General features: G+C 46.9%; 1 protein-coding gene across 1 annotated transcript; it reads left to right on the forward strand.

Moving 5' to 3' along the window:
* The first annotated feature begins 4,259 nt into the window (after positions 1-4,259).
* Positions 4,260-98,872, forward strand: S1PR4 (sphingosine-1-phosphate receptor 4). The gene is made up of 2 exons (XM_069648360.1): positions 4,260-4,512; positions 97,072-98,872. The coding sequence occupies exon 2, from the start codon at positions 97,146-97,148 to the stop codon at positions 98,274-98,276; it is 1,131 nt and encodes a 376-aa protein (XP_069504461.1). The 5' UTR covers positions 4,260-4,512; positions 97,072-97,145; the 3' UTR covers positions 98,277-98,872.
* The last annotated feature ends 45,307 nt before the right edge of the window (positions 98,873-144,179 follow it).

The following is a 144,179-nucleotide window of genomic DNA, read 5'->3' on the forward strand; positions in this document are numbered from 1 at the left end:
ATCTATGGAAAATGATAAAAGGGTGCTCGTCAGGATGTCTTACAACAGAAAAACCAGTCCTCCGTCCAAACCATAATCTACCTACGGTCTGTCCTGACCACTATTACATAAGGTCAACATACACTTGAGCCAGAGAAGTCTATAAGGGTCTTTCACCTACTCTTGGCAATGGTGATTGGTTTCTGACCCCCTTCCCAATGTCCCCCAGGATTCCCTCAGGCCACATGCCTGATTATTTAGTTAAAAGTGACTTTCTTCTAGTCTTTCTCTGTTCCTGATGATGCTTGATCTCCACAAACATGCCTCTATGTCTTCATCCTGGCTGTCCACCTGGTGGGTCAGTTTAAGTATTAGGGTTACCCATTGTTTTGATATTCTTTCTTGCCACCTGGGATGTCAGTCTATGTTCCCTTGGGGTCGCCTATGATTATTTGGTCCTGTACAACAGTCTCTCTCACCTTTGCTTAGGGCTGCTCTTCCTTCTACCTGTCTGGGAAGCGTGTGATTTGACCCTTGCCTTGGGCTCCTGCTTCTCACACCCTGCCTGGTGCTGTCTTGCCTTTCACCATTTGGGGATAATGTATAATTTCTCCCTCTTGGACGTTTGGGTTTCTCGCCCCTTCTTTGCTTGTCGGTTATCTCGCCCCGGTCTGGGCTTCTGGAATTCTCACCTCTTCTTCACTTATCTGATGTCTCGCCCCATTCTGGGTTTCTTAACCCTTCTTAGTACTTTGCCCCTTCCTAGGCTTCTAGGTTTCTCACCCTTTCTTCGCTTATCTGATATCACGCCCCATTATGGGCTTGTTGGTTTCTAGAACCTTCTTCCCTTTTCCGATACCTTGTCCCATTCTGAGCTTCTTGGTTTCTCTCCCCATCTTGGCATCTCGCCCCGTTCTGGACTTCTCCATTTCCCACCGCTTCTTCGTCACCTCCGAATCTTGCTGCCCTCCTCTGATTTCCTAGTTCATGCCACGTACATTGTTCTTGGCGTTGGGTGTTGTCGGGGGAGGCAGTCTGTTTCATCGGCGTGGAACCGCTACCCTGGGTTCCTTTTGGACCACTGCGTTGGTGTCCTGGCATTGATCCCTCCCATCAGACTGCGATGGGACTTTGGCACTTATTCCCACAGGTGCCAACCGACCGCTTCAGGGTTGGTTGTTTCTCTTTGATATTCAGTGGGCCCGAGTTCCTTCGGCTCTCTGCCTAATTTACGGCAGCAGCGCTCGACGGACTTGCTCGTCCTCTCTCCACGCTGTCTGTGTGGTGCTGTGCACTGGCTCCACCTCTGTGAGGAACAATCTCTCCTCTGCATTACTCTGGAGCCGGCTGCCTCACTCTCTCCGGCTTCCCCTTTGTGTCTGGTTTTCCAAATCTTTATGTTGTTCTATGCATAGAGCCCTTCAGAGGTTTTAAGCATAGTGGTCTTACCTATCTAGTCCCAAATGCAGTGGCTCCCCTTGGTCAGAAGGGACGAATTTCCTGGATTCATCCCTGTGTGTGTGTGTGCGCGCCCATGCTGAGGCAGGGGTAAGACCTTTGTCATTTATTTTTATCTATGATCTATTGGTTGTTATTTTTTCTCCATATAGATTTCCATGAAGACTTTGTTTAGGGTGAACTCAACTCCTGAAACGTATACAGAAGCCTCTGCCCTGTTCCCGCCTCCCCCTTGCAATCATGATGGTCAAGCAAAACATTCCATGGGCAAATGCCCCACCACACCCCCTTGCACCATGCCCTGCCCTGCAGTGAGAATGGCATACAGTATTCTGGATACAGGATCACATGTTTTACACTGCCCTATTCCACTAACCACTGTCAGGAGGTGAACACATAGTACATTGTTAACTATAAATATAGAACACATTCACAGGCATCCTACGCTTATTTCTTGCACACATAAAAAACAGAGTACATAAAAACTCGTGCAATTAAAACTATGGGATAAATAAAACAATAAATAAATAAAGGCCCCAGCTGTTAAATGTACTGTTTATTGAACTCCTTCAAAATATCAAAAGTGGAGCTGATTGAAAACTGGGAAAAAGTTGATTTAGGGGTTGCCTAGATGATGATGCATTCACCCACTTGATCAGGCACAAACTCCCCCCCACTATATCAAATGTGCTCGAGATAGACCTCAATCCTGCAACTAATGATGTTAGAAAGAATGACTGCCACTTGAATGCATGAAAGACTATGTTCTTGAAAGAATACACTTCCTGCAGCCATCTTTAGTCGGCCCACATTCAAACTAAGACCACAAGAGACTCCTCTGGGAAGACCAATCAAGAACAAATCGCCTCATTCCAGCAACACCAGGGACAAAATCAGAGACCAACCAGCGATGGACTAGGTGATCAGGTGACAAGAGCGTGTTCCATCAGTTATGGTTTGTGGCTTTACTTCCTAACTGTAACATCACTCCTGGTGGTGATCTTGGATCAGTGACATCACTGCCTGTGGCCGTCTTGAATCAGTGACAACACTTCCTGTGGCCATAGTGGATCAATGAAATAACTCCCTGTGGCCATCTTGGATTGGTGACAACTGTTCCTGTGGCCATCTTAGATTGGTGATATCACTTCCTGTGGCCATCTTCAGTTGGCCCACAGTCCAGCTGAAGACCACAAGAGACTCCTGTGGGAACACCAATCAAGAAGAAATAGTCTCATTCCAACATCACCAGGGAGAAAATCAGAAACTAACCACCAACGGACTGGGCGATCAGGTGCCAAGAGCGTGAGTCATCCCTTAGGAACTCCCTAGGGGCATCCAGCCAAGGGCACCCCAGTTAAGGGTAGAACAGTGAATGGTGAAGATAAGCTGTTGACCAGCCTCTTTGCCTCTTCATCTATGAGCCTTTGCGTTTACCTTTGTCCCTGATGCACCTGTGAATACTCCTAGCTTGCTAATTACTGTGCTGACTCTCTACAAAAAAATACATTCTATGTTAATTGTGATTGGGTCTGCGGAATGGCAACTAAAGTGTGCAATATTTAAGCCTGTAAATAGCTAAGCGATTTAAGCACTCGCCTGTGGGGGTTGGGAAGTAGGTAGGTGTGTGTCCTATAGCCACAAATTCGAACCCCACCAGGCCCGATCTCTTTACACCCGGGATGGACTATGTTCAAGGACTGGGAAAATGGGCCCTCCGACACCTACAACAGAGTCTCTGTAAATCTGGAAGAGGAACCATCCAACGGGGGGGCAAACGCAACATACTCCACAATAGCCAACGAGTCTCTCTAGGAGATCCACTACCGGGAACCACCGGGACAGACACTGCCAGCTCCTTCGGTTTCCTGAAAGCAGACAGGAACAAGGACCTCTTACCAGCAAGCAGAGACACTCACTCCTATCCATATGCTCACTCTCCACTTTACACCAACAATAGAACACAGCTATATCCCTCGATCAATTTCAGTCCCGCTGCACACATACCTACACTGCTCCTTGAACACCTCAACAGCCTTGTAGAATGCAGTTATACCCCATGAAATAAATCGGCATAGCTGCACACATAATCTCTTACAAAGGTCCCACAGCAGACAGAACGCAGACTACCTCGCTGCTCACATTCCATTGATCTCTCACAAACACTGCACCGCACCTGTTTTTAGAATGCGTCTCTGGCTGTGCACATCCCGAGTGCACCCTAGCACTATATACTACTCTACTCTCTCCACTGATCTGGACTACGGTCCACAAGGGCGTTCAACCCACACCGCTTTGAGATCATACCAGTGATATATAAGGCGCTATACAAATACACAATAACATAACAATGTTGATAAATTGAGTACCATTACATTGGGTAATAGAAGCAGGAGGAACCCAGCATGAAGAGGTCTTTGTTACCTGCAAATTATACAAAGATCTCTGCAGCAGGCACTGAACAGCCTGAGCTAACCTGGCAGCTTAAAATGCTGGGAAAGTGGAGTGTATGTGTTCTCTATCAAGAGGTTGCAAGTAGTGCCCACAACGTGCCATCGACTGGCTTTGCCCCAGCCCTACAGTCCTCAGGTAAGTGCCGGTCTGAACTGCAGTGACTATATTTCCCAACAGGCCAGTCGGCCACGTGCGTCAATCTACAAGCATCCAAGCACCTGGGCCATGCCACCACCGCGCCTATCGTCCCCCCTCAGCCTAGGCGGGTGGCATCCTGTCGCAGTTCGCCCACCGCAGGAAGGGCGTGCTTCATCGAGGATGCCAGCCCGAGTCTGGCGTCCAGGAAGCTATGAGGTCCCATCGGTGGAGCAGTGCAGCCTGTGAACGCGTGGGGCCCGTGCTGGGTGGGGTCCATCCTGTGAACTTGCGGTCACCTTTATGATTTTGTAACTTCCTTCACTCTCTGCTCGCTGGCACGGGCCGTTTTATTAGAGCGTGGGCTGCCTGCCAGGTTCACTGGTGGTGTGGCGGGGGCTGGAAGACGGTGGCAGCTCCGCGCGAGCCCCAGCATCCCAAGGTCGTGACCTCTGATCCTCGGACAACAACGCGCTTACCTAGAAGGTGAGTTTACTGTGGGATTTGAGACCGCCTCAATAGCTAGAAGTCAGGCACCGAATAATAGCTTATTTGTTTCGATATAGGATAATGTAGCGCTTCACAGCTCTCAGTCCTTGCAGCATGTTCGGGCGTTGTGGCCACCAGGCGAAGGAGAACCACTGGGCCATCGACTTCAAGTGAACTTTGACCTGATGGCCTATGTCTGTGTGGTTGTACACAGCAGGTGCCAATAACCAGACGTATTCAGCATGTAGATGTACGGCCACTTTTACACGAGGCTGATGGCAGAGAAAAGGTTAACAGTGCAGCATGTCGTGACCATAGAAGATTGAGCCAAATAGTGAACTGTTGGATGCAGTGGTGCTTGGGGCTGGCACACAGATCTCTGCAACAGGTGCATGAACCACCTTAACTACGCTTGAGGAGGGATAAGGAATCCTGGGATTTGCCTGGCCGAATGTTCCAGAAAGTCGGTGCTATGCCGAAGGTCACAGTCTGTGGGGGTGTCTCTCAGCGGGGACTTGCACGAGTGGCACCCACAGTCCTTGATACTAAGGGAGATAAATAGATAAGCCCACGGTCACACCGTGCGCCATGGACGGGCATCGAGAAGCAAAGGAGCTGCGAGTGCCAGCAAACACCACGATCGATATTTGACAAAGCGGGAGTATTTTCCAGCTGATTTTTTTTTACACTTTTAAAGATTGGGGTAAAACATAGCGCACTGACACATCTCCCGAGCGTTTCTTAATGTGGTCTAAAATAACACGTTTCCGCATGTTTACGATTGGACCATCGTGTGACCTAAAAGACCAGCGGAGAAATGAGGATTTCCCGAAGAGGACCAATGGCGGAGGGGTCAGTCTCCCTCTAGTATGCGCCGCAGGGGCGTTGCTAGGGGGGGCTAAAGGGGCTATAGCCCCTGATCTTTTGGTTGTAGCCCCGGATAGAATCTCAGGAGCTACAGCCAAAAGGCTAGCTAGCCCCCAGTCCCAACAGTTCCGACATCAGCATAGCCCCGGATCTTTTCCAGACCTAGCAACTCCCCTGATGCGCCGTGTGGCTAAAGAAGCTCAATCGGGCGCCCCTTGAGACCTGAGACCACAGAATTAATTGCAGGAACCACGGAACACCCATCGCGCTCTCCCCCATACAACTGGTGGTCGAGTAGCCAGCTCTTCGAGGGCACACGAGCGCCATCCACGCGTCTTGGTTCTCTGAGGACGGCTCGATCCATTCCCTCCTGCTGGCAGAGTGACTGCTACGGGCTCAACACGTTGCTCCTCCACGGGGACTGGGCCAGCCTGAACATGTCGGGGCGCTAGAGGACCGTTTCAAAAAGCGGGTCGAGAGCGGGCCATGGGCGCAAGCCACCCCACACCCAATGTCCCTCCAAGTGCCCGAGTGCACACTATCGGTTGTTGCTTTGCTTTGTGTACCCTGGCCGTGGTAACCCCGCGGAATACACAAACTACCTCTCAGCTCCACGTAGGGGACAGTGGTGTGAGTGGGAAAAAGGAACTGGGGCTCAGGGGGTCTGTTATGGCTGTCGAGGGAGGGAGGTGGGTGGTGTGCCCAGGATCACAAACTTTGGCTCAAATTGTTGGATTTCAAGGTCTACCGTAATAATGCTGTATAGAGTTTACTTCCAAAAAACACAAATTGCATAATATTGGCACATGACAGCATATAAATCCTTATAGCAACATTTTGAGCCAACAGCATATCCTTGTGGCTTTTATTTTCACATCCGCAACGGTAAACTATAAGTCCCAGAATGCAAGACAAATGCAAACTTGAGAATTGTAGTTAACCCCAAGGTACCTTCAGTGATTTGAGACATGCAATAAACGAAGTTGTGTAATAAACTCAGGTAGATGTGTAGATTCTTTGTCACAAACTTCCAGCTCGTTGTTATTCATGATGTGGAAAACATTTAAATAGCGACTTAAAGCAACTTTATCTTTTTGCATGTCAAGGTAGTAGACATCATGGATATAAACACATCTTTAAACGGGCGCCTTGTGTTGCTCACTGTAACTAGCACAGATTTGCAAGGTAACGGGTGCTTTGTGAGCTCTTCGAGTTGGAAATATGCCACCATGCAAATGAAAGCCTCCGTTCCGGATAAAAGAAATGTGTTTGCAGCCTGAGCGCCTTTCGGACCCCTTCTGTGTCTGCCTCGCTGCTGTGACTGGGGAAACTGGCAGTGCTTGTGTGTCCAGCCTGAGCCCATTCTATAGTTGGCTCAGGAGAAAGCGTCCAGGGCGCATTTCATGAGCCTTTGAACTGAAGGTACGCTCTGTAAAAAGCAAATGAACTAGTGGTACGACGTTCCAATGATTTATACTACACTTCCATCTCTGGTGTTGATAAGTTACTTGTACTGGGAAGCAAACTAGACACCTTCTTGAGGTGATGTGAGGTGACTAGAGCTCCACCATTAGCACAAACATCTGTATCAGAATCTCACCAGAAACTGGACGCGTCGCCTGTATACATCACATGGATAACTGCAGAATGGCTTTCATCCACTGGCCTGTAGACCCTCCTCCCTCTGAGACCAGGACATTGAATATCTACTACGCCTTGCTTTGCCCGGTTAGATCCATCTTTCACCCCAATTCAGAGGGTGTTTAGTTTCACAAAGTGATGCTAATTATTGAGAGGCGTGAACCACTAAAAGGCTTGTGTTGGAAGCGGCTGCTATCAGAGGGTTTCGGGGAGGCTGAGGAGTGCAGCTTGACACGCGCGTATCACGCCGATACTGCCTTTCCTCTAATGTATCAGTGCCGGCAGTGGGAACGCTGCAAGCTCTCCTTCTGTGTCCATACGGCTCCTGGTTGAGCATTTTAAGTCCCGAATTTGGACCGAGTGAGCAAACGCGACGGTTGTGAGTTGTACCTTGATGTGTATTGCAGACTCACCATCAGATAAAGTTAGGTACATATTTTACCACGTGAGTACTGATAGTGCTGTTGTTCCACCCGGACCTGCTGTGGCTGCTGTGAGATCTGGCCCTGGGCAATTCCATTAGCCTGGATTGCAGCAGGGAGTGCATTCTGCACCCCGTCTGGTGCCAAGGGCAGCAGGTAGGTTTAGGATCCCCCACCTGGATTCCGGTCTCCATGCTGGGACTCAAGTTAAGTCTAGGGGAACAGTCAGAGTGGAGTTTTCTGGACGAAGTCAGCTTAACCATACTAGTGTCGGGTTGCCACTCTTGATTGGGTTGAGGTGGCCTGTATGGTGGTTTCTGTGGCATACGGGTGCCATTGCTTTGTTTGTGGTTGAGTGGTGATTACACCCCGGCAGATATAGCTCTCACCTCTTTTCCATTAATTCCGGGCCTCATCAAAGTAGGTCGACAAATTTAATAATTCCAGACCACAAAGAAGTAGGCCAGAGGATACTCTCGGATTCATCATAGATTGCACTCCGCACCCACAAGACGATTGTCAAAAAGGAAAGGGTTGCGAAACAAGAAGAAAGTTGCTAAACTCCCAACTCCTCGTGCCTTTGCGCAGCCAAGTGGATTGCCACCGGATTACTGACAAAAGAAGCCAGGCTACGCCTAAATTAGGTCCCACACAGGTAGTGACGGAACCTATCATTGAAATGGTGAACAAATAATGTGCGAAGAGGGAGGAGTTTGCTCCCTGACGCTATCGACTGCGGTCTCTGAACGCACCAAGGCACGGGAAGGCTTGCACTGCGGTAGGTTAACACGATCAGTGGACAGACTGCCACGGGAGCAAGAGAAGATAACCAATTTATTGCCAACCCTCTCCACAGCAAAATCTGGATGTCGACCTGTAGTAGCGAGTTCACCTAACTGCCTGACCAACATTGACAATAATAACTCACTGTTAAATATGTGTTGGAATTTAAGACGTGCACCCTTACCAGGAAATGCTCCCAAAATGGAAGTTCCTGAATCGCTCCCTCCAACTAATTTGTCAATAGCACCTGATTTTGAGAAAATACTGGAAATACACTTGTCTACTGTGGCAGAAACGAGTTTGAACACTTCAAAAAGTACAATTCAAGATGATGTTAATTTTAATGATTCCACCTTTATGCCAAGCCTGAACACTATCGCTGTTACGATGGATGCAATTTTTGGCCTATGTTCCACATTGGCCAATGAACAGAGAGCAATAAAGAGGATACTGGCCATGGTAGTGGGCGTGATGTGGATGAATAGTAGAGCTGAAAGGGGTGATACGGAAGAAAGAACAGAGGCAGATTTTGCAGAAGAGGTGGGCGAAGAGTCACTGACTGAGCCTAGCATACAAAATACTTAGCTCTCAATTTCTGATCATTCAATGTTAGTCGTGGACATGAACAAAAGAAGCTACATCCAGGAACAGCCAACTATAAACCTCCTCCAGCCAGCACCTTATTGTATAACAGCAATTTGAAAACATCACAGCAACGTAGAAAGAGAAAAAAGAGTGTTACATATGTGAATACCAAGAGAATTAATTCTTGGAATAGTGCTGGTGAAACTAAACTCCTTAAGTGCTGATCTGTCACTTTAGACAAAGGGCTACAATTACCAGAGGAGAGTACTGAATCTAGGCCCGCAATGAGGGGCGTAGAAACACCTATACAAAGAGAGAGTGATCCGCCAATTAAGGTAAAAGAGAATAACATTGATATGGGTACACAATGTAGATCGAATATGGCCTGGGAAGTTTTGCAGAATACAGCACAGCCTGAGTATTTGAGAGCAACAGCTAAGCCTATAACTGATAATGGGTTTGCCTATGTATCTACTTATATTCTGGCAATATCCGAGGCCCAGCATGAAGATAGATGTCCTATGGGGACATATCATTATAACCAGCATTATGATAAGCCATCCAGATTTTAGCCTACTACACATGATGCATTTGTATTGAGGAAATTGAGCCTACTGGCCATAGTCCATTTTTAAATAGAGGAAACTTGATTTCACTGTTTCAAAAAATCAAAGAGTTGTCCATCATGACATTGCAAGATATTGAAAGGGTAGAATTTCTCGTTTTCCACAGTCAATCTATTTGGGTGGTGATAAAATGTGTTAGCTTTCCTCTTTCCTCTCTTCTATCTCTTTCTGTACTTGTGGTGTTCCCCAGGGGTCTAACCTCTCTATTGGCTCTTCAACCACTACCTGGCACCTCTTGCCCATTGCATCGCTACTTTCTGCTCCACTTTTCAATGTTATGTGGCTGACACTCAGCTCTCTTTCAGGCTCCCCTCAGCCACCTATGCTTATTCTCTCATACAGACAGTATGGCCGCAATTCAGGAATGATGTGCCAACAATGATCTGTGCCTTAATGCCAGTAAGACTGAGATCCTCCTCATTGGGAGACTTGCTCCCTCCTTTCCTCTCTCTCTCTGGCCGCCCACCCTGGGCCCTCTTCCTGCTCCTTCCTGTGAGGCTAAGAACCTTGGTGTCATCTTTCACTCCACCCTCTCCTTCTCTCCTCACATCGCTGACATCTCTTAGAAGTCAAACTATCAGCTGCACCATCTCAGAGGCATTCTTGCTTTTCTCACTTTCCCCCAGAAGCTCACTGTCTCCAGCGCCCTGGTTCACTCTAGGCTGGACTATTGCACCAGCCTCTTTCTAAATCATCCTGCCTCTACTCTTCCACCTTTACAACTTATCGAAAACAAACATCAACTTCAAGGGGCATGGGGCCGCTCTACCTCCAACTTTCTCTTCCAAAACACCTTCCTTTTCAAGGCTGCAAGAATCAACTTCAAGGGGCCTGGGACCGCTGTACCTCCTACTTTCTCTTCAAAAACATCTCCCTTCTCGAGCTCTCCGCTCATCCACCTCCAACTCTCTGAGGGTCAGACGCTTCTCTAAGCAGAGAGTTGGGGGCAGATCTATCTCCTCGGCTGGGGCCTCCCTCTGGAACAGCCTCCATGCGCCTCTCAAACTTGAGCAAAACCACCTCCGGTTTCCGAAGCACCTCAAGACCTTCCTTTTCGCTTCTGCTTTCTCTCTTCGTCTCCCCTGCTGATGCACCTGAGTGCTCTTCAGACTGGTCGCCTGATCACCCTCTGTACTCGAGCTCAGGCACATGCATGTCCAGTTGCCCTAGCACTGCCTCGAGGCCGCCTAGCACTTAAGGGTCTGTATCTGCAACACCACAGTCCCTTCTCCCTGCACTTATGAGCCACCCTCTGGCTGCACTTGTGAGTTAACTGCACTTCTCCCTTCACCTCCCTGCTGGAGCTTCTCCCCTTCCCTCTTCCCTGCACTTGCGCGATCTGAATGACAGAAGGGCTAGTAAGATCGTTATTTTGTCCTCCATTTGTTTCCTCCTCCTTGTCTTGTCATGCCTAAAAACACTTGTGTGTGTACAGGCGCGTTATAAATGCCACATCATATCATATCATTTCATTAGCTATATGGTTGTGGAAAGGCTCATGCTATTTACCAGCACATTGTATACTATGGGCTATTGTATGCAATTAAACTATGGCCCCCATTAATGAGGAGCGATTTAATGTCTAAACCATGGAGGGAAAAGCAGCAATCAAACCTGCCTGGACGAAAAAGAGGCTCACAACACCAAGGCCAACAATTTAGATCAATACAGCAAACTCTGCCCAACAAGTTTTGGGCAACTTCAATATAATAGCCATTCTTCCGACCACTGGCCAGTCCTGATATGGGCCTGGTCCTATCCTGGGACACAAGGGGATTCAGATAATTTATCACACAACCAATAGGCTATGCTGCCCCTGTCATGTCTGACATATTGACATATTTATGTTACAAGAAACTTGTCTGATGTCAACTTTTTTAATGGATGGTTACCAAATATTGGTCCACCCATCTATTAGAGATCAGATGACAACGAATTAGCAGTGGAAACTAAGAACTTTCTTGATTGGAATGGCCGCACCTTAATATTAAATGTTTATGATCCCCCTGCTGGAATGCCTACTGCCTCATTGTTGAAATGGGTGGTGGATCTATTGTTAGCATGGAAGTTAAAGAACCCTAAGGGAAGTATAATGATTGCTGGTGATTTTAAGGTGCAGTATACTAACTTGGAAAGTGACGACATAATGGGCGGCCAATGGTGGCAGCTGTCTGAACATACTCGAGCACTAATTCAGAAGGGCCGGAGGTGGTCGGAAGTATTATTGGAATTAAATCTCGTACCATTGTTACCAAGTAAAAATGAAACTTTGTTGGAGGTTGTTACATGGACTAACGGTGCACTACCTCATGTTAGGACAATATATTTATCATGGATACTTTGCACTCTAAAACACTGAAATATGAAATTGCATAACTACAGCTAGTGACCACGCAATTATGAAAGCTACCTTTCAAGTACATTCCCAGAAAAACAGGAAGGTAGAATTAGGCAAGGCGTCAGTCAATGCTCAGGGTAATAGAATTTTGTGGTCTGAGACCAACTTAAAAAGGGCCTATGAGTATAGTGCGGATAGCTTGCTCTCCGAAAGGAGCACTAAACCTGTGTAACAGTGATTTGGGTGAACTAGGTGCAGTAATTAAGCCTTTTCCTTACATGGCCGGGAAGATCACTGTTCAAGGCAAGGATAACTCTAGAATCTTTGACAATAAGATCCATATTGAAAAGTGCTTGCTACACAAGAAAGTGATGGCCATTAGGAGAAATATGACCCAGAAATTAAGATTGGGGTTATTTCTTCTAAATTTAAGAATTGGTTTCATGGCCATAAATCCAGTGTTGAATCAGCCAACTGGAAAATGGAATACAGACTGATTCGTACACACGATTCATGGAAATTCTGGTAGTTATATCAGACTTATTTGGCCACAATGGCCCCTAATGAAATTTGTGTCATGGCAGAAGAAGATTGGAAGACACATTAAAAGCTCTCTATTGGGACCAATGTATTGTGAAACACAAGTCCTCATTTGCTTATCTGGGTGGCCCAGATCTGAATATTGAAATCAGTGACATTATTTACATCTTGGCAAGATTAAAATCATCTTGGGCCCAAGGGACTCCCAATTTTGGGCTAAAGTGTTGCATGAAATGTACACCAAAATATGCACACTGGGAGATCTCCCTCAGAGTTGGTTTAACTCAATACGGGTCCCGATACATAAATGTGGTTCCAGCACCAACCCTAATAACTGTAGACTCTTAGCCATGCTAGACACTAGCAGTCAAATCTTTCCTACAATTTTATTACAATAGTTGAACAAATGAGTTAGTGCTAACAAGTTGCTTAAACCCCATCAGCTAGGATTTAGGGACGCCTATTCCACCATAGAGGCGATGTGGGTTTTACGCCTGTTAGCTTCAGAGGTGCTTAGTGGAGCTGATGGCAACCTTCTTTTATGTTTTGCCGATTATAAAACAGCATTTGATTGCGTTAAACGCTACATTTTATGGTCTAAACTAGAAAGATGGGGCATTGATAGATATCTTTTGTATTTTATTAAGGCCCTATACACTGATACTACTGTCATGGTCCGTCTCACACAAGATGGGGACATCTCCTCCCCCATGCCTACCAATAGAGGAATGAAAGAAGCAGGAGTGCGTTCTTGCCCCCCTGTTATTCAACCTCTATATGACTAACAAGGGGGAGAAATTAAGCACGACACAGACTTTCCGCCACTTATTGGTGGGGTAGCGGTACAGTGGATTACTTATGCGGATGACACGGTTCTAGTTAACTGCACCCCACTTGGCCTACAAAGTTAGCCTTGCTCAGTTTGCAGATGTTAACCGTTTGAAGAACAGACCAGTTTTGGTCTATGATTGTGGCACCCGTGTCCCCTGTGATTACTGCCGCCGCAATGCATGTCTGGGAGAGCATACAAGGTATGGTATTTAAGCGAATGAATTAAAGGCCAATAAGTGTCCGGTTTAATTCTATAGAATTGACATGAAAATAGATTCCAGTCACTGAAGTGTCCAGTTACATTAATCTGAAAGATCGTTTTTTTATCTGTTTCAGTAATATTTGCAAAGGCATTGTGTTGATGAATAACACAATATGAATTAGTAGGAGATGTAGTGTTGGATGTTTTTTTATGTTTTCTCTTTTTGTGTGGATTTTATATGCAATTGATAATTGGTTGTTTATCTTTTTTTGTATTTAGTGAGATATGTATGCAAAAGACTTAATTGTATTGCACATACGCATTCATAAAAAATAAATAAAAAATGAAAAAGTAAAAGCAGAGCCTTCTTCATTGGTGTGCATTGATTTGGGTTTGGCAGGCTTCTGTGCTCTGTCACACCACGTTCTTTGCTGCTGCTTTTCAATAATTTTTAAACATAAACACTGTGCTCTCAGAGGTGAGAGATTTGACAGGCTCTTGTGGTGGCACCCATTTCCCACCAGTGCCAGGGCTGAGAATTACAGCATAGTGCTGCTTTCTGCCTTCATCGTCCTCAATTTGGGGGGCTGACTCCACCACTGACCGTTGTACTTGTGTGGTCCTTCCAGTACCAGGCCTTCACTACATCCGGTCCGTCCACCTCCCACAACCATGCATTCTCAACCACATCTCGGTAAATGGATGCCTTTGAAGGGGAAGTACAAGTCTTTTTAAAGGATTGGAGTGAGAGAGGATTTGAAGATGCATGGGTACTACAATCTAGATGTTCAGAGAGGGGACACTCTGAAGCACAAGCCTGCTGTCACAAGAAGAGAGCTATCTGCCTCAAACGTGTTAGGGCTGGCGTGAAAACAGGGAGGAAGGGGAGGGGGTAGTGGAGCAAGTAGGCCTGAAACTGTGACCTATGCAGATGCAGGAATGTGGAGGTGGAGTATGTAGGCCTGAAGCAGTGCCCTATGCAGATGCAGGAATGTGGAGGTGGAGCATGTAGGCCCGAAGCTGTGACCTATGCAGATGCAGGAATGTGGAGGTGGATCATGTGGGCCCGAAGCAGTGCCCTATGCAGATGCAGGAATGGGGAGGGAAGTGGGTGGTGGAGCATGTGGGCCTGCAGCAGTGCCCCATACAGATGTAAGAATGGGAAGGGAAGTGGGTGGTAGAGCATGTGGGCTTGCACTGGATCTCCATACAGCCACAGCAATGGGGGGGTGGGGGGAGTGAGTGCTGGAGCATGGGGACCTGCAGCAGTGCCCCATACAGATGTGAGAATGGGAAGGGAAGTGGGTGGTGGCGCATGTGGGCCTGCACCGGTGCTCCATACAGCCTCAGGAATTGGGAGGGAAGTGAGTGGTGCAGCATCTGGGCCTGAAGCTGTGCTCCATACAGCTTTGGGAATTGGGAGGGAAGGGAGTGGTGGAGCATGTGGTCCTGCATCAATGCACCAATACAGATATGAGAACGGGATGGGAAGTGGGTGGTGAAGCATGTGGGCCTGCAGCAGTGCCCCATACAGATATGAGAACGGGAAGGGAAGTGGGTGCTGAAGCATGTGGGCCTGCAGCAGTGCCCCATACAGATGTGTGAATGGGAATGGAAGTGGGTGGTGAAGCATGTGGGCCTGCAGCAGTGCCCCATACAGATGTGTGAATGGGAATGGAAGTGGGTGGTGGAGCATGTGGGCTTGCAGCAGTGCCCCATACAGATGTGAGAATGGGAAGGGAAGTGGGTGGTGGCGCATGTGGGCCGGCAACGGTGCTCCATACAGCCTCAGGAATTGGGAGGGAAGTGAGTGGTGCAGCATCTGGGCCTGAAGCGGTGCTCCATACAGCTTTGGGAATTAGGAGGGAAGGGAGTGGTGGAGCATGTGGTCCTGCAGCAATGCACCAATACAGATATGAGAACGGGAAGGGAAGTGGGTGGTGAAGCATGTGGGCCTGCAGCAGTGCCCCATACAGATGTGTGAATGGGAATGGAAGTGGGTGGTGGAGCATGTGGGCCTGCAGCAGTGCCCCATACAGATGTGTGAATGGGAATGGAAGTGGGTGGTGAAGCATGTGGGCCTGCAGCAGTGCCCCATACAGATGTGTGAATGGGAATGGAAGTGGGTGGTGGAGCATGTGGGCTTGCAGCAGTGCCCCATATAGATGTGAGAATGGGAAGGGAAGTGGGTGGTAGAGCATGTGGGCTTGCACTGGACCTCCATACAGCCACAGCAATGGGGGGGGAGGAGTGAGTGCTGGAGCATGGGGACCTGCAGCAGTGCCCCATACAGATGTGAGAATGGTAAGGGAAGTGGGTGGTGGCGCATGTGGGCCTGCACCGGTGCTCCATACAGCCTCAGGAATTGGGAGGGAAGTGAGTGGTGCAGCATCTGGGCCTGAAGCGGTGCTCCATACAGCTGTGGGAATTGGGTTGGAAGGGAGTGGTGGAGCGTGTGGTCCTGCAGCAATGCACCAATACAGATGTGGGAATGGGATGGGAAGTGGGTGGCAGAACATGTGGGCCTGCAGCGCAGAGGTGTAGACAGGGTAGGGCCTGAGCAAGCATGGCCCACCCAGAATCCACAAATGCCCACTCAGCATCGCAATGTGAGCATTTACATCTGTTAATGTCACTGCGATGGACCAAACTGCATTAGCTTCAGGACCCACTTGTTGGACAATCCTGGCTGCGCCTCTGCTGCACTGGTGCGCCATGCAGCCTCGGGAATTGGGAGGGAAGTGAGTGATGACTGGGCCTGCACCGGTGCTCCATATAATCTAAGGAATTGGGGGGGAAGTGGTTGGTGCATAATCTGGGCCTGGGACGGTGTGCTCCAGACATCCACGCAAACCTGGGGGATGTGGGTGGTGGAGCAAGAGGGCCTGCAGCAGTGCCCCATACAGAAGCGGGAATGGGAAGGGAAATGGGTGGTGGGGCACATGGGCCTGCAGCGATACTCCATACAGCCATTCCCTAAAATCCTAACAGTCTCCTTCCGCATTTTTCTATAGTAATTGTACTCGTTTCCTGTCATAAATGCAGGAGCACACATGTGAGAATTCAAAATAGTGTGAATCTAAACGTAAGGACTGACTGAGCACCTCACCCCTGAAATGGCAAAGTGTGTGGCATGTGCAATTTCCCCTCTCGGTGAGGATGTGTAATAAAAACACCTCATGGTAGTCATTGCCTGATGTGGACAAACGACTTGCACGGTGTGATGCATTCCAGTCCTGCAACACAAGAATAAACCGAACAAGCACTATGGAGATGGACTAGACGTCCTCGTGCAGATAATGGTTTCCCATTGCAGTTCAGATTTTTTCCCTCATTGTTATTTCCTTGAAAGCAATCACGGATTGAACAATCATCTCAGCCTATCTGGGATCTGTGCGCTCTCATATTGCTAATGAGCCAACCAGTGGCCTGGCATCGTCCCGGATAAAGGAGAACTCAAAACAAACTGAGGGAAGGAATGACCAGGGGCCTAGCAAGAAGGACAGCATACGTTCCCAGGCTCTCGGAGCAGACTCAGCCCCATTAGACTTTTCGGAGGGTGTCCAATACCCTAAAGGAGATGCTGCAGCATGGTAGGAATCCTAAATAATGACATGACCACGACCGGCATTTGGATGCATCGAACAACTTTAGCAACTGGATAACTCTTGCCAACAGGCCTCGTTCTATTCGTGAGATGTAGTTATCTATTTATTTATTGTGCATTTGTAAGATGGTGCTCCAGTTCTGGCCTTGTCTTTATCTTCAGGGACTTGTAATCCTGTATCCACTGAAACGCAAATCAGAGAATAGTGGTCCTGTTTCCTGATGTTTGTGCTTGGAATGGGCTAAAAAAAAGTGGGGTGGGAGGTACTTATTGGTGATACGTTCAACGTTCAATCAAGTGTGGCATGGACAGGGTCGGACTGGACCATAATATTGTCTCGGGCACCAGTGAAAGAGTGGCTGCAGTTGCAAATGGCAATTCATTTCTTTTGTGACACTGTTTGACTAGTACCAAAGGGGGAGTTTTTTGATAAAATGTGAGGCACATTGTGCATTTTAAAGAATATTTATTCAGCAACAATGGTCAAAACTACTAGCCGCATAGTGAAGTAACTCATCAAACTGGTCCACATTGGACAACAAAGTGCCCCACTTTGGCTAAAAAAAAGTGCCCCACGCAGGCATTTTGTGTTTTTGGTTCGGCCATGGGCCTATTGCTCTATAGGCCAGTCCGAGCCTGGGCATGGGACACCGGGACATTTTTTGGTTTTGACAGTACTAAAGCGTCACTTATGTCAAAACCGATGCATTGGAGTACAGGTACGAGGGAGATGACGTGAAACTGGATACACAGCTTGTGGGTGTTGATTGGTTGAAATTGGCTTAAACTGCATAGGGGAAAGAGAGAGGTGTTCATTGTCAGATCGTCTTCAGCCATCCACTCCGGAACACTGGACTATTGGCCACCTTCTTTGGGTTCTTTTCCTTAACCTGTACCTATGGCAAAGAATTTGGGTGTCAAGATATTGGCCTCTCGATGGAGGCACAGGTAATTGTCGTATGCCAAACAGGCCATTTTAAGCTCTGTATCTTGCGTAAAGTACTTCCGTTTCTGCCGGTTGCGCAGCGTGTCCGGGTAGCGGCCTCTCTGATTCTGAGCTCATTGCACTACTGCAATGCCCGGTATCTGGCTCAACCAGCTTATCTGCCGGATCAGCTCCAGATACTGCAAAATCCTGCAGTTCGAGCAGTTCTTGGCCTTTCCCTCCGCGATCATGTTTCATCACGTACGCGCTGCCTGCATTGGCTTCCTGTGGCCCGAGTGGAGTTTAAGGCACTGTGTCTAGTCCACTGTGTTTTTTAAGGTCTAGGGCCTGGCCATCTGCAGCACAAATTCTGTCGCTTTGCCCTACCATGCCCTCTCCTTCCTCTACGGATATCCAGGTTGCAGTGCCAAGAATTTGCAGTTCCAGGTTGGCCGGCAGAGCTTTCTCTGTCGCTGTCACCAGTTTTTGGAATGGGCTACATCTGATCATCTGACCTTTCTTCATTATCTGAAAAACGTTTTTTACTCCAGTAATTGTGACCACGCCTTTTTTCACTGTGTCTCATTCGATCTCTCTTAGCGCCATGATGCCTTCTGGTGTATGTGCGTTTTATGTGCTTTATAAGACTGATTAACATTACATAACATAACATTTACTATCAACCCTTTGACTGTCCCTGGCCATGCTACTCCTTATAATGATAATGAGGTGTTATTTATATAGCGCCTTTAATCCAAAGCGCTCTACACAGCACATATTTACATACAATATAACCCAACCGTAATTGGTACTCATTTATCGACCTCGGAAGGATGAAAGGCTGAGTTGGCCTTGCCGGGATTCGAACCTGCGACCTGCAGATCACGCTCAGATCGCAGCAAGCAGTAACATCCAACTTTGGACTGCCAGGGTTAGTTGAAGCAGTCCACTGAATGTTAATGGCTTAAATGAAGCTGTATATTACTAGTGGTGTAATAAAAATGTCTTAACCAAGTGTGACTTCTGCCACTTGATTTATACCTTTTCTTTTAACCCAAGTTCTGTCAAAAACAAACATTCAGAAAGCCAGCAATTGTGGCTTGCGTATAGGTATGAGATGGGCATTTGCCAGGCACTGTTATTGCATGCCTAGATAATCACAACATTTTTTCAGCTGTTGCCAATTTGTGGGCAGATAATATCATTCCAGTAGTGACTCACAAATGACTGTCCCAGGTTTACACAACTTTGCCGACAAGTATTACAACAGCTTTTTCCTAGCAATGACACCTTGATCATGCTACACAGATGGGGCAAACTTCCCCACTCACTCACCTGTGATTGCTTGAAGACTGACTTATAACTGCAGGGAGCACTGGGTAGTCACCTGACGCACCCTGAAATGCGCAGGCCACTCAGCAACCGCTGCATTATGGAACGTTTAGCGCATCTACATCCTGCGTTTCCTCTGGGATTCCTCCTTGCCCACGGGTAATGGTAGACGAACATTGTCCATGTAATCCTAGGAAAAAGACCACGTACACTCTTCTACAGGGTAGACGTGGTCCAGCTATCTTCCTATCTATGCATGCAAAAGAGACAAAATGGTTGATTTTGCCAATGCTTGTTTTTAACAGGAATTCAATGCAATGGACATATCCGAATGCACACATATTGCTGCAAAATCAAGTAGCTGAAATCAGACTTGCTTAAAACATTGTAATGACACCACTACCTCATTTACAGCTCCAATTAAGCTATTGGATCTCAGAAGACTACTTGGAAATAACAATGACAGCCCCATAAAACCTCCAGTTTTCTGTTACTTCAAAACAGAGCTAGCTCAAAGAGATCCCAGAAGGGTGAGTTTCGGGTGGAGAGGGGGCAAATAGTGGGTGGGAATGCCCAAAGGAATGAGCAAGGCCATGATCGCTTTATAGGTGGGTAAGACGTCGATCCATGCGCGCCCGAAAATACTGCATTCCAAAATTTTGGACAGCAAACCAAGGAAACCACACACAACAGGTCCATGCTGCAGAGGCTCTCTGTGGAATCTCCAAAGTTCCTACTATAAAAATACACTTGTGACCCATGTGCTACAGCAAAAGTGGCCCAGAATATGGCTTTCATCCCCGCTGTGTGGGGCGGACATGGCCTTTAACGGCCCTCCAGTCCGAACCCAGATAGGCTCGTGTGAAGCAAGGGCCTTGTCGAGGGCTGTGGGCCGTTAAAAGCCATGTCCGCTCCCCACAGCGGGGGTCAAAGCCAATCGCCCCCTGGGGTTTATCCAGGGAGGGAATAGTTATTTTTTCCCTCAGGAGGCTGGCCCTACTATCTCCACACTCTGTTCCTAAGTACCTTCCTACTAGAGCCCTCCGCTCATCTACTTCCAATTCTGTGTGCAGAGCAGAGACTGGGTTGTAGATCTCTTTCCTCGGCAGGTGACTCCCTCTGGAACGGCCTCCCTGCCTCTCTCCGTCTTGAGCCAGTTCTCCTTAAGTTACAGAAAATACCTTCCTCTTCTCCTCTTTCTTCTCTCTGCCTCTCCTCTGCTAACCTGTTCCTTCCTCCTTCACCGTTTTTCTGAGTGGTCGCTTGGTGCTCTTCTGAGTCATACAGGACACCAGCCCTCCCGCCCCGCCCCCTGTCCAGTCTCACTGCACTCACCTGTTAGCCTTCCTGCAATGTCGCCTGGCCTATCTTGCACTACCTGGGTGTGATTCCCTTGGGAGCCCCAGCCCATCCTTGCACTTATCTCAGGGCCCTGTTACTCTGGGTGCACTTCTCCCCTTCCCCTTCCCCTGCACTTCCTGTGTTCGCACTCGCACGATCTAAATGATATTAGGCCTAGTAAGATTATTTGTCTTGTTTCTCTTGTCCCGCCACCGCCTGCCTGGTTGCGCCTTGAAACACGTGTGTATAGGCGCATTATAAATAACAAATCAATCAATCAGTCCCCATCAAGCCTCAACATTAGAAATATCTGAGATATGTATTACAAGAAGAGATTAACCATGTTCAAGTCTTCCCCCTTTGCACTGGCCCCTGCGTCCATGGTGTTTACAAAGATAGTAACTCCAATCGTGGGAATCCTGTTTGAGGGAGGTATTCGTACCCTTATTTGGACAATTGGCTCATCCAATAAATCTCCATCGAAGGCAGTGGCTCTCAGACAGACTTCCAGGGTGTTCAACTGCCTCGAACAACATGGCTGCTTGATTAACTACTGTCCTCTGGAGTTCCATCTCCGGACCTGAAGCTTATTGGTAATCACTTCAACACAATCTCGGGACTTGCTTTTATCCCCTTACAGAGGTTCAGAATTGACAGCTGCATCTGGAGGAGATCATCGAGAGTCAGGAAGTCATGACCAGATTGTGGCTTTCTTTCCAAGGAGACATGTAAGCCTGTACCACAGCAATACTTTGGATCAAATTGCACTTTAAGTGCTTGGTGAAATATGTTCTGAGCCAATGGTCCCTATGCACCAGGGATTCTAACAAAATTAGCCCAGTATCACCAGGGATGCGTCATCACCTACAATGTTGAAGAACCCATAGTCTCAGGTGATTGTAACAGCACCATTCTGGGCCATAATGACTTTATTTTCCCTGTTAATGGGGAAAGAACCTCCAGGGAAGGTACCAAAAAGCCGACCACGTTTGTGGAGCCTGGAGCTGCCACAAGCCACATGAACCCATTTGCAATAGAGATTGAACTAGACCTGACACAAAAGAAGGGCATCTCAAGGGAGGTTGCTGCAGACATTTGTTTGCCACACCAAACATTCCTTTTGACAACTTCCATTAGAACACCTTCCATTGATTAAGTACAGAAGATTCCTACTTTCCGATTGAAGACGATTTATGGAAAATCCTTGATTTTCTTCAGATGAGTTCAGCTTGAGGCTATCATTCTCGACTCCCCTTGTCCAATGGGTAGGTATAAAGGTATTCCGAGCTAATAGACCGGAATCGAGGCAGCTAAAACGCTTTGGGATGAAGTTACTTTCTAAGAGGCTTCATTATCCAGCAACCTCCCAAGAAGACCATTATTTTGCCCTGGCACCTGGCACTGATTCTATGGCTACTACAGCCTACTCATTTGTGTTTCACTGGAGGAGGTGGAGGTGTGATTTGTGACATGGAATTACTAGCAATTGCTTTAACAAGACACATTGGTGAGTTTAGAGCCGTTGCGGTTTCTGATCAATATCACCACTTCCTACCTGATATGGTCATCCTTAGAGTTCACCTGGATCTCCTTCCAAAGGGCTGTACAGAATTTCACATTGCCCAAGAGGTTTCTTTCATGTTTTACCTACAGCCAAGCCAACATAGAAAGAGGAAGAAAGGTTTTACATACTTGAGGTGGATAGAGCCCTTATCATTTGCGAAGACCATTCAACATCTTTCCTCAAAACCTATGCCGTCTGTGAACTTGTCATGTGCAGTCAAGAGTAATAAACCATATTTAACCACCCAGAGCCGCTTGATCCGTTGAGTAATCACCAATACCTATGCAAAGGCTGGAGTTCCTCTGCTGTCCCTCTTCAGGCCTGCTCAAAAAAGTGGCATGGTGGTTTCCTGGGCAGAGGCCATGAGTTATCTACCAGCAATGTGGGCAAACACACACACATTCAATTAGCATTACAGGCTGTCAATTCGGAGCATCCTGTTAACTGAGCTGAATCAGATATCCTGCATGTCAGTACCTCATGAAGTACTTTAATAAAGTTGTTTTCACAGCCCCGTTCCCATTGCAGCCCCTTCGGGTAAGGGCCCCTCGGCAAAGGGCAGCTCCCGAAGAAGCAGTTTCAGATCGTGTCTGCTGGTGTCTGCCGGAGAGCAAGAAGCAGGCAGCCATCAACCAGCAGTGACAAACAAAGTAAGTGGGGTGCAGACAAGGGGCACAGCAATCACTGTGCCCAACTAAATTGAATCCACCTCTCCCATTCCTTATTCCCTTTTTCCACATTAGCCAAGGTGGAATGCAGTCATTTCTTGCACTTGAACCACTATGGTAGCTAGCCATCCACAATAACCCCTTTAACTAACCTGTCTAACTACCTAATTAGCCTCCCCCAGGCACTCAGCCTACCCATGCCTATCAGCCTTAGTCAGGATATACCTCCCTGATACAATGCAGCCATCATATAAGCAGCCTCATCTAGACAGAATTGTAAAGATAATCATGCATCTCATCTGGATGGGATTGTGATGTTTGGCCTTGTGTCACATCTAGATAGGATTGTAATGTTTAGCCTGCGTAACATTTAGATATGATTGTAATATTTATCCTTGCGTCACATTTAGATAGAATTGAAACGATTAGCCTTGCACCACATCTAGACAGAACTGTGAAGATTATCATGCGTCACATCTAGATAGGATTGTAATGTTTAGCCATGCGTCACATCTAGATAGGATTGTAACGATTAGCCTCACGCCACATCCAGACAGAATCGTGAAGATAATAATGCTTCACATCTAGATAGGATTGTAATTTTTAGCCTTGCGTCACATCTAGATAGGATAGTAATGTTTAGCCTTCGTCAAATATAGATAGGATTGTAATGTTTAGCCTTGCATTACATCTAGATAGAATTGTAATAAACAGCCTCGTGCCACATCTAGGCAGAATTGTGAAGATTATCATGCATCACCTCTAGATAGGATTGTAATGTTTAGCAATGCGTCACATCTAGATAGGATTGTAACGATTAGCTTCGCGCCACAACCAGACAGAATTGTGAAGATAATCATGGGTCACATCTAGATGGGATTGTCATTTTTAGCCTTGCGTCACATCTAGATAGGATTGTAATAATTATCCTTGCGTCACATCTAGATAGGATTGTAATGTTTAGCCTTGCGTCACATCTAGATAGGATTGTAATATTTGGCCTTTCGTCACATCTAGATAGGATTGTAACATTTAGCCTTGCGCCACAACTAGATAGGAATGTAATGTTTTGCCTTACGTCACATCTGGATGGGATTGTGATGATTGGCCCCGTGCCACATCTAGACAGAACAGTGAAGATAATTGTTATGAAGAAGCTGGCGCAGACAGGTAAGTGATATAAAGGTTTTATTTAGGTTATAATAAGAGAAGAAGACCCCCAACATTAAGAGGCTCCTCTCTTTCAGCTCCTTCTCCAACTGACAAACATTAGAATGTAGAAACAAGAAACGCTGTCATCAACATTCCATGACATCATACAGGGATGCATCACACGGGAAAGAAGCACTATGAAAAGCATTCTCTTCATACTCCTCATAAGTCACCATGTACATAGGACTGTAATGTTTAGCCTACATCACATCTACCTAGGATTGTAATATTTAGCCTTGCGTCACATCTAGATAGGATTGTAATGTTTAGCCGTGCGTCACATCTAGATAGGATTGTAGTGTTTAGCCATGAGCTACACCTAGATAGGATTGTAACGATTGGTCATGCACCACATCTAAACTGAGCTGTGAAGATAATCATGCGTCACATGTAGATAGGATTGTAATGTTTAGACTTGCGCCACATCTCGACAGAATTGCGAATATTAACACGCCTCACATCTAAATAGTGATGTCACCAGCCCTACTAAAAATCTCACCTCTCTGCATACACCTCTCAAATTTTAGCTAAACACAACCATACCTCTAAAACCCAGCAAACCGCACGCACTTCAGTAACTGCAACAACAAAACAAACCACGCATAGCCCCGCACAACAGCACACGACTGCTACCGACCGAAAAGCGCACCTACGCTCAGCAAACGGTGTTAACCGAACATATGCTGCCAACAGCACATCACAGCTCTTCCCACTAACCCATCCTACCCTCATTCCTTTCAGAGACGCCAGAGTGCCAGGGGACCACTCTGGTGGTGATAGTGCGCGGTATCAAAATCCTTTAACATTAACATTATTTCTGGGTGCCACTTCCTTTTTGCTGTGAGTGATATATGCCACTGCTTTCATATCTTCATTATTAGGGACTGGGATGAGTCTGTGGGCTGGGAGTAATGTAGATTACCATCTGCAATTTAAGCGACAATGATGATCCATAGTTACAAAACATTAAATAACATGAAAACGACAAACACATCTTACACACAGGCATACCCTCATACTCCCATCTTTATACACATTTCACACCAAACAATAACTGACATAATATTCACCTGACATTCAGAGTCAAAAGTCAATTGGGTTCAAAGTGGGTGTTTAAGAAATGATTGAATCCATCCCAGGGGTCGGAACTAAGATTGGACCAGCCTTGGCCAGTCACCAGGAGCTACCACTGGGGAACGAGGTGCTAGTACAGAGCGTTCCACAAATCCACAGAGATTGAAAACACAAATCCCCATAGGATGAAAACATGTGCTTAGTGTATTATTTACTTCCTGGCACCTTGTATATTGCATAGATGTGCTCTAGTGTTGGTTTTTAGATTGTCCCAAAAGCGCTGAGTTAAATTCGCCTAGGTGTGTTTGTTTGGCATCAGAGCCAAAGGGAGCTCCTGGTAACTGTTGATCTGCAGCTAACCAAGCTTGTCTAGGCTACAAGCTACAGCTAAATACCTCCCAGCTCCCCTCAATTTTGAACCCTGAATCCATAAATCTATCGGTCCATCCGTCCATCTATCCATCCGTCCATCCACCCTCAAGATCAGTAAAAAAAAAGCACATATACAACAGCAATATAAACCCCAAAACCACCTGTTTTATACTGTTAACACCTTTCCACCAAAACGACAGGGTGAGGCAAAGTTCCAATGATGTTCTTTTTAATACTATGCTTAGCGTCTACATCTTAACATTGGCCATCCCAACGTATGTACACTTTAGCTTTAAGTAGATGGTAATTAAATGGTCACTGTAGATTCAAAATATATATTTGTTTATTTTTGTTATCTTATACCACACGGACAAGGGCATAATGGCACCTGGAGCTTATGTTCCAAAATAACGTGATTTGGCATCAGGGAGCCTTTTTCCCAACAAACAAGTAGGCGGTTCACCGCTGCCAAATTACTGCTGCCAAAGTTTCGTCATTTGAACGGTGGAATGCAAAAGTGCACAGCAAAAGGCAAAGTGCACAGCAAAAGGCAACATACACTTGTGTACTCTGCCTTTTGCCCTGTACTTTTGCACTCTGTGCCATACATTAGTGAGTAAACTCTGCCTGGCAGGCTCGACAGGAAGCATTTACTTCTAATTGGGAACGCTGCTCACCATGCTGGCATGGCAAGTGGCGCTCACAGTTACAATTTAACCCTGTCCAAAATGCTCACATGTCAGGCAGCATTTAATTTCAATTCTGACTACTGCTCACCATGAGCGAATGTGAGCATGTCAGGCAGGGTTTAATTGCTATTGTACATGCTGCCTTGCCATGCAAGCAGATTCCGTTTAGGTGGAGGAGGGTTATCATTATTCTATCTATCAAAGACTAGCTGCACCCCTGCAGCATGCACTACCCCTCAACACCACACAGAAGGGCATGGTGAGCCAAAGTGCCACCTCAACAGGTGGAGCTGGAGGCAGGTGTCAGGAGTTGGCAAGCAGCGCGCATGGGCTGCCGTGCGGGCTCTTCTGTGCACTGGATGTAGCAGGAAAAGAAGAAGTGCGGCGAGGAGTGGTGCGCGAACAAAAGGGGTTCTGGGGCTGCCCCAGTGACAGCAGCACAAAGGGATCGCCAGCTGCAGGAAGCAAGGGGCTGGTGTATCACATCCTTGCAGCTGTGCATTGAGAGAGAGAAAGAAATCTGGACGCTGAGCACTAGTCGTAGGTATCTCTTATGTGAGGCGCGAAACCAGTAGGGCGCACTGGTGAAGGAGCTTTGCAGGAGTCTCTTCTGTGCCGTAATTGCGTAGCTCCATGTGACTCCGTCTTGTGGTTAAAAATAAACCCAAATAGCCTTTATCTAGTGGAAAAGGGTAACATCTAGTCTAGGAGGCAACTGGTGAAGGGACACATTGTTAAAACACTCATCTTCGTAGCCTCGCCCATTGTGTGCTCTTTGCAGGCCCGGCATTAGGGGGGCAAGCCGGGCGACTGCCCGGGGCACCGCGCCCCCCTGGGCGCCATTAGCCCCCACCATGCCAGCTCGGGGGGATCTTTCAAGGGCTCCCCCCGAGCTGGCGTAGCGGGAGAAGACACAGCAGGCGGGCGCATTCAATGTCAATCAGTGATTGTCACCAAATGTGCCCACCGCAGCGGGCGCCTTCACCAACAAAAGGCACCGTTAGCCCCCCGCCACGCCAGCTTGGGGGAGTCTTTCAAGGGCTTCCCCGAGCTGGCATAGTGGCGGCAGGCGCCTCATTGTTAGTCAATGCGCCCACGGCAGCAGAGCGCATTTAGGAACAATAGGGTGCTGATGCACCCTATTCATAGAATTACCTCCTCGCCGGAGCGAGGAGGTTTAAAAAAAAAAATGTGACTCCGTGGCCACGCCCCCTGTTAACTAGTGGCGGGCAGGGATGGCGGCCGCCAATTCGCCTAGGGCGCTGTTGCCCCTAAGGCCGGCCCTGGCTCTTTGCTACCACAAGCTTGTGTGTTCTTTAACAGAGGAAGCACTAGGCCCTGGTGCTTCCGGTTATGGGTTTTGGGAAATTGGGGGTAGGTCACAGGCAAGGGTGGGGTCAGGAGCTTCAGGGAGGCCTGCTTGTTCAAATGGCCCATTCTCACTCACTCAGGGAATTGCTTCTGAGTTGCTGGTTGAAGCCCATTCTCACTCACTCAGGGAATTGCTTCTGCGTTGCTGGTTGAAGCCCATTCTCACTCACTCAGGGAATTGCTTCTGCGTTGCTGGTTGAAGCCCATTTGCTGGTTGAAGCCCATTCTCACTCACTCATGGAGCTGCTTCTGAGTTGCTGGTTGAAGCCCATTCTCACTCACTCAGGGAATTGCTTCTGCGTTGCTGGTTGAAGCCCATTCTCACTCACTCAGGGAATTGCTTCTGAGTTGCTGGTTGAAGCCCATTCTCACTCACTCAGGGAATTGCTTCTGAGTTGCTGGTTGGAGCCCATTCTCACTCACTCAGGGAATTGCTTCTGCGTTGCTGGTTGAAGCCCATTCTCACTCACTCAGGGAATTGCTTCTGAGTTGCTGGTTGAAGCCCATTCTCACTCACTCAGGGAATTGCTTCTGAGTTGCTGGTTGGAGCCCATTCTCACTCACTCAGGGAATTGCTCCTACGTTGCTGGTTGGAACTGCGTGACCTGCTGCTTAAAGTTGAGGCACACAGCACTTTTCTCTCTGGACTGAGCAAAAGAGGGCAATACTACAAACGTAGGCTAGCTCCAACAGGGGGTGGTTATCCCCTGGATGAGATGGTGTAAGAAGGTGGATGTGTTGCTGCCTGTGGGATTTCTCCACCCCCTTCAGCAGCAAGGTCAACCTCACTAGTGTTAAGAGAAAGGCGAGTTTGGTATCGCTGTCCCGGATCATTAACATAGGCAGTCAGGTACTGATTGTGCCCCCTACCCCCCTTAACATACCCCACAATCACTCTGAGGCTCACTTTGTACCAAATAACTAAGGCCAACCACGCTCTTCTTATTGTAGCAAAACAGGGCCGCAGTTTATTATCACATATTTACAACCATAAATTCAAAACACACATTTCTTTCAAGAGCCCAGGTGATCGGCAGCAGATTTTGTTGGATCTTGCCTTGCTGTTTTCCTTTTCATCCTTTGCTTCATCTCCAGGCAGCTCTTTTTTTTGTTCTTATCAACTCTTTATCAAGCATCTTGGGGTCTCACTCTCCAAACCTACCTGTGCCTCACGCTCAGGCCGAAACACTGTGGCAGCTGCTGTTGTTGGGCTGCGGGGAGCGCAGCAGTCATGCTTTCCTTTCCACTAGCCAAGGCTGGAAGCGGACTACCAAACAGGGGGTGCACCTCTTTATCCAACCTCTTCCTTCATCAGCACCCCCCTTTTTTCTTGTTATCATTGTTTATTAATCTCCAGTCAGCTCTCTTTTTTGTTATCAACCCTTTACCAAGCATCTTGGGGTCTCACTCCCCGAACCTCCCTGAGCCTGGCCCCTCCGCCATGTTCCCTGAACCTCTAGGCCCTTTAGGGCTGCGCCATTGGGCAGTCTATATACACTGTAGGGAAGGACAGGACTGAAGAGTGTTGCATGGGAAAAACATGCTTGCTTCTTTACCACAGAACCCGCCCACCCTACAAAAAGGGGAGAAGAACAAAAAGAAGTACAAGGCACTGTACGGTGCCCACAACAAGTCATGGGACACAAGAAGGCGGCACGGGTCAGAGGGGGTAACCTCAGGACCCGGTGCCCAAAAGTATGATACCATCATGATATGTGATATTGTTATTGCCATAACTCATATCTGTACAATAAAATCCTACGGCCTTTTATTGCCAACACTTGATACAAGTTGTGAGCCTATCATTACGGGAAAGGGTTTGGGGTTCGGCCAATACTAATGCATGCATATGGGTTCAGCAGTTACTGACAAACATAGATCCCAGAATGAAACACTAAAAAGCGCCTATTTATTTTGTACTATCCATGAGCCATAATTTGTGGCTTTCCCAATACTACGCGATAGTAAACAATAAGTGAGATTTAAAAATAATATTCTGCAATGCAAAGTGAAATACTTCTAAGAACTCCCAGTTTTGATAGATAAGGGACAGATGAAATGATTGCCCAGGATATCACACTTTGCTTAAGGGGTGATACTGGGATTTTATCATAGTCTGCAATTTGGGAACTTAATCACATATCTAACTAGCTCTGTTTGGTACTCATGTGTGTTGATGTTTGACCTACCTAAGTTAAAATGATATTTTGTGCTTTAAAGAGCGCTTTAAAAGTTCCGTTCATAATAACAATACTAATAATACTAATAAATTAACATAAGAAGAGAATGCGCAGAATGTGGCAGAATGCGCAATTCAAATCTTTTTTGATGCCTTTAACCAAAAATGAAACTGGTAAGTCTGCCTCTGAAAATGAGCTCTGCTAATCAGGCTCACTTTGATAATTCTCGGAAAGTGTGTATGCTTATTGTTCACATAAACACAACTACTCCTGGACTGCATTGATGTTATTGTCAGGATCAAGTTGGGACTTTAACACTTTGCCTTGTGTTTTTCCCTTTGAAAAACATAGAGGTCACTATACAATTGGTTTTCTTTTCACTTGAGCCTCTTTACATTTTAAGTGTGTGAATGTCATATCCAGGGTGAAATAATAATTTAAAAAAACATCTAAATGCCCACCCACCTAGCACTTTTATTGGAATTTGTAGTTGTAGGAGACACCCATCTTGATGTACTCATCGCAGTTACATCGTAATTAAATGTTTGAGTGAAGGGAAAAAAATAAAAAATAATCCCTCCACTTGACTGTCTACCCACTCCACTCCAAGAATACAAAAAGGTAGCAGGCGCCCCTCTCTCGAAAGAACACGGCATGATAACCCGTTCGGTGGTTTGTAACCACTTTCCCCAAGACCTTAACACGTGTGCTGCTTCATGCTACCCGCCACCCTCGACCCTGGGGGGGCCACAGTTCCAATACCCAGTGGTCGAAGCGTACGAAAAGAAGTAGTGGAACAATGTTTCATGCTGGCCTGCCCCTGCTCTCCACAAACGCCATCGCCACAGCCCCTCCGACACACAATCCAAATCCCCTAACAAACACACCTGCTATTTATGGGATGTTCAGTGCAGTGCACTGAAGTGCAAGCTTCAACTTCTTGCTACATTTTTATTTTCAAACTAAACCATTCCAGAACAGGTTCTTTTTTTTTATTTATAGTGAATTAGCCATATACGAAACAAACAAGCAAATAAAACAGTAAATGGCTTTTAACACTATTAGCAAGATTAAAAAAATCAACGAACAATCACAGAAATGTTCAATTGAACCAACACAGTAAAAACTTAGTAAAGCAAAAGAAATTAATAGAACAGGGGAAAAAGAAAAGAAAAGAAATAAAAACAACACGTAAGAAAAACACTAAAAGAAAAGAAGACCTCAATACGATCATGTACAGTATAAAAACATTGGCACATAATGCAACAGTCTGAACCCCATGTCCACACTGCACCAATCCTCACTTCCTGGGACACCATGATATTTTTTATTTAAGAATCTTCCCCCCCTAACTCTAGTTCTTTTAAGACTGCGACTACTTCAAATGTCAAAAAGACTTCCTCACCCGATGGTAATCACTCCCAGAAGATATTAGAGTTCAACCACCTCACATCAGCGACTCTCAGCGCCCACGTGCCTGAGCACTTAGAGAGTAGATGGTACAAAGACTGACTTTCCTTATCCCAGGTGCTTTTTAAAATAAAAGTATAGGAACAGTGAAACTTAAAAATAAAAAGTATAGGAGAACCGTTCGCCCCCGCTATCGCCCACCTGAACCTCTGGCGTTGTGTCACTTCTACCACTGGATGGAAGCAGTATAACTGGGCTAGATGGGAAAAGGTATTGTATTGAGAACTGAAGGATGGGTGTGGGGAGAATGAAAGCGAAGGAGGATAGAGGGCGAAAGGATGGGGGTGGATAAAGATGAGAATGAATCAAGATTCGAGTGTGGAAGAAAGAAAGCTGGAAAAGATGGGAACAGGGCAGAAAGGTACCAGGGAACCGCCGGAGGAAAGGAAGGATAGGAGTGGGGACGAAAGGGGCAGAGAAGAGTTAGAGGGAGGACCAATGTCAGTAAGAAAAGACAGGAGGGGCAATGGCAACTGGAAAGGAATGGAGTGGGCATGAGTGGGAGTTGCAAGGATGGAAACACGGAATGATAAAAGCAGAGATTGAGAAAATGGGGGTGGCAGAGAGAAGAAGTGTGGCAAGATGGGAGAGGTAACCGATTTGATTTCTGAATGATGATTACGCGGACAAATGCCATGGGAAGGATGGGCCCATAACGGCAGGATGGAAGTGTGAAACGATGAGAGTGGGAGAGAATGGGAGCAGGAAAGGAAGGAAGAAGGGAAGAGTTAGTGTGAGGAAGGATGAGTGTGTGGAAGGAGGGGGACAGGGAAGGGTTGGCGCCTGAAGTATGGAAGGATGACATTTGGGAAAGATGGGGCGGTAAAACATGGGCACCTGGACACATGGGACTGGGGGTGCAAAGAAGCGGAGAGGGAAATATGATGGGAGAGGCAAAGGATGAGTACTGAGTGATGGGAGTGGGAAAATATGAGTGTGGAGAAAGATGGGAGAGGCAAAGGATGAGTACTGAATGATGTGAGTGGGAAAACATGAGTGTGGAGAAGGATGGGAGAGGCAAAGGATGAGTACTGAATGATGTGAGTGGGAAAACATGAGTGTGGGGAAGGATGGGAGAGGCAAAGGATGAGTACTGAGTGATGGGAGTGGGAAAACATGAGTGTGGGGAAGGATGGGAGAGGCAAAGGATGAGTACTGAATGATGGGAGTGGGAAAATATGAGTGTGGGGGGGTGGGAGAGGCAAAGGATGCGTACTGAATGATGGGAGCAGGAAAACATGAGTGTGGGGAAGGATGGGAGAGGCAAAGGATGAGTACTGAATGATGGGAGTGGGAAAATATGAGTGTGGGGAAGGATAGGAGAGGCAAAGGATGAGTACTGAATGATGGTAGTGGGAAAATATGAGTGTGGGGAAGGATGGGCGAGGCAAAGGATTAGTACTATACTAGCTGTGGGATGCAGCGTGTGTGGTCTCTATGTAGAACATTACGCAAACACATGTCCAGAGAATGATGAGGCTGTTTCGGATGGACATTTAGCTGTAAAAGTGCTGCTCCAATCGACTGTGTGACACAGGAGGAGTCTGCTCCCTTAGGGAATGGCGATGCATGCTCTCTGTAGACATCTCCCATCACTTATGTGTCAGGGAATGAGGTTGTTCCTTTTGACCATGGAGAAAATGTGGTGCTACTCCCTTCGTATATTCCGCTTGGGGGCTGTTTCTGTGTTATGTAATGTTATGTCATGTTATGTTGATTTGTACCATACACCGTTACCACCCAAGGTCCGTCTCCCGGTGCTCACATGGCTCTGCAAGAGAGGAGAGCTGGGTGTGTTAGTGAGGATAGGATGATAGGATAGGTTCAGAACCAGGAGGAACTGGTGTCTGTGAGCCTTGTTTTGCATGTGGAAGTTGGTTCGAGAGGCCCCATCTGCTGTGACACAGTATGGGTAGGATAGTGCCTCGGATGTGTGCTAATGATTTTGTTGGTGTGTACGATATTAGGGAGGATTGTGGTTGTGCGCACTGGTTTGTTGTATCCATAAGGGGTCCCAAGTTGCGGATGGCTGATGGTGTAAGACTATCTATTGTGTTGGTGTGTAATTTTATAGTTGATGAAATTATATACTATGTGCCGGGGCGTTCCCTCTAGGTTTGCTTCCTGAATTTCAGAGAGATGGTAGGGTGTGAACATTAGATTGATTTTAGCTGTTTATATATGTTGTGTGGCTAGTCCCTAGTCAAGTGTAGTGGAGTTGGTTATGTTGGAGTAGCAGGAAGGGGGAATGCCTTTGTCAGTTGGTCGGTTTGGTAAAGCCTCTGCTGTGAGTCCTTGGCTTACATCCCAATGACATCCATCAACGCTCCCAGTTGTGGTTCGTCGGCCCATCTCACCTCCTTTCTAGATCAGGGGGCCGACCTGCCTGTGGATTATGGTGGCAGGTGCTTGTAACCAGTGAGTTATCGGTCACTCATGAAGGTTAGCCATGGCCATTGGGTGTGGACCTGATGTCTAGTCGGCTGCTGAAAGGGAGTGCAGCAGGAGTTATGAAGATAGAGGGGGAGGAGCTAGGCTGAGCGGCCCTAGTTATGGGTGGGCAGTGTAGGTGGCCCTTGTTGTGAGTGGGAAGATTGTGGCGTTGCTTGGGTTTTTAATGGTTTACTTGTCTGAGTTTCCTTGGTTCATATTTGCACGTGGTCTTATCCCTAATCTGTCAGTTGGTTGGGTGGCCTTCTCTTCGTTGATCACTCTAGTTGATGGGCATGGTTGGGGGATGGGGCGGGCGGAAAGTGGGAAGGATGGTGCAGTGTTCTGCATCCTCTGAGATATTGTCAAAATGAATACTGCTCTACAGGAGTGCATGGTGAAGTAGTGGTTTCTAAACTCCTACTCAGCACCACACTACTACTAAATCAGCTGTCATTGCAATAATACGGGTGAAACAGGCACAGCCCGAAAGGGATACCTCCTTTGCCTTTTGTGGTAACGTGGACCGAGGATAGACTATACTCTTCAAGAGGGCTGTGAGCTAGCCAAGAAGCATACAAACAAGAGTAGTGACTTTAATTAAAATACTAACACACCAATAATAACAATAGTAACAGCTCTATAAAGGAAGACACAGAACAGGCAGACTTTTGAATCAAAGGGGACATTCTGGGTCTGAAGACAAGGTAGATAGGTTACAGTCTCTGCAGTATAGTTCAATTTCAAAGTCTATGCCATTAATAGCTAACGAGTGAGGTCTTAAATGTCCCCATGGCCCTTCAAACCAGGCCATCAGGGCAAAACCACGACGAGCACTTTCAGTCTTGCTCTTTGGGCTCGACATTGTCGGTCTGGGATTGTGGAAGGTTTCTGATACAGTGACTCAGTGTCGGGTTGGTGTCCTAACAGCAGTTCCCTCCAAATGGTCCTCTGGGATGGGGCTTTTCATGGTTACCAGACATTGGGTCGAATGCATTTGATCGAATTACAATATGGTCGAATCAATTTGGTCGAAAAAATGGTCGAATTTTTTTTTTTTCTTTTTTGGGGGGTCCCCCCCCAACCCCTGTTTTTGGTGTTAAAACAACTTTTTTAACCTATTTTTACCTATACTAGAGCAAAAAAAAATATACTTTTAAAAAAAAATTCGACCTTTTTTTTTTCGACCAAATTGATTCGACCAATTTGTCATTCGATCAAATATATTCGACCATTTGACTGGACAGCGCTTTTCATCTTATCTACCAGGACACAGACACTGTCTCCGGCTTCCTGAACGAGATAGCCAGCCTGATAACATCAGCATCAATCAACAACTCAAACAACATTGTTCTTGTTCATGTAAACCTGCCCTGCACCAGCAACCAAGTCTGCAAAAGAGTGCCTCTTGGACCGCATCAGCACACTTAGCATCTCACAGTGCATCAGAGGCTCTTTCTCTCTCTTTGGAGCTCCTTATCTTCAACTCTACAGCTGTGGGCTTTGGCCAGACTGATACCCCAATAGAACTCCAGAGTAATCCTTTGTTTTCTGAGGCCCAGAGATCATTTCACGAAATTACCTCCTTATATAGTCCAATTTGCTGCACCAAATTGACACATTTCAAGCCTTCTGGAATGGTCCAATCTTGGCTGGTGTGACAAGAGTCTTTTCCTGATGATGTCAGAGAAAACGGCCCAGAGAAGGCTGGACAGACATGATTCGATTTGGGTGAAACCCAGGCCAAGATGTGTGATACACAAAAGGGTCCAACAGTTGAATGAGTCTCTAGAAACCAGGCTGACAATAAAATGTTACAGAGAGGGTTTGGCCAGCATAGCTGCATATTCTTATAGACCACCATATCAAAGCAGATATGGGTTTCTACTCATTTATTAATCAAACTGCCACCATCCCTATGGGATGTACAATTACACGTAAAACTGCTCATTTACTTTCATGTGGATTGCTGTTTTGATTAGAAAAAAGGCCAATAAAAAGCAACATTTGGAACACCTTTGTTTTTGTGCATGTCAGCGACAAATTAGTTGGAGGGCACCTTCCTGAAATAGTCATTCATATTTCCTCCAATGCTCTTCTAGTGAATATGGAAACCAAAACTGTGTTTACACTTTTAGTGAAGAATCGGCTGGGCCACAGTCTCAAAGCGTAGCTCCTTTTCTGATAACATGCTGCTGGCACACCAATTACTGATCTCCAGGAGCAAGAATACAAGAAGTGTCTTATAGATGGCTGTTGGTAAGTACAATTAAAACCCAATGGCAGGCAGGGCCAGCTGCATACAAACCCACCCAAAAACGTCAAACTCAGAGCGCTGTCTGAAAGTGAGCCTGTTTAACAGACCTTACTTTCATGGTCCTAAAAACCTGGGAGATTGCCCCTAGTGGATGGAAATCCATCACAGTTCCCTTGCAACGTTGAGTTGCAATGGTTCTGCTACCTTAGGATAAATGGCAGGGCATGGAGCATGCTCCCTCAGGACATTGAGCTGACATGGGGCCACTCCCTTAGCTGACATGGCTCCTCTCATTTGTGTTCTGCTGAAGTTTGGCTGTGCTCTTAGAACACGCTGAAGAAGAGCAGGCTATTTGCTTAGGATACTGGGTGGACGCGGGGATGCTTCCTTCGAATACGCGGTGGGCGGGCAACCTAGAGAAGATATTGTTTGTGGTCTATATGTAGTAAACTACATTGTTTAACAAATATGACTAGGCATCTCCTTAACTAGGCTTACTCATGCTCTGTCTGTCTATGATACCTATTATGTCTGTCTACAATGCCAACTATACTAGCGCTGTGATGACTCCAGGTCACGGGGCTCTCACAACAAAAGCGATGAATAAATAAATAAAAAACATGAAAAATATTCAAAGGATGGGGAGGGCTGTTTCCTGTGGACGTTTAGTTGTAAAGAAGCAAATCCCATAGGATACCTGCACAGCAGGAGGCTACTCCCAGAGGGAATTGAGATGAAATAGGGCTGATCCCGCAAGATAAGAAGGAAGGGGAGGAGATGCCCTCCCCCCCCCTATGGCAATGAGCGGAAATGGGACCGCTCCCATAGGACAGGTGCCTCTCCCTTAGATGGAGACTGGTCCTTTGCGATATGTGTCTGGGAAGGGGATGCGTCCCCAGGACATTGGGCTGAGGTGGGGGCGGGGGGGGCTCCCATTGACGATGTTGTAGGGGAGCACGTGAAATAAGCCCAGTGCCAGCGGGGCTCATGTTCGAATCCCCAGTGAGGTAGTCAGCGCCAGCGCTTTGGCGTAAAGCGCTCAATAAATAAATAAATCAAATCAAATCAAATCAATCCATGGTGCCCTTCCAGGAACAGTGAAGTGGGCGACACAAAGGGAGCAATGGGCGGATTTCCCAAAAAGTAGGGGAATGTCTTACCCTTTACTTCCTGACCCCATCACAACGTCTAACAGCATTAAAGTCCGTGTTCAGCGGAATGTTTTCTTTTAAATAATCGAAGCCCGATTCGTGAAGAGCCCAATTTGGGTCTGCAACTTGCGGCACCCGCAATTCACAGTTGAGACCACTTGAGTTTGACTTCCACATTGTGATTTAAAAAGATTCCTTGGCTTTCGTAAATTGAGCGTGCCACAAATTGCGGCTGCAAATGGCAGGGTATCCCAAGAAAGTGCACCCTCAGGAGCAGGTGCCTGGAATGCACAAAAACCACTACTTACCAAAAAGTGCGTAAAATCGAATGCGCATACTTCCTTGAAAGCGGTGTCACACCTGGCTGGTCCACTCTAAGGCAAAAAAAGTTTTTAAAAAATTATGGGAGGGGTTATAGATTCACAGGTTTAGGAGGGGGAGGGAAGGGGACGTGGGATGGGAGGTGGGATGTTGGGGACATTCATATTACCTGGTTACAGTGTGTTGTATTACATGAAAATCTAATAAAAATAAATAAAAAATAAAATAGATAGTATGGAGCACTGACCATAGGTATGGCCAATTTGATGCCCCTAGCATTAGCAATGAGGGCTCCAGGGTTGATGATGGGAAACACGCTAGCGGGAGATCTCTCCGCTCATGTGCTGGCCGAGGACCTGTCTGCATAGTAAGGCCTCCATGTACTTCCTAAATCTTATTAATGATGGAAATAGACGGATGCCTGGTAGGAGGGCATTCTACTGTGCCTGACAGAACTCATTTGATTTGAAATGTATATCGCGCACATCCTCACGGGGCCAATCAGAAGCCTGCATCTAGGCAAAGACTATTGAAACAGGTGAGTCTTCAATATTTTTCGGTAAAAGATCCAGAGGAGATGTTTTCCGGAGTTCAGCAGGCAAGGCATTCCAAATGCAAAGGCCTGTTGCCTAGTGTTTTCCTCCTAGCTATTTTTATTTTGTCTGGTTCCTCAGTAGTGCAGCTTCCGCAGGAGGTACTGAAGATGGCCCAGGCTGGCATCAGCAGTCAGGGTCATTCCCTGACCTTTGAGGCGCTATGCTCTAATTTCCTGATGCTAGCGCTTAGTCTTGCTGCGGGGTGCTGTATCACTCTGAGTGATGTGAGGTTAGAAGAAGGGACACCCACCAGGAGTGTGCTCCCCCATCTACGTGTGAAAGCCCGAATGATTCCACTACTGAGGTCTAATGGGGGAGGAGTGGCCTTCTTTCAGTAACAGTGCTAGTTGATACACAGCCATTTTGTCTTGGTGATGTTCAGAGAGGCTGCAGGTGATCGGAAAGCCCAGTATATGGCACCTTCAAGAGTCATCTTGAAAAGCCATGATTTAACTTTTGGTGTGAGTGACTTTAGATATGTTCTCGCCATCCACGCTTAGAGGGGTGCCAAACTGTGTTTATTTGGCTGTGGTGTATCTACAGTGAGGCTGCCATTTCAGTATAACTATGTATTGTCAGCAAATTGTTCCTTATACTGTTTTCGAGACGTGTTCCTATTACCATTTTATGTTTATTGTTTCTCCCCTCCCCCTTATTCCTTTGTCCTTCCCCATTCCCTCCTCACCTCTGCAATATTGTAAATTGTTCCTTATACTGTTTTCGAGTTGTCATTCAATTACCATCTTATGCTTCTTGTATTTCTTCTTGTTCTTATGTAAAGCACTTTGGATTAAAGGGCTATATAAATTCAATAAAATACAAAATACAAATATTGGTGTATGGAGATGTCAGGGTGTGCAAGGAGAGCTTCTAGAGGCTACATATATAGATTGAATAGAACCGACAACAGTATGGACCCTGCCAGGAACCAGTACCCGTGCTCTTCCGGAACACATAACTAAGCGCCCAGATGCCCTTGGGTTAGGTGTGCTATATAAGTAAATAAACTAAACTAAACAAACTAAACTACGCGCAGCAATCTGAAACTATCTATCTGAACAGTTTTCTGTCTGTCCGTAAGGTTGGTAATGCACCAGTGAAGTACAGCATGTGGAAATCCCATTGTTGCATCCAGAAGTGTAAGATATCGTGTGTGGACGTGTTCAATGCCGCGGAGAGAACGAACAGGACCAGGTGAAATGCATCCCCATTTTCCATAGTGCGTCATGCATGGTCAACTGTAGTGCTGCTGTTTCAGTACTGCTTCTGGGTCTGAACCCCGACTGATCGTAGAGGATAGTCGTACTGTAGTAAGTAGGTGTGAGGAGGGAATTCATTGTGGATGGGCATGTTCTGGGCATTGTGGAGCAGAGACGGCCCTCCAGGGCTTGTGTGGAAAAGCCTTTGGAGGAGCAATCAGTGATCGAGGTAGACAGGGTGACCAGACGTCCCGGTTTTGCCGGGACTTTCCTGCTATTTGGTGCCCTGTCCCCCTCTCTCAAGATTATGCTCCCATTGGAAACAGCAGTGGTCCCGTTTTTTTGTAGTAGGTCTTCCTAGCTGGCAGGCAGCAACACACAATCTCACGCAGAAGAAATTCTGCATTTTACACCTTAGCACCATGGGGCCTGCCGGATGTCCAGGGCAGGCCCAAACCCCCACAGGCACTGGGCCTGTCAAGTGCCAGTGACCATAGCACTGCGGGGCCCGCGGGCTTCCCATGGCGGGCACCCACCACAACACTTGAGATAGTGTTAGTTTGTGATAAATCAATCATAATATGTGTTTCTTTAGAGTTAGTCCTACTTTTATGTTAGTTGCCCTATCTCGGTTTTTTACTTTTTAAATCTTGTCACACTAGAGGTAGGTGGCTGTTGTCCGTCGTTACTCTGAATTTTACATGTGAACTGGTTGGTGATGGTGGCATGTATGACCGGTCCAATTCTATGAGTGTGCAATATTCCATTATTCGGGAGGAAAACAAGGCGTGCTGTCCTGGAGGCGGGTAGGGCCTGTGATGCACTGCAAGATGGCAAGTGTGCTGATGGGGTGCTAGAGGAACTCTTTCGCAGACTTGGTTGCTCCGAATAAAATGTTGTTTGAGTTGTTTATTGATGCTGACGATACCAGACTGGTTATCTCGTCCAGGAAGCCAGAGACGGCGCCTGTGTGTTGGTAGATAAGCTGAAAAGTAGTGAGAGGTTTCTGCGGTTAGGGGGAAGTGACGTATGATGCAATCCATAGCCATGTGGTCTCGTGGATGACAGGGAGGGAACTTCTGACCTTACCCACTCAGTATGCGTGGTGGAGGCTGCATTCCAGCCTGACCTGGAGGGCCAATATATGACAGATTGTGGGGGTGAACCCGCACTCTGTGATGAACATGCAATCCACACTTCAGGCGGTGATCAAGTATGATATACCTGCAGCAGGTGGAACAGCCGAAAGCTTCATAGTGCAAGTCTGTGGGCGTGACAGGTGTATGTGGTGGACAGTGGGCCTGATAGCATGGGCTGAGGATTCTGCTGCCCATCTCTATCTACTTGTTAGCACAGGGATTGGGGAGAGTGTTGTTGAAATGACCTATTGGCCATTCCAGGACTGAAAAATCCCCAAACCCTGTAACCACTGTCTTCATCAACACCAGGGGTCAGGTCCAACTAAAAGAAAAGTGGGGGACTCATTACCATATTAATTGAATGTGGTGTCACCAGAAATTAGCATATCAAAGTGCCCTCTGAAAACAGTGGGGAGACTTCTGAACAAAATGGGTAGACTCCGTCCACCGCTTGTGCCCTCGACTTGAGCCCTGGTCCACACATGGCCATGGACAGCCAAACGACAGGTGCCTTTGGAGGGTGGAATAAATAGGAGAAGAAAAGGGCGTGATGGGCACAGAGAGCTACACACCAGTGTGTCAGGGTGCAGTGGGTGCATGGCATGTTGGTGTCATGCGGCACCTGTTCGAGAAGCAACAATTATTGGTGATCTTGTGCAGAGTGGGGTACAGGAAACAGTCGCAGTTGAAGGACTCTGGGGCAGGTTTCAGTATAAAATGTCTGCAAGGGTATCTGAGAATTGGCTGGCCCGTTAGCCTCCAGCTCTGTCGGACCCAGAGTGTTGACGGACCCAGAGTGCTGACGGACCCAGAGCACCAGGGGTCCAGGGATGAATATCGGTTTCTAAACCATCAATCAACCTGCACCTCTAGTACACTAGAAGGGATCCGTACAGATTGGAATACAAGTGAATTATAAGACATCCTTGTCGAATTTTGGTAATGTGGACAGAATGGCAGGCTTTTCTCCTCAAGGTCGTGGATAATTGGTTAGTTGCAACACATCGAAAATACAATTATTACCCAATGATAAAAGGGACTGTCCAGTCAAGCTTGTATAAAAATATCTACTTTAGTATTACTACAACAGACAGTTCTATCACACTACAAAATACAACCCACCCTGTAAAGGAACACAGAACACAGACAGTTTCACAAAGGAAAGGAATGCACTCTGCATACTGGCAGGAGGGTAGTTGGAAAGCAATCTGTCTTACTGTCCCCACCCATCCAGAGGAAGGCTGAAGCTTGGGGAAGAGAACCCCTGAACTCCTTTCAACAATTGGTTTTGTGATCTAAAACTTGAAGCTTCGGGAAGAGCCCTGAGCTCCTTTGGAACTTTGTTTGTTTTTGTGAATCATAACTTGAAGCATGAGAAGAGCGCTTGGCTGTGTTGGAACATTGTGTTGGGACTTAATGCTTGAAGCTTGGGGAAGAGAAGCCCAAGCGTCTTGAAAACATTATTAGTTGAAATTGTATCCTGAACTTGGGAAAGGGAGCTAGAGACTGCTCCAGGCTTTTACTTTGAACACAATTTTTAAGTTAGAATATCCCTGCACTGCATTCATGTATTAGATGTGATGGCAAGCATAGGTTTAGGCACAGACAGACTGTTGTGTTGGACTTTTGGACATTGACGTTTCTTAGTTTCTTTAGGTAGGGCAATCCCCACAACAGTAATAGGGCAAGTTAGGCGTTACTCCCATCCTGATATTTTAATAAATGTTTTGGAAACTGTTACGTTTGTTGTCTGTGTCATCTCTTTATGCCATGCCTGTCTCACACTTATAATACATATAGATTGCATAATTGTTAATTTCCCCACCATGTTATAACTATCTGATGGCTCCTCCTGAGCTCAGCCTATTATAGATAATAGTTTCACTATTTAATTATACTGGCCACTAATTGGCTCTCCTTATTCATCAAGGGTGGGTGTGGTAAGAGGGATTTGCATTGGTTGGCACCTTACTCAACAACCTTCGGCACTTTGACGAGACATCAAAATATGAGAGAAGCATAGGGTTGGGGGAGGGAGAAGTCCATGGTCTGCACTAATCCCAATTAAAAGTACTTTCAGTCATTCCCAGGTAATGTGGCCCATCTATTCCTTTGATCTTGGCCTTGTGTATCGTCTTGTGTCTGCCTGTGTGCTAGGGAGTTCAGTTTTAGGGGACCGTGTTGGAGAATGAATTTCTTCTTATTTACTGGGGTTTTAGCTAATTCTAACATGTATGTTGTGCTCTTTGTAGCCACTGCAAACACACTTCATCTATCCGTGACAAAGCCTTTCACTCCTACATTTACCGAACCATTGTTTCTGAAAGACAGGGTTGCATTTTGAATTGTTATTAGGGGTACTGGCCCTGTTTCGTCTTCTACCCAGGTAAACAATTTGGAATCTTCAGTCCACTCTTTAAGGCATACCCTGTTTGCATTCTGTGCAACCTCCTTTGTCGCTGTTATGAGTACTTGTGCTTTACAGACTATCAGTCCATCAACCCATCCTTCTGTAGTCAACACTCTCCCTGAAATGTGCAACTGGGGTCTATTCCAGCAACCATGTACTTCTTTCCCTTGTGCATCGGTACATTGCAGCAATTTATGGCCCTCTATATTCATTTCTCCGCTCTGTGGGCTGGATAATATGTATTTCATTACCTTGTGTTGTGTTTTTGCATGAAACATTAGGGGCATTTGTTCTATGAAGCTATCCTCACAAAAGGAATTTGCCTTTGTTACTCGTGACTATCTCGACTGTATACAGCTCTTCAAATCTCGGCTTATGTCACTTTCTAATCAAATATTGACATAGGACCTGGTCTCTTGGGTATAAAGGGAGGAGAGGTTGTAAGAAACTAGCAGGGTCAAAATGTTCATTTAAATCTTCGGTGATTGTTGCTGGGCCGACCTACCCATTGCCTGCACCTGTTTGGAGATACATTTCAGAGATTTAGTCATAGCCATCAAATAGTCATGCATTTCTTTACAAAGCACTGTTGCTGAATTCTCTGCATCTGTTCGGTCATGTGTGGGAGGAGCAATTGAGACATTTAATCTAGGTCCTGTCACCAGCTCAGAGCCTGTCTGATTCTGCAAGGCAAAAAGAGCCAGGGGAGGCCGTGTAGCCAATTCATGTGCAAAGTGTCTTGTATTTTGGCAATGTGTGCCTACAAAAGGCTGCTTGGGCACTCGCAAATTCAATTCGCTTGGGGGTGATAGGCAGATGAGAATTGGTGTCTTATTCCTAATAAATATATAATATGTTCAAACATCTAATTTACAAAATGGGGTCCGTTGTCAGAATGAAGCACTTCAAACACTCCCTATCTAGAAAATAACACTCGTACAAGGAATTTTGCACAGATATGGCATTTGGATGTGTGCCGGGACCGCCTTCTATCCAGTGAGAAAAGGGACATACTATCATTATAATGTATTGGTAGCCATTACAATCCACATAATTGATATTCAAATGCTGAAAAGGTCCAATAGGACGAGCTATTGCTCCTCTCACCAAATTATGGCCATCAGTGGATTTTTGACATATTCTACAGTTTACAGTAAAATTGTTCACATGTTCATTTACATTTGGGACAAACTAGTTGTCCATGATATACGCAGCAAGACAATCCCTTGTGGTATGTGCAGTATAGTGCAGTTGCTCCAGTGCTACTTTGAGCAACTCTACAGGCATGACAGGGTTTGCAGTGCTATCATGTCACCAAATTAGCTCCGCAGGTGATAATGAGCACCCCATTTTCCTCCACAATTCCTGCACTTCATGCGGCACGCATCCTTGCAACTCTACAATCTTCGTTTCTGGCAGGGTATGAAAACCTTCAACACCATGTTACGTGCACAGAGCAGTTGTAATGTCTAATGTCTAATATCTCTGGGAAATATGCTGCCCTTTTGGCTTCTGCATCTGTGGCTTTATTGCAGTGGGAAATCAGGTCTGCACCTTTTTTTGTGCATGGCACACTTCACCACAGAGATTGCTGAGGGACCTTCAAGTGTGTCTAGTAACCTCTCTAGCAATGGTGCATGCTGTACTGGTATGCCGTCTGCATGCTGGAAGCCCCTCTTGTTCCAACTTGACAGTCCTGAATGTACTGCTGACGTCACGTAAGCAGAGTTGGAATACAACGTTACAGCATCACCCTTATGCGCTTCAAGCGCTAAAATCATGGCTTCCACCTCTGACACTTCTGCTGAGAAATGTGCTGGTAATCTTGCACTTCTCACTATCACAAACCTTCCGCTCTCTTCTGCCTTCACCACTTCAATCCCACTATACTTTTCTCCAGAACTTTAATCTATCATCGAGGGACCATTAATGAAGAGAATTATCCCCCCTCGGAGGGTATTTTCATTACCATAGGGCACGTCATTATAATAATCAGTGTAGGTAGTACAGTTATGTACATTATCTCCCTGCTTCACTGGCTCTGCTATCAACCTTGCAGGGTTCACAATGCAGCATCTCACAATTTTGATTGATCGATTAGACATTATGACAGTACGACATCCTTTCATCGACACCCGTTTTTACGACAGGTGTTTTCCTATGGAACTTCTGCTGAAAATAAATGTTTGACATTTTCTTGGGGGGTGGGAAAGGGCATATAAAGGGTTGGGGGTCAGCAATAAAAAAATAGGTCAATTACAGGGGCTTAGGAGGGAACCCCCCAAAAATAATTTTAAGTGGTTATGCAGACACCCCTCCTGGGACAAATTGCTGCCGGTTTTGTTGCATTCCTCCCCTAACTCTGCAAATCTGTGCAACATGTCCTACTTTTCCACATGACCATCACTGTGCTCCAAATCCCGCAAATCATGGCGTTCCACTGTTAAACCCTCCTGTCTTTGGTTCTTGAATTGAAATCCAAATCCTCTTCCTCTTGGAACAAACCCCCCTTGCCTGGGGATGATAATTATACTCTCCTCTTTCCACAACATTTCCATTCAACCGTGGCTGCATTTGTTGTGCTTACTGCACACTGTGATTGTCCCCAACATTTGTTAATACTGCTCCTTCTACTGCCAATTTTGACATTTTCTTTTGTACCAGCCCTGCCTCCTCTGTCTTTCTTTCTCGGCCTTCTTCCTGTCTTTCTCTTGTTTTAATCGACAATGATAGACAATGGTCAATTGTATCTTGGGCCATGATTTTGCCCCAATTACTAGACGATTTTTCTTAATTGCCTTTGTACTTCTTTGCGGAGTCCATGACATAAAATGTGAGAAAAAATTGTTAGATTTTTGTCCCAAGCTTCCCTCGTTTCTAAATGCCATTTCTCTTGTATGTCTTGAATGTAAGCAGCGGGGTCTACATCTGGCACCATTTTCAGTGTCATGACTGTACTAATTTCTGATGTGTCTGGGAATGTATTCTGAGTGCCCTCCAAACATCTGCTCAACAATTATTAAACAGTGTCCTGTCATATCTCGTATTTTGGGCTGTCACCCAAGGGTACCCTGTCCGTTTCCAAATGTCTTCGGATTGCTCGTCCAATATGGCAGCAAACAAGCTTTTCATATCTCCAACTGCAGCAGTCATGCCAGCCATTTCCCTTTCTAACTCATAAATCCACTTCCCTGCCCCCGATGTGACAGTAATTTATATGTCAAGTTATTTGTGTCTGTCTGTGGCCAGGGTATATATTGTGTTAATCCTCTGCCTTTCTGCAATAATGGGAATTGTGTCAATCCGCTTCTGTGCATGGGTGCAGCCGCACCCTTTGTCTTCATTGGCATTGCTGCCATACAAACCTTTTTATGACGTGGTAAATCTCTTAACCTTTTTCCATATGGTGTGGTCCTTTCTGGACTCATCAGACGTCTCTCTGGGAGGATGGATACCTAATGGTCTCTATCGCACTTCCCTCCAAATCTATCAAATCAATTTCTCTGCCCATAAGTGCGCCTGTATGAGGTGCTTGCGTAACTCTGTATTCTCCACTCTCATCATCACCTTCCCATTCTGACTGTCTTTCTTCTTGCTCCTCGTCTTCCTCAAACTCTAGCCTTCTAAGGGGCTCTCTCACATACATCTCATACAGTATCTCCTCCAAAACATTCCTTCTCATACTTTGCAGAGACTTACCCCAATTCTCTCTTCTACTCATGCTATCTCTTCTACTCATCTTTAGGCTGTCACTGTTCCTTCTTGTAACGTCTTTCATCTCTCTGTCAGTCAATGTGTGTCTGTTAATTACGTCATCGAACTACTTTCGGCGTCCCTCCCTCTCTCTCTCTTCATCTCATTTTTCTTTCTCTTTCTCTCTCTTCTTCCCTTTTCCTTTCTCTTTCTCTCTCTCTCTCCCTCTCTCTCTTCTTCCATTTTTCTTTCTCTTTTTCCTGTCTATCCCATCTTGTAGCGGCTTCTCTTTCGTATTGTCTGTGCCTTTTACATTGAGTATTATTTGCCTTCCTATCCATTTATCTGACACAATTGTTGTCCCACCCCTTTCTCCCTGCATGCCTCTTGCTCCTTGACCTTCCTCCTCTGCTTCTGTTAGCTTCGCTTACAAATTACGCCACATGTCATATTCTACTTTCAGCGACAATGGTCTTTGCTTGTTCACTTTCTCTACCCTTATGGTGTCTTCATCACTATATGCTGTGAACATATATTTAGGTTTGGTAAAATCCTTTTACAGTCGAGGACGGGACACTAGTCAGAAGAGGAGGAGGAGGAGGAGGAGGAGGAGCCGTGGGCAGTGGGTCTTCTTCGTCATGCTGGTTAAGAATCCATTCTTTCCTGCTTGGTTCCATTACCTCTTCCTACGAACATTTTCCACAGCTCGAGTATACTTAGTCTGTTCTGCCACTGTTTTCCTTTGTGTGTAGTGTGTAAATATGTACACTTGTTTTGCAGCACCTCTTTGGAATGAGTACCGTCCTGAGGCCAGGGCATAAACATCTTGCCAGCCGTATCTTTAACCCAGTGAACATGGTACTTAAGTATCTTGTCTTTGTATCTCGGAAGTGACTTAAACAAATCAACAATGGGGGTAAATCACAACATACCAATAATCGATAAACACTGCTTCAAAACTTGCTGACCTTTGTCTCCCCTTTTTCCTACCCCTCCCCAAAAAAGGTTCTTCTACAATTTTAATACACCTACATCTCTCTCCAAGACCACGTGGCCCAAAATCCATCACCTGAGCTGCACCACAAAAATGCAGCTCAAACGCCAAACCACTTTCCCTTGCTAGCAACACAAATTCAACTTCTACTAACACACCAAACCACCTCTATTTCCCTATGCTATACCACAACAAATAACAAAATTGCGCCAACAATCATTAACATAAATCAAAATACAGCTGTCTTACTCTTCTATGCAGAGGATCCTTCTCTTTTATTTCCATGCACCTAAAAGGAGCTTACCGTGTTGTCTTTTCTGACACTTGTCAGAAGCTTTCTCTCTTTTTATATCTCATAAATCAATAATACACAAAACACTAATTTCTCAGTTTTGCTGTGCACATCCACAGATCGATCCCCTGTGGGTTTTTGGCGTTCAGTCTCCTCTATATGCCTGCTCCACACTCCACAGCCAGCTTTGCGACTTGCGAGTCCGGGCAGGACTTATCGTCAATGGAGGTACCTACTGACCTCTCTTCTTAGATGCACGTTATTTCTGCTCTCCACAAGCCGCCCTTGCTGTCCAAGAGGAACGGCGAGGAATTCTCAAATGTTTGCAAAACTCCTAGGAACCTACAGACATGGGCCCGATTTGCTGCACTAGCATAGCAAACAATACTCAATAATGGAGTACTGAAAGTGCACCGTAAAACCCAACTTTATTCAAAATGCAGAATAGTGGGTGGAATAGCTTACAAGTAGCTCTTGCATTGTAATGAGTGTGAGCAGCTTTTAAACTAAAAACACAGAATGTACGATATCAGTTACAAGACTAACAAGTGATTATGATTGGTCTTGTAATACATATAGATAAGTGTTAATTTACCTATTGGGTTACAACTATCTGATGGCTCCTCCTGAGCCCAACCCATTATAGATAATAGTTTCACTACATCATTATACTGGCAACTAAATGGCTCTCTTTATTCATCATAGGGGGCCATGTTGGACAATGCATTTCTTCTTATTTACTGGGGTTTTAGCTAATTCTAATGTGTATATTGTGCTCTTTGTGGCCACTGGAGACACACTTGATCTATCTGTGACAACGTCTTTTGGTATTCTGATCTCATGCACATGGACATCAATGGCTGGTTGTTTCTTTATAAATCTTAATTAGCTTGGGAGTCCACGGCTTCTCGTTCTGGAAACTATAATCACATTTATGCATTTTACTCATCCACTACTCCCTTTTATGCATCTGACGCTTGCTACGAGCTAATGTCTGGGCAGCTTTGGGCTTCTAAAATACATGTGTTTTTGTGAATTCAGCATCTTGTCTGAGGCCTTCCTAACGTCTAGACCTGCTGTTGTCTCTGTGCTAAGAAAACGGCTGTACTTGTGCTCTTCTTGTCTCCATATTGGAGACCTATATTTGTGACTTGTTCATGTTTCATTCATCTTGTGCATCTGCCATACGTGGCTTTCCCTGCCTGTGTATGCTTCATCTCCCCTGCCTCTAATTTCATATGCCCTACCAGTGTAGTGAGTCTCTATCTTGGTATCTTGGAATCCACCTCCCTTCTGTGCTATATACAGCGCGCTACTTGTGCTTTCTACTATCTAACTGTAATTCCTACTAGTGTTGCACCACCTAACTAACTCTTTATGGCAGCAGTGTATACATTTGCTGTTTAAAGTATTGTTTTTTAAAGCCTGCTTGAGCTAGTCTCGTCTCTCATCCCTACATTCATGGGGCGGTAGAGCTGCCTCAGCTGGTACCATTTCTCACCTGTGGTGAGGAGTAGGGGCAGGAGTTGGTACTTGCATATTTGGCTGAGTGTGGGAAGTAGGTGATACCTGCATATTCACCTGCCCCATTACAGTAGTGCACACATTTGATTTTTCTGAGATTGTTCACTGACACCTGTCAGAAGCTGCTTTGTAGTTTGGCAACATGGCAGTTGTGGGGAACCTGAGGTCATCCTCGCTTCTTTTCCCCTAGTATCCTCTTGTCAGGTGGCCAGAGAAAGGCCATCGCTATTGGATCCTGGGGGTGAGTATGCAAGGGAGGCTGCCCTGGGTGGAGGAGACTTGGGGAGTGGGGAGAAAACGTCCTTAGGTAAGTCATGGTATCCCCCATTTCACTTTCATAACGAACCCTCCAACAAACAAGCCTTCATAGGCTTTTTGTCAGCCCTTTTACTGTGATTCCGCTAAAGTATTCCCCAAATTACACCAGCATACTATGGGGATGAAGAAGAGGACACCTAAAACATCACATCCTCATTTTGTGAAAGCGAACACCTATCAACACTAGCCAAGTACTGGGACGAGGAGGAGGACAGCAAGGGCAAATCAAGACTACCACTTTAATGGTGAGTGGTGCAGTCCTTTTTCAAATGAGAATGGAGGCAGGAACTTTAAAAGATGAAATCCCAAAAGAAATTGAGTCACCTGTGGGAGAACGCCCACAAACTACTGGGTGCAGGTGGACCTCTCTGGTGTAGCGGTGTGGCAGGAGGAGCGCTCGAAACCTGTGGAAAAGTGCACAGTGTATGCAGCGAGAAATTAAGATACAAGACAGTGGAGGCCGGTGGCAAGCCGTACGAAGCAGGCCGGCGAGACCGAGGGAAGCGATCATGTGAGTCCTGCGTCCAGGAAGTACTTGTCATGATGCCTTCCCCCGGGCATCAGGACCAAGCCCATCAGCTCTAGGAGCAGGCATCCAGATACTTATTAAAACCCCAACAGCCCCGGCTGGGGGCTGTTTGGGTTCAGTCCTGCCACCTTAGGCGCCAGGCTCATCATGGAAATCAGTCCTGGCGCCATAGGCGCCAGGCTCATAGATTTTACTTACCTGATGCAGACCATGCTGCTAGTGAGTCCAAGCCAACGTGGGACTATTTTTCTACAGGGACTACTTTTTACTCGGGCGTGGTTCTAGGAAACTTCTTACCTGGAACTACTTTGGAGGCTATTTAAACCACGTCCGAACAACAGCACACGCTTCGCGTTATTCTGCATCCAGCAGCGTAACGCTCACCGTGCCTGCAGTCTGCATCCAGTCTTCTGCCACGCCCGCCTCGAATCTGAAGCTCCTAAAACCAAGAGGAAAGAAAAGGACAAGATTAGAAAACGAACAATTTCGAATTCCTCACCTGATTTCGGATCCATCTCGCCTCTGGACCTGGAAAGAACATCATTTCTGTACGCGTCGCATCTCCAGCTGCAGCGCCGCGCCATACTCACCAGTCCTCGCAGCATCTTTCGATTCGGCGCTGCCTCCATCATTTCTTCGCCGAACTCCGGCACCTGAGGGACAAAAGAAAACAACAAGGTGAGCCAAGAAAACCAACAAATAAAACACTTATCATCATAGACTTACCTGATTACCACCGAAGGCATATTCTATAACTCTCCACATCTTCCTATGCCGCACCTGCAAAGGGAGAGAAAACAACACGTTAAACACCGGCAACATTTACCGGACAGCGTCGGGTAATACAGACTCTTACCTGAGCACCACCAACTGCCACGAGGGGTATCTTCTCACGATCTTAGTTGCAAGACAAGGAAGGAAAGGGGGGAACAAGAGTGAATCATCGGACACATTGGGCCTCATTACACGGATGGCGGTAAGGATTTACCGGTACCAGTAAAATACCAGTACCGGTAAATCCTTACCGCCTTACTACGAGGTCCCTTTGCGGGTTGGGGGATTTAACGCCTGCTTTTTGCAGGCGTTAAAAACCAACCCGCAAAGGGACCCAGGGAGCTAATTACGGTACCGCAATTTGCGTTACCATAATTAGCGCCTTCCCCATTCCCATTGAGCCCTATGGGGCAAAAATGGGAATGGGGAAGGGCAATGGTGGAAGGGGGAATTACCGCCCCACCAACCTTGGAATGGGGCGGTAATTCCCCTTTCCGCCAAGGCGGTGCCGGTATTTTACCGGCATGAACCATGGCGCTAATAGCGCCATGGTTCTCCGCCATCGGTGTAATGAGGCCCATTGAACTCTATGAACTTGATACTTACCGAACCTTGCCAGGAACCTCAGAGTCAATACTCTCCGGAACTCTCCCACGCCTTCAAACCAGTGAAGTAACTGGCATCAACGCGCCCCTGCAATCCAGGCAGGATGGAGAGCTCATCATTTAAAAACATAAGGTGAGGTTCCTAAAAGGGGATATCGGAGGTGACAAGAAGGGAGAACGAGAACAATGGGAGGGGGCTATCACTCATATCCACCGGTGGCTAAATCCCTTTCTCCACTTGCAGGAGAATACTTCTACGGATCAAGCAGACGAGATTAGGCGGGCCAGTCCAGACAGTCATCTCGGCACTACGCATCACGTTGGTGGAGACTGCAGCTGTCCGGGTCCGATTGACGCCCTCTGTGGCAACCAGGTGAGCGTAACAGTACTGCTGGGTGTTTGCTGGCCACAGAATACCTCTTGGAGAAGATGCGAGGACCGCACAGGGCAATAGAAAGACCTGTGGTGGGGAAGGACCTCACAAGAAGCCATACGTCCGACCAGTGAGTGCAACCAGAAGGGGGAACACTGGGCTGGCAGGCGGCCATAGAAATAAAGCTACAGACATTGAGATAAATGGAAAACCAATATTGCTATATGAAGTTAAAGCAAATCTAAGGCATTTTGAATACCGAATGAACTGAAATCAAGTTAAAGCAATGTAAGGCATTTTGAATACCGAAAAATATGGAAGCAAGTTGGGAATACTTGTGCATCTTGACATCCGACCAGTCAGTGCAACCAGAAGGGGGAACACTGGGCTGGTAGGCGGCCATAGAAATAAAGCTACAGACATTGAGATAAATGGAAAACCAATATTGCTATATGAAGTTAAAGCAAATCTAAGGCATTTTGAATACCGAATAAAATGGAAGCAAGTTGGGAATACTTGTGCATCTTGAAAGGAGTGAAAGTAAGATTGGGAATCTTACTGAAAGTACGTTTTTCAACTGTATTGAAATGATGAACTGCATTAACGGAAAACAAGTGCCAGCACAGCCAAGAGAGCACGAAGAGTTGTATGCATGACATGAGAAATCCAGCATTGGCCAAAGCCAAGAAAGTACCAAGAACTGTACATTTTATGGAATCAAGCTTTGGAAAGAGCCATAGGAACACAAGAAAGTGTAACAAGTACATGGTGGCAGCCAAGCCACAACACAGTGTCAGGAGAGTGTGACACATGTGACTGAAGCAAATCTCACTGCTGAGAAGTGCTGGACTGGTGTTAATGAAAAAGTAGTCAAGGAGGGGTACCGGTTGCGTTACATGTAATGGGTGGACCTTGTGGTCTGACAACTGAGCCTAGATCGGGTGCACCTTAATGAAAAAGCCACTGAAAACTCCTATAAAGAAGCTTATGTTGTGCAAAAACCTTCTTGGTGATTTTGAAGTCAAGTGTTGTTTTGAAAGCTGGAAGATTGTAACTCTTGGGGAAGGAAGCCCCTGTATTATTTTGTTTGAAAGCTGGAAGATTGGAACTCTTGGGGAGGGGAACCACTGGTTTTGATGAACTTCTTTGAACTTGTGGAAGGGGAGGCAAAGAGCTAGAAGATATGAACTTTATTTTGAACACTATTCATTTTGAGACTGACATCCCTACACATTATATGCAGCTAGTTGTGATGGCAAGTATAGGTTTTGGACACAGGCAAATGTTTTACCTTGTAACTTCCTGACACAGACTATCCCTCATTTTCTTTAGGCAGGGAATTCCCACCTTAGAATAGGGCAAGTTAGGCATTCACCCACCCTGCCTTTTTAAGTTAATAAAGCTGTGTTGAAAGAACTTGAACCTGTTGTCTGTGTTTTACTCATGATGCCTTCACACAGTCACAAAGTGGCATGTGCATTCCTGCCAATAACTGTTGGAACCAAAGGCCCAACCTGTCAGTGTCTACTTTTATCTGTGGTTAATCCTGAGCCTAAACTAAGTGTTATAATTGTGGGCCTCAGGATCTGCTGGCTGATGACAAGACTAAATATAAGCCATGTTTGGTTATGTTATGGTGGTATATGGGACTCTACAACTATATTAGGCAAAACCTATTGATGTCATTTTAGTATCAGTTTGTTTTCTATTGACTCCTCTCATTAGGGCCACCTCTGAATTCATTCTCCTGGACTGGATCTAACCCACAACAATCCAGTTGGGTGCTGTCCCAGAAAAAGCATTTGTCTTCCATGTTAATGGTATATCACCACCCATGACGACAGGAACTGCCCCACGGGGAAGGGAGACGTTCATTGCTTCAGGGAGCAGGCTATGCCAGGCCTATGGATGTCACACCAGGGAACTCATTAACAGTGACTCTTTCCTGTAGGCTGACAGAGGAAGGGGATTGAGTAGTGCAGCACAGGAGAGGATTTTCCTGTTAGAGAGTGCTTCCACCATATTGGACTTTCCTACGGCTATAAAACTTCCTGTCCCTCTCCCCATTTCTTGCAGACAAAGCACTCTAGGTACCATATCACCAGGTAACAGGATTATGAAACAGCAGTCAGGATTGGAGCCCTTACAGAAGATTAGATGGGATCCAATCCTGTGGGGCCTTTTTCCTATAACGGTTGGGGAAGACTCTCCACTTAGGGGGTTTATCTTTGGATACTTGAAGAAGGATTCATCTGGAGCCTGGTTGAGAGAACAGTCAGTTCCAAAATACTCTGCCACTGTTGTAAAGACCAAGCAGCCCAAGGAAGAGGGAAGCGTGTCCCCCTAGCTAACCCAAGGGAATATTTGGAGCGAACAGCTGTTTGTACAAGGACTACTGCAGCTAAGACCACTGGTACATAGGACTTGCTCCCTGCGGGTGACAGAACCAAGTAAGTGATTTCTACAAATTTTCCAGGTTTGGAAGTGCCCAAGAAAGGGTTTGCCTGTATGGGGTCCTCGCAGGACCCATAAGTCAAGTAATAGCCCTGAACTCTATTTTACAGCTTTGATCAGTCCTCGAGTTGACTCAACCATCTCAAGGGATATTTCCATGCAGCTGCATGCAACAGGAGCTTGCCTTTGGCACTAACCACTTTCAATCCATCTTCAAGCTCTCTCTATGCAGACTTCACCCAGTGGAAGCCATCAGCTCACCGGCCTAGGTGTGACTCGACACACTGAAAGCAATTGTCTCAACCTGTCTCAAAGTTGACTCGACCCAGTGGAACCTATCCGCTTGCTTGTCCAGACGTGACTCGACCAGCATGAAGCAATAATTTCAAGCAGTCTTGATGTCCATTTACTGTAAGCAATTGTCTTGACCCATCTCAATACCAACTCGACCCACTGGAAACCATCGACTTGCCCGCTTAGATGTTACTTGACCCAGAGGATGCAATTATCTCACATGTCTCTACATTGATTTAACCCATTGGAATCCATAAACTCACCCTGATGCTTACTCTAACAGCAGGCAGGAATCCGGAAGCCAGGCTTGATGCTGTTAAGCCCATAGACAAGCATTTACAGATATCTGAAGTGGTTCTGTCCTCAAACAGCCTTAAAGTAGCCTAGTGACTTGTAGGACTCCATTCTCTATCTTTTAAAGACATCTTCAATAACTTTGACAATTCCTGCTGAAATCATTGTGTTCCCCTGCATCCAAACACAGTTTGTCTCCTTTATTCCAAAGTCTGCATTCTGTATTCACAGGAGTGAACATTAGTGTTTTTATCAGATATGTGTATTGTTCTAATTTAATTAACATGTTGGTATTCCAGTGCTGTTGTTGTTTGGTTTGTTTCTGTACCAGTTTACATCCCTGGCCTGCTCTATCCTAAGAGGTGAAATGGGTATGCCTGTCATGTTGCATATGTTTCAAAGTTATAATTGAGATCACTGCTGGTTTAGTAGTAGTCTTGGGCTGAGCAGGAGCTGTTTACATTATTCATTCTACAGCCTGCAGAGAAGCTATGACATGGATCAGGGGAAAAGAGTGTTCCCTCTGGACACAAAGCTGTGCAGGCAGGTTCTCCTTCGAGGCATGGAGCTGGCCGGTAGCCAGCTTTCCTTAGACAGGACGTGAAGCTAGGGAGGGGCCAGATCCCTAGGGATATGGTGCTGGAGAGAGGGCTGATTCTTTAAGATACTGAATGGTGGAGCGGACTGCCCCTTACTGCAGCATGCTTGGGCAGGCTGCAATGTTAGACACTGAGGGCCCGATTGATGGAAAAGAGCGCATTAATCCAGCAAAGGCTGCGTGCCGAGAAAGACACTGTGCAAGCCTGCACGCATAAGTAAATCTGTGCGCTTTCCATATTCATGGATCCAAACACGCATTTCCAGCAGACACGCAAAGGGAATCGAGCAGCATGAGGAATGCCCACATCACGCCTCCACGCAAACCAAAAACATAGCTGTAGACCAAGCTTTGCGCAAAGCTCCATGTCCACCTCTGACAAAACATTCGGCATCCCAGCTACTCTGCGTGAGTTTCCACATAAGTAACGGCTGCACCCCAGCTACTCTGCGTGAAGTCCCATGTAAGTAACGGCTGCACCTCAACTACTCTGCATGAGGTGCCACTTAAGTAACCGCTGCACCCTTGCTACACTGCGTGAGGTCCCATTAAAGTAACAGCTGCACTCCAGCTACTCTGCGCGAGGTCACACGATAGTAACGGCTGCACTCCAGCTACTCTGCGCAAGGTCACACGATAGTAACGGCTGCACCCCAGCTACTCTTTGTGAGGTTCCTCATAAGTAACGGCTGCACCCCAGCTACTCGGCACAAAGTCACATGTAGGTAATGGCTGCACCCCAGCTACTCTGCACGATGTCACACGTAACTAATGGCTGCACCCCTGCAAACCATCCCCACTACTCCCACCGCACATACCCTGACTGTACATCAGCCCCCTCATGTGCATACATCACCCACCAGCCCCCCTCACCTCTGACAGTACTCCAGGCAACCCCTCAAGTTCTGACACTGCCCACCAGCCCCCCTTACCTCTGCAAATACCACAGGCAATCCTCACACAACCCACCAGCCCCCTTCACCTCTGAAACCACCCCAGGCAGCCCTCACATCACCCACCAGCCCACCAACCCCTGGCACCACCCCCAGGCAGGCCCCTCAGGTCAGACACCTCCCACCAGACTCCTTCACCTCTGCAAATACCACAGAGAGCCCTCACACCACACACAAGCTCCCATCACTTCTGATAAAACCCCAGGCAGCCCTCACACCACCCACCAGCCCCCCTCACATTCGCAAATACCCCAGGCAGTCCTCAGCCCACCCACCCCTCACCTCTGACACCACCCATAGGCATGCCCCTTCGGTCCAGACACCACCCACCAGCCCCCTCACCTCTACAAATACCCCAGGCAGCCCTCAGCCCACCCACCCCTCACCTCTGACACCACCCCTAGGCATGCCCCTCAGGGCCAGACACCACCCACTAGCCCCCCTCACCTCCGACAACAACTCAGCCTGGCCCTTGCAAGTCACCCCCCTACCAGTGCAATATTGAACAACAATTCACCTCAGTTTGGCCCCCAACCCACATGACAGTTACATAACAAATGCATAGCAAAATCAAAGCAAACCACATGACGCCCATGAACATAGAGACACCAACAACTGTGTGATGATTAACGAGAAACTGTATTAACAATATTTACACTATCCAAAACGACTATGTGGAAAGGGGGAAATGTCCAAGGTAAAAAAATATTTAAAAAACACACACAATCAACACTTTACATAGGCAGCGAGCTCAATACTCTGCCATTATGTCCTCCAGGGCAGAGTCACATTCTTCATCCTCCACTTGGAGGCGGGCCATTGTCCGGTCCTGGATGGCTTGCAGGCTGTCCCTCATCCTCCTCTCCTCATTCCACACATCACTGCAAGCCTCCTCCAGGTTGTTAACCCACCTCTATGTTCTCTTCTCCACCACCTCTTTCCTAGCCCTGGCAACCCATGCCATCCTAGCCCGCTGCCTCTCCGCCATCAGCTGCATCCTTAACTCCCTCCTGTAGCTCACCAATTGCCTAAAGCGGCAGCGGTCATCCTGTCAGGTGTCCAAACCTCACTGTGTAGCTTGCCCCTCTGATGTAGTAGGGCCCTGTGATGAATGCCCCTCGACAATCCTACAGTGCTGCTGCCTGGCCAGGCATACCCTGTGCATGCACCCCCACCATCTGAATTCTGCATGACAGGGGTACAGTACCAGCACTGTGCTGATGTGCCAGCTTCCCCAATGATGCCTGTTCCTGTCTAGGTGCCTGGGCAGGCACAGCGACTACCTGTACTGTACTTTGTTGGGCTTCCACCTTATGCAGGGATGTGCTGACCACCAAACTGGGCGGTGTGGTTAGGACAGGAGTAGAGGGGACCATGATGCGAACTGACAAGGAAGGCCACCCAGAGGACAACAGGGGCACACAGGAGGCAGTGGAGGAGGGGGCGGGGGAATGCACTAGCGCACATAGACCACCCGAGAGCAGCGCATGTGCCAGCTGGGACATGACGACGGTCATCGATCTGTGATGATCTAAGAGCAGTTCACAAATCACTCTCACACTATCACAAATCAAGCCTGTCTGCCTTGTAATCCCATCCAGCATGGTGTGCAAAAGCTCAGGGGTGATCTCTGTGGACCCAAAGGGGGTCCTGCACTGGGTGGAGGCATCCACAATGGTGGTCACAGCTGCATCAGATGGATCAGGGTCAGAAGGTTGGACAGCTCCCTCCACGGTGCACTGCACATCCTCCTGTCCCAGTTCCAGGGGTGCAGCCTGAACACCCTCCTGGATGCCCCCAGCCGACCCTGTGAGCTGGCCTGCATCTCTTTTCTCCTCCTCCGCCACCTCCATCTCCCTGGATGACTCCAGAGAGCCTTCCTCCCTGGATGGCCCCTCTGTCTCTGCACCCTGGCCTACAGCCACTGAGGAGTTTCCCCTCTGCAACAATCTCCTGGGACATACCCTCAACAGCTCTGTCGATGGAACATGCGCAGCAAACGCACCCTCGGATGATGTTGACTTAAGTTGGGCTGATCCAGGTGTGCGCTTTTGTCTGGTGGATTTATCCCTGCCTTTTTGCTCCACGATGATTCCTCCTCCCTCTTCACGAGCTGCAGCAACTGTGGAAAATTAGGAGAAAAAACATTGACATCAGCGATGGTCGTCAATTAATGTCTGGCAGTACAAATGAGCAATCATTCATCATGTTTCATCCATGAACTGAAACACACACAATGTACACACTCATGTTTGTGCCCTGGCGAATTGCATCGCCAATGTTGCATGAGTGTAGTGTGAAGGCTCAATCACAGTCATGACCCATGCACAAGTCAACAAATCAAATTGTACAGTCCCCAACAACGCATCACCTAAAACAGGCAACGCCATGGTAGCAATTACCAACTAACACAAGAACGACATGCAGCTATGGTCATGGGGACAGCACCAGGCGACCTGCCCACATAAACACAGTCAACAATGTCCACATGCAACAGCATGACATGCCTGCAAGCAAGCAACATGTACCGCCAAACATATCTGTGAAAAAATTCCAGATGTCAGTTGGGCAAACATACACATTTCGTATGTACACACATACATTTATTCAACAAATTTTATGGAATGATCGGTCACACCTCAGTCCCAGAGGAGTCAATGCATGAACTCCACACATGCATGCATCATAGCACGTGTCACTATCATCAGATGTGCCTGCATGGATGTGCTGTCATTTGTGCCACACAGACTCAGATATCATGCACATCACTCACATGCCCACAACATAGCATGTCCACATCTTTCATGTCCAAGCACTTGCTCCATGCTCACCCACTGCATATGCACATCAACAAGCCCTGAATGCACAATCCGCAAATCCTCACGCAAATGCCAGCATACAATGTCTGATGCCACAAATGGCTTGCATTGGCATGAGTCAGCAATCAGCTGCGTCTCACAACACACACAAGCCACAAATAGGAGGTGGCATCGGCAAACATGCATGCCACATATACGCCCTCAAGCATTGTACCACATAGGTACTCACCAGCAACATCCAGGTGACTTTTCCAAGCCAACATCCGGGAGTATAGGTTTGGATAGAAACTCTCAAGTATCCGCAGCAGTATCTGGGTGAATCAGTGGCAGCCAGCATGGTACACCTTCACTGTGGATTCCGTGTAGAGGGCTGCCAACACCTTGGTATGGCTATGGGTCTTGAGGTAGTCCCAATATTTCCGTACTGTGTCCCTGGGCCAGACTGCTACCCCCTCCGTAGCCGTGATGTCGTCACAGATCCTTTGCCTTGCGTTGGTGCCCAGCTGCGTAGCTGGGTTGAAGAGGGCATCATAGGCAACCATGAACTGATCCACCAGGATGCCAACTTTGGTGTTGGTGAAGTTGGCAGCGCTCTGCCTTAATGTGGGGCTGCTGCCCTCCCCAGATGACGTGAATGGGGCAGACATGGCCGAAGCGAGGCAGGTATGTGATCTCTGGGTCTGGGGTAGGTTCTGTAGAGCTTCAGTAGTGCTGGCCGAGATGGATGTCCAGGCAAGTACAGAGGAGGTGGTTGCAGGATCAAAATTGGAGTCCAGGCAAATGTGCAGCAGCTGACACACTAAGAGAGTGCTGATTGCAGGAAGGCACTCACTTTCACGCAGGAAGCAGCACTATAGGAGTGACTGAGGCAAAGCAGGCCCAGAAGAGGTCAATACAGTAGCAGGAAGGCAGGAGGAACAGTGGTGTGCGTCTTGCATCCGCAGCAGACGATAGCAAAGTAAAGGCCCTTAACACGTAATTTATGTCCTGCGTGTTGTGACGCTGTACACCTATGCGGCACGCCTATGTGGCACACAGCAATGACAGGGTGATATAAGTTATGCGACTTGGATCACTAGTTGTGCGTGTGAAGGTTATGATCCTGATGAGTTTCTGAAACGTTTTTTGATGTGCTATGGCATCCTTGCCTTCAGGTATCGCATGCCCATTTTTTGGAGGAGGATTGCCTCTGTGCATATGCGCATGTTTTTGAGAACTTTTTAAGGCATACAGTGTGTAGCGAATGCAAATTTTGTGTGTCTGGGTGCCTCTGTGTATTGCGTACCACTGAGCGGAAGCTTTCTGGAATCACAACAGCAATTTTTGTATTTGGGGGTGCAACTGCGTGTCGCACACCGCTTTTCCATTTTTTGGAAGCTTTCTGGGTATCGCATAGGCAATTTCTGTTTTTCCGGGTGCCACTGCGTATCGTGTATTGTAATGTTTGTCATTTTGGGGTGTGTTGAGCCTCACATCACGTAGACTGTTCCCTTACTCATTTTGGCCAGGACAATAACTTGGTCTGCCTTCCATTCATCCCTTACACCTCTGACATGAGATGAAAGACCCCAAGAGGGAAAGGGGGCAGACAGGTTGCGGTGGGGGACATGGTGATAAAACATCTGCACCAGCCCTAGGGGTTGGGCGTGGTGTGGAGACACCTGCCTCAGTCCCAGGAGCACATGGCAGGCCACAGTCCACAGATGTTGCGGGCCCTGGATGCCAACATGGTTCAAGCCAGGCAGGGTCAGCACCAACACCCTGTACCACTTGTTGCTGGAAGGGATGCCCTGACAGCAGGTACAGGCTCAACCCCAAGACACAGCACTGGACACTGCCCCGCATAGGAATAAGAACTTCACTGATGAGGAGATCCAGATTCTCACTGACTACGTGACCTATCACCATTGTGAAATGTACCTGTATGCAGGGAGCACTCATACACATGCACAATGTATGGTGCATATGCGGCATGTCACAGACCTGATAAACACCTTAGGAGTGGAGATGTGTACTGCTGAACAGGTTGTGAAGCAGTGGAATGATCTCACCCGTCGCACCAAGCACAAGCTGAGTGTCAACCTACCCTCTGCACTCGCATATGGAGGCGGTCCAGAAGAGGCAAAGCAGCTGACACCGCATGAGGAGGCCACGAGCCAATTCATTCTCCTTGAGCAAAGTGCAAGGCATGGGATGCCAAGAGAATTGTGAGGACACATCAGGTGAGTTGCCGTCATTGCGCCGCCTGTGTTTTGTCTGTCATGCATCACCACATCATTTGTGTATTGGGACATCTGGCTGCATTTGTATGACTGCCCTGGATAAAGCATGTCCTGTGACGTACAGACTCATGTCAAATGGCCATCATAACGTGAGTACCCTGTGTGGCTGCCTTTTGTGACACATGTCTATATGAAAGGACACATCCCCCACAGTGTACTCCCCAGGTACATGTGCACCATGTGTCACCTACATGTACTGTTGTGTGCTACATTCTTGTTGCGTGTCACTCTGCACTGCTAGTCAGGTGCATGCAGACAAAGTTTAACTTTCAAGCCACGTCATGCAGAGTTGCATGTTCCATTTGTCACCTGCTCATATGAGTTTCCTTATCGCAATGCATATCTGAGATGTCTGTCAACGCACCTTGTCGTGTTCCCAGAGTGAAGTTGCAATACTGTCCACAGACCACACCCACAGTGACTCAACTCTAGTGACACAGAGTGACTACTCATTGTGACGCCTGCTCCCTCTTACCCTCCCACACTTTGGGTCCATTGCCCTCACCCTGCTGTGGCTCAGTGGACCTTGTGTACATTGCCCAAGCCACACTTTGTCTCTCTGCACTTCACATACCTTGACTAGAAGGCACACTTTTGGCTGTACCTACTCATGGGCTTTTTTCCTTTCCACACCTTCCTGCATGTCCTTGTCGGGGAGAAGCTGGACCCCCCTCCCCCCAGGGCAGTGGGGGGCCAGCAGCCATACCCTCACCAGCTATGGGAGGCCCCAACACCTCCCATATGGCCCCCAGAAATGCAACAGAGTGCCAAGCAGGCAGCAGCATGTTTTCAAACTGCATTTATTTCTAGGCGAAGAAAAGAAAAAAAAACACACAAAGCATTTTGCACACCGCGAATTCAGGCGCCGTCTCCCCCGGGGCTGTCTTGCAAGTAAGTTTTATAATCACACTGCAGGCTGACCTCACAGAATTGGATCAGCTCCCAGAAACCTATCTCCTCCTGTTATTGGCTGCAGAGTGGTGGGTTACATATGTAGCCCTTATAGAGAGCCTGATAATTGGATATTAACCTCCTGCGTCAGTGGGTTGATTTAGCTGTGCCAGCCCCCATTACCTAATTCTAATCTTGTTGCAATGTGACTTTGTTCCCATAACTTTTTAGCTGAACAAGCAGTTCGCACCTGGGCTCTGGCTTGTTACAAGTTATGTTTCAATGTTGTGCGTGTCCTTGAGAAAATGTCTTTCTTTCCCAGAAAGAAAAAAAAAGCACACTGGGTTGCCGTGATTTGTTCGCATTTGTGGATAATTAAAAAATGTCTGTCTGCAGAAAGCAATTTTATCTTGAATTTGCGGCCTTGGCAGGTCGGACTTCTTTTGCGAGGAATGTTGATAAGGCTCCCGCAGCCAGTGTTCAGTGTTCAGTGAGTGAAATGAACTTAGCTGTAATTTTCCTGAAACATAGCTTTACACTGTGCATTTAGACCATGTTAATTCATATAGGCATTTGCAAGCCTTTAAACAGGGATTTTTGTGTTTGTAGATTCTGATATTGCAGCATTGATTCTAATGTAGCATAGAAGTTGCACTGTTGGTGAAGTGGGTGTGTTTCAGCATATTTGTCACCCATGGGTGCGCTGGGGCGCTTGGGGTGCGGGGGCATGGATTTGGTCTCCATTTTCCCTCTTCAGTCCCCCCTCTGGTCGACTTTGTCGACCACACCACCAAGCAACATTCACCTCCTTCCGGTCTGCATATCCTTGCCAATTCCTTGAAGTGTCCATAATTTTCTGCATTGTTGTTGATCAACAGTACATACAGGAGTGTTCTCCTTCTGTGTTCCACCACACTCACTTCCCTTCGTACTTCCTCTGATCACAGGGAGTGGCCACCTTTATTACTGCTGGAACCATGTTGCGCACCGCTATCTTAGTCCGGCTCTTCCTTTCAGCATGTCTCTTATTTGCATTCCGATGTCTTCTTCTGTTGTTCTCTTGCAATGTATCTCTATCTTGCACAATGGTGCTGTGCTCGGTACTCGTCCTTCCGTTATCACCTTCAAGCAACCAGGCAGTCATGATGTCATCCATCACCATGCAAGCACTAGCTAGTTCTTTGCTTTCTCTTTTCAGATGCATTTTTTGCTGATCATTCTTTGGTACGCTGGTACTGCACCCACTCATTCTTCTTTCTTGCTCGAGAAGTAATTCCCCCCTCTTTTTACTTCTCTGTCTGTTTCTCTTCTTCCGTTGTTTTCAATCTTTGTTAATGTGTCACTCTTCACATCTTCCTTGGTCATCACCAACAAGGGCATGCTGATGCGCACCAATGAACACTCTCCTCCCCAATTCAGTGGTAGTTTCTCTTGATCTTTGGATGCATGTGCTCAATAGTAGTCCATAAGCAGTGATGTTCCTGCTCTCATCTCGCAACTTCTCTCAACCTTCTTGCATCCAGCATGATTGTCCACTTCTTGTCACTGTTGTGCTGGTAACATAACGTTGGTACCTTAACAGTATACGTCCTTCTTCAGTGACCATCTTTGCTCTTTTCTCTCACACTGTTAGGCACTTATCATATTTTTGTCTTTTTCATTTTATTTTTTCTTCTCTCTTTTTGTTTTTCTTTCTTCTTTTATTATTTATTTATTTATTTATTTATTTTTTTTCAATCTCAATGTTGCTGTCTTCCCTTGCAATCTTCTTCACACCTTGTCATACATGGCGTCGTGCTCTGCTGTAGTAAGTTCTGTTGTAATCAATTCTCTTCCGGCATATGTTAAAGAACAGTCAGGACAGCTCTCTCCAGTGGTGTCCCTACCAATTTTGTACATGTGTGCATGTTGTTGGTCACTTCTGATATGTGTGTTATGTGTATGTTTTACTCCCCCTTGTGTCTGCCTTTAACTCTCCTTACTTTAGCAGCAGCTTTTCCTTACCCACTGACGCCGTAACTCTTCCTGCTTAGGTTAGGGAATGTTAGCAGGGGATACAGCGGTAATGCTCACTATTACAAATAATTTTCAAAGTACCACCCCCATAATTTCGTTCATCATTAATAGTCCCATCGTGAAGGTAAAAGTCCTTATTTGCGTGCCCATAACCACTTACGCTGCTGGGTCCTTGCAGCTGATGAGATGATAAAGTTGCCCGCCTGAAAATCGCAAGAAAAGCGTTAATACGTTAGTACATGTTAGTGACCTCAAGCTCCGCGAACTAAACAATCACTAAGGGCAAAATCAAACCTCCCCCTGGACATTTCGTGTTTTCAAAATTTCTCAATATGGGTAGGGAAAATCTTGGGCTGTTTATTCAATGGAAGCAAGGAAATATACTTCAGGGAAACATGCTCTAAGGGGTCTGAGGTTCTTGATAGGGTGGGCAATTGAGTGGGGAATGCTACACAATATTTTAATCAGTAGGCCTCACAGTTTCTAATGGAAGATAACATTAAGGAAATTTCCTACACATTTCTAACATCATACATACGCAACAACCTGCATGTGCGGGGAAAAGAGAAGAAACAAAACAGTGTTACAGCTGTAGGTGCACAAAATGTAATATGAAACTCAATTAAACTTTGGAAATGCGTGTGTCAGTCCCTATTCTAGTTGCTAGTGTGCGTTGGACCATGGGATGGCCATGTTTCTCTAACTCGGGAGAGTTCGTGCTATTTTGCAGTTCATGAAAATCTCTTGCGTTGGCCCTGTTGATCGTTGCTCCCTCGTTGCCAGGGTGGCCACCGCTTTGTAGGGCTTGACGCCTTACACTTCTGACCAAGTCTGTCAGGAGGGGAAAATGTCCCACTGTAGTCCATAGCCATTGGGTGTTGGTTGTCCGTTGTCTTCAGGCCTGCCCTGGGTCCTTTGTATCTGGCGAGAAATGAAATGGAAGCGCTTGAGACCTGAGAATTTACATATTCTTCATTTTCTTGACCTAATCTCTCTGCACTACTCTCACACTATTCAGTGTCCTAGTGGGAGGAGCCAATGGTACACCTATGCACCATCCTGTCACCACCTGGTGGCGTTCAATGGCGGTCTGACTGTAAATTATTACACAATTCGGAATGTACCCAGAAAATGGGTAGGCACTTAATTTTTGTGAAGATACTCATTACACACTTGGATCATATATATGCAATTTGGGTGCTAGTGTACAAATGGGCCTTTGGATCTTTGTATTTACTGTGCTTTTGTTATAAGTTATTTATAGTGCGTGCCTTTGTCCCGTGGGGCATCAGGCACTGACAAGCTAAATAGGGAAACATCAGGGTGGTAAATTTGTCATATGGGGTGGCTGTGTTTCTAAATTAAGTGCACCATGTTACTTAGTTAAAATAATCGCAGGGTTTTTAAATCTTTTTTTTTTTCTGTGGCTCCTCTCTCACTTCTCAGGGCGTGCCTCGCAGTGAACTGCAGGCACTTTAAGCTGGTACTAATGAAATCCGCTACCAATTTACTCCCATTCTCTCTATCCCACCCCATGTCCACTTTTTAAAGCCTACCTACTCTGTTAATTACTCATTTACTCCACTACTGTAATTACTGTTACATTTAAACAATATATATTTCTCCCCCCAACATCTGCTCTCAAATTTTAATACAACCATTATTCTCCAGTTCGTGAAGCAATGACCTCTTTCCCTATGTGTGTTGGCTAATGCATTTGTGCCAGTGTTATTTTCAAAAGCGCTAGTGGCAGTACCACTTGCACTGTTATTGTGTCGCCAAATTAATTCTGTTGGGAACATGGATCATCCACCCTTTACCCCTATTTCTCTCCTCCTGTCGTGAACTGTCAATGAAATGTAGGCCCCCCCCTCAAGTGCACCTTCTTCCACCTTGTGTGTCTCATTTGATTGTTCTGTGTTAATCGTGTATTCATGAGCCCAGTCTCCTCACTGAAAGATGTGTGCTCAAAAATGTAGCTAAATGTACTCTCTTGTGATGCGCTATCATTATGCACCCCCCTCTGTACAGTGCACCCCCATTATTCTTAAACAATCTTCCTTACTTTCAACATGTGTATGCCTGGTGTTTAACAAGTTATGGATTTCTCTGTTAATAAGGTGGTCATATCCACATTGCTCATGATGTCACAAATGTCTCTTCCCTAATGCATGGCCTAGTCGCCCCACTGTCACCCAGAAAAGAAAATGTTTTGATACATATCACCACCCCTATGCAATTGACCTCTGCATTATTGCGTGTGCGTGAGTCTGTGTGTCGGCGCACGTCTCGCCCGCTCTGTTGGGGAGGTGGAGCATGAGCGTGTGTGGCAGAGTGAGTCAAATCAAGTTTGTCTTGGGCTGTCCTATTAGCGGTATAATGTCAATCTATATCCTTTGAAAGATTTGTTCCCCATCAGGAAAACCCCACCCAGTCATGTAACCGGTACCATTGCTATTGTGTCAGTGTTCTGTATGGGTGCTGGCTGCTGTGCAGTGCCCCTGTGTTGTCATTCTAGTCAGTCCTGGGGTAGTGGTGCTGTCATTTGTTGTGTCTGTACATGTAGTGGTGAGAGTACCTGCATTGGTGCTTGTGGTGTCTGCTGAAATGATCCCATCCTGCCCCATGTATCCTCCCCACATGGGCGGTGCATATTGTGGTGATTGTTGACACTGCTATTGTGATTCTTGTGTGTGTGTGTTGAAGCTGTTTTTAACTGCCCCTCCCATCGCATGCTTGAATGATTTATTTTGTGCCTACTTGTCCTCATCTGCCTTTCTCTGCCCCTGTGTCATCAAATATTACACTCCCGGAGGTTCAGAAGGGTGAGTCCCCTCTTCCCTCTGCTCGTGTTTGTTCAACATCAGCTGACCCCTCGCATTTTCCTTTTCCTTCGTGCACACAGTTCAACTGTAGCCATGTGCTTTTAAAGCTATTCCCGTGTAAGTGCTGTGTATGTGTGTCCTTAGCGATTGCTGCACGCTTCTGGAGAAGCCGCCTATGAGCAGCCATGGTCTTTTTAATTTACCTTCAGTACTTTTGAATCTTTGCACACTATGTTTTACTGACTTATTTCAGCATGGAAGCTGTGTGCTACACAACAAGTGAAGGGGAGTCATTTCTGTATTGTGTGATACATTTTACCTCTATTCAATTCGAAAATTTCGATAGTCCCCTGTTCAGGGAGCAAAAGTTAGAAGATAATTGAACATTTTTTCAACTTCTGTGAGCCTTCTTTGCTCCGCACCTTAGCCAGTGCACTCCACGTGCAATCCATCTTCACCAAACCATTGCCTTCTCCGGCACACCCCCACAATCTTGCGCATGTGTCTTCCACACACCGCCTCTGGGTCACCTATTCTCCAAATCCAAAACCACACCACTATCTCCTCACCATCAAACTTTGTGTCCTATGCATCAATCTGAAGGTGACGTCACCAAACTAAAAACACAATGCAAATGAAAAGACAAATGTGCATACACAAAACAATAACCCATTTCTCCCAACCCCACAAAAATCCCAAAATAAAACCCCACAATCCCCACAGCTGTCTTCCTGTCTCAACTGGAACAAGGTAAACCACAATAAACTCTTATAATTGGACTGCACACACTGCGTCGCCTAGTGCATGATACGCTCCTCACCAGGGGACCTTAACCAGCCAACTATCTTCCGCACTCGGGAACAATCTAGCTACCTCCTGCGGGAAAACATCATCCACTCACTGAACTAAAACGCTCAATTAGCAGGGAACCTCATCTACTCATTGATCTATAACGTCAATTCATAGGAAATCCAGACCCCGTACATGAAATCACCATCCAGACCAATCAGCGCGGCACACCTGTTCTAGACCAATCAGCGCGGCACTCCTGTTCTATGTGTAGGTAGTCACTACCCCACCCAATATGCTCAAAAACACAAGAAGGGACCACTGCCACCACCCCAGTCCCAACTACAATTCACGTGCCGATCACTACCAATGCGCTGAATTTCTCCCAACCCCACAAAAATCCCAAAATAAAACCCCACAATCCCCACAGCTGTCTTCCTGTCTCAACTGGAACAAGGTAAACCACAATAAACTCTTATAATTGGACTGCACACACTGCGTCGCCTAGTGCATGATACGCTCCTCACCAGGGGACCTTAACCAGCCAACTATCTTCCGCACTCGGGAACAATCTAGCTACCTCCTGCGGGAAAACATCATCCACTCACTGAACTAAAACACTCAATTAGCAGGGAACCTCATCTACTCATTGATCTATAATGTCAATTCATAGGAAATCCAGACCCCGTACATGAAATCACCATCCAGACCAATCAGCGCGGCACTCCTGTTCTATGTGTAGGGAGTCACTACCCCACCCAATATGCTCAAAAACACAAGAAGGGACCACTGCCACCACCCCAGTCCCAACTACAATTCACGTGCCGATCACTACCAATGCGCTGAATTTTGTGACAATGTACAATCACCCACCACCCAATTTACAATCCCTCCCTAAAAAAAAAAAAAAATAAAAATAAAAAAAAACACTTTAACATTTCTACTTTAAACATTTCCCCCCCTCAGAGCCCATGTTGCTGGTTTACTTACATTTTCCTATGCTGCACTGGCAGTTGCACCACTGCTGGACACTCCCTCAATGCGCTTCACCGGACCCCTTCTCCTGCAGGGCTCTCACCTGCCCTCAAGCGGGGTATTTCCAAGTGGCCCCCGAAGCCTTTAGCCGGTTACGCGTTTTTCCGGTGGTCTTCAGGTGCAGGCGAGGGTCTCACAGCTTCCTTGAGTCGGCGGCAGGGAGCTCAGTCCATCGCAGAGCTTGCGCAGGCAGAGCTCAATTACCCATGTTACAATGAGCAATGAGCCTCACAGAGGGCACCAACTTGTCGGGGAGAAGCTGGACCCCCCTCCCCCCAGGGCAGTGGGGGGCCAGCAGCCATACCCTCACCAGCTATGGGAGGCCCCAACACCTCCCATATGGCCCCCAGAAATGCAACAGAGTGCCAAGCAGGCAGCAGCATGTTTTCAAACTGCATTTATTTCTAGGCGAAGAAAAGAAAAAAAAACACACAAAGCATTTTGCACACCGCGAATTCAGGCGCCGTCTCCCCCGGGGCTGTCTTGCAAGTAAGTTTTATAATCACACTGCAGGCTGACCTCACAGAATTGGATCAGCTCCCAGAAACCTATCTCCTCCTGTTATTGGCTGCAGAGTGGTGGGTTACATATGTAGCCCTTATAGAGAGCCTGATAATTGGATATTAACCTCCTGCGTCAGTGGGTTGATTTAGCTGTGCCAGCCCCCATTACCTAATTCTAATCTTGTTGCAATGTGACTTTGTTCCCATAACTTTTTAGCTGAACAAGCAGTTCGCACCTGGGCTCTGGCTTGTTACAAGTTATGTTTCAATGTTGTGCGTGTCCTTGAGAAAATGTCTTTCTTTCCCAGAAAGAAAAAAAAAGCACACTGGGTTGCCGTGATTTGTTCGCATTTGTGGATAATTAAAAAATGTCTGTCTGCAGAAAGCAATTTTATCTTGAATTTGCGGCCTTGGCAGGTCGGACTTCTTTTGCGAGGAATGTTGATAAGGCTCCCGCAGCCAGTGTTCAGTGTTCAGTGAGTGAAATGAACTTAGCTGTAATTTTCCTGAAACATAGCTTTACACTGTGCATTTAGACCATGTTAATTCATATAGGCATTTGCAAGCCTTTAAATAGGGATTTTTGTGTTTGTAGATTCTGATATTGCAGCATTGATTCTAATGTAGCATAGAAGTTGCACTGTTGGTGAAGTGGGTGTGTTTCAGCATATTTGTCACCCATGGGTGCGCTGGGGCGCTTGGGGTGCGGGGGCATGGATTTGGTCTCCATTTTCCCTCTTCATCCTCAATATATTCAGTTCCCTGTCCCAGACCTGAATAGTGTCTCATGTGTTGACCGTGGTGTCGTCTGTGGATATAGATGTCTGGATGCTGCCATGTGATGTAATTGACCATTCAAATGTCACATGTGCATTACTTTTCCCCTGGTATGTGTGGCGACTTGACAGTTGAATGTCCCCTCTTTGTGCGTTTACCCCACTGTTGCATGTGTATGTTTCCACTGCTGGCATGGACATGATGGGTAGGAGGGGGTCACTTGTCAGCGAATGCCATGCTTCTGTTGCTTACTGAACAAAGTGTGTGAATGCACAATGTCTGGTGGGTGCGTGTCCTGCCATTTGTTGTTAGAGTGCACCTGAAAATGGCTCAATATCTCTTTCTCTGTAAATGTGCAGGTGAGGATGCACCAGATGCAGAGGAGGAGGAAGAGTTAATGGTGCTTCAGACCACCAGTGGGGGACGCAGTGTCGTAGGCTGTGAGAACCCACTGGTGCCCCAGACCATCCTCAGTTGTGCTGCAGACTCTTCGGACTCTTCTGACTCAGCTGGCTTTGATGCTGAACCTGATGTGCATACCTCAATGAGGGCAAAGGTGAGTGGCCCAATGGGCGGATCAGATGGGGCCCGTGAGTCTCCGGTGGGGCACCTGACCTCACAAGGCCAGTCAATGGTTGTCCCCCGGTCTGCAGTGGTTACGGCTGCAAGGTCACTCTTCCATGATTTGGCTTCAGGTCCTGGGGCTGATCTCCAAAGGAGGGTTGCAGATCTGAACCCAATGACAGGGGCACCACAGCAATGGCATGGTCCCTTACATCAAGCCGCCGTGGGCCCTGCACACATGTGGGATGTGTGCAGGCTGGGGAGAAAGAGTGGGATCAGCAGATGTTGCGTGCCGCGCTCTGACATGGGAATGCGTTGGACAATATATCTGGGGGGATGGATAAGATGGCCAAGTCCATGACTCCTCCAGTGGCCTGGGTGGAGCAACAGCTGCAGGTCATGTGGGCCTCATGCCGCTTCCACAGACTGATCATGGAGGCCAACATCAAGGGCCGACAGGCCGATCTTCAGGCACACAGTCAAGCCTTGAGGTGTGAGATGTTGGCCATGAGGACTGCTATCCATGACAAACTCTCTGCCACTAGGACACTGATCCATGAGGGGATGAATGCCTTCAGACAGACACTCTCCGAGCAACTCAATGCATCATGGGTGAGCACGCATACAGTCTCTGCAGGCATCCATGAGGAAATGCATGGATACCTCACAAACCTCACTAGGCTGGATATCTTGCAGATATGACCTACTGGGAAACAACTCCCTCCAAAGCACAAATCTTACCCTTGATAGGGGGGAAACCATGTTTATGGCTCTCCATAGTAAGGCTAGGAGGCTAGGTTAGGAGGGAGTTGTTTCCCAGTCACCTGTAATTGAAAAAAGTGTGAGAATACAAGTACCAGAATCCTTAGAGACATCAATGTGAATTAACCTGAAACACCTGAAAAGGAAATGTAACTAGACACGCCTGAAAAGGAAAAGAAACACAGCCTCCCTGAAGATTGATGGAGTCAAGAAAACGTTTGGAGGAGAAGACAATTTGTTGCTACAGCAGGAAAACTTGACTGGGAACTAGAGTGCGCACCTTGCCATCATTCTTAGCATTATGTTCCAGGAGCCCGGGCTCAAGAGGCTGCAGCACCAGAGCCATCATGCCTTACTATGGAGAGCCATAAACATGGTTTTCCCCCTCCCCCTATCAAGGGCAAGATTTGTGCTTTGGAGGGAGTTGTTACCCTATCACCTGCAATTGAAAAAAGTGTGAGAATACAAGTACCAGAATCCTTAGAGACACCAATGTGAATTAACCTGAAACACCTGAAAAGGAAATGTAACTAGACACACCTGAAAAGGAAAAGAAACACAGCCTCCCTGAAGATTGATGGAGTCAAGAAAACGTTTGGAGGAGAAGACAATTTGTTGCTACAGCAGGAAAACTTGACTGGGAACTAGAGTGCGCGCCTTGCCATCATTCTTAACACTATGTTCCAGGAGTCCCGGGCTCAAGAGGCTGCAGCACCAGGGTCATCATGCCTTACTATGGAGAGCCATAAACATGGTTTTCCCCCTCCTCCTATCAAGGGTAAGATTTGTGCTTTGGAGGGAGTTGTTTCCCAGTCACCTGCAATTGAAAAAAGTGTGAGAATACAAGTACCAGAATCCTTAGAGACATCAATGTGAATTAACCTGAAACACCTTAAAAGGAAATGTATCTAGACACGCCCGAAAAGGAAAAGAAACACAGCCTCCCTGAAGATTGATGAAGTCAAGAAAACGTTTGGAGGAGAAGACAATTTGTTGCTGCAGCAGGAAAACTTGACTAGGAACTAGAGTGTGCGGCTTGCCATCATTCTTATCACATGGGATGGGATAAGATGTGCATTTATCTGTCAGTGCACTGTTTCCTTCCAGTTTCAACATGACTGCTTTGATGTGACTGTGCATTTTGAGCATAGTGGTTGTCAGGGAATGGTTTCGCCTCTGAACATGTTTATTGTTGTGTAACATGCATTGTGAATCCATGGCTGGCCTTGCATGAGTTTGTTGGCATCAAATGTGTAGTATGCCTTCCTACATGTGGTCCCATGTGTGTGGTTTGGTGTCTACATTCAGTCCAGTTATTGTGCATGTGACGGCACTCTGGGAGTTTGTTGCTTGTGTTGTGTGCTTTTGGGTGTACTAGATAGACACTGTTGTGTAAAGCTGCTATGCCTGTGTTTTTCATTTGTGCACTGCCAGGCAGATTGGGGGCATGAGACACAGGTTGTTTTCATGTGTGATTGCATTATTTGACGATCTCTTGAATGTGGCCCTTGGGGTGTGTCAAACACTTTTGCTCACTTACAAATGGGGTCCTATTCTGTTGTTGTTTTGATATGGGGTGCAATGTATCCCTAGTCCCAGTATGTATGTCACATGTGGAATCTTGCACCCCTGTTTTCACACTCACAGTAATATGGTCTCACGGGTCTTGAATACGATTTTGGTTTGCTTCCAGGAATTGGTGGAATTGTTGCTTTTGGTGTCCATGAATGGCCAGCTGCTAAGATGTTATTGTTGCCTAGTAAATGCATTTCTCTGTAGCATCATATTTGTATTTGTTCATATATGTTGGCCATTTGTACAGTTGTTGAGCCTCCAGAATGATTTCACTACATACTTCACAAAGTGGTAGTGGTATACTCCCCTCTTTTCTGGGGCCTCTGATTGTGCATGTTGTTTTATGCCAAATGGACACACACAATTTTGCACTTCTAGTGGTACATTCTCAGGGTGTTGTTGTGGGCACAAAGGATAGGCCCCAATTCAGCATTGAATGGCAACTGGGAGGTGGCTTCACTGTGTGTACTCCACAGGGGCTGTTTTTTTTGTGAAGTCTAATTGTACCAGCTGCGTGTATGCAGCCTCTCTACATGCCCTTTGGCCAGCCATGGGTGCTGCCTGTGGGTGTGACCGGTGTGGCAACATTGTGAAGGACACATACAGCCACAGTGATTCTACAGACTGCTGGTGGTGCATATAGCAACACCCCACCAGAGTGGTCAAGGGAGTGGAAATGTCACTTTAGCACTTCGAATGTGCACTCAACTATGCTCCGAGTGGCTACATGTGCAGTATTGTATCTCACCTCAGCTGGTGTTGTGGCGTTCCTGATGGGTGTCATCATGATTGTAATCAGTCGGTAGGTACTGTCCCCTGTAAATGTGGACATGGTTGGCTTTGTGATTTATTTGCAGGGTCTATTGTTCAGTGTGTGACGTGTGACGTGCATGCATGTGCATGAGCATTCATACTCACCAATGAGCCATGCATTGCCATGTTTTCCAGATACCAGGGCATGGTGCAGTGGTGACATGCAGGAGATGCAGCTGTCATGTGTACTGCCCGGGAAAATTGCATAGACTTCCATGATGATTCCCTTGGCATCACACACTACCTGCACTTTGATGGAATGCCAGTGTTTTCTGTTCCAGTAGATGTGCTCTGTCAATCGGGGTGGCTGTAGCACAACATGTGTGCATTTATAGCATCTAATGCATGGGGCACGCGTGCCAATGCATGGAAAATCCTGCATGACTGTCTGCCTTTCCGCCAGTGTTCGGGCATATATGTGTGCCAGCTCACACGTGGATGTGCTGTTATGCAGGACAGCACCTGGTGTAGACAGCATGATTGGGTGGCCTGCGATATCCCACCTACTAGTGCAGTGGTCCACTGCAATGACCCAGTGGCAACAAAATGAAGTGCAGTCAGCACTTTTTCTAGCAGGGCTACGGCCTGGGAGCCGATGTTGGGTGATGTTAGCCCACCTTCCCACTCCCTGACAAGGTGTAGGATTATATCGGGGTGTACCTGTACCTGCCATAGGCCTGATCATCTGGCATACCAAAAAGTGTAGTGCGTGTTGTGAAGATCCACACCCTGGGCAACCTCCTCCTTCTGCGGTGTCTGTGCATGGTAGCTCCAAGTACTGCTGGATTCATCATGGCTGTAGACATTTGTTTTGTGTCTATTGCGTGCTTGAGAGGCATTTGTTACTATGCAGATAGACGTTTACACCTGCTATCATGAGGCGTATGGTTTCTGGGATTCGCGTTTACTTTTTTTCATGACCCGACGTTCCGAGTAGAAATCTATGAATACGTTTATATTTGCGTGACTATGGCCGTGCGATTGCTTGGCCGTGTACCGTCCCTCAACAAGCCCACATTTTCTTGTGTTCTTCCTTATTATGCATGTTCCGCCCCCTATTTTTTCGATGCGTAGGCCCGGCACATACTCTGTGTGGAGTCTCGCACACTGTGCAAGTCCTGCACAGTCGGTTCAGTGAATTGATGAACAGGGATTTGCATGCAGATTGGCACGTGAATACCCAATTTTCCATGCAAATCATTCCATGAATCGGGACCTGAGTCTGTGAAGGGGCTACTCCAGTGGTGCACAACATGCGCAGAATTTCAAAACATTATTTATGGCCCTCCAAGTCACCTGAGTTTAATGTTGAAGTAATGCCTGCCATGAAGGCAGTCCCTTAATAAAAATATATCAAATTGGTAATGTCATTACAAGGCAAATTATCACACGGATTACAGTAATAAAATAGAGCAATAAATAAAATTGAGACCTCAAAACTCAAGTTTTCTTCTTTTTTCACTCAAATTCACCCTCAATGCCCCTACCACCCTCTCATCACCATACACAATCCGTGCCACAGTATGAGACTTGTGTGGTAGAATAGGCTCTCCAGGGAAATCCGTTGTGCTCCCCTGCGCTACTCCCATCGAAGGTAGATCTAGAGCGGAAACTGCTCACTAAGAAATTATGCTAGAATAGCATTTCCCTCCAGATATGGAGGCTATGGAGCCAGGAAGGTGGGCTGTTCCCTAAATACCCAATATTGTGGAGGGGGTAATTCTCTTAGGACAAGAAACTAGGAAAAGGTCTTCTCTCTCAGGAAATGAAGCTAAAACTGAGCTTGGGCTTCTGCTCCCTTGCGCTGTGAAGCTCATATTGCAACCTTAGTAGACACAACTCCGAAATGATTGCTTAAGATACAGAACTGTGGTAGGGAGGCACTCCTGTAGAAAAGGGTGTTAGGGCCTTTCAATCCTTTAAGTTGAAAGGGGCCTTGAGCCTCAGAGAGATAGCCAACAATGGCCCCCATGTTGTCAATCAGCAGTCTTATAACACAGCAAAATATTCCTTGTTATATTAGTTTTATGCTGAGGCTTTGCAGCGCTTGCCTTACAAGCTGCATTTGCTGGACCCCTTTGGTTCCTTACTTTCCTCTGGGCATACAGAATTGTTATCATCTCGTTGCCTTTTAACACTGATCAATCGACTCTGAGAGAACCTGGGCATCACGGATCAGGCCTTGAAGTGGCTGACCTCCTTCCTCTTGGACTGCCCCTGCCAGGTCCAACTTGGTCCCTTTCTCTCTGCCACCTCTCTCTCTACCTGTGGCGTTCCCCAGGGCTCTATCCTCTCACCCTGGTTTTCAACCTCTTACCCTGCCCTTTGGCCCACCTGATCTTTACCTTCTCCTCTAACTTTCAGTGTTATGCGGATGGCACTCGGCTTTCCTTCAGGCTCTCTTCAGCCACCTCTCCTCTCTTGCTGATTCCTGACTGTCTATCTGTGGTTAAGGATTGGTGCGCCTCCAACGATCTCTGCCGTAAGGTCAGTAAGACAGATATCCTTCTCATTGGGACCTGAGCCCCTGCTTTCCCTCTCTCACTCTGGCCGCCCACCCTGGGCCCGCTTCCTTCGCCTTCCTGCAGGGCAAAAAACCTTGGTGTCACCTTCGACTCCACTCTCTCTTTCTCTCCTCACATCTTGGACGTCGCCAAGAAGTCCCACTACCAGCTGTACCTCCTCAAAGGGACTCTTTCCTTTGTCACTTTCCCTCCAAAGTCACTGTCTCCAGAACCCTGGTTCTCTCTTGGCTGGACACCTGCAACAGCCTCTTCACAATCTGCATTCCTCTACTCTCTGCCCTCTGAAACTAATCCAGGACTGCAAGACTTATCCTTGGCCTCATACCCAGGGACAGTATCTCTCCAGCCCTGAAATCTCTCCACTGGCTCCTGGTGGCTGCACGGATCAAGTTCAAGACCCTTTGCATTGTCCACAGGGCTTTCTGGGGACAGGGTCCAGACTACATCCAAAGCTCTCTTCCAAAATACCTTCATTCTCGAGCACTTCGCACAGCTAACTCTAGCTCACTAAGGGTCAGACATTTCTCCAGACAGAGAGTGGGGGGTAGATATCTCTTCTCTGCAGGTCCCTCTGGAGTGGCTTCCCTGCCTCTCTCAAACTTGAGCCGGACCACCTGAAGTTCCGGAAGCAGCTCAAAACTGTCCTCTTCTCTGCTTTCTCTCTCACCCTGCCCTACTGTCCTACCTGACCTACCTGTCTGCTGTACCGACTGGTTGCATGGCTACCCTCAGAGTCTCACTGAGTCCAGGGTCTTTCTTGATCAGACACTCTTGCACTGCCTCTAGGCCTGCCACGTACATAGGGACTGTAACTGTAACCCTACAGTCCCTTGTTCTCCTTGCACTACCCAGAGCCGCGCTGTCCTACTGCACTTACTCAGAGCATCGCTGCCCTGTTTTCCACTGCTCTCTCCCATGCAACGCCTCTCCCTTTCCACTTGCACTTCTCGTTCTCGCGCTTGCACGATCAGAATTACATCTGGAATAGTAACATTTTTGTCTTGTTCTCCCTCTGTCTTCCCTCCCTTGCCTTGTCACGCCTAGAAACACTTGTGTACAGGTGCGTTGTAAATGAGTTATCATGTATCATAGGAATGGCTTCTCCACACCAGCCACTAACAAAGAAGGATTTACAGCTCTGTAGTGGATATTTAGTGTTTCAGCTTCCTGCTGGCTGGCCGGCTCATATTAAGCGCTGGCTATTAACCCCTGGCTGTATTTATTTATCTCCATGATAATGTATGCACCCCACGGGTGGCTGAAAATGCTTTGCGCTCTATAGCAAGGGGACCCCCAATAATCATGTTGAAATGGGCACCCACACATCTTCAGCTAGGTCTGAAGATAAGGAACAAGGTAGCAGGGCAAAGGTCATAAAAAATGGGTGGGACTCATTGACATAAGTAGTTGAAACTGACTTCACAAGAAGTGAACAGATCATAAAGTGAAATGTGGACATGTAATTGAATTTGTCACAATCGAAGAAAGTGCAAAGGACGAAAAGCATTTGCCACTCAGAAGATTGATCATGAACATCTGAAAACTAACCCCATAGAGGATCTTTCCTATAATGTTGCTGAGAACGTATAAAAGGTGCACACGTGTTAGACCTAATACGCTGTAATATGTCACAGGTTGGATTGCGAGCCTTCGTGTGGTCTTGCGAGTGTCTTAACCCAAATCCTGAATGCCGGCTGCCGCAAAATTTGTAGCGGGCCGAGGAAACTACACTGATTGAAGGGCACAAGCTACCATTCCTCAAATACGCAGGAGAGATGTCTGCCCCTGAAAACAGTGGGTGGATGCCGTCCACTCGCGTGTTCCCTCACCTCGAGCCCTGCAAGGTAGGGAGCGGTGTATCCTTTTGGACGCAGAGCTGCAGGGGCAGTGCTGCTCATGGAGATGGTGGATGTGCCGCCTTAGGGCACAAAGCTGGTGGTGCTGCTCCACTGGGCTGCCTGTGGCACTGGGACGGGGCTACACATTCCGATGTGCAGCTGAAGTAGCTCCCTCCCGCCCGCCACAGCCTCAGAACATGCTTACTGCTAGAATCCGCCTTCTAACCTTCCGGTTGTTATTCGTCTTTACCCAGGTGCCATGTGGGCAAACAGGGTCCAAAGATTGGGCAACGTGTTTTTAATATGTTCTCACAAATAGAAATACGAACACAAATCCTTGCCGAAACACAAGCTTCAAGAAATGACACTTGTGAGTCAAATAGGAAGTTATGTAAGTGTTATTTCAAAGGGCCATGAAAGAGCTCTGCGATGCGAGTGAAGCCTTCGCTGCTGAAATCTGGGTGCAGCCTGCAGCCCGCGTGCTGGGACGGTCGCCCTTATTAAACCCCAGTAGATAGATATGGAGAATCAACGAGTAGTCACCATTAATCTGCATTACACTGAGTCCTGCGCTTCCCCAGCCTGGCACGTTGTCATGAGGGGCTTCCCCTCCTTGCTTCCAAAAGATCTAAATCTCTATATTAACAAAACATTAAAACACTTAAAAATGTTTCAAAAAACGTCCTCCCATCAGGAAGAATTTAACACTGTGACGAGGAAGAGTCAGAACTCAAGCGAATGCTAATTATTGGTAAGTGATGTTCCTAGGGTGGCCACCTCTGCTAAATGCCTTGGCAGGGCACTTTGGGGCAGCATCGGGTGCTGTTTGCGGTGCGAGTGGTTCCGCACAGTATCATTTGCACCTCTCTTCCCCCCTAGATCCACTTTTATGGTGACACTAGTGGCAAGGGCATTTTAACACAACACACACACCACAAAAGAAAACTAGCAAGCATGTAGGACGGTCCTGCACACAGGGCACTGAGGGTGAGTATAGGTTTGGGCATTAGGCTTGTGCTTCACTCAGGGTATTTTTGGCTTCATGTAGTTTTGCTTGAGCTACGAGGTTGCTGGTGTTTGAGTTGTTGCCCACACCTCGTGTTTTATCTGGAATGTGTTTTTGCCCGCCTACCTTGCGCTTAATATCATTAAAGATTCTTGATAGTAAGGTTCATAATGTTGAGTTTTGATCTTTAATATCATTATTCTTGTTCTGGTCAGCGGACACATGTTTCGACCCCTGCGGGTCTTTATCAAGGCAAATATTATTTAGAGTGTTTCTGCGGTTTCAGTTTGCGGGGGTTCAGTTTCCTGTCATCGCCCGCAGGAGGCCCTTTGAATACAGCACATCCCAAGACCAGACCGACCCTACAAAGGGCCACCTGCGGGCGACGACAGGAAAGCTGCAACTGCAGAAACACTCTAAATAATATTACCCTTGATAAAGACACAGAGGGGTCAAAAACACGTGTCGGCTAACCACAACAATAATAATTATATTAAAGATCAAAACTCAACATTATGAACCTTACTATCAAGAATCTTTAATGATATTAAGTGCAAGGTAACCGTGCAAATACACATTCCATACGGGGGAGTGACCTATCAGGTTTTCCCCCAGGACCCGTCCTGGTATTCCCGAGTCCTTTTGCAGCAAAAGTCCTGCAGACCCGCTAATGTTCTTATGTATTGACATCAGAAGTGACATCACAGAAAATACCATTACCAGGAGAGTCATCAGATTTTGATGTTCTAGCGCATCACTGATAGTGAAATTAAAAGTTTTCATATGTAATGTAAGGGCCTCATTCCAGGTTTGGCGGTATATAAATAAGGGTGCCACTAGCAACTTACTGGCACCCTTTCCGGATTGATAGACTACGAGATTGCCTGCAGGTGCCGGATCTCACAGCAGGTCTAAGCTGCCGGGAATACTGGCCCCTGCAGGCATGGTTTCTGCGGCAGCACCGGCACCTGCTTCTGTGTCCCCATTCCCATGGAGTCCTATAGGACTGCACAGGAATGGCGTCTTACCTTTTCCGCCACCTGACATCCAGTCCGTCGCCGATTATAATCTCCCGGTGGCACTGGGATGTCAGGCGGCGAGTATGGTGTTACGAGGTTGGTGGCAACCCCCCAGCTGCATCAGCAGGTTACCACTGACATCGTAGCGAGGCCCCAATAGTCAAATAACGTTGTGGCATCCAATATATGAATGGTCACTATTATTGTACGTGTAGCAGCTCTACAGTCTAGCAAAATATTAGAGCTTTGTAGAAAAATATGCAAACTGAATGATTTCCAGGGACGTTCAATTTTGGCGGAAATTACACAGTGAGATTAGACATATGCCTAGATTCAAACATCAGGGTTAAGTGGTGAAGTGGTGAAAGCTGGATTTGGACCCAGTGTGCGATGTAAGTGTTTGACATCTTGCCAGTTTTAGTTCATATACATATTTGTTAAGGTTTGAGGTTCAAAAGCATAAATAATAATTCATTTTATTGCTATGGCTTGAAAAGTGCACCAACGGCATAAGAAAATATCCAGACAACCTAGGCATTTCAGCAAAAAGAATGTGATTATAGCTTAAATGTGCCTCATCACGACTGGAAGATTCCAGTAAGGGTATGTGAACCTAGCCAAATCTAATTAGAGCTCATTTTATTGAAGACGGTAATTTGACATCAGGGACCTGGTGTGACGAATCAACTTCCCTGGAACCAGTGGTCCAGGGGTGAATATCGGTTTCTAAACCATCAATCAGCCCCACACCTCTAGTACACCAGAAGGGATCCAAACAGATTGGAAACACAATCAAATTATAAACCTCCTTGTCCAATTTTGGTAACATGGACGGAATGGCAGGCTTATCTGTAAAAAGGTCATGGGTCGTTGGTTATACAACCCACCCTGTGAAGGAATGTAACGGACAGACAGTTTCAAAGAAAGAAAAGGGATGTACTCTGGATACTGATAGGAGGGTAGTCGGTAATTAAGCACAATAGTTCAAGGATACTTCGTTTCAACACCAAAGGAGAGGAGCAATGTGTTGTAAAATGTCACTAGGGGCCTTCGGAGAAGGACCATGGGGACAGAACCACAATGTACCTTGTGCTGTCAAAGTTCTTGTTGCTCAACAGGGTCGAGCCGTGTTCAGGGCGCTTTGCAGCTTCTGCAACAGAGTTCAAGATGGGAGACAGCAGCGGGTATCAGGCAACAGGCAGATCGGAAAGCGAGGCTGGATGGACGGCTGCAGGCTAGCCTACATGGTGGCTTAGAGTCAGGAAACGTTGTCTCAGTGCTGGGTGGCGATTCTAAAGCACTAATCAAGGCGTGTCAGGTGGCTTTAGGGACTGTGGCCTAACAACAGTCACTGGTGCAGTCAGTTGCAGCTCAAAGGGCTTGACTGGCTCAAAAATGTTCTTTAAGGTGCATGTCGGTAGATGCTTGTCGATTCATTCCTCCTAGCTTCTTCACATTGGTTGTGTGGTCCTTTAAGGCGGATGGCCCAAAGCTGAGGCGAGTGTTGCCGGCAGCTGTCTTTTCCTTTGTTTGGTTCAGAGACTCTCTGACACTTGCCATCTAGGAAGCTTGCTGCAGACCTTGCAGGGCACGCTGTGTGCTGGCTGGATATCGGTTCTGTATTTGCTGGAGATTCCTCTGGATTCAGTATCTCCCTCTTTTCCCTGGGAGATGTTTAGGGGAGCGATCTTGCTTCCCTCTTGGAGGTCTTGACCTTCCTTCACTGGCCGAAGATGTCAGGCAGACTGTACATTCAGCCAGTCCAAATGCTGAGTTGTTCTAGTTACTCCTTGCAAAGTCTTCAGATGATCTGCCAAAAGAGGGTTTCAGCCCTCTTTTAAAGCTAATTAGACCACAGGGATTGTTGTAGGCTAAGCCTACCTTAATGAATCAATCCTGGGTCCCCACCAACAATGTGCGTCCCCACCAACCTGTATGCGTGAGGTCATAAACAGAGAGAAATGGTAAAGCGGTGAAAACTTGTAATACTAAGTCCCACCCATCTTCCTGTCTGTTGTGGATCAAAGGGTCCTTATGGTTAATGGAGCTTTCTGTGGTTCCTGATTAAAGTGGCTGGTCTCTCTTGAAGCTGCTTCGCGAACAGTCTCTATGACTACGTAAAACCATATACTCGTACCTTCTGAATGGGGTCCCCCTATGGGGATAGACTACTGCAAACATGCAGTCCCAGATATGACAGCTCACTGTCAATGCTATTGAGGGGGGCGGGGGCTGACTTCAGGTGGACACAGTTACACATGAAAGGATGTTGGGGTTTCCTGTCCCCCCTGTTAGCCTCTGAAACCAGGCCCCATGTGGGCCTGCTTGAATTAAACTCTTATTAGCATGCAAATGCTGCCACCAGCTACAGGGCTCAAAAAAAGAATGGGTTGGATTCATGGAGCCTTTGTTAGTTAATTAGACGGGCCACGGCAGGGTGAAGGTTTGGCCCTCCCCCTTATGGAGATGCATCGGGTATACACCTGTCAGATCCCAATTACTTATGACGGGGGACTTAGTATGTAGGCTGTGTCCACCCAGAGTACATGGGTCTATCTGCATGTCATGCGGTGAGCATAGGAAAATGTGTGCGGATTAGCCCCACACATTTTCTGAAGGTTGATCTACCATCATTCAATTTCAAATTGCAAAAAAGCCCAGGTGAGCGCACACCCAGAGTGCTGAGGGTCGAATTCTTCACACCTGGTATGTTTGCACTGAGGTGTCGCCAGGGACCCACCACGAAATCTTCATCATTTGCACGACAGAGTGCAAATACTATGCCTTGCAAATGAGGAGTAAACACTGCATACCTAAATGCTGCCTGCCATGCACACATGGCAGACAGCATTTAATTGTACACATGTTTTATACACAAATGTCATATATCCGCTCAGAAACATCAGTCTTTCACCCTTGAAGAAAATACCCGCGTATTCCATCCCTCAAGTGCAAAGCTGATTTTAATGCAAATTCAAATGTAGTGCATTTGGGCAGCAGAGACAAATGCCCACAGATGCCTTCATCTGGCAAGCTATATTGTGTCACAATTTATTTTGCAATACCACAAGGTTTGCTAATTACTTGAACTTTTGTGCAGCCGTATAGTGATTCAGCCTCCTGCTTCAAAGAAATGCCCGGTACCGGAACACTGGGGGCCTGATTCTGAGCTTGTGATAAAAAGTATGTGGAAATACTACATTCTCCTCTCTGTTTTTCAGCACCATCATTTTGAGGTGGGTGGAATTATTAGAGGGGAAATGTGCTTTCCAGCAGCAAAAAACTGCTAAAATCACATGTTGTGGGGGAAACGTGCTCCAGTGACATTGCAAGCATTTCTGAAGAGACTGCCACTTTTCTAGTTTAAGAAAGTTTTTTTTTAAACCTTCATTAAACTAGAAAAGTGGTGCTGCAGTCTAATAAATGCATTGTTTATAAAGAGAAAAGGTGTGCAGTGGAGTTTAACGGCACCTCAGAGGTGCTGTATTTTTACTCCTTTTTTGTCTTGCTAAACCAGTGCTGCTGGGAGGAGGATCCCCTCCATGTTGCTGCCTTGCATTCCCCATGGTTGCTAGGGCTGTTGCCAAGCCATAAATCAGGCACATGCAAAAGCCAAGGCTTTCATGTCTCTGCACCACATTCTTTCTTCATCAGAATATGGTGTTTGTAAATACAGTGTTCCTCCTTCATGGAAGAACACTTTCTTACGTTTGCACACACCTGAGAAACAGGCCCTTGGTGTCTCTTCCTTCCCCCAGACTTCACACAACCCTCGCTCCCCCTTTCTGCACCAGTGGGTTGCTTAACGCTTCTATGAGGCTACAGCAATCCTCCTTTTCCGCAATCCTTTGTTCATGAATCAAGGTCACTTGTCCCCCTTTTTAGCGCTTTCTCTTCACCTTCATGGGGATGTTAATGTTAAAGGACATTTGTACCGTGCACTATCACCACCGTAGTGGTCCCTTGGCGCTCTGGCGGCTCTGAAAATGGAGAGGGGGTGTTGAGTAACTGGGAGGAAGCAGGGAAAATGCAAGAGAGCAGTGATGTGCTGTTGGCGGCCTCAGCCCGGTGGGTCTGTTGGCTGGGCCTGGGGTGTTTGCGGCCGGTAGTCGTCGTGTACTGTTGTGCAAGGCTATGTGTGTTTTGTTTTGTTGTTGCAATGTAGTGAAGTTTGTGCGGTTTGTTGTGCTGTAGGTTTTGGTTGTGTTTGGTTTTGGGTTTGAGAGGTGTATGCAAAAAGGGAAGTTGTTAGTAGGGTTGGTTAGTTTGCATCTCTATCCTGAATAGAAGCGCTCGGCTTGCATAGTCTCCCCTGTTACGGCTCTGTCCTGATCTGGGTCTGACTGGTCTACAGGTTCCTTACTCCTCTGGCCCCCACCTCTAACATGCTCTCTCGTGGCTCCCCTTATCCTCCATTTAGACTCTCGTGGCCAGTGCTTCTGCTAATGACAACCTCTCAGGTAGTGTGGGTATTGTCAATGTCTCTAAAATTCCACCCCAATGTGGTACTTGGCGGTAATTAAATTACGGTGCGGGCGAGGAGTTGGTGGGATTGTCTGGGTCAGTTGACTCAATCTCCATGTGTGCCGCCTGTGTTCCTGTCTATCCGATGTCACCCGTCCAGCTGCCGTGGGCTTTACTCTCCCCGGTCAGGGATGTCTGTGTCTTTTCGGTTTAGTTATCCTTTTTTACCAGTTTTGTTTTTCAGGTTTAGTCTGTGGTGTTGTAGAGCCAGGTTTTTAGTGATTTCCTGAATTTTAGGTGATCTTCAGTGTTTCTTATTTCCTTTGGGATGTTGTTCCAGGTTTTTTGCGGCTAAGTGGTAGAAGGAGGTGCCTCCAAGTTTTTTCTTGAGGTATGGTTTGAGTTCCAGGCGGATTTCGTTGCTCGATCGGAAGGGTCTCGTTGGTTTGTAGACTGTTATTTTCCTTTGTAGGAATTCTGCTCCTTGTCCACTGATTGCCCTGTGCGTTATGCACATTGTTTTGAAGGTGATGCGATGTTTAACTTGGAGCCAGTGTAGGGTTTTTAGGGCTGAAGTGATGCGATCTCTGTGGGATGTCAGGGACTCCCCCCCTATTCTCTCTTCCCAGCACCTCCCACCCCTCTCGGCCTTTAGCCCAATACTCACATACAGGCTGTGGAAGAATTCCTTCTTCTTTTTTGCTCTCTTTCATTCAAAAGGGATTTGTTCTCCTGTTTGTTCGTTTTTTCTTGCTAACAGTGTGTAATCATACCCAGCAGCTCCTGCCACCCCTTCACTCAGACGCACAATACCACTAATCCAGTTAGTTTTTACTGATATAATTTGATAACTAAACTACAGATTGTACATGTCCATTCGTTATGAGAATGATAGAACTTCCATGACTACAAAATGAAAGTTTATAGTTGAGGGGGCTTCAGGCAGAAGTGCTCCATTTACACACATTGCTAAACACGGCTCAAGTCGAGGCTACACGCAGGTGGATAGAGTCTCCCCACCCACTTTTTTCAGGAGTCCCCCCTTTTTTCAGAAGGCCCCTTAATATGCTCATTTCTGGTGACGCCGCATTCAATTGGTATGTTAATGAGCCCCCACACCCCACTTTTTTTTTAGGACTTGACCCCTGTTGCTACATTTGTAAATAATCTTGGCATGGCCGCTATAATAAAAGATTGAAAGGGTTACCATATTTTCGTCAAGAACAGGACCACGTTTGATAACACACTAAGGGACACTTTTGAACATTCCATTCACACTCCACAGCCTAATCCTCATGATGGAAAACATTTTTGAATGATTTGATCCGACAGATATTGTACACACTACACACCCTGTGCTACACTACAGTAAATCGTGCAACTCGTGTCCCAAATACCCAACTCAGTGGCGCTCCTTTCTTTGCTCCAAGAACGGTGAAAGTCTGAGGCTGACCTTCAGAGGTTTTAACCTATGACCTGAACGTTACACAAATCTCTGAAGCACCGCCCACTCCTTATACAACCAAGCAAGCCCCCTGAAAATCAGAGGTGGGAGACCTTGGGTTCCAAAGATTGCTGCAGCAGTACTTGCTCCCACCCCCTGAGCTATTCTATCCTCTTGAAACTTATTCGGAGACGCCCACCCTACACGCCAGCTTCCAGGCAAGCCTCAGCACTCGGAGACGACAATGGGGGCGATTAGGAGCTTTATAAAATCTCCGCCACATAACATGTGTCATGACTGTGGCAGTGTGAATAGGTGCTTGTGTGCACTGGTGAAATGTTTTGCAATACCACATGCCTCAGTGGCTCTGGCTGGATGCTGAAGTTGCAGAAATCCCTCGCCCCGAAACATACAAACCGTTTTAATACCCTTACCACCTATCAGTGAACCATGTACCCGTGACAGCAGCAGAAACCACACATTGCCACAATTTCCCAGATGGTCTGCAGCTTCCTTTCATGCTGCAATTAAATATCTTCCACTTTGTTCCCAGAAATACCTTCCATGCTTCTGTAATATGATATATTCATTGCTGCCTAAGTATGAATGCTAGCAAGGACCACCAGGGCCATCTAAATGGAGGTTTGCAACCTTTGGCGCCCCAGACGGTGTCGACTACAGCTCCCATCAGCCCAAGCCAGCATAGCGGTGGTCGAGGTGGGCGTGAGTAGTTTGGAGCAGTGCCCCTCTACTTTTTTAAGTTTTACTGTTGTTATACTTTTATTTGAAAAATAATCCGTTCCAGAATGGTTTCATTTTAAAATAAAAGTGTAGGAAGAAATTGAAACTTGCTCTTCAGTGGACTGTAACTGGGGATTTGAACTTGAGCCCTGCTGGTTTAGATGCATTTGTATTTGTATTTGTTTTATTTATATAACGCAGACCAGGCCCAAGGGAAACCTGGCGCATATCTTGGCAGAACATTACAGGTATGGCATATCATCACAATGGTACCAACAGATTGTAAACAGAATATACAAATGACGTTGCAAATCAGGGCAATAAGCAGAACAGTAGTGCCGGAACAAAGCAGAGCTGGGTCCCAGGTGGCCCGTCCATAGTCAGAAGAGTAGTTGTTAGTGAGATGTAACTAGCCAAAGCTTGGCTTTGAGTTTGAATAGGTTAAATGATGGTAAGGTTCTGTTAGTAAGTGGTACAGTGTTCTAAAGCTTGGCTGCCAAGACAGGGAAGCTGGCACCCCCAGCAGTCTGAAGCTTGAATCTAGGGATTGCAAGACCTTTGGATTGTGTAGATCTAAGCGCTCGCGTTGGTATATGTTGAGAGAATCGCGACGCTAGATATGTGGGGGCCTGGTGGTTAACACATTTGTATGTAAGGGCCAGTGCTTTCAGGAAGATCCTTTGGGCGACTGAGAGCCAGTTAAGGTTCTGCCTGGTTTCTGAGATGTGGGCAGATCGGGGGATATTAAGAGCCGCTCTAATGGCATTATTTTGGGTAGTCTGGAGTTTGTTAAGATTACCCTGGTTAGTGCCTTGGTACAGTGCATTGCAGTAGTTTAATTTGGACATAACCAAGGTCCTGGCCAAGGTAATGCAGTTCTGGGCGGTAAGGAATGGGCGAAAGGCTGAGATCAATTTGCAGGTGTAGGCAAACGCAGCAGCCACTGCATTAGTTTGTCTGGTGAGAGTCAAGGAGGCGTCCAGGTAGATACCCAGAGTTTTGGTGTCTCTAGATCCTTTAATTAGATTACCATCAATGTTAAAGGAGCCGAACAGGGGACTCAGTTTGTTAAGTCTCTGTTGCGTACTTAAGATGAGAAGCTCAGTCTTGTCATCGTTGAGGCACAGCTCGTGCTGGACCATCCATGCTTGTATGACAATGTAAATGTCATTATGGGCTTTAGAGTCAACAATGTAGTCACCAGTGATGCGTATGAGTATCTGGGTGTAATCAGCGTAATTCGTGTAGGTGACGCCCAGATAGTCAAGCACATCAAATAATGGTTTGGTGAAAACATTGTAGAGAGTAGGGGAGACACAAGACCCTTGCGGGACTCCACAAGGGACTGGTGTAGGATCGGCCAATGCGGTAGGTGAGAAAACTCTCATGTGCCTATTGTCGAGGAATGACCTAATCCAATTGGATGCGTTGTCAGAGAAGTGGGCGGCGGACTTCAGATGCCGACATAGTATTTGGTGATTGACCAAATCTAAGGCAGCGGATAAGTCCAGTAGTAGTAGAAGGGCCAGTTTACCGTTTGTCTTTAAGGTCCTCAATTTGAGTTTTGAGGTCAAGAAGAGCTGTTTCAGTCCCGTGCTTAGGTCTGAAGCCAGATTGTCTTGAGCCGAGGAGGTTATTAGTTTCTAAGTAGTTCTGAATCTGCAGGTATGCTGCTCTGTCAAGTATTTTGAGTAGGAACGGTACAGTGGTAATAGGTCTGTAGTTAGTTGGGGTTTCGGGGTCCAGGGTCGGTTTTTTTAGGAGAGGGATAACCCACGCGTCCTTTAAGTTGTTGGGTACCATTCCCGTTAGGAATGAAGAGTTGATGAAGGTGGTTATAAAAGGAGCTAGGTCATGTGCTGCTTCTTTAATGGTAGGTGCTGGGCAGGAGTCACCTTGGCAGTTAGAGGGTTTTAAATTGCGAATAATGTTTTCGACCTCGAGGATGGTGAGGGGGGTGAAGCTAAAAGGTGTGTGAGTGAAGGAGGCTATCGGGATAGTGGAGGGTTTAGTGGGGGGGTTGGTGAGTAGGGTAGTTTGTTTGGCGTTAATTTTCGATTGCAAGGTGGTGATTTTGTTGAGGAGAGTTTTTGGATGTTGTTACACCATTTACTGTCTTTAGTGCAGGTATCGGGAGCGGGGGAGGGGGATTCCAGCTCTTTAAGGATTTTAAATAACTCCTTAGTGTTGGATTCCGCTTGTAAGATACGTTGGTTGTAGGTCTCCTTTTTGGCTTGTAAAATCGCTTCCTTGTAATTGTGTGTGGTGAAAATGAGGCGTTCTTTGTTAGAGTCACAGGGGTGGCTCTTCCAGAGTGATTCAGCCTTGCGTTTTTCTTTGCGTAAAGTTCTTAACTGCGGGGTGAACCAGGAATTCAAATGGGCTTGTTGTTTAGCTTTCCATAGTTTAAGCAGTGCTATATTATCAATGGCTTTAAGCAGTGTATGATTGAAGATGTCTACTAGGACTGTGGGGTCGTTATGTTGGGACACACATTTATTCAGGATAGGAAGGATGAGTGGGAGTAGTTTATCCCTGGTGATGTCTTTTTTATTCCTTGTGGGAATGGCTGGAGCTATCGTGGGAGTGATGAGAGGGTTGGTCGCTGGTAGGTGGAAGATGATGATGTGGTGGTCGGACCAGGCACAAGGGTGGTTGGAATTTATGGTGGTGTTGCAATTGAGGTCAGTAATCCAGTCGAGCGTTCTGCCCTTAATATGGGTAGGTTCGTCGATGCGCTGTTGGAATCCTAAATTAGCTAATGTGGTAGCGACCTCGGAAGCCAAGTGATCCTTGGTGTCGAGTAGGCCAAGGTAAGGCCACCTAGAAGCAATACCTGAGAGTTAGGTTTAGTATTGATAGTTAGAATGACCATGATCCCATCTATGAAGGAGCCAAGTGGTCCTGGAGGTCTATAGATAAGGTGTAGAGTTGCAGTGTTAGTTGGAGATAAGGTGAGTTTCCCAGAGAGGGATTCTGAGGAACTGAGCTCAGTGTTGGGGATGATTGTAAGTGTGATGTTATTTCTATGTATGAATGCTACTCCACCTCCTTTGGATGTTGATAGTCGGTCAGCTCTAATGATAGAGTAACCGTTGGGAATAGCAAGGGCAAGGAGTGGGCCAGAGGCTGCGTGTAACCAAGTTTCGGTGATGGCTGCAAAATCGAGGTTATGAGTGGTGATGAGGTCAGAGATGTCCAACGCGTGGGCCGTAACAGATCTAGCTTTCATGAGGGCACCCTTTAGCTCTTTGGCAGAGATGGCGCTGTGGGATGGTGGTAATTTCTGTGTAATAGTGGTGGCATGTGTGTACTGAATGGAAGGGGCACGGGGGCACGAGGCAGTCTGGATCCAAGTCTAAGATTCCTGACTTGGAGCGTACAAGGTGGATTAGGTGTAGGTTTAGTGGCGAAGTGTTGGAGCCATAGCGCAGGTTCATTGAGGTATGGGTTACTAAGGGGCATTGTGGGATGGTGTAGGGTAGGGTGATGAGGGTCGGTCTTAACGGTGCTGGGGGTGGGGGACAAAGGGATGTGGTAATGATGAACCCTACGATGATGGTGAGAATAAGGTGGCTAGCAGTTGGCATTGGCTGCATATCGTGATCCAAGTGCCCTAACCGTCTGTGCGGTGGGGTGAGAGTGCGCTGGAAGGAGCGTAGAGGAATTCTGCGCTGGGCAGAGGTAGGACCAGCCAGGAAGTGGCTAGGTAAGTACATGTGCACGATGCAATCAATGACTCAGAGGCAATGGTTCAGCTAATCTGTCTGGGTAAGTACATGTGCAAAATGCAATCAGTGACTCAGAAGGCAATGGTTCAGCTAATCTGGCTAGGTAAGTACATGTGCAAGATGCAAACAATGACTCAAAAGGCAATGGTTCAGCTAATCAGTCTAGGTAAGTACATGTACAAAATACAATCAATGACTCAAAAGGCAATGGTTCAGCTAATCTGTCTAGGTAAGTACATGTACAGAATGCAATCAATGACTCAGAGGCAATGGTTCAGCTAGTCTGACTAAGGTGAGTGCAGCAGGTTGCGAGCAGTTGGATTAACGTCAATCGCTATGCAAATACTGAGCATAGGGGCTGGGGCATGGCGTTCATATGAGCATTTGAAGAAGGTTGTGATTCGTAACTAGAATGGTAATGAAAATGTGATACTAAGTTAGTGAGGGCACTCCCGAATGAGAGAAGGGAATGACCTTAATATCCATTCGGGGCAACAAGGACGTCAAGCTGGGTGAGTTCACCATACTGGGTTCAGCTAGGTCAGGACAACGAAGAGTCTTACCGCATTTCTTTTTAGGTGTTCCGTACATGTCCTAAAGTCAGGAGCGCATCATCGTCTGGGATTGAATGTTCTGCGGTACAGTGTCCAGCGCCGTAACGGACAGGTGTCATATGTGAAGGTTCAGGATAGGGCACTTCCTCGCTCCACGGCGCGAACAGGGAGCAAACAGGGGCCTTGGTATGGGCCTTCGTGTCGGCAGCCGGCGCTTCCGCCTGCCGGCGGATGTGGGCAAATGAAAAGGCCGCTAGTTGCCTAGCACCGTGAGCTATCATAGAACTATTAGGGTGCGGTTAATTTTTCAGTTGCCTGATTGGGACAAAACCCAGTACCAAGCCCCATCATAACCCTTCACTCACACTAATCAGAATTATTATTTTGCACGTAAGTACTGCAGACACAGCTGTACCGGCGGTTATTGCACAGGTGGGAGTGGCGGCTTTAAGATATACCTTGGCCCTTGAGAGGTGTGAACGGTGGGTGATTGGTAACGGGAGGTGTGTAAAGCTGCATGATGTGGGGGACAATCAACAAAGGTAAAGGCGGTCGTTTAAAATGCATTTAGCTTTTTCGTTCCATGTGTTTGGGCCTTTACACAGTGGTGGCGGTGGAATGGAGGAGTGGCGGGACCTAAGACTGGGGTTTGCACTGCTTGTGGAAGCAGATGTGGCGATGGGGTTTGTGGGCAGTGGGGCGGGCCACCATGAAGCATGGTGTGGTATCCTGGTATGATTGTAGCTAGTGCTTGTGTATGAAAGGGCCTCATAGAATGTTAAAGTGGAGCTGAGAGTGTTGGAGGCATGGGGATTCCAGAGAGTGTCGGTTGGCACTTGGAGATAGACTGGGAACCAGGGCAGAGGCTTATTCTTACTCTCCTACCTTTCATTGACTATACCTATGCAACTAAGAAGAATAAAGCCTGTTCCTTTTACACTTACCTGAGTCAGCCTGGTTCCTGCTCCATGTCTTTCCTGACTCAGATACATCACATGGTTCCACTGCTTCCTGTCACACACTTCGGCCGCTGCAGCATAGTGAACTGTGTTGGGTCAGAGTTCAAAGCATCGAAGTTGGGGAGCACAGTATCCGCGCTCTTGCCATCTTCTCAGTCGGCAGCTCTGCTTTTTCCCCTTATATTTTGAGCTTAGTCATGCAGCACATGTGTGAACATGTCTCCAGCGCGCGCAGATATGCAGCAGGCTTGAAGCATGCAGGCCAGTGCTCGGAGACCTGGCACACACGCATGACGCACTCAGCTACAAGCAAACCAGGATTTGCTACCATGGACCGACCACCACTAGTCTTTGGGTGAAAGTCGACTTGAAATCTCATGCCAGTTTCTAATGATCTCTGGCCCCATCCACTCTTCTGATTTTGGAGATGTGGTGATGGTTTCAGAAGAAACCACACATTTGCTCTAATTTATTTATTTTACATTTGGGAGGCGAATAACTTCCTGTCACATTAAAAATAATGAATAAAATAGCAGATTAACTCTGTTTGAAAAAGCAATGTCAGCGACTCATATGTCAATAATTAAATCATTAGGCAGAGGAAGCCACCCACTGTACCTAACAGATCCTCTGCAAATGCATGAAGCTGGAGGATCCACTCTGTTCTTGGACACGGATACTTTGCAATTCTCTCCTGGACACTTCATGCCATGAACTCACCCACCACATATTCCAGAAGGACAAAGACCTTCTTAAGCCAGGGGGAAATCCATCGTTTTTTTAGGTTCATGGCTTGTAATGCACCAAGCCTGATTTGCATATGGTCTTTCCCCTTCTGTAATGGCTTGGCAGGCGAAGAACGATGGTCTGGAGGGTTGCCCAGAGCAATGCCATAGGTTTAGATCAATTCAAAACCTTCCTGCCATCACCTTTCGTTTTGCTATAGTCACCACGAGTGGGACGGGTATGCCCAGACTTGGGTCCTGTGCCTGCTGGGTCTAGAGACCCAAGCTGCTCCTCTCTGATGAGGCCCTTCAAGGCCGAAACATGTCTGGCGATGCTGGTGGTCTCGTGCAGAAGGGATGTGACCTAGCAGTTCGGGCTGGACTGCCCCTTTTGAGGTGGGACCAAGCCTGATTTGCGTGTGGTATATCCCCTTTTGTAACGGCTTGGCAGGCGAAGAACGATGATCTGGAGGGTTACCCAGAGCAATGCCAGAGGTTTAGATCAATTCAAAACCTTCCAGCCATCACCTTTCATTTTGCTATAGTGGCCATGAGTGGGACAGGTATGCCCAGACTTGGGTCCTGTGCCTGCTGGGTCTAGAGACCCAAGCTGCTCCTCTCTGATGAGGCCCAACAAGGCCAAAACATGTCTGGCTATGCTGGTGGCTCGTGCAGAAGGGATGTGACATAGCAGTTCGGGCTGGACTGCCCCTTTTGGGGTGGGACCAAGCCTGATTTGCGTGTGGTATATCCCCTTTTGTAACGGCTTGGCAGGCGAAGAACGATGATCTGGAGGGTTACCCAGAGCAATGCCAGAGGTTTAGATCAATTCAAAACCTTCCAGCCATCACCTTTCATTTTGCTATAGTGGCCATGAGTGGGACAGGTATGCCCAGACTTGGGTCCTGTGCCTGCTGGGTCTAGAGACCCAAGCTGCTCCTCTCTGATGAGGCCCAACAAGGCCAAAACATGTCTGGCTATGCTGGTGGCTCGTGCAGAAGGGATGTGACATAGCAGTTCGGGCTGGACTGCCCCTTTTGGGGTGGGACCAAGCCTGATTTGCACATGGTCTTTCCCTTTCTGTAATGGCTTGAAAAACGATGGTCTGGAGGGTTGTCCAGAGCAATGCCAGAGGTTAGGATTCTTTCCAAACCTATCACCTCTTTTGTTTTGCTATAATGTCCATGCCAATGGTCTAGCCCACTGGTGCTGATTTACACTTTCGCCGAATGCATTTGTACAGATTTATTTTCACTTCTTTTGCTGCTAAATGCAGATTGCAAGTTGTGGTAAGGTATTGTAATTGTAATGGGGCCCACCAGGGAAAATAGGCTTCTAGCACTTTATGGCGGACTCCTCCAGCTTCTAAGCACTCAACTAAGGATTGATCCCATATTGCATGGCATCATCCTGATCCTGAGGCGATTCCCTAGAGCTCACCTAAGCCTCCCTTGGGTGCCCCACTATCTGGTCTACCATCCCCTTTATGGAGAAAGAGCAATAGAATCAGCCACAAGTAAGAAAATAAAAACCAGCCCAAGCAAGTATGCGTTCTGTGTTCGCTGAATGAGGAAATTCTTCTGCTGGCAGCGCCGGATCCCAACCGCTGATCCATGCACGAAACGGGACAGTGCAAAGAGTGCACCTCAAGTGCACCAACCCTGGCATGGATGCCATAGCAGAGCCAGACGGAAAATATACAGCGAAAGAGAACAGCCAACAGAATGAACACATGCACTCTTTCTGAGCCTACAAACCTACCTGCACCATTCCCAGGGTAGAGCCTGTGGGGTCCGCCACCATGATGTTGCAGACTGAACCCTTAGATAGCGGACAAAGACTTCAGACAATGGGGGCATGGGCGAGCACGGAATGCAGTCATTAAAAAGGCCTGCACGTGGTCCTATCTGAACCTTGGGGGGGAATATGGATTACCCCAATCACGAACACTTACAGTAACAGAGAAAGGGACCCAGAAACTAGAACAGGCATTGAGACAAACATTGCGCAAACCTAACTATAAAAAGATGCAGAAGCCTCCTGACTTTGAGGGTGCTAGGACTGCGTTCCAGACAGTCAGAGGCATAACGGAGAAAGGTGAAGAAGGCGAACTGGGGAGAGTGCCTGGGATGGCCAAGATGGCCACAGAGTAAGACAGTTGCAAAACATGACCTGGCAGAGCTAAGTGATCACCACTGTAAAAGAGGCAAGGCTTAGAGGGAAGGCTGGATGAGGGAGCCTGCTGGGGACCTTGAACCAAAGGCGGGGAGGACCCAGGCCTTGAGAGGATAAGCTGGAGAACAACCCGCTAGGGGCGGGAGTCTACATACTGGTGCTATCTGGGTCAACAGCACCAGATCAAGAGTTTGTAGAAAATCGTGGCTGGTGGGGATCATAAGTACTGCAAGCTGTCAATCACCCAACTGCAGGAAGGGGAGGGCACACTGCCTGGCAGAACTGCTAGAGCACTTTCACCCTTTACATTATCAAGGGACCCCTGGTGCAAGAAGGGGCAGAAAGCAAGACTTTACCCAGTAGGGGACCTTAAAAGCGTGACAACATCCCAGCGGAACGCAGTCACTGCTGTGATCACCTGCCAGGACAACAAAAATAAAGAAGCACGTGGTGGCCCTAAAAACCTCTCAAATATGTGCCTGCCCCTGACCCTGTGACTTAGAGTAGGGCTGGGCATTGGATTCTGGACACCTTTTAGACCAACCTTGATTTGTCCGTTCTTGGTCCCGCAGTTGCCGCAGAATCTCCTCTTTTGAGCCGATTGCCCCGTCCTACAACCAGCTCCACCAAAAAAGATTAAAGGTGCTGAAATATTGTTATGTGGCGTGTTGTGTGGTATCCACCACGTGGCATACATACAATTCTACACAATGACTGATTCCATCCTTCGCTCTTTCTCGTTCAAACTATTGCTGCTCTTTATCCGTTGGGCTTCCACAATATGCAGTGTTTCTGTCTATTTCACATTCTGGGTCCTCTGATTCCCTTCCCGGTTATTCTGATCATGTCACCGACGGCTACAGATTCCCATGTCAGCGATCATAGACTTGCGCCTCCTCATCTTTCGAATCTCATTAACTTATATCAATCTCCTGGACAATGATGTCCCTTTACTCTATTTTTTTTAATCTTATTTACCTCCTCCTTGATTTTCCTTTAAAGATTTCATCTTGTACTCCTCTTCTTTTGTTTAGGACATGTCTGAAAGAAGACCTTTTGAGATTAGCGTTTTCCAATCATTAATGCACTTTCTTGGTCTGACAAGTCTGCTACGGGAAATGATTTATTCTAACGAATTGAATTTTGTAATCATTTGGATGTACTGTTTTCGTTCTTATATATAGGACTTTGCATAACTGCGCTAAATAAATGCATGAAAAAATCAATGTTTATGTTAATGATCAAAGAGGCACGAAGAGAGGCCAATGTGGTTTAAGGGCGTGTTACACATACACAATTAATAAATAACACCTGTCCTTTAAAAAAACAGGGAAAAGTCCAGCTCTTTCCGCAGACCCCCAGCACTCACCTTCGAGTAATGGGCCACCAGCCCTGATCCACCAGTGTAGAAACACTGTACTACCCAAGTCCCCACCAAACCCCCACATCACCTGTCATTCAGCCGTGCAAATCTACTGCATACATGAATACTTGTAACCCCTAGAAACCTTGCGCCTGTGCCTATATAGTGTGATGACACCACCTTCAGGGTAATATTGCTATATAAGTAATAATTAAGTAAGATATTAGAAGTGTAGGACACATTGGATTTATATTGGCATCTCCTCTGTGATTGAGCGGTTCTGCCCATCTCTCATATTGCTACCTGCTCACCCTATCTTCAGCATCTTTCCTATCCACACAACACCTCACACCTTTCAAACCAAGTCGCTGAAAGGGGAAACCGCACAAAGTAAAGATTGTCAATGTGGATAACGCCTAGATTCAAAACACGAAACCCTACAAAGAGCGAGCACGGATTTTGGGTACTCGAGGATGCAATTTCACTTTCTAAGTTCTCCTGATCTCTTTTTTTGTCCCCACAGGCCACTGGCAGCTTCTGAAGACCGCTCGCTGTACGTGTTCTGGTGGCAGCTACATCGCTGGGTCTCCTGTCACCATGGACGTGGCGCACAGCGTGGACCATTGCCTGCAGTCTATCGCCAAGATGAACGTCAACGTAATCCTCCTGCATTACAACGTGACAGGAAAGCTGAGCCTCCGCAAGCCGCGGACGGACGGCGGCATGGACATCATGAAGATGCTCTTCATCGCCATCAGCTGTCTGATTGTACTGGAGAACCTGGTCGTCCTCTTGGCAATCATCAAGAACATGCGCTTCCGCCGCTGGGTCTCCTACTGCATTGCCAACATCACGCTGAGTGACCTGCTGGCTGGCATTGCCTACCTCTTTAATCTCTGCATGTCTGGGAACATGACATTCCGGCTCAGCCCCAGCATATGGTTTTTCCGGGAGGGGGTCCTCTTTGTGGCCCTGGCAGCCTCCATCTTCAGCCTTCTCATCACCGCTGTGGAACGTTACACCACCATGGTTAAGCCTGTTGCAGAGAAGGAGCTCAGTAAAACCATCCGGGTCTATGGTCTCATCGGCCTCTGCTGGATGTTGGCCATTGTGATTGGCATGCTGCCCTTGATGGGATGGAACTGCGTGTGTGACTTCACAAACTGTTCCTCCCTCCTTCCGCTCTACTCCAAGAAATATATTCTAGTCTGTATCGTCATATTCAGCATCATCCTGTTTGGGATCATTTTATTGTATGGTTCCATCTACCACCTTGTGAAGGGTAGTGCCCAACGGGTTTGCGTCAACAACCAGAAGAAGTCCCTCAAGCTACTGAAGACGGTCCTGATGATTCTGGGAGCGTTCATCATCTGCTGGAGCCCACTCTTTGTCCTCCTGCTCCTGGACGTCTTTTGCCACAACCGTACATGCGAGCATCTCCGGAACATGGACTGGGCCCTGGCGTTGGCCGTGCTGAACTCTGCCATCAATCCCCTCATCTACTCCTGCGGCAGCATTGATGTTCGCAGGGCTATCCTCAAGCTTATCTGCTGCTGCTGCATTCGGGCCGGTGTCCGCGGACCTTCGGACTGCTTGGTGTTTAAGGACATCACCTCTGGGTCATCAGAGAGTTTCCGGCGTCAACGGGACAGCGTCAGACTTTCTAGAGCTTTGAGCATCAAAAGCAGGGAACCGCTAACCAGCAACTCCAGTGTGGGAAGCATCTAAGCCAGGAGTCAAACCTTTAACCTTGGGAGGGTGGGGGTGTATGTGATAGTTTCCACCGGATCAGTAAGAGACTTCTATGAAGATGTCAATGCACATGTGTTTTTGATACAACAAAATCCAATTTCTTGTGTTAAACTGAATCTTGGACAGCCATGCATTCTTATACCGAGTGGGAAGAGAATGGACCGTGTCACAATTAGCATTAGACAAAAAAAAGAGAGACGTGTCAGTCAGTGCAGGAGTTGAGATGTTTGAGAAACTTTGGCCTGCCTTCCTTCCATAATTCTAAACAAGTGAACTCAGTCGCTGTTGTGTGCACACAAGTTCAGAGTTCGAACAAAGGTCAATATTTCTAGAAGCAAAGTGATGCATGTATTTAAGCTCCTTTCTAACCTTACCTGCAACCCTGAAGAAGACGAAGCAGGGTGGCATGGATGGAGCCTACATTTGAAGATTGAGTGCTATTGAACCACATGGTTCATGTGAGTCTGTTGCAGTAGAATGCCTTGAAAATCAATCAGAAAAGGCCTGTTATACCAATTTCTTTTTTTCTACACAAGGACGTTGAAACATTAAAACATAATATTTTGAATTAAGCCATGAGGTCTTCTATCCATTTCGCATGTTGTTCATAGCTGTGTTGAGACTGGCATGCATTAGTAATTTTTGTACAGTGAATCCATTCACTTTTTGTACTTACACTCCTTTGGGCATGCCTGATCTTTTTAGCATCCTCCAATGGGCACTCGTTTGCTGGAGTTTATTTTCCATCAGCAGAGCTTGCCATCTTATTGCCTATCGTGCTGATAATGCGTATCTCACACTGCCGCACCTGCCATTTCTTAACCCCTTAACTGCCAGGCTATTATGCAAGTCTATGCAAAAAGGACCAGCATACTCGCCCTTGGCACTTTACGTGCACTTTGCCATATTGGTCAGCAAGCTGTGCATTAGTAGGCACTGTTACACGCAAATCCGAATGGGGAAGGGGGGCATGCCTGATGTGCGCAGCTTGCTTAAGCTACTTGGGACAAAGAGACTGTTTCCTTGGTCAGAGATTAAGGTTTTTAGCAATCAAATGAAAAATGGAGTCAGATTTCCAATGATTTTGATAGCTGTACGGAGAAGACGACCAGACGGTATGTCCAGAGCGTGCTCCAGCGTATCATAATACATTGTTCGGCAGGTGTGGTGCAGACAGGAATGCCTCTAATCCAGTTACTATCCGCACATGAACAAAAAAAACTGTAAAATGCAGATCTGTGCTGTGCCACAATAAGGATCCCACTAAGTGTAAATCTAGAAAGTGCAGGCGCTTACATTTTAGAGGGCTGTTATGAGGACTGCAAATGTGTACATGCACATTGCCTTCAGAACCTACCCAGGAGGTATAAGTGATCAGTGCATTTATATAGTGGCATGCACAGGCCCCCTTCAGAGTGTACATTGAGTGCTCTGTGCCTTCCTTTCCTATCAATAAGTATGGGTGGACTGGAAACACGTCTGTCAAGCACAGCCTTATACTGCACAGCGCCCACATTCCCTGCCAGCAGGCAAGACATATCCACCTGCCTCTCTTAATGAATCTATGTTTCAAAGGGCAGATACCTCAGTGTTCCCCATGTCGGGTATAAGATGTTTAAACATTCCCGGTGTGAGGAATTCGACCATCCGCACAGTGGGTGTGTGTTCGCCTGGGATTTTAGACATTTTACATGAAATTGAATGATGGTAGATCAACGTACGGAAAATGTGTGGGGCTAATCCGCACACATTTTCCTATGCTCACCGCACGATAGACCTGCGTACTCTGAGTGGACACAGCCTACAGGCGCAGTTGCCCCATGTCATATTTAGTTGCGATATGACAGCCAGGATTACACCATGTCAGCTCAGAAGGCGGGGGGCTAAACCTTGCCCCTGCCATGGCCACCCTAGTTAACTATCAATGTCATAAAGTTGACACATTTTAAAGGGATGTAAAATTTGATTACGTGTGAGCATGTTTTGAAGAATTGTGAGGTTGACCTACACCAGAATCTTGTGAACAAGTCTATTACAGACCCTAGGGAGCTTGCAAAGGCTGCTGACAGGTTTGTAAGTACTCAAGTCCAGAAAAAGGCTCAGGCGAGCACACCTAAACCAGAAGAGAAATCTTCAGACAAAATGTTAACAAGAATGGGGGACAAATGTCCAAACCATTCCTCTTCGAAGTCAGGTCCCCAAAAGACTACTTTAGTTCAGCCATACACAATAAAAAAGAGCGCAGGCACCTCTAACACTGCATGAAAACAAATGAGTGTGCCCTTGCTAGTGAACAATACTCAAGGCAATTGTTTAGTTGGACCGGTTCAGGTGTTTAAGCAGGTCCACTGTTTAGTGGAAGGGTTGATCTGCTAAGTTGCAGATCCAAGCAAGAGGTGAACAAAAAAATGAACAAACCGCTCACTGTGTTCAAGAATACAGAAATTCGAAAGCAATAATTTATTTGCTAATACAAACAAACATATAGTGCATGGATTTTTGAAACAATGCTGAAGAATGCAACATACATATGCAAAAACAATAACAATTCATAATGACATCAAATAACAAAAGAAAAGTGTAGTATATACAACAGGGTAAACATAGAAAACTGTATGATTAGTATACAGATGGATTTCAATAGTCTCATTATTGTATGACAGTATACATGCTAATATCAATGGGTGGATATTCTGTGAATAAATACAAAGGAAAAATTAGAAACGGGGGGGCTATAAAATCGCCCAAATTGCAAAAAGTGTTCTAATTCATAGGAAATTTCTTGTTTATGTTTCGTAATCCTTCTAATTGTGACAATAAATGTTCCAGGGTCATAGGGAAAACAAGATATCTTTTAGGCCAACGTGGCAGAGACTGAATGTACAGAATCTGGTACAACAGGGAACCATACAAAACAGGTGTTCCCAGTTCGTATCACGTTTCGGCAGATTTGCATCATTTTGCGTCCGCCTTCATCAGGGCTCCATAGGGGCGACCCTGCCGGTGCTATAGATCCCAAGTTCTCGGTTCGATTCACTAAGAGGCTAGGGGCCGAGCATAGGACTTCCTCAGGCTTAGTCCTGCTGAGAGATGCGGACCCGTACAGTGGAGGGTAGGCTCTATATCATGTGCTGCTGATCGGGGAATGATGATTCACTGCAGGGAGGGTGGGTTGAGAGTACAGTGTTATTTCTTCTGGTCAACCAACTGTTTGCTTTAACACTGGGACACCTACGTTCTCACCACCTAAAGGTTGTTTTGTCTATAGTGAATGTTGGACTCATGCTGAGTGGGAACGGTACCGGGTCTCCAGAAGAGATCTCAGTTCCCAATAAAACTCAACTCTATTTAGAACATGTGTATATCAATGGACACAAAACTCCTGCATTCCGAGACACTACAGCTAGGCTGTCACCCGCAGAGGGTACAGCCAGGCCAGTATATTGATGGGCCTGATTGTAGCATCAGTGTGCTTGACAATAAGAGTAAGTGCCCCTTGGTGATAGTAGAGGTCAGCTGGCGAGGTGAAATGACCCTGCGCCGTGTAGCGTGAAAGACTCCATCCCTGTCACATGTCTTTTGGGTAATGATTTTCATGATCCTGAGATAGTTGCAGCGGCTACCAGATGGAGAGCTAAAGTGATCACCGGATTGAACACTCTCAGAGCCGTTAGCCACTAGTTCAGTTTCACAGACTGCTGAGTCGCCTACTCCTGCAGGAGAGGGGCCAATAGCCACTGAAGACACTACTTTGGTAGCAGGGGACTCAGTGACCTCAGAGTTGCCTGGCGCAGCGGAGGAACCTGAGTTGGAGAACCAGGTGAGCACATATCTCAAGGGTCTGCCCAAGCTGAATGAGTTTGCATCAGGTAGGGGACAAGATCAGACTGACTTCTTTAAAGCCCCGAAAGAGTGTCCAACTCTGGTGGGTCTGCGGAAGAAGGTGGAGGAGCAGGCTTAGGGCGAGGACCTGGACTGTTCAATGTGTACTGGGAGGATGGACTCCTGTACAGTGAGCCGAAAGACTCTGAGGTCGAGGGCACCAGAAGGTTGGTGATTCCCCAGTGACACAGAAAGTTCTTTTTGCGGGTCACTTGGGAGTGACTAAGACATTGAACCAGTTGTCTGTGCACTTTTAAGGTGTAAAAGGTGGGGAATTTTTCCAGTACCGCCTGACTTTCCAAGCTTCTGGCAAGTCAGGTGGTGCCACAAAGGCCCCCTTAATTATTCTACCCATGGTTGGACGGACCTTCCAGAGAATAAGCATGGATATTGTGGGTCCTTTGGATCCTCAAACCAGCTTTGGGAACAGATACTTCTTGGTAGTGGTAGACCATGCCACCAGGTACCCTGAGGCTGTCCCTCTGAGGAGAATCAAAGCTACTATGGTTGTAAAGGCTCTGCCTGGGATATTCTCCCATGTTGTATTCCCCAAGGAAGTCGTTTCTGACAGGGGATCAAACATCATACCCACGTATATGAAGGCTATGTGAGGAGAATGTGGAGTCACCTACCGGTTCTCTACATCCTTCCATCCACAATCAAATGTGCTTGGAGAGCAGTTGAACCAGTCCCTGAAAGGCATGATAGGCGTCGTGGAAGAGCACCTGAGGAGAAAATGGGATATTCTCGTGCCACAACATCTGTTCGCCTACAGGGAGGTGCCACAGAATGGAGTAGGGTTTAGCCCTTTTGAGCTTCCGTTTGGACAACCAGTACGATGTCCCCTCAGTCTAGTGAAAGAGGGATGGTAGTTAAACCCCAGATTCCCTACTATGTATTTGGCCTTCAGTCTAGAATGGCAAAGTACATGGAACAGTCGAATAAAAATCTAAAGGCCAGTCAGGAGCTGATGAAGCACAGGCATGACCAGAAGGCCACTGTTAAAGTCTATTTTACAGGCCAGTGGGTGTGGATTATGGAGCCTGTCAAACATAGTCCCTTCAGGACCAGTGGACTGGTCCTTACTGTGGGCTGGAAAAAGTCAGTGAGGTGAAATATCGCATTGATGTGAAAGGACCTAAACATATGCGCATAGTCTTTCACATCAACCGGCTAAAACCCCATTAAAACTGGGATGACTTGGTTGTGGCATTAGTGGCTGGCAGAGAGACTTAGGAGGAGACTGATCACCTCCCAGGCCTTCTGCAAACTAAAGCCACAGATGGGTCATTTGAAGGTGTCAGCCTGTCAGACTTGTCAGAACAGCAACTGACAAACTGTCATCGGCTACTGGGACAGTGTGAGTCTGTTTTCACTGACTCCAGGTCATGCAGATTGGTGCACACATGATGTGGATACTGGAGACAGTAGGCCCATGAAGAGTCGGATTCACCGGATGTCTGATAAGGTCAGGGACACCATCAAGGAGGAAGTTACCAAGACGCTGTTCCTAGGCGTGATAGAGCCATCCCACAGCCCCTGGGCTAGCCCAATGGTACTAGTCCCTAAAAAGACCAGTGATGGGAAGACTGAAGTCCGCTTTTGTGTGGACTACAGGGGTCTCAATTCTGTCACAAACACAGATGCTCCCCCCATTCTTCTGGCAGATGAGCAAATTGAGGAGCTTGGTGCTGCCGTACCTTTGACCTCACGGCTGGGTTTTGGCAGGTCGGCTTGACAGATGGAGCGAGAGAGAGGTCAGCATCCTCAACTCCAGAATGACATTATCAGTTCACTGTGATGCCATTCGGATTGAAGAATGCCTCTGCCACTTTTCAGCAGATTTAGACAGCATTGCTGTGTTCAGGTACACCTGGAAGGATCACTTATCCCAACTGAAAAAAGTGCTTCAGGGGCTGCAGTATGCAGGTCGAACTACCAAGGCCACGAAGTTACAGATAGCGCAGGGCGCAATGACTTACCTATGGCACCTGGTCGGTGGATGTAAGTAACAACCTCTCGAAGCAATGGTACAGGCTGTGAAGTATTGTGACATCTCTACCACACAGAGGCAGGTGAGTGCCTTTCTAGTTCTCACTGGGTACTACCGATCCTTCATGAAGGGGCATGGGACCATTGCCATGCCACTGAATGATGTAACTACCAGGAAAATGCTAAAGAAGGTAACTTGGACCCCACCTGTCAAACCTCCTCAGGATTTAAAGGATGCATTGTGCAGGGCCCCAGTTCTGAAAGTGCCAGACTATTGCCAGGAGTACATTATCCAGACAGACGCCTGTGATTTTGGGATTGGAACAGTTTTAGCACAGCTGAACTCTCAAGGGGTAGATAAACATTTTGCCTACATTAGCAAGCGATTGACAAAAAGGGAAAGGAACTGGGCCGCTGTTGAAAAAAGAAGCTTACACAGTCATGTGGGCCATAAAGAAGCTGACCCTACATCTTTGTGTCACACTTTAGGATAAAGATGGACCACTGGCCTCTTCGATGGTTAATGGACATGCAAGGTGGGAACCCTAAGCTTTTGCGCTGGGCCATATCCGTACAGGGGTTAGATATGGACATTCATCAGAAACCAGGCTCCCAGCATGGAAATGCAGATGGCCTCAGCCGGTACGTTCACCTTGATGACAAACCAGACCCTCAGTAGGGTGGTGGTTCACATGTTGAGGCTGGAGGGTATGTGAGGAATTAGACCATCCACACAGTAAGTGTGCGCTCTCCTGGGTTGTTTGAAATTTTCCATGAAATTTAATGATGGTAGATCAACATCGGAAATTGTAAGTGGCTAATCCTCACATCTTTTTCTATGCTTACCTCATGACATACACATAGGCCAGTCTACTCTGGGTGGACACAGTCTACAGGCGCAGTTCCCTCTGTCATATTTATTCGGGATATGACAGCCAGGATTACACCATGTCATCTCAGATGGGGGAGGGCAAATCCTTCCCCCTGCCAGGGCCAGCCTAATTGACTATCAAAGGCTCCATGGATCCACTGTGTCCTTGTATTCAGCGCTGTAGATGGTGGCAGCGATTAACATAATTAGCATATTAATATAGTTTACTTCGAACAGGCCAACATGGAGGTTAACAAAGAAGCTATGAAACCCCAACAACCTTTGATATGCACTCAGTCAATCTGAAGCCAGCTCCCGTCCTTAGTATCAATGGACAGTGAAATATCATGTCTAGGACTGTATGTTTACAGTAGGGACCCCCCTGGAGGATGACCCAATTCAGAAAGTACGAGTATGTGGATTGACATAGACAGAACGTCTGTTCTCACCGCAGCTGCAAGGGAGACCTGCCCCTCTAACCACAGAACCACAGAGAGCTCCATTAACAAGAGAGACCCATTGATCCACAACAGGCAAGAAGATGGGTGGGACTTACTATGACATGTTTTCACCCCTTTTTCTTTTCTGTTGCAAAGCACTATGGTTATGACCTCAAGCATATAGGAGAATGTTGGTGGGGACCTAGGATTGTTTAATTAAGGTAGGATTAGCCTACACCAATCCCTGTGGTTGATTTGGCATTAAAGGAGGGTTGAGCCCCTGTTTTGGGTAGATCATCTGAAGACTTTGACAGGAGTAGGAAGAAGAACTCAGCATTGAACCCTGTCTACAGGTACAGTCTGAATTACATCTTTTGCCAGCGAAGGAAGGCCAGGACCACCAAGAGGGAAGCAAGATCCCTCCACTAAACATCTCCCAGTGAACAGAGGGAGATACTGAATCCAGATGACCCTCCAGAAGCTCCAGAACCAGTACCCAGCCAGCACACAGTGTGCCCTGCTAGGCTCTGCAGCAATCTTCCTAGGTGGAAAGTGCCAGAGAGTCTTTGAACCAAATCCAGGACAAGGCACTACCTGCATCACTCTCCTCAGCTTTAGGCTATCCGCCTTAAAGGATGACACAAGCCCAGTGAAGAAGCTAGTAGGAGTGCATTGACAAGCATCTACCAACATCTACCTTATAAGACATGTTTGAGATTTTTGAGCCAGTCGAGCCCCTAGAACTCCAACCGACTACACCCCTGACAGTTGTTATGCTGAAGTGGCTAAAGCCATCTGAGACGGCTCGACCAGTGCTTCAGAACCGCTGGCCAGCACTGAGTTAAGGATTCCTGACCCCAAGCCGCCATGTAGGCCAGCCTGCAGCCGTCGATCCAGCCTCGCTTGCCAAACTGCTTGCTGCCTGATACCCGTAGCTGTCTCCCGTCTTGAATTCTGTCACAAAAGCTGCAAAGTGCTCTGAAACTGACTCGACCCTGTCGAGCACCAAGAACTTCTACAGCACAAGGTACATTATGGTTCTGACCCCTTGGTCCTTCTCCGAAGGTCCATAGGGACATTCTAGGACCCATTGCTCCCTTTGTGTTGAAACCAAGTATCCTTGAACTATTGCGATTAATTATTATACTGACTACCCTCCTGTCAGTATCCAGAGGGCATCCCTTTTCCTTCTTTGAAGCCGTCTTTCCTCTGCATTCCTTTACAAGGTGGGTTGTATTTTGTAGTGTGCTAGAACTGTCTGTTGTGATAATAATAAAGTAGATATTTGTATACAACCTTGACTGGACACTCCCTTTTATCATTGGGTAATAATTGCATTTTGCTGTGTTGCAACTAACCAACAATCCACAACCTTTTGAAGATAAGCCTGTCGTTCCGTCCCCGTTACCAACATTGGACAAGGAGGTTTATAATTGACTTGTGTTTCCAATCTGTTTGCATTACTACTGGTGTACTAGAGTTGTGGGGCTGATTGATGGTTTAGAAACCAATATTCATCCCTGAACCACTGGTGCCCCGGAATTTGATTAATCACATTGGTGGCAAGTGGTCGGATTTAGTTGGAGCCTTGTGCACAGCTTAATCATGCAATGATAAGAGTACTGTTGCATGCAATGTTTAGACATTGTTAGGTATTTGTAATAATCATGGATCTTGACATATAAACTGTGAAAGGCATGAGCAAGGATGTCCTGCGCGTTTTATGTCAAGAGAGGGGAGTTCCCCACAGCACTAAGGTTAATAAACCTGAGTTGCTGACCAGCCTCCAAGCTTTGGTAGATGCGATGGCGGTTGGGGAGAAGACCCCAGGGGATGGGCTAGTCCCTGTGTACCTGAATGAAGATGGTGTAGTGGAAGATGATGAGGAAGACAGCATGAGCAGTGTTTCTCGGCAACTATCCCACTGGGGGGAAGTGTGGTTTCTCAACACTCTAGAGTTTCAGTGAGGTCCGGGGCTAATGCGGCATCCCGCAGGTCTCTGGCCAAGGCAAGGTCTTTAAGTGGCCCTGTAATTGTTACAGCTGTTAATGAGGCAGAGGATAGAAAGCTCCTGCTGGAGGAGTAGAGACTAGCGCTAGACGAACAGATACAGTGGGACATGGTCACCATAGAGTTACGCAAGGTGGCGCTCGAAGAGAAGAAGCAGGTCAACAGATCCCCCTCTAGCGAAAGTATGGTAGTGGCTCAAACCATGGTGCCCGGGATAAACCCAGCTGCCACATCCCCAAAGACTTACTGCAGGCTTTAAAGTGAGGAAGGATAACTTTATTGGTTTTAAGTGCTCGAACCTGCTTTGCAGCTACAGGAGGTGGAGGAGGTACTGTGGGGGTGCAGCCCTGATGTGTCGCTTACCAACACCACAACTGATGTAATTCTTCAGTTAGCTCATGAGGAAAGGCCCGTTTATGAGATCATGAAGGCAGCCCTCCTCAGGAAGTTCTGTAGAACCCCAGAACAGTATCTCAAGAGCTTCAGAGAGCTCTGAAAGAAAGGTGGGCAGACATTTAAAGTGTTCATACACTTGACACTTGTCGTTGAAATATCTGAGCTGGTGGGTGTCTGCTAACACAGTTATCACATTTAAAGGGATGTACAATTTGATTGCGTCTGAGCATGTATTGAAGAATTGTGAGGCTGACCTACACAAGCATCTTGTGGACAAGACCATTACAGACCCTAGGGAGCTTGCAAAGGATTCCGACAGGTTTGTAAGTCCAAAAAATGCTCAGACGAGCACACCTAAACCATGGGAAGGACAAAAGGGGCGTGGCCAGCAGCTATGGTGTGAGGCTGCTTCAGGAGGAGCTCCTGCCAGATCTGATAAACTCTGTCAATTAAGGCATGAATGGTAATGTGCATTGGAACAAGAGGAAAGACCTGTCAGAATATCGTGGCAAAGGTTTTCTGGTCTGCAAAACAACTACGTGTTCTGAAACTATGCCATCTTGCTGAACAAAGGAAGCAATATGGCGATAGGCGCGGGGAGACGGCTGGCAGTAAAAACGGCAGCAGTGTTGGAATGAATCACACTGGAACGCCGATGCAAATCCCTGTGTGGTCATAAAGGCCCTGAGGAATAAAAGCTCACTGCAGGAGCACAGATGCACTGTAAAGGGAAGCTCCTGCACCAAGGAGCCAAAGAAGACTACTGAGTGCAGGAACAAGGTGAGCCTACGCACCTCACGAAACGGGGAGCTGCTAACCCGTAGCGACTACAGCAGCCTGGGACCGGATTTGGGATGGCGTTAAGAGTGTGTGCATGGGGCTGCATATCACAGGGTGCGCTCCTGAACGAGGGTCCAGCGGAAGGTGCATCACTCTGGGCTTGAGGCCGAATAACCCAGCACACCCCCATAATAGGAAGTGGGAAACAAGATCCCATACAGAACAGTGGACGAGTGGGGCATACAAAAGCTCTGTGAAGAAAGGACAGCAGCAAAACGAATTGTTGGAGGCGCGCTCGCCTTCCTGTTCTCACTGCAAGCAGGGGTGGACTGGCCTTTAGGGAACTCTGGAGATTTCCCGGTGGGCCTCTGCACCCTGGGCCTCTTTTATGTGGTATTTCCAAATTTTCTCATAGGAAAAGCATTGGGCTTGCTGAAAATGTGTCATATAGGCCCACTTTGAGCTTCATTTCCAGGGCCTCTTTTGGTCCCCAGTAATTATTTCCAGGGCCTCTTTTAGTTCCCAGTCCAGCCCTGACTGCAAGAGAGGCGTTCTCTGTCGGAGAGCCGGCAGGAGGTATATTCCCTTCCCGATAGAGGCCCACAGGGCTTCCAAACACTTGCAGAACCACAAGAGGGGGAATAGAACCCTAAAGGAGGAGAAGGCACATAGTACATAAAGACATAATTACAAATCCTGTGCTGAGTCCGCGAATCTGCGCACTATGCTGGCCCAAGGACATCATTGGGACCCTAAACAACAGCCCTATTGGGGCACACACAGTGGATCCTGTAAAAAGGTGGGGTAGCACAGAGAGGCCACAGCTCAATAACTGGACACGGCCAATAACTGGACACCCTCTATATGCCATAGCTTCTCCGGGGCCAGATACCCTGGCACAGCACCACAAGAGGAGACCACAAGGGAGGTAGGTGTGACTGGGTCTGTGTTGGGCCTGACAGGGAACCCTCCCGGCCGACTTTCGTCGCTGCTTCTCTCCCCTGGTCTCATGGGTAAGACAATAATGGGTCAGTGCCTGTGAGGAGACAGGAGGAAAATACAGGTGCGTGAAGATCAGCGCAGAACGCTGGGGCATTATAACAGCCGATTTCAAGACAGCCGAATAACAAAGTAGCGCACTAACAGGCTGGATGTCTCCTAAGGCTACCAAAGGGAAGAGCTGTCCAAAAATACTTGACAACTATGCCATACTCCCGTCCCAAAAGCCCATAGACAAGATGGCTATGATGTGTTACAATGGGAGGGATGCAGACGAGCCCGGCAATCAGATCCTAAAGGCAATCGTGGAGCTGAGGACAACGCTAAGCGCCAACATTGACGAAGTAATAGTTGATGTTAGGCTGTTACGACAAGATGTGAGGAGGCTGGCAGAGAGGACTACTGAACTGGAATCTCAACAGAAAGACAATAAGGCAATGGCACAGGATAACGGCGCCCAGATCCACATAATTCAACAAAAAGTACATTTTCTGGAAAGTAAGGCGGAAGACGCAGAAGGGAGGGCACGAAGAAATAATGTGCATGTGATCGGCCTATCAGAAGGAGAGGAGGGCGCAGACCCCACGACTTACATTGAATTGTATTTTTACAAGACAATGGGCCCAGGAACCTTTCACAAGGATTTACGATAGAAAGAGCGCAAAGGGTGCTCATCAGGAATACACCGCCCAGTGCCCCCCCCCACTCCCGATAATAGCAAAAGTCTTAAACTATAAAGATAGAGAGAAGATCTTGGCCTACTCCAGGCAGGGTGGTACATTGCAGAGGGCTTCTGCAAACTTGGCGGTATACCCGGATTACACTTTCCAGGTCCAGAAAAGCAGGGCGAAGTTCACCGCGACTAAAGCCAGGTTTTGCAATGCCGGACTGAAGCATATGCTAATGTACCCTGCAAGATTGAAAGTCCTGCACAAAAACCGCACCCTATTGTTTGACCGTCCTGAAGAGGTACAGGAGTGGATGGACAGGGAGGGGATTAATACAGGAACTGGGAATGACCCATTACCAGATAAACGCAAGGATACCTCAAAAGTAGACACAGGTGGAATTTGACGACGGGATGAGGCGGAAATATATTTGAACTGCGGTACAGACAACAGAGAGCCGGTGAATGTTCCTTGAACAAACAAACCAACAGCGAGGTTGGATTCCCCCATGGAACCTCAGAAGCTGCCTGTATTGCCCAGAGGCTGGATGCACACCACAACGGAACTTGATATTTCCAAAGGAGCAGATCTCTCCCTAGGAGCTACTAACCCTCCTACAAAGTTTGTTTTTCTTCTTTTTTCAGGTGCTTGTTTTTTGTGCCTGCGCATGACCTAGGGATGACTCCCGAAGGCACGGATGAGAAGCAGACATGTCCGAGCACGGGTACCAATGCTGAGAAACTTTTCATAGTTGGAGTAATTGGGGAAGTTATAATAAGGGAATCTGTGTTGCCATTAACAGTCTCGGAGCAGAGGTCCTTCTTTCTGGCGATGGGTCAGGACGGGGAGGTAAAAGGAATAGAGGGAGGAGGGGTCAGATGCACTTGCCCATTTTAGCGCATGTGTTTGTCCATGGCTAGTGAGATAAAACTGTTAACCTTGAATGTCTGTGGGCTGAATAATTTTGTCAAGAGGAACAGAGGGTACCCCTATCTCCGGAGGCAAAAAATTGATATTGGCCTGCTGCAAGAGACACATCTCATGCCTGAGAAGCAGGCATTGCCCACCGGAAAGTGGGGAATGGGGGGGCGACTATAGGCTCTACATACTCAGTGTATGCCCAGGGAGTACTGACTTGGATTGCCCCAGCTGTGCTCTTCAAGGTGACACACATCAGGCAGACAATGAGGGCAGAATAGTGCTCGTGTAGGGGCTTTTAGAGAATGTGGACACTTGCTTAATAAATTCATATGCACCCAATCACAACACGGCAGCCTTTTTTCAGAAACTCTACCCTAGAATCAGACCCTATAGAGAGGGCTCTGTAATATGGGGAGGTGAATTTAATTGCGTCCTGAATTCCTGCATGGAAAGATAGGATTCCAATGTTCTGAAACCTTCCCCGCCTGCTGGGGTCCTACAATTGTTCTTAGCATCATTTGACCTAATTGATATTTGCAGGGCGCTTCACCCGAATACTAGACATTACTCCCATGCCTCCTCCAGTCAAACGGTCCACACTAGGTTGGATTACTTCTTTGTGGGGAAGGATATGATGGACAACTCCATGGTAGCGGACTATAGGAGCACAGTTCTGTCAGACCATGTTCCACTGTAGCTACAGTGGCTGTATGCACCTATGAGGGAGGCCCCTATCCCAACATGGAAATTGAGAAGCCTGGTCTTATTGGACCCCGCTTTGGGAAACCACTTGCAAGACAACATCAAAGAATACCTCCAGCACAATGAGGACAGTGTGCCTCGGGATGGTACTCTGTGGGAAACTCTAAAGGTGGTAGTTAGATGCAATGCAATTGCCAAATAAGTGGGTTTTCAAGCTACGCTATGCAGGGAACTGTCTGCAGCAGAAGATGCATTGCAAGCATTGACACAATCCCACGTAGAGTAAAGTAGCAGGAAGCGGACAAAATGGCACTGCGCCAGCAATGTTGGAGCTGTTGGGAATGATTGGGGAAACATAGCTATACTAGGTATGTAGAGAGACAGCACGCAGAGGGGGACAAACCAGGCAGGCTATTGGCGTGGCTATGTAAGAAGGAGGAACAACGTGCACCTATCTATTCAATACAGACGCCACAAGGCTCCATGTGTAACACTCAGGAGGGCATTAACACAGTCTTTTACCACTTCTACAGTAGCTTATACCAGGAAACGCCCAGGTCAACAGACCTAGTTATGGAGGAAGTACTAGGCGATATAGACCTCCCTAGTTTGGAGGAGGGTGCGGTCAGTGAGTTAGATGCCACTATCACATTTGAGGAACTGGTAAATACGATAAGGTTGCTACCCACAGGGAAAACCCAAGGCTAAGATGGTCTGCCTAGAGAGTTTTAAAAGAATTTGCTACAGAATTAGCCCCTCACCTCCTGGAAGCCTTGGATGAGGTGTATGATTCAGGCATCCTCTCGCTCAGCATGAGAGAATCAATCATTGTACCCCTGCTGAAACCCAATAAACCTCTGCAGGAATGTAGCTCTTATTGACCCCTGTCTATGCTTAACAAAGACAGCAAAATCCTGTCGGCAACCTTAGCCAATAGGTTAAAGAAAGTAATACATACATTGATACACCCTGATCAGTCGGGTTATGTACCAGCAGGATTATGTCCCGGAATCTACGACTTTTACACCACATCATGTACAGTACTGCTTCCTGTGAGACACTGTGTGTGCGGTTGCCGCTCTTGATGCAATAAAAGCGTTTGATTCCATTAAGTGGGACTGGCTACATGCCACCCTACATGCCACCCTGCGCAGGTTGGGCTTTAGCCTTTACTACAGGCCACGTTGGGTGGAGATTATATATAAGGAGCTGGAGGCAAGGGTTAAAACGGGCAGGCACTTCTCTAAGGCATGGATGCTGGAGAAGGGCACAAGACAGGGCTGCCCGCTGTCACCACTACTGTATATTCTGGCAATGGAACCGTGGCTTCGTACATAAGTGCGGAGTACATTACGGTGGGCATACCGGTCATGGGAACACACCATTTTCTCTCCATGTATGCAGACGACTTGCTTGTATACCTGCGAAACCCTGAAGATATTTTAGAATTGATAATAGAAGTCCTTGCTAGCTTCGCTCAGCTCTCGGGCATCACAGTTAGTATGGAGAAGTCTTCTCTGTTCCCATTAGCCAGATTGGCCAACACACAGCCTAACAACCTGCCAGTGTTGGCTTTAAAGTGTAAAGAAGAAAAATGGACCTTTGTGGCACACCCTAATAGAAGAGATATAGATAAAACTCTAGGGTAATAGTTAGGGAAAGTGATAAGTAGAAAAGTAAGTAGTTTTGAGGTGCAGAGGAGAGAGGAACAACCTTGACACCTAGGTTGTATAGAACAATGAGAGAAACAGCTAAATTCCCAACTTGGGAACTCACATCCCCTGCACACTTTCTTATATCTGGAAAACCAGACCAGTAATTATTTTTTTATTTAAACAGTATTACAAGTATTATTTCTAAAGGGAATTCGAATTAACTAGATTTGAAAAGACACAGTTGTTCAAATAATAGGCTTTCAATCAGATAAGGTCACAAGAACAAATCTTAATTTTATTCGTGATGTTGAAGCTGTGGAGGGCCCAACGCGTTTCGAGTGATTCAAAACTCTTCATCAGGGGCAGATCAAATTTCTAAAAAAGATATGTACAGTCATATTTACAAAAATATTTTAACATCATATTCATATCCAATAGTTTTTTAAAACAAAAGAAGGCATTATAGTCATCATGGAATGTATTCTAGTAAACAAGACATTTCTTGGTCTAACTGGTATTATACAGCATGGCAAAATGTATAGGCACCCATTGTGCATTGAAATTACTGTCATATCCATTCAATCTATTAAACTTAGTGTGAGTCAAGTACCACTACGAGGTATATTATGTCATAATATAGTACCCATTAGTCATGGTAAGAGAAAGGAGAGATGTATTTTATGCGTTGCTAAATAAAGAATAGACACGTCAATTACAGGGACTAACCTTGTGATTATTGTTTATAAAAAAAGGGGGTGACTACAGCAGGAGAAAGAGTCTACGGTTTACTCGGGAAATCGAGATGCAGGGTATAGGAGCTTAGTCCTATCTGGAAGACAGGGGTGGAAAAGCAATTAACATCGTGTATCCCAAGTTCTAAATATCCCAAACCCACATAGGTTGTAACAAGGAACTTACAGATGTCCTCGAGGTTGAAAAAAATGCCAAATGTTTTCGTCAAGTTGATATAGTAACAAGGATCATCTTGGCCCGCAAAGGCCATCTGCTGGGCAACCCAGGCTTGTATGGTACAAAGGCTGTAGCCAGGTTCTAAAGATAAAATAAAATGTTACCCAATGACTATGGATAGTTATGAGTGTAGGCTGGCATAGTATTGCCTATAGGTTAAATCTCACAAGCTTACCTTAAATTAATGGCGCAACAGCATGGAAACAGGAAGTGTGAAGTTCATCCTATTCCATGCTCGGCGCTGGCGGGGAATTTATAACGAATAAATCAGTGACATCAACACGCGCATGCGCGTGTGACGTCACTAACGTGGTCCTCAATGGATAAAGTTTGTATAAAGTATATGGTGCGATACCTATCGGGAAAGGCATAGCACCATCAGGGTGATGATTGTACCCATAATTATTTATGTGGTGTTTAAAAGTAGTTGGCCTCTTTAAAGTGGAGTGTAACCACATTTCGATATTTGGGGATCGACATTTTTCACAATCCGTTTAAGGAGCATTACAACAATACGCAGAAGGCCCTGGACAGGATAAAGAACGTTATGACATTCTGGAGCAAATTGCCCCTGTCAGTAATGGGCAGAGCGGCACTGCTAAAAAGGGTTGTCCTCCCTAGGCTCCTGCATTATTTTGCAAATATCCCTTACAACATACCGAAGGCCTTCTTCAAAGAGATAGACTCCTGATGTAGGGAATTGCTCTGGCACGGAAGCAGATGTCGGATTTCTTTAGCCTCACTTCAAAGACTGTATGAGGAGGGGGGCATTAAGGCCTGCATTTCGAGCTGTACTATGTGACAGGCAATTTCAGTTTGTGGTTCGTTGGCGGACGACCCCACCCCGGACACTAAGCTCTTTCAACCGGCAGCTCCATGCACCTTCTTGAAAGAGTTGTTGTGGTGTGGGCGGTCACAAGTTAATATTTACCCATACTTGGTGACATTGGGTATACAGTTGTGGGATAGGTCATTAACACTGATGAAACTAAAAGACCAGTTTTCAATGCAGATACCCCTGGCCTCATTGGCCCCAGAGGCGTATTAAGTGCATAGGGGAATCCGAACACACTGGGAACCCAAGGGTATTGTCACAATAGGGGACTTGCTTACAGGTACCTCCTTTACACCCTTTGGAACTAACACTTTGGGTCTACACCACAGCCAGTACCTACTGTACTGCACCATAAAACACCTGGTCGCGCATAAATGGCCAACATACGTAGAAGCGGCAGGTGCACTCTCCTTAATTGACACCATGTATGACATAGATGAAGGCCCACACACTATCTCTAGGCTGTACGGGTTCCTCCTAGAGAGCAGTCCTGGATCTGATGCAGTCATAAAGTCCCAATGGGAGGAGGACCTAAGGATTAAGTACCTGGAGACGCAATGGGCTCAGAAACTGCAGTACCACATAAGAGTGTCTCGGAACGCATGGTTGCAACTGATCCAACTGTATGTAACACATAGAGCATACTTGATCCCTTTTAAGATATCAATGTTTCCCGGAGCAGCCGGGCAGCATTGTCCTAGATGCAGAGCCACTGAGGCTGGGATGCTGCACATGTTTTGATCCTGCCACAGTATATCTCAGTTTTGGGGAGGGATAGCAGATAAAATGTGCAAGGGAGGCATTAGCATACACCAGCTCTCACCGGAGGCCTGTTTGCTTGCCCGATTTACGCACCCCACAGATTCCTGTGGGCTATCTCCAAAATGAAATATTTAGGGTGTATACTGGCTAAACGATGGATAGCAATGACCTGGAAGTCGCCGAAAGGCACTCTTTTAGAAGACTGGTGGTAGGACCTTAAAAAAAGGGCACAAGCAGAGACCACGGTCTGGCAGAAAGCAGCACGAGTAGGCCCCTCTGACACTAATGTAGACATTACGGTATGGAATACACTCACACATTCATTGTTTGTTTGGGCTTCCTCAGGGGAGGCACTGGGACACAAGCCCACTGCGGGAGTACAAACCGACCCATCTCCGAATGACACGTAGAGATGACACTGAGACTCGACTAGCAACACTGATGGAAGGGATTTTGAGGGAGGGAACCCAGGGTAGCGGGGTAGGTAAGAGTTCATGGGTGTGGTTTGGCCACGTTGCTGATGATCCAGAAAATAGGAATTTCATCAATGTATAACTATTTGTTTGTTTTATATGCCTGAGCAATAAAACCAATAAAACCTGTTTTTAAAAAAAGAAAACATGATGGGAAGGACAAAGGTCCAACCCACTCCTTTTCGAAGTCAGGTCCCCAAAAGACTCATGGGAAATCCCAAAACATTAGTTCAGCCAAACACATCGAAAAGAAGAGAGCCGTCAACTCTAACAATGAGACAGCTATGCTCTCACCACCCAAAGGATGTTTCATGTGTAAGGAGCTGGGCCATAGGAAAGGGAATCCTGCTTGCAAGGGCCTACCCAAGCAAGCTTTAGCGAATATTGGACTCATGGAAGAGGCCATCATTAGTGTGGGCCTCCGAGAGGAGGGCTTTCCACTAGGCCAAGGAGTGGCCGAATGTGGGATGGTCACACTGAGTGGGAACCATACTGGATATCCAGAAGAGATCTCAGTTCCCAATAATACTCAACTCTATTTAGAACATGTGTATATCAATGGGCACAAACCTCCTGCGTCCCGAGGCACAGCAGCTAGCTCACTGCTGTCACCCGGCAGTGGGTACAGGCAGGCCAGTATATTTATGGGCCTGATTGTAGCATCAGTGGGTTTGATGGAAAGAGTAAGTGCCTCTTGACGATAGTAGAGTTCAGCTGGCGAGGTGAAATGACCCAGCGCCGTGTAGCGGTGAAAGACTCCATCCTTGTCCCATGTCTGTTGGGTAATGATCTTCGTGATCCTGAGATAGTCACAGCGGCTACCCGAATGAGGGCTAAAAAGGTTGCCAGATTGAACACTGTCAGAGCATTAGGGCTTGGAGTACTTACAGAGGGCTTTTCGGAGGGACCAGCATGGTCGTAGTCCATAATCCATTTCCAGAGACTGCTGAGTCCCCTACTCCTGCGGGAGAGGGGACAGTAGCCACTGAGGACCCTACTTTCGTAGTGGGGACTCAGTGACTTCAGAGTCGACTGGCGCAGCACAGGATCCTGAGTAGGAGGACCAGGTGAGCGCATATCTGAAGTGTCTGCCCAAGCTGGATGAGTTTGCATCCGCGGGGAGCCAAGATCATACTGACCTCTTTAAAGCCAGAAAGAGTGTCACACTTTTCCAGGCCTGCAGAAGCCGGCAGAGGAACAGGCTAAGTGTGAGGCACCTGGCCTATTCAAAGTCTGCTGGGAGGATGGACTCCTGTACAGTGAACCAAAAGACTCTGAGGGAGAGGGCAGCAGAAGGTTGTCTATTCCCCAGTGCCACAAAAATGTTCCTTTTGGATTTGGCTCACCAACTTCCTTTAGGGGTCACTTGGGAATGACTAAGACATCGGACCAGTTGTCTGTGCACCTTTACTGGCAGCAATTTGGTGTAAAAGTTAGGGAATTTGTCCTGTCCTGCTCGACATTTCAAGCTTCTGGCAAGTAAGGTGGTACCACCAAGGCCCCCTTAACTCCACTACCTGTGGTTGAGTGGCCTTTCCAGAGAATAGGCATGAATATTGTGGGTCCTTTTGATCCTAAAACCAGCTCAGGGAAAAGATACTTCTTGGTGGTGGTAGATGATGCGAAAAGGTACCCTGAGGCTGTCACTCTGAGGAGCATCAAAGCTCCTGTGGTTGTGAAGGCTCTGCCTGGGATATTGTCCCGTGCTGGATTCCCCAAGGAAGTCATTTCTGACAGGGGATCAAACTTCATATCCACGTATCTGAAGGCCAAGTGGGAAGAGTGTGGAGTCACCTACCGGTTCTCTACATCCTTCCATCCACAGTCAAATGGGCTTGTTGAGCAGTTCAACCAGACCCTGAAAGACATGATAGGTGGCTTGGAAGCGCACCTGAGAATAACATGGGATATTTTCCTGCCATGCCTTCTGTTCGCCTGCAGGAAGGTGCCACAGAACAGAGTAGAGTTTAGCCCCTTTGAGCTTCTGCTTGGACACCCTGTACGAGGTCCCATGAGTCTAGTGAAAGAGGGATGTGATTCCCTACGCAAGATGTGGTAGACTATGTACTTGGCCTGTGGTCTAGAATTGCAAAGAACATGGAACAGTCGACAAAACACCTTGTGAAAACAAAATCAAAATATCGAGGCTGAGTACCCCAAAAGGAAATACACCGAACACGGGTTACAAAGGAACATACAGAGATCTTTTTTTTTATACTGAACAGTTTTCCAAGAAAATGAACAGATAGCTATCGACCCTCAGTACAACACAACAAACTCCAGCGTGGTTCAGTGTGTTCAGTGAGAGACGCTGTACATTAGAATTTGTTGCTATTTTATACCATTTGCGAACATGATGTCCAACCCTACTTCGGGTTAATATTCCTCTTATACAATACTGATCTAGGGTTCATGCCGAGTTCATACATCTACATGCAACCAGTTTGCCTTTAATACATACGTCAACAAGCACGGTAAAAGTGTATTTTAGGATTTCTCATAAAGGACTTCTCAAACATTAATACAATGTAGTTAAACAAGTGTTCTTGGTTCAGTATTTGGATACATTGTTCTTAACATATGCTCGCGGATTAGCTTCATTGGTGCAAGTAATCCTTTACACACAGGTCAGCGAAGGACAAGGTGACTTCACAGAGAGAACCTAAAATGCCGGATTGACCTAAAATGGTGGCCTACATTGATTCTAAGGTCAGGACCTTGAAACACGGATTTCTTCGCAAGTGGCTTACAAGCAGCTTGGCGTAGGCCAATATACATATTATTCGTTCAAATAGGAGGTACGATATAATTTCTCGTTTGACAAACCCTCCTTTTGGCCTATGCCAAGTGCTAAACTACTTCTGATCTCCTTGCAAATAACTCCATGCATCATCGTCCATGTACCCTGAATCGCTGTCAGAAATATCTATTTCCATCAGGTCATTCCCTAAAATTTCTTTTAACACGTATTCCTTGGAGGTTTTATCTGGGGCATACACTCTATGTCCTATCGTACCTATCGCTTGTGCGCAACATCCCCCTAGCATCGAACGTATTCTAGGTAGACACTGGATACAACAGCAAAGGAACAACATAATTCCCAAAATGATCAGTAAGACCGAAAGTACCTTCTAACCCCAAGATCGCAAGAAGTCCCAGAACCAAGCGCTAAGATTCCAGTTTCCCTCGGGAACATGCACTTCTGAACTAAGGACGTGCAAATTCTGTATTGCCTTGAAGATAGTTGGGGAGGAATCTGGCATGAAAACACAGCAAGCGTACCCCACTAATTTACACACTCCACCACGTTCAGCCAGAATGACATCTAATGCCATCCGGTTCTGAAGCGCTACTAGTCTTATCGCTTTCTGTTCTAATGTCATATTGTAGAGTATGTCCGTGGTCCGGTTGATGGTTCTCTCCAGTACTCTCGCTAGTCTTCTGATATCTTCGGAATTCGCTATCTGCCCCCAAAATGGCACAAATGATTTTGCTACATCTCCCAAGACCTGTGCTGGAGTGTCACCATTCTCGTCCCGCCGTAGACGAGCCTTTGAAACCTCTACTGTACTAGCTATGAACACCCCAGGCAACAGGATCCCTAAATAACAGGTTCCCTGCCAATCCCTGGGTAACCATGGAAATGCTACATTACCGCAAACAAAGTAGACAGGTTCGCCTGCAAACAAAGGTCTGTCTTCCCCAGTCAAATTTGCAACGTTGGCACAACCTTTGAAATCTCCCATTGACTGAGTGCCATTCCTCTGTATGCAGAAAGAAACTGAATCAGGGCTATGGTTAACAGTGTAAGAAGGAGGTACGTCATCCTTATTGCCTATAGGAGCCATTTCGAAGGAAATCAAAGATTGAAAAGGGCAAGACAGTCTATCAGAAGGCCTAATAGAAGCAACGTTAAGCTTACTCCTATTTGCGAAAAGCGAGCATCCCAGGGGAGTCAGAACACGTTTCTCAAAACTATTCAAATTAGTGCCATCAAAGTTCCCTGAGATGCTATCGTTCCAACGGCCAAAGAACAGTGCTCTAAGGGAAGCATAACAAGCAGTTGTCAAAGGAAAAAGGATGAATATACCAACCTAGCCCCTTATCCCCATGTTGCAGTAAATTTGAACAGACACAACAGTTGAACCTATTAAAAATGGTATGCGTGGCATTCATGATAAGTAACAGAGTATTATTGTGGTACCTTTGTCTATGCTGGGAGTCCCTAGGGGAGAGAATATGCAAATGTACAAAGGAAGTAGGAACAGTGGGTACATTTTCAGTCGGTAACAAGGACTCCAAAGAATGAGTTTCCTCGAGGTACCATAGGCCTAAAACAGTGACTATTATAAAACCAAATATTATTATAAAAACACAGCAATACGTTTTCGGGGCCCAAGTGCTTTGTCCATTATGCTGGCTGGTCACACGATCATTTACCAGTCCCATACAAGCGGTAGCGATGGCAGGCATTGTAGTCTTCAAACGACAGACCCCAGTGTTTTTAGCTGGTGACTTCCCGGCCGTGCGACTTCTTAGTCCTTCCACAACCCTAGCCAACAGAATCCCCTTTCTCAAATTTGGGCAAAAACAAGCCCTCGATGATCCTTTCCTTCTGCAAATGCACAGCCGAACCGTGCCGTAAGTCTATCAGATGCACAGCAAAACTGTGCCGTAAGTCTATCGAATGCACAGCAAAACCGTGCTGTAAGTCTATTTTCTTGGACGCAGACTGTACCTTGCTTTTCCCGGCACTGATTGATCCAGAAACAATGTGTCGTCACTTCCCGTTGGAACGTATCAGGAGCAAGTGAAGATGCCGAATTTGAAACGTCAATTTACGGATGCAAAATTTTTGGAGTGTGGAGACAAAATGGCAGGTTTCCCAAGCCTCACGGGCTAAGAAAGATTCTCCAATACACTCTCGGCGCTATTTACTGCTTTTGGATCGTTGGTTGCAGCGTTAGCAAGGGGTTCTGTTTCTTCTGTATCGTGTGGCACTGGGTGAGGAAGTTTCTTGATGTGAGACGCATGGATCCAGTTTTTTCTGCCAGAAACCCGCACCGCCGTCTGTGTGACCAACAGGACCTGGAATGGGCCCCGCCAGCGAGGTGCAAGGCAGGAAGAGCGCTCAAATGCCTTGATTAGCACCCAGCTCCGAGGCCGTATGCTGTGGCCCGGGCCCTCGTATCGCACAGGTAAAGCCTCTCACACCTGGTGATAAATCAAATACAGGTTTTTAGTCAACTGTCTGCAATAATCTGAAAGAAGTACATTTTCAATATTCTTCAAAGATCTACATTTAGGAAGATTCCAGATATTGGCAGGTCTCCCCATTACCACCTCAAATGGAGAGAGCCCAGTCTTAGTTTGAGGGGTTGTACGCATGGCTAATAACACGATCGGTAAGGCGTCCGGCCATTTTAATTTAGTGCCGGCACACGTCTTAGCGAGCTTGTTCTTAATGATACCATTGTGTCTTTCTACTAGTCTTGTACTCTGAGCGTGTCTGACCGAATGGAACCGTTTGTCGATCTGTAATGCCGCACCTATCTGAAGAATCACAGCAGCGACAAAATGTGGACCATTGTCCGACCAGATGACTCTTGGTAGCCCGAACCGCGGGAAGTATTCTTTTTACATGGTTTTCGCAGTAGTCATGGCTGTAGCATCGTTGACAGGGAAAGCCTCAACCCATTTACTAAAAGCACAGATGACCACTAATACGTACTTCATATTATTGCACCGTTTCATTTCAATAAAATCAAAGTGGATGACTTCAAAGGGGACAGAAGGTGGCCCACAACTTCCCCTTCGAGTTGCTGTCCCCTTTCCCACATTGTGTTGTAGGTAAATCATGCAGTCCTGAACATAGCGCTGGGCAATTTTCGAAATTTTGTCATTTGCCCAAAGTTTCTCTAACATTTAAATGACTTTCTGGGCACATATATGCGTAGGACCATGGGCCATGATGACCATCATCATTACATAAGCGTCAGGGAGTAGCCATTTCCCTTCGACTACGTCCACCCAACATCATCGAGTTTCCCCAAGCCTTCAGCCCACCTCTTGGATTATTCTAACATGGCATCGGCTTGGATATCCCATACAGACCCAACACCCTCATCCATTGCATAGGCATTTACAGTCTCCCTTGAAGCATACATCTCCGTAAAGAGATCGGTAGCAGTTTGTCTAGCTATCTGATCAGCGAAAGCATTCCCTTTTCCTATGTCATCTGTAATCATTCGATGTACTGCACATTTTATGACAGCTAACTGAATAGAGAGCGCAAGTGCTGAGAGCAGTTGTACAATTAGGGAGCCATGCTGGATTTTTGTGCCATGTGAGGTTAAGAACCCTCTTTCTGACCAAAGTCTCCCAAAGTTGTGAACCACCCCAAAGGCATACTGACTATCAATATATATGTTTACTGTAAGCCCTTCGGAAAGGTCCCAAGCTTGAAGCAATGCTATAATCTCTGCGGCCTGTGCAGAGTTATGCGTGATTCTCTTGGTTTCCACAACCGTGCTTAATGTGGTGATTGCATAAGCAGCTGTGGATGTACCATCCGGGAGTTTGAAGCAGGAGCCATCAAAAAACAGCTCTCCTTGCGGATTATTCAAAGGAGTGTCTTTCAAATCAATTCTACCCTTTGTCTCTTGTTCGGTAGTATACAGACAGTCATGTGACTCTTCATCGCCGCAAGCAGTATCTTGCAGAAAAGGTAGTAGTTCAGCCGAATTAAGAACACAACACCTCTTAATTTGGATGTGAGGAGCAAACAAGATCAATTCATATCTCGTCAACCGTGCGGCAGTGAGGTGTTGCGTTTGGGTTCGGTTCAGTAGAATATCTACAGAGTGAGGCACTGTCAGGGTTAGATCATGGCCAAGGACCATTCCCTCACTCTGTTTTACAGATGCAGCAGCAGCAGCAACAGCTCGCAAACATCTTGGCAAAGCGCATGCTACAGGATCAAGTGTGGAAGAAAAGTAACCGCACGGCCTATTCTTCCCTCCATGTTCCTGCGTTAATACAGCCAAAGCACATCCTTCACATTCATGCACAAACAACACAAAGGTCTTTTCATAGTTTGGTGTGCCCAAAACCAGTGCCGAGCATAATGTAGTCTTGAGAAAATCAAACGATTGCTGGTGCTTCGTGGTCCACGGCAATGGCGAAGAAATGCCCTTCTTTGTCAAAGCCAACATCGGTTTGATCACTAGTGAGAAATTCGGGATCCACAACCTACAGTAAGAAGCCATACCTATCAAGGCTCTAACCTCCTTCTGTGTATTTGGGACAGACATGCCAGAAATGTGTTTTATTCTTTCAGGTGTCAATCTTCTTCCCTCCTTTGACAGGAGATAGCCTAAATAGGCGACCTCCTGGCAACAATATTGAAACTTTTTAAGCAAAGCTTTGTGACCATGTTTAGCTAGATGAATAAGCAACAACACAGTGCCCTCCTTACAGGCGCTCTCAAGTCAGCAGCTAAAAACAGGTCATCAACATACTGAAGCAATGTACAAGTAGAGGGGAATTCAAGGGTATCAAGCTGTTCTTTCAAAGCCCTACTGTAGATGCTAGGACTCTCTGTGTATCCTTGAGGTGCACAAGTAAATGTGAACGAGCGTCCCCCTAAGGTGAACGCGAACAAGTATCTACTATCCTTGTGTATAGGAATACTAAAGAAAGCATTCTTCAGATCCACAACACTAAAGTAAGTAGCTGTAGCTGGAATCATGGTTAATATTGTCGTCACATCAGGCACAATTGGAAATTGCGGAGCAACGACTTTATTAATGGCACATAAATCAATTATGAAACGGAATGGAATTGCATTATCGCCTTTTTTGTACACGGGTAAAATCGGACTATTGCACAAACTTCCTGAAATTTCCTGAATCACCCAGCGAAGCACAAAATCGGAAACAATGCATTTCAAAGCTCGCTCGCCCTCATCTATAATCTTATACTGGGGAAAGCGTGGCAGCTCAATTCTATGTTTCAAGACTATCTTAACAGGCTCAATCTGTAGAACACCGACATCATTATCATCAACTGCCCATAAGAACTCTGGTACGTCACTGAATTCTAGCGGCAAAGGTCTAGTCAAGAATTGAGAGACAGACAGTTACTGTGGTGAAATCGTCAAACGCACTCCGTCAGGAGAACAATAAATTATTGCATTTAATTCTTTCAATAGATTCAACCCCAGCAAATTCTCTCCACAATTTGAAGACAAAATGAATGGACAGTGGTCCGTAAAGAAACTGGACAAACAACTGGTGTGCCAGAAAACCCTACAGAAACATTGGTTTGCCCTGACAGTGGAATGTTTGGAACCCGTGAATGATCAATGGAACAATTCTGTGCTTCAGTATCTATCAAAAACTGATGTTTCCTATTTCCCACCATTATTTCAACGTAGGGACCTTTCTGATTGATGGGAATAGGTGTAGGTACCAAACCCTGCTTCGGGCAATCCTAACGAAACAAAATATCATCAAAAGGAAGCTCTTCAGATAGATATGCAGCAGAAGGATGATCAAATATGTTCCTAGTATTCACACTCGGAGTCTGATTATCCTGTGAAAAAGGTTGCTGAGGATCCCGTGCAAACTGACCTCGAACAAGGCCCCCTACACCCGGGCGACCTCTGGATCGTCTACCCATATTTCCAAATGTGTTATTCGACCTCTGTCGAAGGACGGGGCATTGTGCACGCCAATGACCCTCTTGTCGACAATAGGCACACTGGTTAATGGTCACAGGACCCAAGGGAACATTCCCTTGTGGAACATACTGACCTCTAATCTGAAAACTACCCCCTCTGGGGCTTCCAACAATTTGCTGTAATAGTACTTTAGTCTTTAAATCACCTTTTCGCTTTTCAACTCTATCTTTTTCATTGTTGACCCTATTCTCGTAGTACTGAGCCATGTGCAGTACTTCTGATTGGGACTTCGCCTGCCAAGCGCTCTCAGAAGACATAATTTGTGACTGGATGTCAGCCAGCAATCCACGCACACATTTTCCCACAAATAATCTTTTCCCAGACTCTGTGCCTAAGTCTTGTCCGCTGAAATCCGAGAATACCTGTTCGAACCGATTAAAGAACTCCGTAGCACCCTCAGACTTCCCTTGGACACAGGCCGTAAGATTGTCCCAAATAATTATTTTCTCTGGAATTATGGTTTTCAATTTTGCAATGATCCTATCAGGCAAAGTTAGTATCACCTGGGGCGGTCTTTCACCAGCTGGCCTTTCTCCATCAAGTCTAGTAATGTTAGCCCATGTATCTCCCAACCCTGGTACGTCGTCTTTAGTCCTAACTTGTTTCCACAAATCTACGGGCAGGAGTACAGGAAATAACAAATCAATATCACCCAGGGAGAATACTGAGGACTGTAATACAGACTCTATTTCTTTATAGAATCCTGTCGGATTTTTCCTGATATCAGGAATAGATTGTCTAATATTATTCACTTCCTGTCTTGAGGACGGGATGTGAACAAACTGCGATACATAATGTGCACGAATGTCCACAGCAGCTATACCTGCTGCAACATTAGCATGCTCTCAACCTTCGGGACAAATGTTGGAGGAACCTCTCTCATAGGCAACTGAGAAGTAGGCAACTCCAAACGCTTACTTATCAACAGAGCTAAGTCGAGCACTAAAGCAGTCGAAAAAGTGTCAAGTGAAAAAGCTCTCTTAAAAATACTCAATAACTCTGTAGGACAACAAATCTTTCTCTTTACACAATCATCCTGTAGGTACTCTATCATTACCTGTATCACTTTCTTCTGCATTTCTGGCGTATACTGACTATATGTGTCCTATACCTCTATTGGAGTTATCGATATGTCTGAAATCCATCTAAGCGTGTCTTTCGTACAAATTCGTGCTTCCTCAGATATCGATTTTCGACAAGAAACATACTTTCCCCCTCGTCATCCTCATTCTGTAACCTTTCCAACTCCTTTCTATACTCAAATAGCCTCTCGACTTGCTCATTTACTTTCTCCACAATGTCTCTTGAAAACGCTAAAAGTGTTTAGATCCCTTAACCCTTGCGGGAGATCTGCATTATTTAATTTGCCCCACATTACACATAAATGAATCCCTAAACCTTCAATAAAAACATTTTTCTCAGGAAAATTATCCATATTAAAAAGTGTGGCAAAAACATTAGCTTGATCATCTCTCTCCATACAATGCTTAGCCCATGCAATCAAATCCCGTTTCTTCTCTGGCGGTACAGTATTGCGAGTGACAACCCTTGACCCTGCACCCTGCTCGGCTACAAGTGGTACAAGACCACTTGGAAGAGGGGGTGCAGGCGAATTCAATTGAGGTACTGTTACTGGTACAATAGGAAGGGGTGGAGGAATAGGTGGAGGAACAGTTACTGGAGGAAGAGGAACATTAGGAGGAGCAGGAACAACAGGAAGAGGCAAAGCAGCGGTAAGAGGAACATACGGAGGTGGCGCAGAGGCACCAGGCCTTCGTTCATTTAGCAATTTGTCGATAAATTTGTCGGAAACATGAAGGTCCTTAGAAGGATACATTTTCTGAATTCCAAGTGAGAAAGCCTTATCCATATTCCTAGTCGACTCAGAATGTTTATCTTGGTCATGCAATAATGCTTTTTCAGCGTTCTTTTTATGACGGCGCGCATGTTTTTCTCTACTCTTAAGTTGCTGTAACGCTTCTTTTTTTCAATTCTGCAAAACATCGAATACTGCATGTCTAGCCTTTTTCTTTAATAGAATTGACTCTAAATACTCAATGCGAGGGATTTCAAAACTACCATTGACTGGCCACTGAAGTTCGGAGGCATGTCTGGTTTGTCTGTGCCAAATATCATTAAACACTATACTTCCAATGCCATTCTTACAGTACATAGTACACGCCAGCGACCCCTCCTGTGGTGCTGGACGGCTAAATTCCAAAGATTGTCTATCGCTGCGGAACATCACCCTGAAGCAGGTAGACAATTTCCCAGGCATATCAAATTATTGATGTTACCTGGTCAATAATTGTGTCTGCAGATACAATACGCCAAAATCAAATTATCAGGATATTCAAGAATCGGGTCACGACTCACCTGATCAATCCTAAGGAGGTCCGATCGGATTACAAAGAATCTTACCTAACTAATTTTACCTCGTGTTTGGTGATTTCGGCAAATCTGCCCGCCTCGATAAGTGGATCCTCGTCAAGATGCCGTCTCAGACCACAAGCTAATCATCCAGGAATCGGGTCGTGCAGCGCTGCTGATGTGTCGCATCTCGTTCAAAAGGGGCCCCTTATTTTGTCACACTGTCCGATCCTGGTCCGATAGCGTGTGTCAACCTTCGACAATCCGGCATCAATCTTGAGGGTCCCTATTCGGGCGCCAACTGTGAAAACAAAATCAAAATATCGAGGCTGAGTACCCCAAAAGGAAATACACCGAACAGGGGTTACAAAGGAACATACAGAGATCTTTTTATTTTATACTGTACAGTTTTCCAAGAAAAGTAACAGATAGCTATCGGCCCTCAGTACAACACAACAAACTCCAGCGTGGTTCAGTGTGTTCAGTGAGAGACGCTGTACATTACAATTCGTTGCTCTTTTATACCATATGCGAACATGATGTCCAACCCTACTTCGGGTTGATATTCCTCTAATACATTACTGATCTAGGGTTCATGCCGAGTTCATACATCTACATGCAACCGGTTTGCCTTTAATACATACGTCAACAAGCCTACACGGTAAAAGTGTATTTTAGGATTTCTCATAAAGGACTTCTCAAACATTAATACAATGTAGTTAAACAAGTGTTCTTGGTTCGGTATTTGGATACATTGCTCTTAACATATGCTCGCGGATTAGTTTCATTGGTGCAAGTAATCCTTTACACACAGGTCAGCGAAGGACAAGGTCTCAGTTCACGACCCCAACAAGTGGCCTGCAGGCAAGTTACATATTAATTACACACAGAGGTCATGATGGCCATGTTGTATTTAGGAATGACATCGTCCACCTGTCGTCCATTCTGTCATAAAGAGAGATTCTCACCCCATTCATCTGACAAATGAGCTGATTGAGAAGCTTGGTGCTGTCGTACCTTTGACCTCATGGCTGGGTATTGGCAGGTCGGCTTGACAGATGGAGTGAGAGAGAGGTCAGCATCCTCAACCCCAGAATGACATTATCAGTTCACTGTGATGCCCTTTGGATTGAAGAATGCCCCTGCTACTTTTCAGCGGATGGTTAACTAGGTTTTGTCTGATCTGGAAAACTTCAGTGTTGGCTATTTAGATGTCATTGCTGTGTTCAGCCACGCCTGGAAGGATCACTTATCCCACCTGAAAGAAATGCTTCAGGGGCTGCAGAATGAAGGTCTGACTAACAAGGCCACGAAGCTACAGATAGCGCAGGGCACAGTGACTTACCTATGCCACCTGGTCAGTGGAGGTAAGAAACAACCTCTCGAAGCAAAGGTACATGCTGTGAGGGATTGGGATATCCCCACCACACAGATGCAGGTGAGAGCCTTTCTAGGTCTCACCGGTTACTACTGGTCGTTCATGAGGGGGTATGGGACCATTGCCAAGTCCCTGAATGATGTAACTTTAAAGAAAATTCAGAAGAAGGTAACTGGGACCCCCGCCTGTCAAACCTCCTCAGGATTTAAAGGATGGATTGTGTAGGGCCAAGGTTCTGAAAGTGCCAGACTATGATCGAGAGTTCATTATCCAGACAGACGCCTGTGATTTTGGAGCAGTGTGAACACAGCTGAACTCTCAGGGGGTAGAGCAACCTCTTGCCTACATTAGCAGGTGATTGACAAAAAGGGAAAGGAACTGGGCCGTTGTTGAAAAAGAGTCTTATGAGGTTGTGTGGGCTGTAAAGAGTCTGAATCCCTACATCTTTTGGTAGCACTTTACGATCCAGACAGCCCACCAGCCTTTTTGATGGTTAATGGCCATGCAAAGGGAGAACCCTAAGCTTTTGCATTGGACCATATCCCTACAGGTGGTAGATATGGACATCCATCATAAGCTAGGCTCCCAGCATGAAAATGCAGATGGCCTCAGTTGGTTCTTTCGCCTTGATGATGAACCAGGCCCTCATTCTCATGTGGTTCACATGTTGAGGCTGGGGGACATGTGAGGAATTCGACCGTCCGTACAGTGGGTGTGCACTCTCCTTGGTTGTTTGAAATTTTCCATGAAGTTGAATGATGGTAGATGAACCTCCAGAAAATGTCCTCCAGAGGTCTTGCTTGCCAGACATGGCTATTCCGCACACCTTTTTCTCTGCTTACCGCACAACATAATCATAAACTTGTGTACTCTGGGTGGACACAGCCTACAGGCGCAGGCCCCCTGTCATCTTTAGTTGGGATATGACAGCCAGGATTACACCATGTCATCTCAGAAGGGGGAGGGCAAAGCCTTCCCCCTGCCATGGCCAGCCTAATTAACAATCAAAGGCTCCATGGATCCACCCTGTCCTTTTGTTCATCCCTGCACATGGTGGCAGAAATTAACATAATTAGCATACTAATAGAGTATACTTGAAACAGGTTAACAAAGGTTAAAAAAGGTTAACAAAGGAGACACGAAAGCCCAACAACCTTTGATAAGCGCTGTGTACATCTGAAGCCATCTCCCGCCCTTAGTATCGATGGACAGTGAAATATCATGTTTGGGACTGCATGTTTACCCATTCAGAAGGCATGAGTATGTGGATTGACAGAGACAGAAAGTCTGTTCTCACTGCAGCTTCAAGGGGGACCTGCCGCTTTAATCAGGAACCACAGAGAGCGCCATTAACTAGAGACACCTTTTGATCCACAACAGACAGGAAGATGGGTGGGACTTAGTATTACATGTTTTGACCTCTTTACATTTTCTGTTGCAAAGCACTCTGGTTATGACCGCAAGCATATAGGAGAATGTTGGTGGGGACCCAGGATTGTTTCATTAAGGTAGGCTTAGCTTACACCAAATCATATGGTCCATTTGCCTTTAAAAGTGGGCTCGGTCCCTCTTTTGAGCCGATCGTCTGAAGTCTTTGCAAGGAGTAGCAAGAAGAACTGAGCATTGGACCCTGGCTGAATCTTCCGCTAGCGAAGAAAGGCCAAGACCACCAAGAGGGAAGCAAGATCCCTCCACTAAACATCTGCCAGGGAACATAGGGATATACTGAATCCAGAGGACATACCAGCAGCTCCAGGACTGGTACACAGCCAGCACACAGCGTGCCCTGTTAGGCTCTGCAGCAAGCTTCTTAGGTGGAAGTGCCAGACAGTCTCTGAACCAAACCCAGGACAAGGCAGCTGCCTGCAACACTCTCCTAAGCTTTGGACTGTCTGCCTTATAGGTCGACACGAGCCGAGTGAAGAAGCTAAGAGAAGTGCATTGACAAGCATCTATCGACATCCACCTTAAAGGATACTTTTGAGATTTTTTGAGCCAGTTGAGCCCCTCGAGCTGTAACAGACTGCACAACTGACAGTTGATATGCTGCAGTCGCTAAAGCCCCCTAAGACGCCTCGACTAGTGTTTCAGAATCAATGACCAGCACTGAGACAACAATGCCTGACCCCAAGCCACCATGAAGGCCAGCCTGCAGCCGTCCATCCAGCCTCGCTTGCCAAACTGCTTGCTGCCTGATACCCGCAGCTGTCTCCCATCTTGAACTCTTTCGCAGAAGCATTTGAGCGCTCTGAAACCAACTCGACCCTGTCGAGCACCAAGAACTTCTACAACACAAGGTACATTATGGTTCTGTCCCACTGGTCCTTCTCCGAAAGCCCTATAGTGACATTTTACGACCCATTGCTCCCTTTGTGTTGAAACCAAGTATCCTTGAACTATTGCGATTAATTACTATACAACCCTCCTGTCAGTATCCTGAGTGCATCCATTTTCCTTCTTTGAAACTAACTGTCCTCTGCATTCCCTTACAGGGTGGGTTGTAGTTTGTAGTATGCTAGAACTGTCTATTGTGATAATAATGAAGTAGATATGTGTATACAACCTTGACTGGCCAGTCTCTTTTATCATTGGGTAATCATTGTATTTTCACTTTGTTGCAACTAACCAACGATATACAACCTTTCGGAGATAAGCCTGCCATTCCGTCCATGTTACCAAAATTGGACACAGATGTTAATAATTGACTTGTTTTTCCAATCTGTTCGGATCCCTTCTGGTGTGCTAGAGGTGTGGGGCTGATTGATGGTTTAGAAACCGATATTCATCCATGGACCACTGGTGCCATAGAAGTTGATTCGTCACACTTGGAATTTTGCATAATATACCTCTTCATTGGAATAATTACCAGGCGATAAACACATCAATGAATAGCAATTAAGATGCAGTCCGCTTTTCATTAGAGTTATAAAACACCCCACCGGAAGGGAACACGTTGGGACCTAGGAAACTCTTAACTTAATCAGATGTCATAATGTCCAATCAGGTGTACCTAATGGGGCAACATAGAGTAAACTGGGAGATTAGGGTCATGGCTTGGCAGGAATCACAGGACCACTGCAACTGCATGACCCCCAACCAAAATGAAGGCCTTTTCACTGAGTACCTTTCCCTGGTTTAATTTTCCACAAAAACGTCTTTGTGGCATGAATGTGGGTTAAGGTAATCCATTGCCCTTCTCGTATCCACCAAAGTATTGCAGGGAGTAGGAGTAAGATCTGTGCGCTAACATGTTGCAGTCTTTTTTAAATGTCTAGCCTTTTCCATGCTGGGATCAGGGAAGAGAAGGCTCCCCTGCTCCCCTCTCCCATTCTTAATGTAAATGCAGAACTATAAGTACCAGAATGCAGAAAGCTGTGAGCTACAAAGCCAAGATGTAGGTGACTCCTTACACCTCAAACAGGCCAACTTTAGTCACTGGCCAATGGAGAAGCTTTGACGAAACGTAGTATCCCACCCCCACAAGAACCTGAGGTGGAGGACCAGGTGAGCGCACATCTGAAGGGTCTGCCCAAGCTGGATGAGTTTGCATTCGCTGGGAGCGAAGATCATACTGACCGCTTTAAAGCCCAGAAAGAGTGTCCCACTTTGCCGGCAGATGAGCAGGCTAAGCGTGAGGCTCAGAAATGAGCTCAGCGTCCATCCCTTCTTCCACTCTGTCTCTGACAGCCATGCAGGTGTGCTATCTGTGAATGCGGCATCAGCTGCATGAGCGCTCCCACGCATGCTTGAACTGACCTTCAGGGAACTCTGGAGATTTCTCGGGGGGCCTCATCACCCTGGGTCGCTTTTACGAGGGTACTCTGCTTTTCTGCTCCTCTTACCCTCTACCGCCTCCACATAGCCTCCTTCCTTCCATCTCTCCTCCAACCCACACCAATTTGCAGTAAATGATTTGTGATAAGTCCTACTTGGAGGAGTTGGTCTTTCTCGCATAGTGTAAGATAGGGCCACTTTGCAAAACATGTCCAGGGCCACTTTGGTTCCCAGTCCCCCCTGCCCACCTCTGCTAGAAATGGAAATTATTAACTGTGGGATCCCAGCAGCCATTGGGGTTTGTGCAGAGGGGGAAGGGCAGTGCTTAATTTGTGGGGGTGTTTGCCAGGGCTCAGCCACAGCACTTATTTCTGAGCCCGGGCACTTATTGTCTCAGACTCTTCATTATGATGTGTTGTTTTTTTGGCAACTTTATTGTTTTGTCAGTCAGTCGTAGTCACACAACCAGCATCACAAGTGTGCACTGGCTAGAGCCTCCTCCTCCTTGGCTGGCTCACTGTTGTCTATGAAGTGAATGACTCGGGTGGGCTGGTCAGGGCAATGCTTGTTGTTCATTTCCCTGGATAACGATGAGATGAAAGGTGACAGTGCTGGGTGCTCCAGCTGGACATTCCCACACACTGCTCCAGTCACCCTGCATGACATTGGTGCAGCGCCGCTCCTGTGACAATGAAGAGGCACTACCACAGCAGTAGAAGATGATAACCTGACTGTCACCAGTCAGCAGCACCTACACCGGGGCAAGGCCAGTGACAAGCTTAAGCCGCTGCTGAAGAAGAGTGCCTGTCATGGGGGCCTACCTATGCAACGAGATCTTGCTGCAGTGTTTGATAGGCAAATTCATCAGTTCAGTAATGATATAAATTAGGAAAGGTGCACATCTTTACAGAGCTATTCTCATGGGCAAAATTTTCGAGGGGGACAAGGGTGTTTGATCCCCCCAACTTTCGTGGTACACCATTTCGTCCCCCTCATTTGGCAGGGGGCCCTTTCGTTTAGATGTCAGGTCCCACCCACCCCCCAACATTTTCAGAAACGTTACGCCACTGGCTATTCTTGAATATTTGAGTACAACCCTGAAAGGAATATGAACAAACGTTACCAGAAGTTGCTGAAGCTAGCAGTAAGTCACTGGACATTGGTCCTGGTGATCCCAGTTCGAATCCCAGTCTCAGGAGCAAAAGCAGATTGGTTACCTTTAACCCCTTAAATGCCAAGGACGAGTATGCTGGTCCTTTTTTGCATAGACTTGCATAATAGCCTAACACTTCTGCGCACAAGTCGTTTTCCCGGATCTCCGCTCTGGGAAAATCCGGCCCAATGCCCAGTAGCGCTGCGCCCACATCAGACGCCCTGTCGGCTGTTTCTCTTTTTTGGTAATGGACACATTTCCTTGTTGGTGTCACTTTGTTACAAGGTGGAGTAGCAATGCTTTCCTTCATGTGTAATTAATATGTAGCAAAACGGTCACAACAGTTTAGCGATGGGTGACAAATTGTTAGGTTTGTATAAAGATGAGTAGCTCTGCGTCATTCAAGCATAATGAGTCTTTCATCGGCGATAAGGGGGGGGGGGGCGGGATCCCCCCGTTAGTCTCGTTTGCTGTTGTGGGATACTTTGTGTGCAGCTTTCAGTCACCCAGCTCTGTGCGTGTTGCCACAGTATCACTGACGGTTTGCAGTGGACTCACCCAACAGGGAGGACGATATTGACATTTAAAGAGCGGGCAGGGATACAAGCACTTCGGACCAGCCCTAAGCCTCGAGGGATGCGTGTGGGTGTGTGTTTGCGCATGCCTAGAGAGGGGATAGAGAGCTCAGTACACAGGGGTAGATTTACCTCCAGTGTCTCTGGTGTTCCAGAGCTTTGTGCACAGGTGTGGCCTGGGCCGAATCGGGTATGACCCTGGGAATAAAGAAGTCATCGCACAAGTGTAGATGTGACACTTGGTCGTGGTGTGTTTGTAATTCTGCAGCTGTGTGCACAGGTGTGGCCTGGGCCGAATCGGGTATGACCCTGGGAATAAAGAAGTCATCGCACAAGTGTAGATGTGACACTTGGTCGTGGTGTGTTTGTAATTCTGCAGCTGTGTGCACAGGTGTGGCCTGGGCCGAATCGGGCATGAATCTGGGAATAAAGAAGACATCGCACAGGTGTAGATGTGACACTCGGTATGCCTGCACGGTATAGATTTGGTCGTGGTGTGTTTGTAATTCTGGAGCTGCGTGCAGAGGCTTGGAGCTGGCTACGGTGCGCCTGCAGCTAGCAGGGGGGTCGTCTCTTGATGAAGGGTCTTTGGGGTTTGTGGAAAGAACTGATTCCACATTTAGTGACGCTTCATACGTGTGGGTATGTTGGGTTTATGCTGCGTACATGCTTCGCTCCTTAGATGGTGCTTATTGAAGGCTAGGCATTTGGGATACAAATAGAAAAAGAGACCAGTGTCATGAGCAGCAGGCTGGAGGCTGGGGAGAGGAGGCGGAGTGCAAGGGTTACACAATAGAAAACAAAAATAGTGAAAGAAAAAGGAACGAACAACAGCTGCAAGGCAGAGATTTGAAAACGCAGGCGTGTCCTTTGGTGACATATTAGTGAAGCCCTGTGCTAAGGGGATGCATGTATGTGCGGCACTCGCAGCTCATCCAACTCTCCGCCTTGGGACATGCACGAGTTCTATATGACATAGGACAGTACGCGCGCTATAGGAAATGGGTTAATATCCTGCCATCCCTTTGCTCGAAAGTGTCAATGCCAGGAACTGTCTTTCTGGTAAAGTTGAGAAAGACAGCAATTGCGCCAGGGTACACAACTACGCCAGTGCCATGAGTCAGTGAAGATAAGTACACGTGTATCTACCACTAACCCGTGGCATCAGAATCCATTTGCCGTGCGATATGTGGAAGCACCCACAAACCACAATAGACTTGGACCCGCGCCTGACAATGACCTGTGAGCAACGTTGCCAAGCAGCGAAGTAGCGGTGACACTTGTGTGCACGCAGTGCTCAGTGCACTGTAGCCATGGGTATAGAGTGATAGCCAGTGAGGGCTTGAACTATTTTACACATGGGAACAGCGGCGACTGGCTGCACACTTGAACTGCATGAGCAGTTTGAGGAACTCGAGATCTTTGTTAGGCGAGGACACTCTGCCCACTGGCATGTGTGGTATGTGTGTGTGGACAGCAGCATGCAATGTGTGCTGTCGTAAATGATTGTGTAACGACAATGTGGTAGATTCGTAGGGACAGGCAGGGACGTTTTTAGACAATCTTATATCTGGGGTGAAACATTGGAATGCGCTCTCATTAAAGGGGTGACACGTACGTATGAGTTTGTTATGGAATGGCTTAGAGAGAATATGACACGCTCCCAACCCAGGTCAGTTACCAGGGCAAAGGGAGAGACCGTTGGTCCCTATTAAGAATACAGTTAGAACGTTCCTACCGGGTTTGGAGCCGTCGGAGTTAGGTCAATTACATCCAGCAGCAAACAGCGAAAAACAGCGCTGTGCAGCAGCCCTTATCTGCGCAGAGGGCTTCTCTAACTCTGCTGTTAACTTGGCCAACGCAGGGGATGGGCCTGTGATTTGCCATGGGGGCTCATCTGAACTATTCTCTTCTACTGCTAAATCCGCTGTCACCCCTGTTATGGTGTGGATGGGGTCTGGAAGGGGCAAATTTAGGTCCCTAAATTCCCCACGCCTTTCCCATTCCCCATCCCCACGCCTATGCAGGAATTAAGGACCTATTACAGCGGTTCCATTACCCTACCACATCTGCCCCTAGATCGGGCCAAGAGGGTCTGACAGCTAATAGGGTTGAAGCTCGAGTAAGCTCTATTTGATAAAGGTTTAGAGGGTCCTAAACTGACAGTGAAAGGACCCAGCAATGGTCCCTAATCGACTCAAAATCCACAGTAGGCTGAAATTTGACAATCAGATTTGCCTAAATCGACCCAACATTTTAGCTATCTCTACGCCTATCCCATGCCTGGCCCTGGTGGCCTCGCCCGATATCGGAAAGGTCTCCTTCCCCGTAAGGGAGGATTTGGGCACTGGTATTATCCATTTTACCTCTACTTTGGTGAAGGAACTCATACTTATACAACGTGAAGCTTTGTTTAACTTGGGATTTGATATTTCACCAATGGATGAGGAGAGGGATGGGACTGCGCCCACGAGTGGAGCACAATTTACCATACACCAACTGGCTGCTCCTGTGAATATGGCCAAGAGTCATCTTGATGGTGGAGGGAAAGATATGGATTCTCCTCCTTGTGGCAGAAATTGGTCCCGTGAAAATGAAGTTGGCACTGATGATGCCCAGGAGCGGGTATCGCTATGCCTAAAATCCTGGAACACCCGTGGCCATTTCCATCTTTTCTCAGATATGTCTGGTATGAATACTTTAAGGCTTGCAAACTGCATTTGCTTGCAAGAGACTTGGCTCACTTCCACACCGATTTTGGATGGCTATAGTATCTTTACGCAGTCCGCCAGGGCCTACCCGGCGGCGAGGCCCTCAGGAGGTCTCCTGATTGCAGTCGAAAACTCTTTGGGACTCAGTGCGTCAGTAGTTTTAAATCTACCCTTTGGCGCCTGGGAGTGGGTCTCAGAACTACAGATGGGTCGATGAATCTTCTATTGGTTAACTTTTACTGGCATAGGGGCATGGGACAGGTTGACCATTTTGTGGATAAGATCTGTTTTGCTATTGATGAGTAGGTTGGGATCCATCTCAATGGGAACATGATTGTCATGGGGTACTTGAATGCAGACTGTGATTCACAATACAATGTGGGGGACCTTGACACGATTCCGAATGTCTGCTCTGGGAAGAGACTTCTAGGCCAAAAGTGGCAAGCAGGCTTAGGGGGACGAGGTCTACAGCCTCTTGTGGGAAGACCTTCTGGCCACTTTAATGCTGGGGCGTGGCATACGTGGCATAGAGGTAATTGCTCTTGGTTATTTGACTATATCTATGTGCACCCGTTCCTTATGAACCTCTGCCGGTCATTTGAAGTACAGAGAACGGATTTGAGTGACTATTGTTCAATTGGACGTTTGGCCCGAGAGAATGTCGACCTCACGTACAAGTGACTGTGAGTGCATCAGGCAATGCAGTCAGATGGACTGATCCGAATATCCGGCACTTGAGCGCCAAGATCATACGGGCACTTAGTCAGTCCACCTATGAGTGGAAGTTAAACAACTTCAATGCAAATGAGGTTTAGAGATTTGTAGGTTTAATGGTTGTTGGGCTAGCTCAAGGACGTAACACTGGTGCTAATGGATCAGTTAGGAAGCTTCATTGCTATAGTGTCGAGCTTGCTGATGCTAAGAAGGCGATGAGGAGAGAGGTGAGACTAATTCAGCGCACCTATACTAACATTGCAATCTGTAAGGAGTTGGTTAGGAAAACCAAGCAGTCTTATAAAAATTACTGCAAATCAATCAAAGAAATCTTATGTCTTGCAGTGTGATGCAGAAAAGATGCAGGGGATCTTGATCAGGTTCCATGTCATTTCATCGCGGGATGTTTTTTTGCAGGGTTTTTTACAGTGGATTTTCTTTTAAAAAAAACTCATCAAATTTTTATTTTTTTTATTTTTGGGGGGTTGCCTCCCCAAGCCCCCATCCCCTTTCATTTTTTTTAATAACCCCGTACACCCACAACCAATTTATATAATTTTTTTAACCCCCCCCAAAACATTTGATGATTTTCTTTGGAAAAAAATCTGCAGTAAAAAACCCCACGAAAAAACATCCGGCGATGAAATGACATTATACCCTTAATCAACTCCGACGTGAGTGACTTCTGGCACCTGGTAAATGGACAAGACCCTAACCAGGCAATCTCTCAGCTGAATTCAATGTCAGAGGGGTACTGGGTATACTTTTATGAGGAAAGATTTGGGCCACCTACTAGTGACTATCCACTAACAGTAGATCTAATAGGAGAGACTATTTGGGATCCCCATTTAGAAATTGTTGCCCTTCTAAACCTTATTACTAAGTGAAAGAGATCCCGTGCCCCAGGGCATAATAGCCTAAAGAATAATACTTTTAAGGATAATCAATCAATTTGGGATAACCTTATGTTCTTGGAGTTTAGTGACATTCTCGCCACAGGTGTGACCCCAACTTCCTGGAATACGGCCCATGTGGTGCCCATATTCAAGTGTGGTAGTAGGATGGACCCATTGAACTATCGTTCCATCTCACTTATTTATGCAGATTGCAAGATCTTTTCGGCGCATCTGCAATCACAGCTTAAAGAATGGGCATCTACTTCCCATCCTTTGGACCAATTTCAAACCGGCTTTAGGAAGGGCCTCTCCACTAACATCAATGATCTTGCCGTCAAGTGTGTGCAGGAAGCGGCCTGGTTGGCTACTGGACGAGGTACTTTCATGGCTTCGATTGATTTAAGTGCCGCATTTGATTGCGTGGATCGGGGCAGATTGTGGTCCAAATGGGCCAAATGGGGCATGCCCAGGGGGCTGTTGAGACTGATTAGTGGGGTCTATGAAAATTGTAGTATCCCAGTTTGCCTGACTCAAAAGGGGGATCTCTCAAAGAGAATTCATTCCTATTGGGGAGTGAGACAAGGCTGCACCTTGGTCCCCTGGTTTTTCAACCAATATTTCTCGGATGTCACACTCTCGCTGAGTAAAGAAGGTCTTCTTGCTCCTAAAATAGGCAAGGAAAAGATTGTCTGGCTTGCCTATGCGGACGACTTTTTGATTTTTGTTCTCACTAAGGTCGGGTTACAAAGGTCTCTTAACAACTTTGAGATCTATGTGAAAGATAATGGGTTTCTTATTAACCCTAGGAAAACCAAGAAACTCTCTTTTAGAAAGGCGAGGGCAAAGACTATCGGGTTGGTTGGAAAGCTTGGAGGCATCCTGCTGAAGCTCTCTGAGTCCTTTCTATACCTGGGCTTTTGTGTGTCTGCTTATATGGGATCTAAGGTAGCTACTGAGTCTCTGCTACATAAAGCCTAACCTTTGGCGGTCCAGTTTATAAGGATCGACAGAAAGTTTGGAAAGTTCTCTCTCTACCCTGCCGTGAAATTCTAGGAGGGTAAAATCGTCCCTAAGCTGACCTACGGTCTAGAATTAAAATCTGATAAGATCTAAAATACCCTTAATAGAATTCAGGGCCGCATTTGGAGGAGAATTTTGTCGGTCCCGAATGCAGTATCAATTTTGGTACTACGATTTGAAATGGGGACCGTTTCAATGTGGGCTTGGGTACAATGGGCTTGCCTATTTCTTTATTTTAAAATCAGGGCCCCACTTCCGAATACTCTGTGCGATCTCCTGGGAAGAAGTTTGAACCTCTCTCTGACTTATCGCCTTAAGAGATAGATGTGAATGGGCTCTTGAGGAGATCGGTCTAACTTTGGTGACTTTGATAGAGAATCCTATGAAGGTTAAAAAAGATGTATTTGATCTAGACTGGATCCAGACTACTAATGCCTTTCATTCTTATCCCTCTGTAAGTCATCTGAGGCATGAACACAGAGGCAGAGATTCAGTTACGAATATCATGCTTCAATTCCCAAATAGACACTATAGAGATACCCTTTTAAGGACCCGTTGGAATGTGCTACCTACTAGGGAAGTCCAAGTGCGGAGGTCAGTAATTCCTGTGGCCTCTGCCAGTTGTAGGTTCTGCAAGATGAAGCTTGAGACTCTAAGGTACCTGGTATTGGAGTGTGTGTCTTCTGATGCTTTGAGAGCAAAATTCCTAGGCCCCCTGAATGTGAATTCCTTAGCGTACAATGAAGTGTGGTTATGGAAGCGTTGTCTATATAACCATACTATTCATGAGGGACTTGCGTTATCAGAGTTTAATTGTTAACCTCTGCATGTCCATCGAGAATAAAGGGCAGGACTGAGGACTATTGAACTAATTGTGATCTAATGTACTTTTCTCCCTTATTGCTCTCTTCCTTTCCTTTGTCTGCTCGAGATTTGTCTTTTTAATACTGAGTATATTGAGATTTGTCTTTTTTATAGTATAATATTCTTTTTTCTTGATCTGTTTTTGGTGGGGGGGTTTAAGTGCTTATTCCTTGGTTTTCTGTTCTTATTACTCTTTTAAGCAAGGCAGTTAATTATGATTTTATTGACTGAGTTTGTATTTACTGACAAATGTCTGGATTTATTAATGTTTTGATTCGATTTTTCTGCTTTTTTGGTAAAGGTTTAATAAAACCAATTGCAATAATAAAAAAACAACAAAAAGGTGTGGGAGCAGACAATGTATGGGTCTTGTCCTTGATGAGGGGGGCTGGGGTGGCGAGGCACCAGGTACTGTTCTTGTGGGGGTGTGGTGGTGGGACACCAGGAACGGTTCTTGTGGGGTTGGGGTGGCAGGACACCAGGTATGGTTCTTGTGAGAGTGGGTGGCAGGACACCAAGTATGGTTCTTGTGGGGATGGGGTAGCTGAGCACTGTGTATGGTTCTTGTGGGGGTGGGGTGGCTGAGCACTAGGTATGGTTCTTGTGTGGGTGAGGGAGCAGGACACCAGGTATCATTCTTGTGGGGTTTGGGGACGGGACACCAGGAATGGTTCTTGTGGCGGTGGGGTTGCAGGACACCAGGTATGGTTCTTGTGGGGATGAGGTGGCTGGACACTATGTATGGTTCTTTTGGGGGTGGGGTGGCGGGACACCAGGTATGGTTCTTGTGGGGTGAGGTGGCGGGATGTATGGTTCTTGTGGGGGTGGTGTGGCAGGATACCAGATATGGTTTTTGTGGGGTGTGGTGGCGGGACACCAGGTATGGTTCTTGTGGGGATGGTTGGCTGGGCACTATGTATGGTACTTGTGGGGGTGGGGTGGCGAGGCACCAGGTATGGTTCTTGAGGGGGTGTTGTGGCGGGACACCAGGTATGGTTCTTGTGGGGGTGGGGTAGCTGGACACTATTTATGGTTCTTGTGGAGTGGGGTGGTGGGACACCAGGTATGGTTCTTGTGGGGATGGGGTGGCGGGACACTAGGTATGGTTCTTGTGGGTAAGGGGTGGCTGGACACTATGTATGGTACTTGTGGTGATGGAGTGGCTGGACACTATGTATGGTTCTTGTGGGGGTAGGGTGGTGGGACACCAGGTATGGTTCTTGTGGGGGTGAGGGAGTGGGACACCAGGTATGGTTCTTGTGGTGGTAGGGGGTTGGACACCAGGAATGGTTCTTGTGGTGGAGGGGTGGCAGTACACCAGGTATGGGTCTTGTGGGGGTGAGGGAGCGGGACACAAGTTATGGTTCTTTTGGGGGTTAGGAGGCGGGACACCAGGTACGGTTCTTGTGGGGGTGGGGTGGCAGGACACCAGGAATGGTTCTTGTGGGGTTTGGGTGGTGGGACACTAGGTATGGACCTTGTGACGGTGAGGTTGCGGGGCAGCGGGCATGGTTCTTGGGGTGTCGGGTGGTGAGACACCAGGTATGGTTTTTGTGGGGGTGGGGTGTCAGGCCACTAGGTATGATTCTTGTGGGAGTGGGGTGGCAGGACACCAGTTATGGTTCTTTTGGGGGTGGTGTGGCAGGACACCAGGTATGGTTCTTTTGGTGGTGGGGTGGTGGGACATCAGGTATGGTCCTAGTGGGCTGGCGGGACACCAGGTATGGTTCTTGTGGGGGTGGCATGGCGGGACACCAGGTACACCTCTTGTGGGGGTGGAGTGGTGGGCACCAGGTACGGTTCTTGTGGGGGTGGTGTGACAGGATGCTAGGTATGGTTCTTGTGGGATTGGGGTGGCAGGACACCAGGTATGGTTCTTGTGGGGTGGGTTGGCGGGATACCAGTTATGGTTTTTGTGAGGGCGGGGTGGCGGGACACCAGGTATGGTTCTTGTGTGGTGGCGGGACATCAGGTATGGTTCTTTTGGGGGTAGGGTGGCGGCACACCAGATAAGGTTCTAGTGGGGGTGGGCTGGCAAGACACCAGGTATGGTTCTTGTGGGGCTGGGGTGGTGGGATATCAGGTATAGTTCTTGTGGGGTTGAGGGGTGGGACATCAGGTATGGTTCTTTTGAGGGTAGGGTGGCGGAACACCAGATAAGGTTCTAGTGGGGGTGGGGTGGCAAGACACCAGGTACGGTTCTTGTGGGGCTGGGGTGGTGGGATATCAGGTATAGTTCTTGTGGGGTTTAGGGGTGGGACACCAGGTATGGTTCTTGGGGGGGATGGGGTGGCGGGACACTAGGTATGGTTCTTTTGGGTATGGGGTGGCTGGACACTATGTATGGTTCTTGTGGGGGTTAGGAGGCGGGACACCAGGTACGGTTCTTGTGGGGGTGGGGTGGTAGGACACCAGGAATGGTTCTTGTGGGGGTTGGGTGGTGGGACACTAGGTATGGACCTTGTGACGGTGAGGTTGTGGGGCAGCGGGCATGGTTATTGGGGTGTGGGGTGGCGAGACACCAGGTATGGTTTTTTGTGGGGGTGGGGTGTCGGGCCACTAGGTATGATTCTTGTGGGAGTGGGGTGATGGGACACCAGGTATGGTTCTTGTGGTGGTGGGACATCAGGTATGGTCCTAGTGGGGTGGCGGGACACCAGGTACGGTTCTTGTGGGGGTGGTGTGATGGGACGCTAGGTATGGTTCTTGTGGGATTGGGGTGGCAGGACACCAGGTATGGTTCTTGTGGGGTGGGTTGGCTGGACACCAATTATGGTTTTTGTGAGGGCAGGGTGGCGGGACACCAGGTATGGTTCTTGTGTGGTGGCGGGACATCAGGTATGGTTCTTTTGGGGGTAGGATGGCGGAAAACCAGATGCGGTTCTAGTGGGGGTGGGGTGGCAAGACACCAGGTACGGTTCTTGTGGGGCTGGGATGGTGGGATATCAGGTATAGTTCTTGTGGGGTTGAGGGGTGGGACACCAGGTATGGTTCTTGGGGGGATGGGGTGGCGGGACACTAGGGATGGTTCTTGTGGGTATGGGGTGGCTGGATACTATGTATGGTTCTTGTGGGGATGGGGTGGCTGGACACTATGTATGGTCCTTGTGGGGGTGGGGTGGCGGAACACCAGGTATGGTTGTTGTGGGGGGGGGTGGGGTGGCAGGACACCAGGAATGGTTCTTGTGAGGGTTGGGTGGTGGGACACTAGGTATGGACCTTGTGATGGTGAGGTTGCGGGGCAGTGGGCATGGTTCTTGGGGTGTGGGGTGGCGAGACACCAGTTATGGTTTTTGTGGGGGTGGGGTGTCGGGACACTAGGTATG

Source organism: Ambystoma mexicanum, chromosome 1p (genome assembly GCF_040938575.1).
Source record: "Ambystoma mexicanum isolate Mex_15411 chromosome 1p, UKY_AmexF1_1, whole genome shotgun sequence".
Lineage (NCBI taxonomy): Eukaryota > Metazoa > Chordata > Amphibia > Caudata > Ambystomatidae > Ambystoma > Ambystoma mexicanum.

What these genes read in the sequence shown, in the direction of transcription:
- S1PR4 (XM_069648360.1), top strand. Translation starts at nt 97,146, where the DNA reads ATGGACGTGGCGCACAGCGTGGACCATTGCCTGCAGTCTATCGCCAAG.